The 144,179-nt window shown below is 42.0% G+C and overlaps 1 protein-coding gene and 1 long non-coding RNA gene across 8 annotated transcripts; one reads left to right on the forward strand and one right to left on the reverse strand.

Moving 5' to 3' along the window:
- Window positions 1–33,049: 33,049 nt before the first annotated feature.
- WDR11 (WD repeat domain 11) lies at window positions 33,050–87,404 on the reverse strand. 7 transcript variants are annotated; one of them, XM_073793889.1, is made up of 29 exons: window positions 87,250–87,404; window positions 86,148–86,259; window positions 79,767–79,920; window positions 78,627–78,800; window positions 76,376–76,562; window positions 73,520–73,685; window positions 72,979–73,093; window positions 71,919–72,114; window positions 71,480–71,580; window positions 68,273–68,449; window positions 65,458–65,542; window positions 59,603–59,709; window positions 57,167–57,242; window positions 52,593–52,701; window positions 50,481–50,605; window positions 49,635–49,782; window positions 45,364–45,470; window positions 44,824–44,938; window positions 44,272–44,443; window positions 41,837–41,945; window positions 40,836–40,898; window positions 39,648–39,713; window positions 38,694–38,871; window positions 37,938–38,033; window positions 37,244–37,409; window positions 36,630–36,727; window positions 36,043–36,188; window positions 35,193–35,273; window positions 33,050–33,992 (listed from the first exon to the last, which is right to left on the reverse strand). In XM_073793889.1, exons 1-29 carry the CDS (start codon window positions 87,333–87,335, stop codon window positions 33,836–33,838), a joined length of 3,672 nt encoding a protein of 1,223 aa, XP_073649990.1. In that variant the 5' UTR covers window positions 87,336–87,404; the 3' UTR covers window positions 33,050–33,835. The 7 variants fall into 7 exon arrangements, 6 of the variants coding, with proteins under 6 accessions (XP_073649990.1, XP_073649989.1, XP_073649988.1 ...); XM_073793888.1 differs by having other exon boundaries at window positions 71,480–71,583; XM_073793887.1 differs by lacking the exons at window positions 33,050–33,992; window positions 35,193–35,273 and adding an exon at window positions 34,014–34,817.
- A 2,924-nt stretch (window positions 87,405–90,328) lies between these two features.
- LOC141276730 (uncharacterized) lies at window positions 90,329–102,580 on the forward strand. The gene is made up of 3 exons (XR_012326719.1): window positions 90,329–91,276; window positions 99,044–99,149; window positions 102,371–102,580. It is a non-coding gene; the product is annotated as an uncharacterized lncRNA (long non-coding RNA).
- Window positions 102,581–144,179: the final 41,599 nt, after the last annotated feature.

A 144,179-nucleotide genomic window follows, 5' to 3' on the forward strand; every position in this document is an offset into this window, starting at 1 on the left:
TAACACAGCAAGGAATCTCTACTCCAGAACACTTCCACCTTTTAACTCCTTCATACTTTAAGTATTTACATTTTTTAAGCTTTTATTTAATTTATTTTTTAAATAAATGTATTTATTTGTTTATTTTTGGCTGCGTTGGGTCTTCATTGCTGCGCGTGGGCTTTTTCTAGTTGCGGCGAGCGGGGACTACTCTTCATTGCAGTGCGCAGGCTTCTCATTGTAGTGGCTTCTCTTGTTGCGGGCTCTAGGCTTGCGGGCTTCAGTAGTTGTGGCACACGGGCTCAGAAGTTGTGGCTCGCGGGCTGAAGAGTGCAGGCTCAGTAGTTGTGGCGCACGGGCTTAGTTGCTCCGTGGCATGTGGGATCTTCCCAACCCAGGGCTCAAACCCGTGTCCCCTGCATTGGCAGGCGGATTCTTAACCACTGCGCCACCAGAGAAGTCTTTTACATTTTTATTCCCCACTCTGCTCCTTTTAAAATTTTTAATAAAGTAATCTTTGAAAAATCTCGATCATTTCCTCTGAGCTAAGCAACAAGAGAATTTTCCCTTTGCTTGGGCATATGACACCAGTAGAAAAGAAGAAAGATAATAGGAGACCAAAGCCCGGTAACACTGAGAGGGCTGAGAAGAGGCATGGATGCGGCCATGCCCTTCAACCTGAGCCATCAACCACTGGCTACTCATCCCTCTGGGGGTTCTTCTTTAAAAAAATATGAAGATGTAATTCACGCTATATAACTCTTTTTAAGTATACAATTCAATGTTCTTTAGTATATATACAAAGTTGCACAACCATCACCTCTATCTAACTTCAAAACATTTTCACACACCCCCTAAAACCCCAACACATTAGCTATTACCACCCCCTGCTCCCCCCGTAACCCCTCCACCCTGTCCAGCCTCCAGATTAGATAACCTCTAATCTACTTTCTGTCTCTTTGGACTTGCCTATTAAAGGCATTTAATATAAATAGAAGCATATAATATGTGGCCATTGGTGACATTCTTCTTTCATGTAGCATAATGTTTTCAAGGTTCATCCATGTTGTAACATCAACCAGTATTTCGTTGTATGGACATGCCACCTTTTGTTTATCTATTCATCACCTGATGGACACTTGGATGTTTCCACCTTGGGACTGTTATGAATAACACTGCTATGAACATGAACATCAGAATACAGCTTTGTGGGTTTTTATCCGGGGATTTTGTTAGCCCGCCTCCTGTGGAAGCAACCAGGTTCAGGGCATATGAGCCGCAAAGAAGTGAACCTCAAAGAGATCGATTTGATCAAGAAAAACAAGACAAAGCGTAGGATACTTACATTTATTGACTATACATTATGAGCTAGATGACCTACCCCAATGCTGTGTGATACATTTTCCTTTTATAGATAAGAAGACTTACAAGTAAAAGAGAGATAAAACAATTTGCCCAAGAACACATAACTACTGGACTCAAAATCTGGAGTGACCTCTCTGGTACCATACGAAAATGTGCAAAGACAATTTACAAAGGACAGAGGTCAAGTGTCAAATGATAGGCTAGTTCTTTAGAACTGCTGATTGTAAAGTTGGGAAGAAGCTTTATATGTTGGTGTAGAAATTTAAGGCCAAAAGATGTTACGTGACTTTCTCGAGATCATGCAACTTGTAGGTGGCAGAACCGTGGTCTCCATTTGGGAGAAAGGAAAGCTGAATGCGTCCTGATAAAGACGTCCATGGTTGTCAGAGTTTGTTAAGTTATGCTGCAGTAACAAAGATCCCCAAATCTTACAGAAATGAGAGCTTCAATCTCACTCATGTTGAGAGCTGCTTGGTGGCCACTCTGGTCCTTTTCCATGTGCCTTCTCATTCTGGGACATGTCCTGAGAGGGAGCAGCCCATAGTTGGGATATTGTGTTCTCTTGGCAAAGGGAAAAGAACAAGAGGCAGAGCCAAGCCATGTAACTGCCCTTAAAGCTGCTCCGGCATGGCTTCTGTCATATCCATTCATATGCTATTGGCCAAAGCAAGTCACATAGCCAAGCCTGGAAGCGGGGCAGGGAAGTATCCCCTGTGGTCACACGTCAATGAATGGGGATGTTTGGCTCTCCTACAGGGAAAGCAGTAGATGGGAACATTAATATCATCAACCATAGCTTTCAAAAGGCAAAGAAGTGGTTCTGTAAACCTTAGACTGCTGGCAAATATTCCTTCATTTAACAGATTTTTATTAAACATCCCCTAAGTGCCATGGTGAGCAAAAGCAAGTATGTTTTCTGTCCTCATGGAGTTTATAGTTGAGAGAGAAAGACCAAGATTAATTATAGAAGTACATAAATGATGGTGGAATTCTGACAAATGTCATAGAGGAGAGGCACGTGCTATCACGTGTGTGTATACAGACCTGTTCAGGGGGATCCAAGAACCCAGAGCCATGTGCATCAATTCAGAGAGAGATCCCGACTTCCTGGGCCCTATTGTGATACATGCTGACCCAGTTGTAGCAATGGATTTCCCTGTGACACCATTTTGTATCAGTTGCTGGGCACCCATGAAGCTGACACAGAGTGTGAGAATCACCAACGCCACAGGAGGACAGGAGGGACCTTGGACTTTATGCAAAGAAGAAGGAAGCCCATGGCTGGAGGATCGAGATAGGTGATTATCCTAAGAGGCAGGTGCCAGATGCAATGGTGACCAGGCAGGGAGTTACAAGAATGTAGTTTCACGTTTACAATCTAGAAGCTGCCTGTCTCTGGGTGGGTGACAGTTTTCTCGTCTATGGGTATAATAATGCACTTCTGATTCACGTGGCTGCTGTCAGGTGTGGGAGATGGAATAATGGCCCTCTGAAGGTGTTCACATCCTAATCCCCAGAACCCATGAACATGACCTTACATGGCAAGAGAGACTTTGCAGATATGATTAAGGATTTTCAGATGGGAAGACCCTCCTGGAGGGCCCAACGTAATCACAAGGGTTATTAGATGAGGGAGACAGGAGAGAAAGAGTCAGAGAAGGAGATGTGACATGAGCAGAGATCAGAGTGATTTGAGGAACAGAACACGAACCAAGAAATGTGGGAGCCTCTAGAAGCGGGAGAAAGGAAGGAATGGATTTCCCCACAGGGCCTCCAGAGGGAGCACAGCCCTGTGACACCTTGGTTTTAGCCCAGTGAGCCTGTATTGGACGTCCAACCTCCAGAACTGTAAGGTCAGAGGTCTGTGTTGTTTCAGGCACGTTTACTACATTTGTGCTGACCTGTTCGAATACACCATCAATAGAAAACTAGTAACAGGTTAAAATAAGATCATGGATGTTCAAGTTCTTGGAAAAAGTCTTCCACATGGAAATCAGAAGTGTTCTTGCTGCCCAGAGGCAAGGAGGGGTGGGGATGGCCGCTGGATTGACCGCATCCCTGCAGGTGAATTTGTCAGCCTTACTTTCCCTATCGATTTTGGACCCTCTCTAGGCAGATAAAACTCCCAAAGAGCCGAAAGCTAACATCATCCTTCCCGTACCCACCGAGGCAGGTACTACTGACCCCGAGCAGAAACTAGGAGCACCCCCCTTCCCTTTCTACCGGTTTTGGAAACTTTGGTGGTTCTCAACCGTGATGTCACATTACAATCAACTGGAGAGATTTAAAAATATTCGTGTGAGTGGTCCCCACCTTCAGAGAATCAGATGGGCTCATTGTACAGTGTGGCCCAGGCCTCAGCATTTTTTAAACACTCCTGCAGGAGCATTCGGTACGCAGCCGGAGCTGGGAACGGCTGCCCAAGAGGGGCCACCATGCTGGTCTACGGGAGAGTCGTCCCCCCTCACTTACAAGGATGCTGGTGTCCAATTTCTCCCAGCCCCTGCAGCCTGGCTGGCGTCAGCTTTGCCCGCTAAGCCAGCTCCTCCCAGACAGGCAGGCTCAACCATAAATTTTAATTCAAAACTTTTCCTTTTTATTATTTTCAAATGCTCAAGGCCCTAAAGGAGATGAGAAATTTTTCTCACGCTGGGACCTGCAGAGAAGCAGAGAGATTTTCTGCAAGTTCTCCTTCGACAAGGTGCGGAGTCTTTCAGCAGCCCCACGCCCCTGTACATACACGCACACACTCTCACACGTTAAACTGGTTATTCTTTGCATCTGTGGATATTGTTCTATCCAAGTGCGAGGCCAGTGACTTCGCTCTGCTAAACTCTTTGTGTGGCGGCTCCTCCTCTGGGGCCAGATGGAAAGAAAATCCAGATAATCGTGGGTAACGGAAGCGCTGACAGGTCCAGGCGCATGGCTCTACCTGTACAGCCTGCTTACTCACTGGAACCCATGCAACGTGCCCGAGCGTGAGTTCCCAGGGCTCCACGTTGGCAGGAGCTCACCTGCATTCCGGGTTGTTTTGTTTCTTTTCTTTCTTTTTTTTTTTTTTTTTTTTTTTGCAGTACGCAGGCTGTTGTGGCCTCTCCCGTTGCGGAGCACAGGCTCCGGACGCGCAGGCTCAGCGGCCATGGTTCACGGGCCCAGCCGCTCCGCGGCATGTGGGATCTTCCCGGACCGGGGCACGAACCCGTGTTCCCTGCATCGGCAGGCGGACTCTCAACCACCGCGCCACCAGGGAAGCCCCTGTTTTGTTTCTTGACAGTGCTCCCGACGCCATGTGCCTGAGAGTGACTGAGCCCCTTCTGGCTGGCCTCCTGCCCGGAATATTGAAAACCCGAAAACCTGAAGCTAAGGCTCGCTTAGGACCTGGAGGGAAATCCTGGTCCTGCTCCTGCCCTGGCCTCCATGGCCTGAGCCCGGGAGTGGAAGGGTCCATCCTAGAGGTCACGTGGCCCCAGGCAGCGGCCACTCTTGGTCTAGGAACTCTCGGGAAGTCACATTGTTCTGGTGAGCTGGAGAAATCAGATCCAGTGGGTCTGGGGCAGGGCCTGAGGTTCTGCATTTCTCACAAGCTCCCAGGGAAGGCCAATGATGCTGGTACCTGGACCACACATAGAGTAGAAAGGCCTGGGGGTTTCTGATGCGCTCTGCATCTAGGTCCAAACCCAGCTGGAGCTTTAATGGAAACATCACTTGCTAATAGGCAGAAAAGCTCCAAAGGGAGCCACGAGGGACAGTGGAAGGACAGCACAGCAGTGTGACCCATTTATGGCTGTGGCTGACAGCAGCCAGTGGAAGAGGCCTCCCTTTCCTCTCCCCTCCAGCCTGTACCTCCCAGCAGGGAAACCAAAGCAATGTTCCCTTGCTGGATTCCTTCTGTAGCTCCCTAGACTAGGCGATACCCTTCTAATTGCTGGGGCAGCGTGTGGGGTCCTTCCCTTGGGTCTCAACCCACTTCTCTAGCCTGAGTCCCCTGCCCCACATCCCTGTCCCTGACCCCTTGATCCCCACCCGCTCTCAGGCCAGGACCCAGAACACCCCCATCACGGTCAGAGGCAGAGCCCAGTAGTCACCTCCTCTGTGTGGTCTCCCCACCTTCAGCTAGAATGAGCCCCATGTTCCCCAGGCCTTGAAACACCTTGTTCATTCCCCTGCTCTGGAGCTTTCTCAGTTGTGCTATGATTGTCTCCCCTGCAGGCCTCTGAACACCTTAAAAATAGCACCTGCCAGGCATGCGGTCGGCAGGTGGTCAACGGCTGTTTAAAATACAAACAGGGCGCCGGCCTCCCCCGTGCACAGAAGCAATCTTTCCCTAACAATATAACTAAAGTGCAGCCTGGTTCAGAGCCCAAGGAGGCACAAAGGGCATTCTCAGGGCAGTAGTGCAGGGATGCAGAGGACGACTGCTCTGAGATAAGAGGAGAGAGATGGAAAGTTATCTCTTGCTCACTCTGACAGCCCCCCCTTAATCTTCTTTCCAAAATAAAAAGCCCCAGGTCTGCAGCAGGCCTCCTCGGAACCAGCAGGTGTATGGAAACCTCACGGTGTGAACGCTGAGGGTCCCTCTGACAAAGAAGTCCATCCCCAGAGGTGACGGTCAGGCGCTGGTCCAGGGCATCCCGCCAAGGCCAAGGGGCTGTGGTCTTTGAGGCCTCAGCCTTTTCGTGATGAGGTAGGCTCACGGATTTTCCATCTCTTGCTTCTTTCAGGAGTGGAGTAGGTCTTTGTTAAGAGCTTTGCGGGCTCCCAGGGAACTCGCTTTTGGGGAAGCTATTCCCTATTATATCGAACAGAATAAAATACATCCCTGGCTAATATTCGAACACATTTTTATGTAAGTACTGTATTAAAGCAGAGTGGTGGTTGACTTTTAGGTGTAATGTTAGGTCCTGTAGACATTAAATTCAACACGTATTCATTTTGGGTTTGTTTTTTCACTCCCTCTCTTTGAGGGAGGGGATGTGGCTTAAATTCTTCTGTAGAGTCTGGGTCTTGGCAAGTCCAGTGCCTCTAGGGCCCTTGCAGACCCGCCTGGCTGGGGAGTGCGGGTGCTGGGGGGTGGTCAGAGGCAGGGAGGCATCACTTCTCTCTTCTCCCGTTATCTTCTTGGACAAGCATCGTTGCCCAGCTAACAGCTTCTCTTTTCTGCCTCCAAGCAGGATTCTTCCTCCAGGTTCCCTCCTTTGCAGGAGCGAGGGGAGTGAGCTCCCTGTAGGGTAGAGCAATTTACCTCGAGCTAGGAACTCAGTGACAGCCCAACCCTTAGACCCCCAGAAAGCCTCCAGGACCAAGAAATCAGTTTACGGGTTTGTGTTCTTCTTTGAGAGGGGCCACCCAGGTGTGATTGCATAGTTGCTTCTTTTTGATGTTGCGCAGCCCAGAGCCATTTCTAGGGGCCCTGACTCCTGCAGATAAAGCAGCTCGGCTGCCCAGGGGCCATTGCAGCTCTTATCTCAGGCCATCCCTTCCCTCCCAGCCCCTTTATGTAAGTACGAATCCCTTTAACCCCAGGTGTCTTCATTGCCCTCCCCTCCAGATGCGCCCCCCCACCCCACCCCAAACACACCTGCAGCCTGAAGCCTCCTGACCTGGGCTGGGCCAGGCAGGTGCGCACTCCACATTCCATGGTGCTCCTTGCCTCCGGGCTGGCTCAGACAAGCACCCCTCCCCAGCTCCGGATGCACAAACAGAGGCCTTTCCCTCTCCTCGGCTGGGCCTAATTGCAGTGAAGCCTGGATGTGAGTGTCAGGTGGGCCGAGGAGAGCAGGTGAACAAGCCAGGGCGCTCTTGCTCTGAATTCTTCGTTACCAGTCGGGATTCCTGCCCCAAGCGTGAGGCCCAGAAGCAGAGACAGTGCAGGGACAGGAGCTAATTAAGCTGTAAGCCATCCCCAGAGCCCCAGTTCATTTGTAATTATGCTGTCTGATCTCAGAAGCACCCCCAGTGCTCTGGGAGAGCAAGGAGGAAAAGGGGGAGCAGATGATTGAGAAGTTGATCAGGCCTTTTAGAATGGATTTTCAGGAAACTGACATTTACACCATTCTTAGAGAATCCAGCTCCCTGAAAAGAACCATAAACCGTGCCTAATTCTGCCACGTGATCTGAGGAGCCCCGATTGACCGGCCCCAGGGGGTGCTGACTTCTTTCATGTAGGTCAGGGGACCCCTGTGTGGTGTAATTTTGGAAGGCCCCCCCTCGCCCCTGCCCACAGAAATACCCCAGCTAAGCCCACTGATGCTGGCAAGCAAGCTGTGCATTCATTCTACTGCTTCGGCATCGCAGAAATCCAAACGCTATGTTTGCTTTCACAGACGCTACACCTCGGTGGGCAGGAGGAGAAGCCAGTCTCTACAACGACGTGATCTAATTGCTGTATCCTCCAACCGGTATTTTTTTTTTTTTTTTTTTTTTTTTTTTTGCGGTACGCGGGCCTCTCACTGTTGTGGCCTCTCCCGTTGCGGGGCACAGGCTCCGGACGCGCAGGCTCAGCGACCACAGCTCACGGGCCCAGCCGCTCCACGGCATGTGGGATCCTCTCGGACCAGGGCACGAAGCCGGGTCCCCTGCATCGGCAGGCGGACTCCCAACCACTGCGCCACCAGGGAAGTCCTCCAACCTGTATTTTTTTTTAAACCATCAGCAAATCGAAACATGACCTAATTTTTAGACCTAATTTTTCAAGTGGGTAGACTGAGGACCAGAAAGAGTTAGTGACTTCATTCAATGTCATGCAGGCAGAATGTGTGACTTAATTCAATGTCATGCAGGCAGAATGTGGCAGAGCGGAACTTGCATCCAAGTCCTCTGGCCTCCAGTCCAGAAGACTCTGCAGTTCATCAGAAGTAGAGTATAAAGAAAAAGCTAGAAAGCTAAGGATTGGTCAAGCAACACTACGGAGACTGGTACTGGGTAGGGAAGGGTGCCTGCAGAAAGGGCTGCAGCCTGAACTTGGTCCCCGTTATCATCTTTGGTCATTTTTGATTTGTTAACTGTTAGAAAAATCCAGGTTGAGAATACAGCCGTGCTCCAAAGGATAAATCGCCGGCAGAAGCTCTCAGGCCGATGCGCTTACATCGGTTAACTTCATCCCTCGTAGTAATGGGCCCTGCTGACAACTGACTCAGGTCTGGGCTCCGAGCACAGGCTCTCCCAGACCTTGCTGCTACCTAGACAGCCCCACAGAACCAAAAGGCAGCAGCGCATCTTTGCGCGCCTCTGAGGAAACCCAAATAATACCGGGCTCGACCTAGCTTAGGCAGTGCCTGTTTCTTTTAAAAACAAAGAAGGAGACAGACAAAATTCCTGCCTGAATCTGTTTGCCCTGTCCCCGTGGCCAAGCCCTAGGAATCCTGTCCTGGCTGGGAAGACTCAGGCCTCAGCACTTTTCTGAGCAGTGGGGACTGGGGCCAGAGACTCTGATTTTAGTTCCCAGAGTAGCAGCAAAGACGTGTCAGAGGGAGCCGGCCTTCCAGAGCCTTCCAAATCTGTGGAATGAAGCTAAGGGATCTTGAGACTTTTTCTATTTTTATTACAAATTATAAAATGTAAACAACTCTTGTTTCGTAGAATTTTAATAAAGAGTCAAGAGTTAAGGAACTTAGCCCAGTGCCGGGCAGAGAGTAAGCACCCCAAAATGATCATTATAAAAATAACATATTTCTAAGTGATAAAGGTAGCTGTCTCATCGTAAACAAATTTGGAGAACACTGAGAAGTACAAGGAACAAAATGAAATTCATCTACAGTCCGAACTCTCAGACATGGGACCTTATATATAAGGTCCTTATATATATCCTTCCAGAGTTTTCTCTACCCATAAACTCAATATATCTATATAATAAACTGGATATGTCTATATCACACATCATAAATGGAATATATTTATTCACACAAAATTTTTATTTGTACATGGTTATACGTATTGTTTGGCTACATTTTTACTTGACAGCATTTCATGAACTTCTTTTCATAGTAACAAATATTCATCTAATTCATTATTGTTCATGACCACATAGTATTCCCTTATATTATAAACAACTCTTCAGTGAACATCCTTGCACATAAAGATTCCCTCACTTGCCTGATGATTTTCTCTGGATAATTCTCAGAAGTCGAACTCTCAGAGTTAAAGCTTTCAGAGACACATGGCCCAGCTCCCTTCCAGAATGAGTGGACCAGTTTTATCCTGAGATCTTTTCAGGTACTAACAATACATTGACATGAGTCTATTCTCCTTATTCATGGATTCCCTGTTTGCAAATTCACAAAAAAACATTCCCCAATGCGTTCCAGAAATCTCTATGGAAAAATAGGATGCAAATTTTGGATATTTTAACCCTTACAGTCCCTGGTTCATAGTAAGCACTCATTAAATACAGTGTGCGTTGAATGAGTGGGGAAAAAAGACAGAGGTGCTTATACAATTTGGACCCCAGTTCAGCATAACGAACTTTTCTGCTTCCTCTTGCTTTAACCTGTATGTTCCCCCACCCCCGCTTTTGGCTGTCTGAGGCACAAGCACCCAGCTTCCACACACCCTCGCGGAAGCAAGCCCCAGGTCACACCCTTGACCTTCATCACACACTGAATTTGAAGGCCATCAACGGCACTGAGCACAGTGGGGATGCTGCCCGCATCATCCCATTTCCAGAATGAAAAAGTCAGAAACAAGGATGTAATCTGATTTATAAATCTATTTATGGGGAAGAAGAAACATATTTGCAGAAGAAGAATATTTTGTGACACGTGAGGATTATACAGAGCTCAAATTTCAGTGTCCGTAAATAACGTCACTGGAACATAGCCACTCCCATTCGTTCCTGACCATTGTTGGCTGATTTTGTGACCCTGCGGCCGAGTGGAGTAGTTGCTACAGAGACTGTACAGCCCACAAAGCCTAAAATATTTAGTCACAACGGACAATTTTTTTTTTAATTTCATGGTGGTTTTATTTATTGATTTTAATTTTTATTTTATATTGGAGCATAATGGACACAATAGACTTTTAAGTCACACGGGTGTGTACGCAGACGCTAGGAGTGTGAACGTCCTACTGTTGAAAGCTATGATTCTCAAATTCCTTGGCCTCGGAACCCTCTTTAACCTTGAAAATCACCTAAGACCCCAAAGAGCTTTTGTTGACTTTGAGTTGTATCTATTGACATTTCCCATATTTGAAATTAAAACTATGAAACATTTTAAATATTTATTTATTAATTCATTTAAAATAATGTAATAATCCCACTACATAGTCACACATAACACATTTTTAGGAAAAACAATGATACTCTCCAAAACAAAAATTTCAGCCCTAGGAGAGTGGCATTGCTTTACAGTTTTGCAAATCTCTTCAAGATCTCGGTTAACAGAAGACAGGTAGATTCTCACCATTGCTCCTGTGTTCACTCCAGTGCAACATTACACAACATACAACCTCTGGAAAACTCCACTATATACCTATGAGGGAACAAGGGCGAAAAAGACAAATAACATCTTAGAATTACTATGAAAGTAGTTTTAACCTAGTGGATCTTCTGAAGGTTTCTTGGGGAACCCCAGGGGTCCTGGGGCCACACTTTGAGAACTGCAAGTTTAGAACACAAGGGACACACATATGGCAACGTTTGCAAGGTGAAGCCTCTATGAGAAGCTGACGGAGCTGGAGCAAAGAGCCCCTCTATTGCCTCCCCTTCCAGCAAGGTAACCAGAGTGTCAGAGATGGAAAAGGTTAAGACAACACTGGCCTCCCCCTCACTTGTCATGCAAACCTGGGGTGGAGGAGGGGCAGCTGCTCACTTGCAACCATGGCAACCAAAGCCTTGGGAGTAGCAGTTCCTCCTCCCCTGGGTCCCAGGCTTTCGACCAGCCTTGTCTGTCTTCTTTCCTATTTCTTCTCCTTCCCTCTGCCTTCACCCATAAGCTGGGGGAAAAGAAACCAGGTGACATGCCTCCCTGTGCCCAGTATGTCATAGGGAAGGACCAAAGAATTCTCGTTTTCATTTCACTTGGGTATGGCTATCCAAAACCCTCCCTTCCCCTGGAGGAGCCATTTCCCCTGAGGGCTCCCCCGGCCACCTTGCTGCACCAATGCTTTTGGTATCATTTGGGTGCAGCTATTTTCTCTCCCAGGGAACATAAGATTCAGTCTATTCCCACACCTGCTCTTGCTCTTTTTATTTTGAAATTGTTTTTGCTAATCTGTAGAAACAGAAGGACAGTCTGTATACTGAACACAACCTGAGAACAAAAGTAAACTATTCTGAGCATGAAGGTGAGGTCTTTGATGTGCTTAAAGCAGAGCAGCTCCATCCCCCAAGGCAGACTTTTGCTAAGAATATTAGTCTACTTCTATTGTCTGCTCACTACGTACCAGGCACTTTTTCAAGTACTTGAGACACAGACTGCAAATTGTATACCCTGATATCTGCTGTTGCCCTTTTCTTGAATTCATGGTTTTAAGCTAGGCACATGGCTTCCCAGTATAGAGACAATGTCTTCAGTGAGGGTCTCATGGTTGGAACCCCAGTAAGCATTGGCTAGAACTAGTCACATGGACCCACCTACCTGCAAGGGGACTGGGAAACACGGCAGGGCACGTGATACGTGGTGAGAAGAAATGTCTCTGCCATCGCATGGAAGCACCCACATGTCTACCATCAGGTCCTACTGAAAAGTATTCTGAGTCCTTTCCTTAGTCTTTGGTGGGGATGCATCGGAAATTCTAAGCTCCTATTAACGGAAAGCACAGATGCATAAGGACTTTCATGGGTATCCTGTCCTGGTGACAGAACAGGTGAGGACCTTAATAAGTATTTGATGGCTAAGGAGCAATTAGTCAAGTGGGGTCTGAGAACTAAAAGAGGAAACTTAATGGCCTGAGGAGAAATAAGCCAACTGTTCCAGCTGAGTCTGCCTTCCAGGCCATGAAGACACCTGGACCAGTACCTGGGGCGCCATCTACTCCTCCAGCCCCTCTGATCCCCTCCGACAAGGATGAGAGGAAATAGATCCACAGATTTGTGGACTTTGGAAAGAGATAACTCAAGAGTATATATCTAGAGAAATGTACATTTTTATTTATACCCAAGTCCTCCAGTCTGAACATATTAGATTTTATTTAAGAGGTTTTGAAGAGAAAGAGTCAGCTTCTCTTTTTCACAGTTGGCCAGTCATAACTAGCACCTAAGGACCTGGTGGAACCAGGGGCTGGCTTACTTTTGCTCTGGAACGTAAATCTATCACCCAGGTATTTACTTTGTCCCTATCATGTGCCTGGTGCAACGTTAAATACTTTGATGAAAAGAGAAGTACAGTGTGCTGTACAGCAATGAGACAGGTTTTGTAGTAAAACATGCCACTTTTTGTAATATTTAGCCTGGAAGCATTTGCCCTTCAAAGTAGTCCCTTTAGAAGGTTGTATACTCATTTCTGAGATGGAGATGACAAGGGCTGTGGCATCCTCTTTTGCAAATGTCTTCAGGCCCCAGGTAAGGACTCATATGAAAGCTGAGTGCATTTCTACTGTGACTTCTCCTTCTCTGTTATTATTATTATCCAAGAGAGTTGTCTGCCTTGTTTCCTAGAGTTGGCTTTCAATACTTTTTGTGTATCCTCAGAAATTAAATACACACTCAACAGAGGAAGAACAGCGATGCCCAGTGACTATCTAGAAAAATGCTCTGTAGCCTCTGAAGGCAAAACCCCAACGTGTATTTTAAAACGTTACGACAGATTATATTTTCCAAAAACAGTATTTCTAATGATATTTCTCATTCTATATGCTTTTGAGAAACTTAACACCCACCCACCCACAGGTGGAGTCTAATTCCCCTCCCCTTGAAACTAGGTGAGCTTCTGACTCACTAGTGAGCAAGAGAATGCATGGAAGTGATGCTGTCCGACTTCAGCGTGAGGTCATAAGAGGCAGTGAGTTGAACAGTCTCCCCAGAACCCTGACCCACCACGTAAGCATTCTGATGGCTCTGAAGCTTCCATGCTGCGAGCTTGGAGAAAGCACATGGCCGTGAGGTGCGGGAGATCTCCAGCTAGCCTCCGGCTGCTCTCTGCGCACGAGAGACCCACAGCCATCCAAGCCAGCCCTTCCTCATTTCCTGTCACACACAGACTGTGAGAGAGAATAAAATCATTGTTGAATTAAGCACAGCCAGTGGTAATTCTGGGCTCTCCAGAAAAAAGAAAAAAATCCTAATTTGTTCTATTTCCATGGTATAAGTACTCCTACAATGGCCAACCTTAAGCTACCAATGTGGTGACTATTGAGTTGGGAAGAGATGCAAACAAGGGGCTCAGCCAGCCCCTAGCCAGTGCTAGAGCAGACCCTAAAAGAGGACAGCTCTGCAGCCCCAACTGGAGCTGCTGGGTGTGTTTTAAAGTTCCTTCCCCTGTTTACGTGATGGAGCCCAGAGCCAGATGGTACTGGGATTTGTGGAGCTTATCTGTGCCGGCCTTTGGCCAAGATAGAGAATAAAGCCCTTTTGGCTTCATGGTACACAGAGAACTGAAACCTCTAACCAACCCTAAAGGACCCCTAATTTGACAGTATCTTCCCCTTCTAAGGGACAGATGTGCCGATGGTGGTGGGCAAGCGAGGCCATAGCTCTCTGGGGTTCTGAAGACTCTTCTTCCCCAGCTAGGCTGGGAATGCCTGTCCTGAGGGATTTGCCAAGTGCAGAAGAAACTTATATACAAGAAGCTTTGGGAATGCTGGGTCTGCTTTGTGAGGGATGGCCACACTTGCAGGGATGAAATGTGCCTCCACTCCCCCGTCACACTGTCCCCAACACCGGCCACCACCACTTGGGGAAAACATCCATCTCCGACCCTCCGAGTCTGCATGAGGGGTTCAGACAAAGAAGGTCATGCTATTTTCAACAACTTGTTTTCTATCATAAATTAATCTATTTTACTGTGGGGAAAGAAACCACACTCATAAAAGGAGAAAATAAACCACACCCTATCCCCACTATCCCATCTGAAAACTTTAGGTTTTTGTTTTCAGTTTTTTAAAATACACAGTATGTACAGGTTTCACGTCCAAAGTCGTTCCCTTAGCGTTACATCATGGGCATTTCCCTAAAAAAATAATGATAAGAATGGCTACATAATATTCCATCATTTGGGTGCTAACAACTGTAACAGATGTAGCGCCCATCTCCCAAAACTTTTGAGATACTCCAGAAATGGAAAACCTTGTGAGTACGTCTTCGTGTTCTTATCTGACAGTAGAGCATTCGTAGAAGTAGGAGAGCATAATGAAAGGATATGGCCATTTTGAAGACTCTTGATTAATATTATTGTTTTAAGAAAGTTTCTGTCAGTGTGAACTCTGACAAGAAATGTGAAAGAGTGTCTGTCCTACAGCAAATTAATGGGCAAAATGAATTTTCATTATTGGTTTGATTTACATTTTTGATTAATGTATATGAGTATTTTACATGTTTGTTGAACATTTGTATTTCTGTTCTTTACTCGTGTTCTTGGTCCATTTTAATATGGTTATGTTAGCACTTTTCTCATTGTTTCGCAATAGCCTTTCACATAAAAATAAGATTCTGTGTGATACTTATCACAGACACCTTTCCAGTGTTACTGATGCCTAGAAGTTTTAATGTTTCTGTGGTCAAACCCAATAATCTTTTACTTTTTAACCTATGTCTAAGCTTTCATAGCTATAAAATTCTTCTCTCAAGATCTGAAATTTCCCCATGTCTTCTATTTCTATGTTATTTTTGCATATAACTGTTAAGTGCATGTGGAATTTATTTTGGTATATGGGGAGAGCTAGGGATTATCTTTAATATTTTCCACATGGTTGGGTCCTAACATCCTTTATTGACTAATCTCCCTTTCCTCACGGATCTTTACCACGTACTAATTTTTTATCTCTATTAGGGTCTGTGTTTGAGACATTCTGTTATACCCATCCACATGCTGATGGTTTGATTTGCCTATTGAAGTTTTATAACATCTTTGTTTTTCTTCTTTTCCCTCAACAGTGTAATACTTCCAATGTATTTCTTTCTCAAAATATTCTGGGCTGGATCAAGCTACCAAAATTTCCCGAGAAGGAGCGTTCCTGGCTACTGCAGGCCTCGTCTGAATAGGACTCCTGTTGACCTGAGTAGCCCCCGTTGTCTTACGATAATAGTCAGCGTTATAACTTTCACCCAGGATCCTACTCTTTTGATGTTTTCCTGCTCATCCGGACCTTTTGCTGCAGAATGGAAAAGCAGACAAGGGCAGAACGAGGACAGAGCTTGGGCCTTGCTGGGCCACCTTGATAGGAAACTAATATGCGTAGTCACCTTTTTCCTATTAAGAACCTACTGTATAGCACATGGAACTCTTCTCAATATTAGGTAATGACCTAAATGGGAAAAGAATTTGAAAAAGAATAGATACATGTATATGTATAACTGAATCCCTTTGCTGTACACCTGAAACTAACACAACATTGTTAACCAACTATACTCCAATATAAAATAAAAAGTTGTTGTTGTTGTTTTTAAGAGTGTCATTTGCCTATTGTTGCTAGAAAGCAACAACTTGGATTTAGCTATGTCGTCACTGAAACTTAGCAGAGAGACACCCACAAAGGAAACTAGTAGTTCCTCATTAAAGAACACTGGCAAGGGCTTCCCTGGTGGCGCAGTGGTTGAGGGTCCGCCTGCCGATGCAGGGGGCACAGGTTCGTGCCCCGGTCTGGGAAGATCCCACGTGCCGCGGGGCGGCTGGGCCCGTGAGCCATGGCCGCTGAGCCTGCACATCCGGAGCCTGTGCTCCGCAACGGGAGAAGCCACAACAGTGAGAGGCTCGCGTACCGCCAAAAAAAAAAAAAAAAAAAAAAACAACAACACTGGCAAGGGGGAAGGGCTCTACTTGTAACTTTTATCACTAAATTATTTTGGGTGTGCTGCAGTCTCTCGGGAATTCTGCCGCACCATCTGTGAAATGAGGCTTCCAGACTGGACACCCTCCCAGCTCTAACGCAGCACCACTGGTTCTAGACAGCCCCATCCAAATCTTGCGATGAAACCCTCCAAACGCCTTTATTTTCCTGAAACCAGCATTTGTCAGAACTTTTCAATAGCTCTAAATTCAGACACCTTCCTGTTTTTCCTGAGCCTTCTTGCTTTGTGAATGGTCCTTTCAAGATCCCAGGAATAAAAGCAGGCCCAAAGTGTGAAGCAGATAAAAAGCAACAGCAGTACAAGAGAAGAAAAAAGATGTGGGTTCCCCCCCCCCTTTCCCTCATTAGTTTAACTTCTGACCGATTTAGACATTTGTTACATTTTTCCTGGAAACTTGAAAGTTTAATTTGGAATCCAGTCACAGAGAGAAAATTCTGCTGAGGATATAATGCAAAAATATGTTTGCTAATGAGTGGCACTGATTTTACAGGAAATAAGGAAGAAAAATACAAATTTTGGAAGAAAGTAAGTAATTTCACAATGTTTCCATTTGCTCCATATCCAACTTCATTGCTTCAGGGGGTAGCTTGGAAATTTTTCTCCTGAAAGCACAGTAAGTATTCCTGTAGACTGTCTATTTTCTGGCCTGGAAGAGGCGGGTAGAGATGACAAATTTCCTAGAACCACTTCTGGGAAATCTGTGTTGATGGCATCTCTGATTTTAAACTCTTCATTCTTTCCTCCAGCAAAAACACACCAAATCGTGCAACAAGGCTGAACAGAGCAAATTCCTGCGTCTTTAATTAAAAAAAAAATCTTTTAAGTCTTTGTTGTTGCTTTGTTTGTATGCGAATGTGTCTGGGTGGGGGGGTGGAGTTTGGGGGTGGTGTTTTAGATGCCTTTCGAGATAGTTCAGGGAGATATCACAAAACGATCACCTGCCTCCCCATTAGAAATTCTGATTTTACACCATTAATTGGCATTTTCAAAACAACCAGCGCCCAATTTGAAGTCTACAAATAAAATATAAGCCCAGATGCTGCTTCACACTTGCATGCATTTAACACTTCATAAGCAGTTCATTAAACTGATAACACTTTAAACAGTAACACTGCCTCTTTCAGACTCCCTCAGCCTGTAATTGTCCTGAGGCAACGAATGAACCCTTCCTAGGCTTCGAACCACAGGAATTTACATTCTTGACGTGTGTCTCTTAATTATGGATACCCTGGTCCCTGGCTGAGTCAGAGAGGGCCAGGCTCGGGCCTGCATGCCCCAGTTAATGGACACACAGGGACAGGCCCAAGGGGTTGTGGACGCGGCACAGGGACAGATCCCGGACAGTGGCAGGAACAAGGGTGTCTCAGGGTTGCCTGGGTTTCAGCTGAGCCCCCTTGGCTCTCCTAAACACCCTCCTTCTGACCAGAAGCTGGTTTTCCAAGATTGACTCTTCCTGATTAAAAAGGATTTGGATCTATATGTGGAATCTAGAAAAATGGTACAGATGAACCTATTTGCAAAGCAGAAACAGAGACACAGATGTAGAGAACAAACGTATGCACACCAAGGGGGAAAAGAGCGGGTGGGATGGATTGAGAGATTGGGATTGACACATATACACTACTATGTATAAAATAGATAACTAATGAGAACCTACTATATAGCACAGGGAACTCTACTCAGTGCTCTGTGGTGACCTAAATGGGAAGGAAATCCAAAAAAGAGGGGATATGTGTATACATATAGCTGATCCACTTTGCTGTAAAGCAGAAACTAACAACGTTGTAAAGCAACTATACTCCAAAGAAATTTAAAAGAAAAAAAGGATTTGGGATGAACGTTCATCACCTTCCTCCTGAAAGCCCTAACCCCTACCGCCCAAGTTCTCTCGAGATCATGGGACACCCTGACACAGTGAGGCCCCAGCTTCCTGGCACACACCTCTAGGACCTGGGGGTGACCGTAATTAGAGAGGCAGCAGGATGTCTTGGTCAGCGTCCCTGCACACAGTACACTCTCCAGAACAATGGAAAGGTTAAGTCTTTGTCTATTCGGGGTGTGCCAGGCGAGGTGTGAGCTCTGCACCCCTTTCATTCAAATAAACAACAAACTAGAGAGGACACTGGACCTCTTCTGCGGATGACGACCGGAGACTCGCGGGCCTGAGTTAAAGGATGACGAGCCTCAGTCGACTTCCCAGTGTGCTTGAGCACAGGGCGCTGTTCTGAGCAAGCCTTTTCCAGCATCCTCTCCTTCAATCCTACTACTGGTCGGGACTATTATTATCACCATAATGCAAAAGAGAAAAGGGAGGCAGAAAGGCAGGGATGGTACTTGGAACTCAAGTCCATTGGGCTCTCATAACAGGGCAATTGACCTATACGCTCTGGTCCCTCTGTGGACACAGGGTGTATACAGCGAATTAGAGGCTCTCAAAGCCTGGTTCCTGGGGTTTCACCCCAAGGGCAGCGAGAACCCTGCCCCTCTGGCTCCTCTGGCCCCTCTGGCCCCTCTTGCCCTGCCCGGCCCCGGGCGCCCTGAGTTCCCACGCCTCCCGCCTTCGGGATGATTTCCAGCCCCATGGAACTGATGGGTAACTGATGGGCAACTGATGCGTAACTGATTAACCTTTGCTGGGCTGCTGCGACGCCGGAGGCGACCCGCGAGCGCCCTTCCCAGGGTTGGAGCCCCGCGGTCGCTCGGAGCTGGGAACCGAATCCTGATTTCCCGTCCGGGGGGTCTGGCGTGAGCGCGCGCGGGGGCTGGATGCGCGGAGGCTCCGCGGCCGGGCCCACAGCGCCATCGTGTGGCCAGATTGGGCAGCGCGGCTGGGGCCGTCGGCTCCCACCTTTTCCGGGACCAGAGTGAGTTGGGCGATCACGGTGGTTGGGGAAGGACGGCCACACCCTTTGGGGACATCCCCTGGGCTCCAGCTCTCGGCGCGGGCGGCCTGTGTGGCTGCAACAGCAAAGGGAATGGCCCGATGGGGTCCTACTTGGCGAGGACTCCTTGGTCCGCCCTGAAATAGTGTGGGAAGCAAGGCACCCAGCCTGTCGTGGTAGTAGCAGCAGGTTTGTCACAGAGAAGAGCACCGGTGATAAAGGCTCCCGGAAACCTTCGCACCTTCGGGGATGCATGGGTCCCTGAACCCGGGCAAGGTTATATTAAGGCTTCCGCTAGTATTCATTCGTTTTATGGTTCATTCAGGAAGTCAGTTCGCAAGCATGTAATGAACACCTGCTATTGCCAGGACCTGAGGTGGCTCCAGATGATACAGGAAAGAATAAAAGTGAAGGCTTAGAGCACGCTAGGTGTCTTTGCCAGTCAGATGAAGCCCCTGGGCTCCTTTTAATTGTGAAATAGTCATGTTCTTTGTTAATACATGATGTAACAAGAGCTACAGACCAGTATGTTAACTACCATTTTTTCAAAATAGTGATGGGCACAAATGATATCAAGAAAAAGGTATCAACTGCAATGTAATATGGAAATAGCTGTGATCTCTGTTGGTGACAAAGTCACAGCCACTAATACACTGTGACGTGTTGCCTATATTCATAATTGAAAAAAAATGTTACATTTCACTTCGAGGTTAGCAAGACTAATGATGTAAATTCTTCCCTAGGCAAGTTCAGGGACCTCCTGGATTTTATGCACAGAACCCTTGGTTAAGAAGCCTGGTAGGTGAGCAGACAATAAATAAGTAAACAGGGTGAGTATAGACGGTGCTGAATGCTTTGAAGGAAATCAACAGGGTGATTCTGACAATACGATAAGAAGAGAGGGCCTGAATCAGGTGGGACTGTCGGGGAAGGCCTCGAAGATGTGGAATTTGGTGTTACAAAGTCTTATGCAGAGGTAGGAAATGGCCACCAGGGGGCCCAATTTAGCCTAAAACCTGCACAGTCTGAAAAAGTCTGACTCCTGTGCAGGACCAGTTTTTACCCTCTGACCACCACACTGCCCCAGTTTCTAAAGCCCTGACTCGTTTACATCCTGTCTAGACCCTAAAGGCATTTGATTTTGCACCTTTGCTGCTTGGGGCAACCCAGCCCAACAGCAGCGATCTGCCCAGCAGAACTAACCCCCCCAAAGTTTAATCTAAAGAAAAAGCTCAGGATCTCTGAGTCCTATTTGGGAACCAGCCTCCTTAAGGCTTGGAGAACCCCCGAAGCTTCCAGGTCTCTACCATGTTTCATTCTAGCTGTGATGCCCCAGGGTCCCTCCGAAGCGAGTGGGTGTGGGGCGCCTCTGTTCTCATCCGCGGATTCCCAGCCCAGCAGCAGCGTGGGGCAACGTTTTGGAAGGTGGGTGGTGAACTTAGGGCAGGGTCAGAGGAGGCCTTTGCGGTCGGGTATGAACCAGTGTGGGAAGTTTGCGGGGCGATGTCAGGCCTGGCACCGGCAAAGAACAACTTCGTTGACAAGAAGATTAATTAGACAAATGTAGTGCCCATCAGTTACTGCCACCCCCCCTTGGGGTCAGCTCTAGTCAAGCCTTTTGCTAGAGACTTTTTTGTTCATCTTTTTGAAAGAAAGCCTAATCTCCTAACAAGGCAGCCAGAAAACAATTCATGGTGCGCCAGTGAGCAAGTACCTACAAGCAGGTTCTGAAGGAAGGGTTCCTGCAAACCACCAGGCCTCGGGCTGGCCCCTCCCGGGAGCGACTGGGCCTCTTCCTTCTACCTGTACAGACCCGGCCCCAGGAAGCATGTTGAGCCCTGAATCCTTCTTCATGAGGGAGGACGCCCCGTTCGTGAGCTCTGTTGATCTTTCTTCCTCTCTGCCTTTCATGGGAGAGCGTCCCTGGAGAGGGGCTGGCAGCCAGCCACGCCAGGTCCTCAGAGCTTGGGGCCTTCCGCCACCTACACCTTCCCTCCTTTCAAACGCCCTCTTTCTCCCATAGGCGCCTGCCCCATTGTCCCATTATTGGAAGAGACAATGAATCAGTAAGTCGTCGTGGCCTCATTCATCACTTGATAACTATTCTGAGCCTCGTATGCCAGCAGTACTGGGAATACAGGGGTGATCTTGATACATCAGGCCCTTGCCTTTTGAGGGCGGGAGCAGAGGCTTATGTTCTAGAAGGAGAGACACAGCAATGAGTAAAATAAATGCACAGATGTGCCTGTGGTCCAGAAGGAGCTAAGTGAGGGGATGTGGTGGAGAGGGCCTGGAGGTGGCAGCCATTCTGGAAAGGGCGCCCCAAGGAGGTGAAATTGCAGTTGAGACCTGAGGAGGGAGGGAAAATGGGAGGTAGAGCTGGCTTTCTCTCGGCCACAGGGGACAGGAGTCTGATGGTGCCAAGGGAAGGGACTCTCTGTAAATATCCATTGACTGAATTTTCTAAGTTGTGTTTTTCACACTTTAATGTGAACTAGAATCTTCTGGGGGAATTGCAGCCCTGTCTCCAAGCAGCCTGTTCAGTCCTGTCAGGTCTCCCTGAGGTCCTGGAAAGCCGTCGCAGTCAGGCTGTGGGCACCCAAAGCCCGTGTAGCTTCAGCAGGCCAGTCCCCCCGTAGCTTGTCATAGCCCAGGCCAGCCTGGGCGGAGGCCCGGGTCCCATGCTTGGCGTGGTGGAGACACCTGAGCGCACAGAGACTCCTAGGCCCAGACGTCTCCTTGGCAGTGATGGGTGGAGCTGGCCTTCTCTTTCCGGGGCCCCTGAAAGCCTCCTAGGGCTGCGCAGGGGTGGTGGCACTCAATGGCTTTGTCAACCTCCTTAGAGCCCCACAGGTCCCCAGTAGCCTCCTGGACCCCGCATCTATTTCCTCTATTCCCGCCTGCAGGAATCAGCTGAAGGTCCACATTCTACGTTGGTAGCTGATGGGAGCCCAGGGTCTGATGGGCGCCTGCACCGAGCGGGGTCCTGGGAGCCCGGCCCTTTGAGGAGCGAAGCACAGTGGTCAGTGCAGAGCCCTGGGCCTTCCAGGGCAGGCTTTGCTGCCCTGAGGTTGTCCTGTCTGAGACCCAGGCAGGAACGCGGACCTGCTCTGCCCTTGGGGCCATGTCCCGTCTGCGGGCGGGATTCTCTGGGCGCAGGCGGTACTTCCCTGGGTCCTGAGTCCTGTCCTTGCAGAGGTCATCTTGAGTCTGCAGAGCCCTGAACCGGCTCTGGGTCTGTGTGGCGCCGGCCTCTCCCTCTTCGTCCCTTTCCCTGTGGGCGACAGCGCGGCTGGATGAGCCCAGTGGAGGTGGGGTCGTGGACAGGATTTGGACACGTGGGGCTGGTGGGAACACACACATGTGCAGCAAGGCCCCTCGTGGCCCCGGAGAGAGCTGGGGGTGGACCTCCGTGGGGGGGGTCCCAGCCCGGCTCCCTGTACCGCCGCGTTCTGACGGGCCACTCCTGCAATTCTTAAGTTCAAACCTCACCTTCCAGATGACGCAGAAGATGTTTATCAAGGTAGAAAAATAACACATTTTATCTAACACCTTATTACCTTGATTAATGACAGTACTCAACACATGGTATGGGTCTCCACTTTTACTCTTGTCCTGGCCTCCAAAATGTCAGGGAACTAGGAGACACTTGGAGGAATTTACCAGAACGTAGGAAGTCTCCTCATGGGGGGGGGGTGTCTGTGCCCCCTTTCCTGCATCCCCCCTGACTGAACCTCAACTCAGTGATCCTCCAGGTATGGATGGAGAAGACCAGCCTGGGTTTAACGTGAGATCCTAGGGCCGCCCCCAGACCTGATGCACGGGGTCCCAGGTGAAGGTCTCGGGAAGCTGTGTCTTTTGCCCTCGCCCGCCCCCAGTCAGGTGACTCAGATGCGCTCAGAAGTGTGAGCCCTTCGTGGCACGAGATCCATGCGTGGAAAAGGGGACGGGATTTCTCTGTTTAAAGCCTGGTTGAAGAGGTGCAGACTAGGAATTATCTGCTGTCTCTGAATAGATGTTTGGGGGCCCTGGGGTCACATCTTTGTAGGGAACTCCCTTTTCCAGCTGCACACGGAGGGTTCTCCAAACTCATGGGGCCCAACTCAGAAACTACCCGTGTCCGTCGCATACCCCGTCCGGAGGCCCCCAGCGCGCCACCTAGCCTGATTCTCTTCCAGGAGGGAATGTAAAAGTTAGAACAGGATGGAGTGAAAGGCCTGTGCATCCTGACCTGCCACCAACATGTGGCCATGGACCCCCTCGCGCAGGGTGGGCTTCAGCACTGCACCCCCGGTCTTACTGGCGCTTACGACTGACTTTCTGATTTGTTCTGGGGCCTGTGGATCCCAGTCATTCGTAAAAGAAGAAGTTTGGGTCCATCTGAACCTAATCTACTAAAATCGAGCAACACAAATCCAGTTGCTCACAGCTCTTTGTGCAACACCAGAAATATGGGTACATTTCATTCTGTCCCAGGAACCAGCCAAACAATACTAACCAACTAGTCAAAAATACAGCAACACTGTGTGCTTTCATTTCTAAAATGTCATAACCACAAGCACATCTAGAGAAAAAAAGCTGTTGACCTCGACATTGCTGGTCATTTCCAAGTTCCCTGGTGTATGTGTGTGTGTTCCTTTGCTCACTAGTGCAACGTAAGCGTTATCAAAGCAATGGAAGATTTGACAGTGACTTGCTTTCTCTGGCTGAACTGGGGGGAGAGTGCCTTTTCTTCCCTCTCCAGGCCCCAATTTCCCAGAGCTGTAAAGGCGATGCAGAAAAAACCTTCTGTGCAAGGCATCAGTTCACCTCTCCTAGTCACAAAAGAGATGAGAGCAAATGGATTAGGAAGTTTGTTTGGCAAGTGGTTTTTGGAGCACTCAGGCGCCAGACTGCTGTTGTTGAAACGGAAGACAATTCAGTCCACGTGGTGTTCAGTGGGGTGATCGAGCTCCCGATTCTGCTCTGTTTCCTGATCTCTGCTGCCCTCTGCTGTCCAACGTGGGCTGGGACAGGCCAATGCAACCCGCAGGTGTGGCCCAGAACCGCTTTGTTTTTACTTGCAGGGGACCTGAGACTCAGAATGGGCAGCAATTTCTTCTAGGCCACACAGCAGGGCTGCTGCCTCCCCGTCAACCAGGCAGAGGGTCCTCTGACCCACGGACCCTCCTGGTGCCTGGAACAGCCTCTAGAAAGGCAGCTTCCCGGGCCTCACCCCAGACCTTCTGACTCCGAAATGGTGGGTGGAGATCAGCGCTCAGCATTTTAGTAAACCCTCCAGGTGATTCTCATGCACACGGTAGGTGAGAACCTTTGCTATCTCTTTGGACATAGAAGTCTGGAGGAGGAATAGGCCTTTTTTTAAAAAAAAAAAAATCATATTGTGCATCTTTAAAATTAAAATAAGACATGGAAATGCAGAAGTTCAACTACTTGGTTTTTATTTTGTATTTGGGAAGTTTGGTGCTGTGAGAATGTTGGATTCCTACAGCACACAGGTGGGCTCTGTTCAAGCTTTTGCAGAGAACAAGACTCCTGGGGGACAGATAGAAAGTCTCCTCTGATCTGGGTGACACGTGTGCCACTCCAGTGAGTGACAGAGAGCCCCGCTGTTGAGTAGGATCTCTGCATTTTGGTGACACCCATCTGATGATCGGAGGCATCAGGCTTTGGATTTCTGAGACAGTCCTGATTTGAATTCATTCATCCAGACTTTCACGCATTCACTTATTTAGCAACTGTTTCTCGAGCACCAACTATGTATTCTACAGACTGTGCTGGCTGTTTGGCATTTGGTCCCTATTGATACGGTCCAGTGGGAAAGACAGATAGGAGAACACAAACTGCACAGAGAATGAATCTGCTGAAATTAATTAGTCACAATGATAATAAACTCCATGAAGAGGACATTCTGGGTGCTCTGATAGGCAGGAGGTCACAGCCCAGGGAAAGAGAGGATTATAAAACAGCGTGAAGACACGTCTTATGAAGGAGGTGGTCCCGAGTGCTATGGGAGAGGGAAGGATGCCTCACAACAAACCTTCCCAGCTGGGGTACAAGGGAAACCCAGAGAAAAGACATCACAGAGGTTGAGGATTGGTGGGCTGATTCTTTTTACCATTAGAATTTAAACATGACTTTTATTATGGGACGATTTTTTATTGTTAAACATTTTTAAAATATAGATAATACAGTACATCATGTAGATGTAACCACTGACAAGAGTTTGCTCTAGAGCCTTCTGAATATTTTTATGTCAATCTACGTGATATATATATTATACTATACTATACTATACTATACCATACCAGCCATCATACTATATTGTTTGGTGATTTGCTTTTTAAATGAACAATCTACCTGGGCATTCTTTCTTCCTGCCCGCTGTGTGTGAGCACCACTCTGCTAGTACTTGGCTGTTCCAGGTGCATCCAATGCTTCTTTCATTCTAATACCCATCAGGTTGTCTCCCCGCCCCCAAGTGTACCCTGAACACGTCAAACCACTGGGAGGGATTTTCTTATTAAAGATGTGGTAACTTTAAGAAAACAGTGGCAGTGTTGTAGGGCTTCCTGTGAGAAAATCATTACACAGGTGCAGAGATACTGATCCCCCAAGGGCAGGGGAGCATAAACTATGGATCTGGGAGCTCCAGGCAAGAGCGGGAGAAGTGTGGGCTCTGCACAGGCAGAGACTGGGAGGGTAGGGGCAGGGAAACAGCAGTGTGTGGGGAACTGCACTGGGAAAGGCAGAGCCTGATTGGAAGGGGAACAGAGGGATGGGGGCTGCAGCGCTCACTCACTGCCCACTCACCTCTCTGAACAGACACTCGAGGGGTCAACGTCAGTAACAAGGACCAAAGGCTTCTTCCCACAGGCTGGCAATCAGCAGCAGAGCCATGTGTCCGCTCTGTGCCCTAGACCAGACATGGCCCTGGGACTCAGCATCTGAGGGTGACAGAGCCTTCCACCGAGGTTCTGGTGACAGCAAGGCAGGAGCGAGGGAGGGAAACAGCTCCCAGTGTGAGGGTCTCCTTGAAGCAGCATGGGGGTACCCGCTGGGGGTGCAGAGGGCAGGTGAAGAACTAGGACACAGAGAGACGTCTGGGGACAGGAGAAAGCTCAGAAAAGCAACATATGCACGTGCACTGCACTTCACAACCTATTAGCTGCTCGCAGAATTCTGCATCAGTATCAGCATGATGATTGTGTTAAAAGTAGGGAAATTCAGATCACACAGCAGAGCATTCAAGCAAGTGACAGAGGAGAGACCCACCCTGGGGCTTTCCCCTGTCTCTGAAGGGTCCAGAGAGTGGGCCAAGATATCTGTGAAGAGGTGGACGCACCCCTATGCTGAGAAGACGGTTCTTTCTAAGCCGTCGGGGTCTTTGATGAAAGGAGTAGCCATCCAGGGCACATCAGCTCTTAGTTGCCATCACTCTGATACGAGAATAGCAGAGGGATAAGCAAGTAAACTCAGTCCTGACCGCACATTAAAATCACTCGGGGCGCTATGCAAACCTCGATGCTCAGACCCCAGCTCTTGAGACTCCAACTGAACAAGGCTGTGTGGTTATATGAATTTATTTAAAAAGTTTACACACACTAGTCAGGTGACCTGGAGTGAGACAGAACTGTCTGGGACCCTACCCTCAGAGCCCAAGTGCATCCAGGAGGGGCCCTCGGTAGTTCAGGGAGACCATGGTGCTCTGAAGAGTTGGATATCCTTTAGCTGTCTCTGCCTATTAACAAAGTGAAGCTAGTAAATGAAGTGCAATGCTGATGCTTTCTTATTTTTATGATCATGGCAGTCACAAACTATTGGCACCAGAGCTGATGCTGGCCCAGAGGTGTATTTTCTTGGGCATGAACTGGCTTTCTGGAAATCTGAGCCAACATTGAAACATCTGGATATCTCATGTAGCTATTTCGACTTGCAGCTCCTTTTGAAAGATCGAAAGATCTGACACTTGGTGCTCCAGTGGCGCTGCTTCTGTGCCGACAGGCAGCTGGTGCTGAGTAGTGGCCACTGCTCTCCTTCCTGAGCCTGTAGCCATGGGCCCCCTTGCGCAGGGTGGGCTTCAGCACTGCACCCCCGGCCTTATTGGCGCTTATGACCGACTTTCTGATTTGTTCTGGAGCCTGTGGATCCCAGTCATTCGTAAAAGAAAAAGTTTGGGTCCATCTGAACCTAATCTACTAAAATTGAGCAACACAAATCCAGTTGCTCACAGCTCTTTGTGCAACACCAGAAATATGGGTACATTTCATTCTGTCCCAGGGACCAGCCAAACAATACTAACCAACTAGTCAAAAATACAGCAACACTGTGTGCTTTCATTTTTAAAATGTCATAACCACAAGCACATCTAGAGAAAAAAAAGCTGTTGACCTCGACATTGCTGGTCATTTCCAAGTTCCCTGGTGTACACTGTGTGTGTTCCTTTGCTCACTGGTGCAAGGTAAGCGTTATCAAAAGCAATGGAAGATTTGACAGTGACTTGCTTTCTCTGGCTGAACTGGGGGGAGAGTGCCTTCTGTGGCATTTACAGTGCACAGTGCAGCCCTTAGACCATGCAGGTGAGAAACCAGGGCTGCTGAGTCTTACCTTTTTCTTCAAGAAGTGGCCAAAATGTTTTTTCCTGGGTTTATACATGGTGACAGAGAAGCTCCTGCCTTTTCCTTCTCACCGTCAGCAATGCGGCTCTGACAACGCAGCTCCCCCGCTACCTGGAGCAACTGATGGGAGCCGCTGGCCGGTTCTCTGGTGAGCAGAGTGCGCAGGGCCGGGCCCCAGCTGGGCCCTCACGGGCGTCTGAGCTGGTCCACATGCTCCTCCCACCCAGCCCCAGGGGACGTATCCAACACTGCTGAAAAATGGAACCATTTGCTGGTGTTGGTTCTAGGTCAGTTTCCACAACCTCACCTTTCTTTGCGCTTTTCACCTGCCTGGACCAGCTGGGTTCATTCCTGCCCATCTTTCAGGGCCATGCTGACACCTACTCCCCAGGAGGCCCCAGTGAGTCACCTGCTCCCTGTCCTTTCTGAACCCCACTGCACCTGCTGTGCGCCTTTCCTGGTTTGTCTTCCACTGTTGGCCGTGTGTCCTTTCACGGCTACTCCCGGTGGATTCTGTTCAGTCCTTCCGTTGCCGGGGGTGAACGTCCCCTCGTGCCCAGGGCTGCTCTTCACTTCTCTACTCCATCCCAGCCCCACCCAGTTGTAGGGAGGTGCCTCCCACAGAAGGTGGTGGCTCAGTCCACGCTCGGAGCTTGGCGGTTCCCACGGGTAAGGACAGGGCAGGGAGGGGCTGGGGAGGCAGCAGAGGGCTGGGGTGCAGGAAGGTGATGTGAGTCTCAGGCAGGAGGAGACTTGCTGCGTATGGGGGAGACGGTCAGGGAGGAACTGCTGGACGTGGACGGAGCAGGTTTCTGGAGATGCCTCATGGAGAGAAGGTGGTCCACCCTGGCTCCAGATCAAGTTCTTTCTGCTCAGAACAAGTTTTTCCGCGATGCCAGAGTGGGCGACAGACGTTAGGGATGCCGAGAGCCACTTTCCATCTTCCTTTTCTCTCCCTTCCTCCCGGCCTGTTCTAATCCTGCTGGTCTGTGTCTCACAAGCAAGACTCCCCGTCCTGAACGAAAGCTGACAGTCTCATCCATCTTCCCATGAGCAGCGACGCAGACAGAACACACACGTTCCTGAATAACTTCTAAGGACTCGGGTATCTCTGGACTGATGAGCCCTCCCATCTGTCATCTTTCTCTCAACCACCCTGGGAGGCAGGCAATATTATCCCCCTCTTACAAAGGAGGCTCAGGTGACAGCTTGCCCAAGGTCAGGCAGCTAGATGGCAGGGACATGCCATCCCGAGGCCACGCTTTCCTCTTTGTTCCACACCTTGGGCACTGGTGTTCAGAACCACTGCTGAGCAGGTTTGCAAAAGCAAAAAGCAAAACCCAAGGCTTGGCTGACAGTTACTCTGCTAGCCAGTGTGGCTCCGGCAGGCCCTCTGCAATGTGCAATGGCATCGCCAAGAGCACAAACTTAAATCAGGTTCTTGAGATCCCTTGAATTAACTAATGCTAGACGCTTGCTAGAACACGATCCTCTATAGGACAGCTTTCCCGCTGCTTCACGGGACACGGTCTGTTTTTCTTGTCCTACTCTTGACAGATATTAGCAACTTAAGACACGCAAGGGCCTGTTGTTCAATTACGTTCCCGATGCACACCCGAGACCACTGGGAAGTGAACCTAATACACAGAACTAAATTTTGTTGCTGGACAGATGGTTCTTAAGAAAACGATCCGCATCATTTCCCCCCAAATCAGCCTTTAAGAAATCTCGTTTCTCAGGCCTTCCTCCTTCCCTCACTCCCTCCCACAATGTATCTGTGCCAACTTACAGTTTGCCAGTTTCCTCCTCAGTTGAGCTTTTCCATTTGATTAGGTTGCAGGCTTATCCATCCTCCCCTTTTGATAACCGCACTTCCTGACTCATCCATATGGGATTACACGAAGCCCGAGTCGTCAGTTGCTGAGACTTCCCCCACCCAGGGTTTCTGTCCAGAAACATCTGTACCCTGTGAACTCACGTCAGCAACAGTAATGCCTACCACAGGCTTAGGGTGTAACGATTTTTCATCTTCCACCCTGCCTGAAGCACGAAAGCTCTAGATGGTAGAATGTCAAAATACTGGAATAAAATGAGGTCTTATTACAGCAGAACATGTTAGGAGGTGTCTGGAGTAAGACTGAGATTTGCTTAAAATTGCTGGTAATGAAACAGCTCTTGGATATAAATTTTCTGTCGTCTGCTGATGTCATCTATCATTGATTGATGACATATATATACCATCTATTTATCTCAGAACTGTCAGAAATAAGACTAAGGTCAGCCCAGGTGATACATGTTGTACGTAGTTTCCTAGACCCACTGCCATGGGAATTGGGGCCCATAAAGGAGCCGGATGCGATGACGCTTATAACAACATGTTTCTGAAAAGAGCTAGGTTCTAGTGTACCTAGTCAGAGAAGGATCACTGATCTGTACCCGGAAAAGACAACTGGACATCTGAAATTTCATCTCAAGTTGGCACTATGGACCTAGAGTAGGAGTGGGTAAACTTTTTCCTGTCAAGGGCCAGACAGTAAATATTTTAGGTTTTATAGGACATAGAGTATCTGTTGCAAATACTCAAATCTCTTGAACTGAGAGCAGCTACAGACACTGAACAAATGGTCATGGTTGTTCCAGTAAAACTTTGTTTACAGAACAGGCAGGTCTGCAGGCCGCACTTTCAGCTCTTCATCTTGAGGATGTCCCGGAACATGGGGCCCCTCCCGTGCAGCCCACCCACCTGCCCCCGCTCCCCACCAGCCCGCACTGCTGCCCCACACCAGCCCACCGACTTCAGTTTCAAGAAGACAGTCAACGCGAGAGAAAACGGACCCAAGCAACATTTTTAAGGCGGTGACTGAGGAATGTCTTTTTATCTAACCTTAAAGTCTTAACTAATTTGTTCAATCTTTCTGAAGCTGTACATCACAGGGTTTTTAACAGCCTTCTTGCCTAACTGCACTTGGCTTTGCTAAAAATAAATATGGAAGATGGAAAAGCTAAATATCAAACCCAAATCACCTACGGAACCTAGAATGTCTTTCCTTCTCTTGTACTTAGGACAGTTACTTTCACCTTGACTAAGTCATATTTCTCAATGTCACTGAAAAAAATAAGGAGGGTCGGTGGTGTTTAGTTGGCCTTTTTCGGTTTGAGAGCCAAATGCTGAGGCAAAATGCCTGCAGGGACTCATCTGAGCGCCGCAGTCACTGAAAATCTGAGTGGGAGAGAAGTGGGGCCTTCATGGCATTATTCTGCGTGGGCCCGGCATGGCTGACAGAGCAAACACATGCAAGGAGCCTTTAAGGACAAGAAAGGCAAGTGGGGCAATCTGCCCATCTGAGTGCCCTTTGGGCCTGCCCATCTAATTGGATTCCAGCAGTTCTCAGGAGAACTGCATCCCTAAAGCCCAGCTCCTTCGCTTTTCTTCTTTTAAAACACCAGCACCTTCAAGTATAACCAATTAAAAATCCCTTTACATTTTAACTGACAGACTTCTTTCATTCACAAGTTGTTTGGAGTCAGTCAAATCAGTTACAAGATGGGAGCAGAAGCTTTTGTTCTTCTAAAACAGATCCCAAAGAAACAGAGCCCTACTGGCTCAGAGAATATTCTCACTTGTCTGTCATTTCTGCCTTGCAGAATTCTTTTATTCTAGCATGACAACAAGTTTGTACCTGAACACTTCACGTCAATCATGAAGTGCTGCTGAGGAGAATGAAATACTACGGGTGATCACGAGCTGAGGATTCACTGAAACCTAATACTGTCCTCATGCAAGATGAAATCTCCAGGCAACAAACAGTCGAGAGAGAGGAACTGTTTTCATATCGAGGCGAGGTCTATTCTGTAGAGAATTTCTAATTAGTTGCATCTGGGAGGGACATGAAGCTTGTATTGATGCTGCTCTGATATCTATTTTAGAAGAACAAAAGGTTCTGCTTCCACCTTCAAAGCAATGGAAATACCTAAAGCAAGAGTGCGGGCAGGCCAAGAGCGTGCCACCACCCGCAGAACAATTACTAACCGAACAGGAAAAAGGTAACAGTGAGCGACAGGAAATGGCTCTGTGAGAGCAGCCAGAGGAGTGGTCTCACACGGGGCCTCCCTTGCGCAGAAGCCCCTGCCCACCAGACCAGGTTTCTCCCCTCCACCCAGGCTTCCTTCATTGCCAAGGGAAGGGCCAAGGGCCTGACAAGCACACCTGTGGGGACCTGCACAGGGAGACACCTGCTGACCTGAAGTCACGGTCACTCTCCTTCCCAATTGCCGCTGCTTGTGTCACCCTGGGAAGCCTCCTTTGCTAATGCACTGATAACACAATGTGCTTAAAGACCTTCCGTGGGAAGGCAAGCTGAGGTTCAGAAAGACTGACTGTGAATGTGATTCACCTGCCCTTGAATTCGAATGCTCACCAGAGGGGCGTCTTGACACAGACTGGCTGCCATCCTCACCAGCCGGGCTGTGACATGTTCCAGGCTCTCGGGCCTCTCTGCTCCGCTGCTGCCGAGCTGCGCCTGGTCCGCTCCTCCACTCCCACAGTCAGGCAACAGCTCACTGCCTATTTGCTGGCCTCCACTCCAAAGCACATTTAACTTTCAAGATGCCCTATGCTGGAATTTCTTCTTTTTTCTCTCTGCTTACTAAGGCCAGCATTCTTTTCTCCTTTAGCTAATTGACAGTTGAATTAATAAAGTCTATCCTGACAAGCATTTAACTAATAAACAATATAAAGAGAGCTGGGTTTGCCCATGGCCTTTAAAAATTCTATGTAACCTACCTAGGCAAAGAAAGGGCAAGAAGGTTAGCCAATCACAGGACCAATGAATGAGTCCTGGGTTTCTTCTAGGACATTTAGCCAAAGCACTGGCCTGGGAACAAGCATTCCCAGGACAGGCTCTTCCTCTCCATGGATCTCAGTTCCTTGTCCGATGGGGCAGACTGATTGATATCTAAGGGTAGAGACTACGATTTTATCTAAAAACACCTCCTGGTGGGTGTTACGATACGTGCCACTGTGGACATCCAGGAGGAGAAGACAGGAAGGCCATTTCCTCACCTCTGAGAGCCACAAGCCGAGCCCTGCCCACCCAGGAACTCAGAGGCAGCTCTATGCTGGGGCCCAAGCCCCCGCAGCCCAGGTTCTCCGGGTTCAGCAAAGTGGCTCGGATGCTGGAGGGCCGGCAGCTCGACGGACTCCTGAGGCACCAGCCCAGCACCCGGCCTGGTGCGCAGCAGCTCAGAGAACACAAAGGCCTGGCTGGAATGAAGTCCCTTTTTATTTATCATTTCTGTAAATTATACACATTTAAATTTTTAGCGATAATTTATAGCAGTCACATCTCATATAGTTCAGTCATTGGAAGAAAACAAAGAATATTAAAGAACAGTGCCTTCAGAGAGGAGGTTACTGTGACACATCACTGGAGTTAAAATCCAAAATATACAAGACTCCACATACTGGACAAAACATAAAGCTTACAATTTCTCTATGAGCCTATGAACCTGAAATTACAAAATTTAGCAGCTGCCTAAATCAGGAAATCAACAGTTCTGTTTTCAAGGTAAGAAAACAAGGAATGCTATGGTAAGTCACGTTTACTGCTTAAATGTTTCTGCTCTGTTTGTACCTGGAATGACTGTATATAAACACAGGCAAAGCACAGATTTCAGAATAGGTCTCACAAACTCCTTTTACTATAGATTTTAATCTAGTCAATGAGAAAAGCAATTCAGTTGCTTGGATCTTAAGTTTTAAAAAAATTAAAAGTGTTTCCAGGGACTCTTAAAACTGTCTCCAAAAGTATAAAATGTTATACTTTCAAAATCTGAAGCGTTCCCATCTTTGTCTGAGATAAATACAGGTCCTAGAACCTGCTCCTGACAGCATAAACGTTCACATACTGCTGTGCACATGTAGTGAAACAGCCCACAAGGACCCCGGCAGGGACGGCATCATCATGAGCCTGGGCTGTGACCGTCCACAGCCAGACCAATGCCCCGGCCGACTGCTCGTGAGGCCGCGTGCCATGGTACATGCTGACCTGTCACTCTTCAGTCAGTTCTTGCTTGGGAAACTCCAGCTCATTCAATAAATCTTTGCCAGCTGCTCCAGCTTTTGAAGCAAAAAAAACCGCTCCCTGTTTAAAACCGAGGTTCTTCAAACTTCGGGCATAATCCGCATATATAGCGGAGATGAGTTTCTGTAAACCACCGTTAAGGAAAAGAAGGGCAAAAAGGGCTCCACCAGCTTCCCACAGGCCAGAAACAATGACCAGCTCTGCTGGAGTGTCCACGGGAGGGCAGCACGGGAGAAGCACAGGTACCTCTTCCCTGGGGGAGGGCAACTCCTGGCGGGGGGAGGCGATGTTTCAGTGTGTAATGTCCCTGCACTTGCACCAGCTGAGCCCAGAGCCTGTCCTTCTACAAGACCCAACTAACATCCTCCCAGATTCTCCAAGGTCTAAATGCACTTAATGACTGGAGAAAGAAAGATGACAGAAGTGAAACTCACATGCATACCCTCATGCCATTTGAAAGTCAGAGAGGCTGGTGGTTTAAGAGGCAGATGAGCTTCACTGAGAGGTTCTATTTACAAAGCCTGCCCCAAGGCAAGAGCTCCAGATAGCTGGGTGTTGGGATTTTAGACAGCCCTGTTCCACTGTGCTCTGATATCCAAAATGGCTCCTACAAACTAGAGCCAACTTCCCCAGTGCCTAGATATATGACACTGAGTTCAGCTTAATTTTCTGTAAAAAATTATACAGAAAATCAAAACCATGACATGTAGAAATGAGGCCACAATGTAACAATTCAAGAAGAAGTGCAATGATATAACAACAAGGCCTCTGCAAAAACAAGGACCTGGGAGTTGGATTCTCAAGCTCATTCTTTTCAAAGAAACACATGTAACTCAAGTGACGTGTAGAAGAACTGAAACGCTCCTGGTCATACGTGGACCACAGTGACCTGCCTGCACGACACGTCTCTCTGAAGTGCTGCTGTGTCTTGTTCCATGTTAGACTGTCCCTATGGATAACAGCAAGTTTTTCTTTTTATTCTATTCCAATATGCATTTATTCCAGTAGCAGCCTCCTTTACCTTTCCTAAACTAGTCTTCCTCTATCTTCTTTTTAAGTTCAAACAAAACATTACAAAATTCGGGCTCCCTCCCCTTTACAGCCCTTCCTGACCCTCCGTCTATCTCACAGCTGATGCCGGTGGTGCAACCACCTTCTTTCTGATTCCGTCCCTCTCGTTTCTCCCTCTTTCCTGGCTCTGGAGGGTCAGAATACAGATCTTTCTCGATAGAATAGCTCTTCCCCGGCAGCACAACCGAGAGAGATTCTAAAACCCACTACGGCATCTGCTTCCTCCTCAGCACAAATGTCCCGGCAAAGGATATCTGTGTCCTCGCTGACTTCAATCGCACCGTACTTGAGACAAGCTTCCACAAACAAGGCCGCTCTGTCGAAGTACCTCATGCTGCTCAACAGAACACGAGTTAGGTGCTGTAATTTATGGTATCTGAGAGAACCGTCCCAGGGCGTGTTTCTATGTAAAGACTTGTACACACTCTCCCCGGAAGCCCAAGTGCTGCGTAAGTCACACCAGCACCGTTCTCAGCCCCGGCTTAGAGGAAAGGAAGGGAGAATTCTCACGCCCCAACCTCCCGCTCTTTTTTATTAATACTTAAAAAAAAATTGTGAAATCGTTGAATTTCACAGAAATCTACAGAGATAGGACAAAGATCCACGTACCCACTGCCCAGATTTAACAAGTAAGCTTTTGTAGTATTTGCCTCAACCTACCTCCCTTAGATTTTAAATAAATAAAATGTCCTATAACAAGTGATGAGTATTAATTACCCTTCAAGGTTGTCAGAGGGGACACCTCCAACTCGCCACACTTTCTTCACCCTTCCTACTGCCTTCTAGCCTTCATCTCAGTTGCTCTACTCAAAGATGAATTGTCCCCAATTCTCTGAAGACTTTTTTAATATTCTTTTTAAACAGGTACCTGTTAGGTGTGACTAGCATATTGGTAGGAAAATAACACAGTTCCTAGACCAAATGAAGAATTAATAAACACAGACTGTTCCATCCCTTTAGGTTTCTTTTTTAAATAAACCTAAAATGTATGCTTCTCCCTTCACTCCCGACACCGAGGACTACCCTCCACCCGGCAGAGCCTCAGGACAGCGTAAGGTGGTTAATCCCGGGTGGTCCTGACCAGCTGTGGGCACTGGGTGTACCTGTGAAGCGTCTCAGCCACGCTGGAAAAGCAGCCCAGGGAGAGGAGGACCAGGAGGGCCTTTGACTTCTGGTTCACTTGAGGGGAGCAAAGGTGGTCAACCCAGCGCTTTAAAACATCAGCGCACTCTTCTGGATTTAAACGGACCTGAGAAAGACGCCCACGTTAAAAACAGAGACATCCTGCACTACAGAAAGGAAAAGAATTGAATCGAAATGGGATCTGTTCCTATGAAACAAAGCTCGGCTCTGCTTTATTACACACCCCCTGATGCTGCAGCACCACGACCAGCAGTGACGGGGACCCACACCTTCGGGACCGACAGGCCTGGCAACACCTCTGGGCTGAGTCTGGGCTCACACCCCAGTAGGGAGAGGAGGCAGCTGCTTTCACTTAATTGCTACGAATGCAACCTCCAATTTGCAATAAGAAATGTAATTTATACTCAAAGAATAAGAGGATGAAAGTTGCAAGAAAATATTCGCAAAGCTGCTTTGCAGCCACAAAAATGCTTCTAAATCTTGAGTCCAAAGTTCAAGACTGAACTTTCTATCCCAAATGTTCAAGGCACCTACTAGAATCACCTACTTTGGCAAGCCACGCTGCCCGGTTCCACTCGCCGTAGGTCTGCAGGTAGCGGCAGGCATCTGCAGCTTTGTCTATCAGGCAGAGCAACTGAACACCCTCTGGAAGACAGAACAGCAGCCCCACAAGTGACACTGGAGCTGTCTTTCTGACAAGTCACTAAAGGATAAAATCACCATTTGACTTCATCTGGTCTTGGACATTTTATACCTACCTATTGGAGACATTACTGACTTAAATTTTAAAATAAAATATTAAAATAGGGCTTTACAATGTTACCACTCAAATGAACAGGGTTGGAAGTACAAACACAGTGCAGAAAACAAACAAGTAAAGCCTACCTCACTCACTGGTTTTCAGCATTTAGGGTGCCCAGGTTTATCCAATTTATGCCTATTGTCTTGGCAATTATTAATAGTGCCCCATTTACTCTTTAAAAAGCACTCTGGTCTAGATGATTAAATTATATGGTCATCTTATCAACTGCTAGCAATAATCTTTCTACTTTTCTCCAGTGTATATAAAAAAGAAAGAAATATCCCTAATAACCAATTACCTTCCAGGAGTGGGTCTGATTTTCCAGAGTATTAACGAATATATCCCAAAACATGCCTTACCTGCCAATTTCCCATTGGCAATCATATTAGTTGCCACGAGCTTAATGGTGCTCTGGGAGGGACCTGACGAGGTGACAGTTGTGACCAAGCAGGCTTTCAGTGAATCACAGTAATAATGCTGGTTATCTGCGCTTGTTTCCAATAACAACTGCACAGCTCTGTCTGTCTAATAAGAGAAACAGTTCTTCTAATTACGAGGCCATTTTCCTCCAACATAACCTTTTAATATTCATAATTTGGAACACTGAAGTTTTCAGCTTAAAGAGGACTTTTCTCAAAAATGTTCGTGGACACTTTGTTTGCATATATACAAGTTGAACAAAAGTACAACACTGCTTCTTTAGGACAAATGTAAAACCACATTCTGGTTTATACAGGTGCTTATGTAAGCTTTGCGCCAGTCAATTCAAAGACACAAAACCAAAACAAAACAAAGCTAGTTAGGCCTCATGTGACATTATGGAAGCCAAAATTACAAGCTGGTTAACCATATATATCTTTGCTTTCTCAGAATGTTTGCTGGTCTTATTTCGAAAGAAAGCATAATTTATACTTATACTTTTATACTTTTAAGGAAACACTATGTAGTGTGTGTGTGTGTGTGTGTGTGTGTGTGTGGCATAAGTAATGCTGTAAATTACTAATCAACTAGGAACTCCCTGAAACATGAAAAGAGTTATAAAAACTAACATACTTGACCCAAGAGAAGTAGCTGGTCTGTACATTTCCTGGTATGATCATAAGTTGACCGTTTCACCTCCTGGAGATTAACCCTTTCCAGCTGAAATTTCTAGAGTAGAAAAATAAAAGAGAGAGAAAATTGAGGCTGGATTTTAAAACTTTTGACTTATTTAAATTATACTTAAAGTCGTTTTAGTAAACATTACTTTGACTTCTGAGGTTATTAATCAGCTTCATAGTTTAATAATAAGTTTAATAAGAATCTAAGGAGTTTAATAAGTTTAATAAGTTTAATAAGAATCTAAGGAGAAACAGTGTTGGAATGTATTCTAGTCTGTGTGCAAGTCTGCTTACAGAAACTGCCACTTCAGTAGGGCTGGAAGAAGCATCTCTGTGTGTAATTTAGAACTCTACTGGAAGTTAAAAAAATTATGAAACTACCTTTATATATATAGAACAGCAAATTTAAACCAAGTAAACTGTTTGTTATTTATAGAAAATTAATAAAATGAGAAAATTAAAATGAACCAAGTTGAAAAAAAATTTTAAGACCAAAAAAATTAGAAGACTGTTAATAAAATTTTAATGTCTATTAAAAAACTCTGTAAGCATTTATGAGCTTTTCAAGTACTGAGTCAATCCTTTAATGTGAATGTGCCAAGGGACTCATTTCTATCACATGGACCTTTACTTAGTGTGAAAGTTTCCTAAGGTTAAGATACTTACAAAGACAGAGCTTTAAAGGTTTTTAATATATGAAACATAATACCTGAAAATAGGCGTTTTCACAGAGCACATCGTAACATATATCTAGTGGGTTGTTCACTTTGTCCCAAGGAGCAGTTTCTTTAGCAGCTGGTGTGCTTGCTGCCTTCTCCTGGGACAAGCTGTGCAGGTAGTGGGCAGCGACAGTCCAGAAGTGCAGCTCCGATTCATCGCCGTAAAGCCTGGCAAGGGTGAAACCAAAGTTTCCACTGAACTCACACAGCAGCTACTTCCCACAGTAGCTTCAAGTGCTGGGAGCATGGTGCTGGCATGTGAAAGACCACGTGCCGGGCTGGGTGGAAGAGGTGAAGCTGCAAGTCCTCCAGCCCTGTTACTGGGTCTCAAACAGCACAGGGCTCTGACTGCATGAGGCCCCTTCAGACCCAAATCCCCCTTTGTTCTGTGTTAAGAGGAACACCATGGTTCTTAAGCCTGGGCCATTATTTACCTGGTTTGCCATTAGCATACCTTTCAATCTGGACCAACTAAGGAAGAAGTTCCTCTGGAATAACTGACTAGATAAGGTGTGGAAATAATATGCTATTTATTCTCTGGGGAGTGGAGGGAAATGTCTTTTTTTATAAGGGACAACTCTACTGTACAGTAAGAATGTAGAGATTATTACTTCTAAATATAAGTTATTGGTACATTTATTACCAATATTGGTACACCAATACATATAGGTATATTTATGCACTTTGTAGCTGATATTTTAAAAAGCTGTCTGTAGGAGGGAGTCTTTTCAATAGAGAAGGCCTAGATCTCATGCTTAAAATGTGAGGGTTTTTTTTCCTATTTGTAGTACTACTTTCAAAATTAATTGTAAGCCAACTATAAAGGATGAACTGATATATTTTCTAAAATCCGAAAGAGTCTGGTCTTAACTAACAACCTTAATAAAAGAAATGAGTTAACCTGAAATTCCCTGTGTCTTACACAAAACATTTCAAACAGTTACCTTGAAACAAGCAGGCATCTCTGCAAGAGAGTAAATTCCGGATCGAGCAAGAGTTTCTTTATGTCACTGCGGACAGGAATGCAGACAAAGGCAAGACGATATTTTTGAATCCAACAACAAAGGAGATAAATCAGTAACTCTTAAAATGAAACATCCTACCCAAAGGGTATGCTTAGAACTTACAAAAGAACTCACTTTGCTGTGACCCTGAAACTGCAAAAGCTTACAGGGCTTAGAGTGTATCTAGGTTTGGAGAAGCAGTACCCATCAACCACCACAGCTTAAGGCTCTAATTGTGATTCACCTTCTTGCTTCTTGAAGCAGTTCAACTCATGTTTTTAAAAGTATGAACAGCTGTCTAACTATAGGAACAAGAATGTCATTGTTGATAAAACGATTTTGCTGATAATCATCAGGAACAGTACATACTTTAGAGACGATGCATTCAGAATTTATTCTTGAACGTATTCAAAAATTAAAATATTTAAGGAAGAAAGGCTAGTGTTTTTATAAATTGCTATTTCTAAAATAGCCAAATATAGAATATTTATAAATCAGGAAGAAGGGAAGATAGTCTTTAAATCTATTCTTTTCCATTTAAGCATAAAGGCTAACCTTGGAAGAGAGAAAACAATAAAGTAATTATTTCGAATTTGACATCAATAAAATATTCTATTATCGTTAATTTATTAAGTATTAAAATACATGTGGCAGAGTCTAGATTGCAAAAACATGTTATGTTTTACCAAGAACTCCTTGTGGACCCATATTTTTCTACTTCCTTTCCAATATTATTCCCAGTACATATTTTTAAATGCTCTTGGCTCTAGGGAGCATGTTAATTTCTTAGCCAGAATAGTGCACACACAGCTCCTGACACAGAGAGCTCACTTTAGGAGAGGGAAGCGGACACACAAGAATCGCCCTGTGTACACCCTCTAACACGAGGCTTCGCAGGGGACCTGCGCTGGAGGCAGGCTGAGCTATAAGACGTCCACTGCACAGCAATCTGAACCTTACTTCCACAAGACAAAGATTCGAAAGTCACCTCTGTGAACAGAATGGTCTCTCCGTGGGCTACTAAATATTTTCTAAAACAAAGCTTATTTTAATTTTAAAAAGCCTAAATCATTATGTTTTTCTTTTTCATAACCTTATCTTCTAATAAAACATAGTTAGAGTGCTTACTTAGACAATGAGTTCAACTGCTCTTGAAGGAGATTCTTTATTTCTTCATTTTCTGGATAATCACTGTACCAAGAAAAGATTTTAAATGAGTTCATTTTCTCTTCACTTACAATTTATTTATTTCACTTACGATTTATTTCTTCACCAGAAAAAAAGCTGTATTAATATAGAAATAACTTCTTTGTAGTCCTTGGTTTAAAACCTGGTTGTAGACCAAAACAGCAACAGTCTACTCAGGAACCTACCCATCATCTTTAATGTCTGCTTTTATGTTATTTAGTCAAAACCAAGAAATGAGTAAAGTCTCCTTGGCCTTCAAGAAACCAGAAAATTGATCAGTGAGCTCTAAAAACTATTAGATTTAGATTCATGTTAATAAGGAACTTAGCAATGACTAAAGGAATCTGCTTGTTCTGCTCTGCAAAATGACCATTCATTTCTTTAAGTAGATACTTCTTGGAGAAAAGATACCTCATCATATTATTATCTTTTTAATTCCCCTAACCCAGGCCTATCTGTGCATTCCACATGGCATAAGTCCTGTAACACCTGTGGTAGTTTAACTAATAACCACTAATAATGTGAATATTTTTTTGCAATGAGGCAGACTATAAAACATAAAATACCTCTGAAGTAGGCCCCTTCATGCTGCTTCTAAAAAGAATTAATCTTGTCCCCAAATTCCTCTTGGTCTCAACTGGCCCTCTTCACACTCAGTATGCCATGCCCCATGTTCAGACAGTAAGACTACCACAAAGCCACCTGAGAGCAGCACGTGTACTCACAGCTGTCCACAGGCTCACGCTTCCCCAAAGTCCCCAGAGGGGTGAAGACAAGAGGCAAATCAGTGATTCTTTTAGTGTGTCTGCCATTACTGCCTCAGCTCGGTTTTAAGTTTGCAATCCCTATAGGCCCTGGAGACAGGTCACTGCTGATTTTCATGGGTGTCCTTCAATCTTAAATCAACTAGGAAAGGAAAACAAAAATGCAAAAAAACTTACACGTGAGAAATGTCTAAAGAATACCGTCCATTCCAAGGCTGATGTAATAAGAAAGCTTTCAAGGCGAGGGCGGCCCTTGGAACAAGGAGATACGGGCACCACACGGGTTCTAGACAAGAAAACAGTTTTTGCTTTTAATAAGTAAAATTTTATACTACTATAAAGCTTCAGCTATAGACAGTTTACAGAGAAGTCAGCAGAGAATGGTGTGTAAGTCTGGTGGCAACTCAGAGAGTATATTCAATGTAATCACTACTTATGACACAGGGGCTAAGAGTTGGGGAGAAAGCAAGATTGAAGAGTCTCTGACACCATAGTGATACTATTTAAAGTGCTTGGAAACAGCATCATACTAAATGTTATTAAAGTCTCATACTCTTGAATTCCTTTTAGATGCTGCTAAAAAGAATATTGTTTTATGCCATTTTATGCCCCTGATAATAGGCAGTGTGGGCAAGAAGGATTCTCCAACTCAAAAACAGGGATTCCAATTTTCTACATTTGTCTGACCTCCCCCTTTATGGGGGGTTGGGGGAGGTATCAGACAAATGTAAATAAAGGCCAGGTGGAAGAAGAAGACTATCTAAGCTATTCTAAGAAAACGTATTTGAATCGATGTATTATGATTTTTCTACTTGTCATCAAGGAGAGTTGAAGAAAATATATTAAATATTATATCACTGCACATGACCTCAAATGATTTTATTTTTATCCGACATCAGTAAGTCCAAAATACATTTCTAATTCCTCAGAATAGGAATATTATATCAAACAGACTGATATTTTTCCAAGCTCAAATCAGCACATATCTGGCAGCAAACACAGACATCTTTTTCCTAACTCCATATTTACACTCTCACCAGTTTTTATTCTTTAACATTTATTGAGTGTTGTTCTGAGTTTAAAGTTCAATATGTGGAAATATGCACAATTTTATTGTCCTTTCCCCATTATAATTTAAAAATTTTTCCCTTTCTGGCTGAGGTCACACCAACAGAGATTGGATAGGAATAATTTTTTTTTTTTTTTTTTAGTATTAGGAAAACTTTAAAAGAAAACTGTGATCTAAAATCTGGCTGCAGGCCAGCCGTTCGGGTATGGTATTAAACATGTGCTAATGACGGGCTCTAATTCTGTAGTCAGTTTAATTTAAAAATAAGTACCCTGGCTATGGAGATTTTTAGATACAAATTTTAAGTTAAAGGTCAAAGAAAAGCTTCTCAAACATTTAGATTATATTTGCACACTTCTTTACCTAGAATTAGTAACTAAAAGAAAAATCATCCTTGAAATTCCCTCCATTTCCTTAATAACTTTATGTTTAAAATAGTATCTATGCTTGTCCTTCCCTAGGAGGAAGTCCTGTTACTTCCGCAGAGCTGGCAGGTGTCTCAAGGACAGATATGGGAATGCAATGCTCAATTTCTGCCTCAGCAGATGGCAGACACGGTTACAGAATAAGAAGTGGTGGTTCCCAAATACAGTGGCAGGGTGGGGCAGTGACAAAAACAAAAGCACCCCTAACGTAAGGTAGCCCAGCCAACACAAACAACAACTTGGTAGTGCCTCAAGCACAAACATAACATGAAGGGGCAGGTTTTCAAAACACTGTTGCCTCTGAATGTGCCGAAGATTGACTCTACAAAGGTACAGACAATTCCCAGAGCTGACAGTTTCTAAGATGAAACTCAATAAATGACTAAACAATTCTCTAATGAAATTTTTTACAGGTCAGATAGCTTAGAGTGTACACCAAATATATGCTTGGAGAAAACTTAATGAAGGAAGTCTGATTTTCAAGTAGATTGATGGGTGCATTCACAAACTTCTCATCCTTCTTTTACAGTCACAGTTATTTTTGCTAAAATATTTTTCATTCTGGAAAAAAAAATCTCGAAGCATAAACCATACAAAACCATACAAAAAAGGGTAAGGTAATGCAATCATCTAATTTTGTTTTGACTGGCCCTTTAACAAGTCATAAGATGGGCATCAAAATTCATGATACTCAGAACACTTTCCAAAGTGATTTCTCCATGATGCATGGTTGAGAAAGATATAAGGCTCACTATTAAAAAGCCAGCAGCACCTTATCACTAGATTTATGTCCTCTAATGAGTTCTCCTAAAGTCTGAAGAAGCCATTTTTATAAATGTAAACATCTTTGATCTTTTGACAGAGCACTCAGAAAAGGGTCAAGGAAGGGGCGCTTGGTAAACCAGAGTCAGGGAATGATTGACGTCTGCAGTTACAAAGAGTCTAGCATCTCAGCAATAAAAACACTCAAGCTTTAAGTTAATATATAATATTTTCTTAAACTCAGATTCCTAGAAAGCAAGACTGAGATGAAACAGAAGCATCTCTCTCCCCTGAAGAGAGCAGCTGGTGCAAAATAAAGACAGGTTTCCAAGCATCCTTTCCCTAGAACTCCATACCAGTTAACTCCTGTTCATCCATCCTAAAACAGGTGGACTTCATGGACATCTCCAGGACCCTGATACACCCATCATCTGAAGCCAGGATCACTTTATCTGATGTACACCAGTCCACGTCCAGTATCCGAAAGGTTACATTTCTTCCACTTCTTAAACTGCTCACCATCTGAACCTTCAAGAGTGAATTTGATTGTCACTTTCACAAAGAAAAGGAAGATGTTAATCATTCTGGATTAAACAGTCAAGGAAAGACAGCGCCTGTGGCAAAGGTCCAGTTTACGTTCAAAACTGAACAGTCTTTGGCAGTCTACCTTCCACATGCAGACTGCATTTTAAAGGTCCCAAAGATAGTGATAACATTAAAAATCTGTTGAGCTATCACCTTTAAAACAGAAATACTGTGAAAGAAAAATTTTAAAGGAAGAAAACTTTTAATACGCTTGACAAACCCATTACATAGTTTTCATTTCTAAATCAGAAGGAAGAAAAAAATACATAGTTCCTGTGGCCAGCAGCTTCATTTGCAGTGTACCCACGTGGAGCTGGGCCTACCTCTTTAGTATCCCATACTTCAGCTCCATCATTGTACATTGCTATTAATTTTTGGTTTCCTTTACCAGGGGCAAAACGAATCTTCCTCACCCAACTTCGGTGTGTAGGTATTCCTCTGAGGACAAACAAACAAAAACCAAAACACCAATATGAAGTAGAGTAATATCTCATCATCAAGAGATATGTCCAATGTCTCTTTCTATTTCTGTTTTTGACAAGGTCTAGTGATGTGACAGGAGAATCTCTGCTTTCTGGGACAGGGGCCACGTATAAGAGAAAGTGTCTGCTCTTTAACAATGGCTGGAATAGTGTCCCAGGACTTCTGCATGAGCCACCTGCAGATAAGGGTCTTCTATGAATGTTCCAGAGTTTGGCTCAAGGCCCTTCCTCCCAAGTTCAGTGACAAGAGACCCAATGGTCCAAGCTCCACATGACCATATTTGGTGACCCTGCTTATTACCAAGTCACAAGCCTCCAATGGAACCGTACCAAGAGATTTTTTTTTAAACCAAATAACACGATTGCATTTTTGACTCATACCTGGATACTCTGCCTTTCAAATCCCAAAAATTTAAATTTCCATCCACATCTCCAAGAACTAATGTATCACCTTTCCAAGCGATGCAGGTAATACTACCCATACTTCCCTAGAAAACAACAGCAACAAATACACATCAATTTCACCACTTATAAGCAGTCATAACAGAGAAATATTTTTATTTAATAACTGTGATAAAGTAATAAAGATATTTTAATAAAACCTAATTAAAAATGGTTTTGCTTTAGTAAGAATGTCATCAAACACTAACAGAGTTCAGACACTACGAGAGCTACCTAGCATTTCGATTTCAACTAAGAAGAACCAGGAGATTTCAATTAGATAGACATTGTTATCTGAACTAGGTTTATAGAAAAGGGATGTCTTTTGAGGGAGAACTACTTCAGAGAAAAGAAAATTAAAAGAAGAAAAAAAGAGAAGGAAAGGACACCCTTTCAAGAGAGCTCCCGTCTCCAAGTTATCCCTCACTGCAAAAGGATAAATAAATCTATTCTGGGGGAAACTTAAAGCTGTTTCACAGCTAATTGTTCAGCAATTTTTCTATTGAAAGAGAGGATCCATCACTACGTAGTACATCTGAAACTAACATAATATTGTATGCCAACTATATTTCAATTAAAACAAAAGAAAGAAAAAGGGGATCCAGAGCTTCACTGATACCTTCTGGAATAAGGAAGGTGAAGAGATACTGGGTATTAAAGGCATCTGCACAATTTGAATTCACAGAAGGCTCTGCAGAGAAGTTACACAGGGAAACACAAATATAAGAATGAAACACTACTGTAATAAATCCAAGTGGGGAGAAAGGAGCTTCAAGATCTAACACATGCACAGAGGTCATGTGATGGAGAGCCGAGAAGCCTGGGCTCTGGGGTCAGCTGCCTGGGCTTGAATCCAAGCTTTATCATTTAATTTGCTGTGTGATTTGGGGCATGTTTACTAATCTTTCTGTGTCTAGAATTTATCATCAATAAAGTACGGTAAGCTCACAGAACTTGAGGAGTTCCTATTACTGTTAATAAATTTCTACAGGTAAAGGCTTTATGACAATGCCTGCCACAGAGTAAACAGTCAATACATGTTAGCTATTAAATAATATTATTGCTCAATTACTTTTCTACTTATTCTCTACTTATATTAAAAGAAATCTTGTTTCTTAATTTATAGAACAATGTAAAACTTCACATGTTTAGCTCTCGTGCCATCGATAGTAAGGAGGAAAGCTCCAAGGGTTTACCAAATTGGCTATTAGTAGACTTGCACACACACCAAATACTGCGTAAATCATAGTGTTAGTCAAGAAACAGAAGAAAAAACTGGATTAAGTATTTTAATGAATTCAATTAATAAAAAACTTAGAAAGCTATGTTAAATAGAGTTCTGTATAGTATAAAGATCTTATTTCTATTCTCCTGACCATATTAACAGAATGTTTAAGAATTTGCCTTTAAATTTACTTTTTCAGTCTTAAATTTTTTTTTTTACATTTTATAATCTTAGTTTCTAACTTCTAAAAATTAGAATATTAAAGTTTAAATTTGCCCAGAAATAAGTGTTACCAGCTTAGAATTACAAGTGATGTATTAATACAACTGCACAATTAAACAGCTCAGACCTTTCTCCCTAAGAGCTTGTTGATGGGATATAAACCGTATGGAAAGCCTAAGGTGCTTTCAGAGGATGTGGCACAAACTCGCTTTGTGGCTCCAAATAATCCCAAGAGAGCCAGTGTAAGATTTAAAACTCTATGACAGAGTATTATTAGTTGACATTGATATGTTGCCTACGTGGAAAATATGATGTTCAAAAGATCAGAAGTAAGGCTGGCAGCAAAGCAAAGATATTCATTCTCTCCTGCTAGTCTGGTTTTCTGAATAAAGGCAGTCAGTCAACTATAAACTCTCCATGAGAACATAATTTAAAATGTCAAGCTTTCTGCTTCTTTTCCATTTTTATATACTGTTAGTTCTGGGGCCAAAACTCAGGGGAAGTTTCAACTCAAAACAAATGTTTAACACTTTACATTTGGGAGGAGGGTAAGATAAATATTGGATTAAAATAAACAAACAGGGCTTCCCTGGTGGCGCAGTGGTTGAGAGTCTGCCTGCCAATGCAGGGGACACGGGTTCGTGCCCCAGTCCGGGAAGATCCCACATGCCACGGAGCGGCTAGGCCCGTGAGCCACGGCCGCTGAGCCTGCGCGTCCAGAGCCTGTGCTCTGCAACGGGAGAGGCCGCAACAGTGAGAGGCCTGCGTACCGCAAAAAAATAAATAAATAAATAAAAAATAAACAAACAAAACCTCTGCCTAAATTCTACATGTTTATTAGTCATTGAAAAATATTTTGATTACTGCAAATAAAAATAATGAACCAAAACCAATTTCTCTTGTTTTATATAGTAGATGCTTAATTCTCTTTCCCTAAAAATAATGTGCTCTAAAATATGCACTAATTTCACTAATAAGGCTGGACCCTTATTAGGATGGTCATTCCTTGAGGCAGCTGCTTCTAGCTGTGGAATAAAATGATCTGGCAGGCAGAATAGAGACTTGCTATATCCTGACTTCAGATCTCCATAAAACAGTGTAGAATCTTAAAAGCTGTGTGGTGCGATAATCCTGAAAGAAGCAGTTACAAAGAGAAAAATTCATGTGTCTAATGTTCAAAAATTTTTAACTTTTTTTAGGGTGGGGGGGAACTAGAATCTCAAAAATTATTGGATTATTTCTATTCTAATCTCAAATGTGACGTGATTAGAAAACAAAGAGACTGAGCTATTTGCAAGTGCCACTATCGGAGTTCAGATGGGTCCTTCTCTGGAGTCTAGAGGAGCTCTGAATATTACTAAGAAAGCAAACTGACTTTCCAGAGGACAGCTCATTACACTGCAACTCTTATGCCCACACCCTTTAACCGTAGCTCTTCTTGCTACACACTTAAAGTTACTGCTCCTACTTATAACTACCAAATATCAATTTTTCACATTTGCATTATTTTCACACTAGTGAAAACTTTTGGCAATATTAGAGAGTTTAAAATAGACATTACTAAGTCTCAGATATGACTTGTTCTATATAACAGTAAAAATGTAATTACAGTTTGAAAAGCACTTTCGCATGCTAGTTTCAATTTTTATCAATGAAGGTTTTTTGGATGCCCTCAATTCTTCTAAAGCTGTTAATAAGGAAGATGTGGTAGCCAGCCCCTAAGAGGCCAACCCCCCTACCTGATTCTGCCTTTGGTATTCACGTCCTTTGGTAGTCACCTCTCACAATGAACAGTGACCCAACAGCATACTGTGAAAATGTGACTTCTGAAAACGAGGTCCTAAAAGACACTGCAGCTTTCTTTTGCTCTCTCTTTGACCACTCGCTCTGGAGGAAGCTAGCTGCCATGTCTGAGGACACTCAGGCAGCCCTATGGAGAGGTTCATGTGAGGAAGAACCAAGGCCTCTCATCACGGCCAGCATTAACAGCCATGTGAGTGAGCCATGTGGGAAGGGGATCCCCTGCCCCAGCCAACAACCTCATGCAACCTCATGAGGGTTGGCATTCGCCTACAACATTCCATTTTTAGATGGCAATTTTAAATCAATATATATATATTTAAAAAACCATCTCATCCTCCAGTTAACGGTTATAGTATTATTCGTTAACAAAAACATTTTCTTCATCCATCCATTAAAAACAACCTGTGAGATACACATTGACACAATTAACCACAAAACCTTGATTAGAGAACTCCACAAGCCCACAGGAGGATATATATGTTAGTAAATATTAATAAATATTTTTATACCTATAACCTGATTACTATTACCCAAAAGTAATACTAGATTTTAGTCAAATCCTTCAGGGTAATGCTTGAAATGGAAAGAAGAGAAACTAGAGTCAGACAGACAGACCTGGCTTTAAAATGCTGCTCTGCCATCACTAGGCTGCGCAACCTGGGGACAGTGACTCACTCTCCCTCAGTCTTGTCATAGATAAAATGTAAATAATTCCTCATGGATTATTATAGTGATAAAAATGAGTAACACACGGTTAAGTATTTAATCGAAACAGTTATAATGCTATTCTCTAGCAGTATGGAACAAGTTTAATCAGTGCTAATAGCTCCTTAGTAAAGTTTATTTACATTACACTTTTCTGAGATAGTTTTCAAACTCAACTATGGCTTCACTGGATATAAAACCAATAAGGACTTTAATAAGAAATCTTAATGAAGGTTTAGTCACAGGTTGGACTCACGTCTGGTGGAATCCGAGCGCTCTCTTTCACTGAGTTTCCTTCAACAGTGAGATGATAAACTTGGCCATCATTATCGGTAAACACAAAATGCTCCCGGGCAGAGATGTTCTGACTGAGTTCAGATTTACTCTCAGCCTCCTGCAACAAGCTTTGGGATAGAGGAAAATAAGATAAAGATATTTCTTTTCCCTCAAGTGACATAATTAATTAACTCACCCCAAATACAGATGCATTAACAGGGGGTCAAAACCATTTAAAAAAAAAAGAAAGGCTGAAACTAATCTTTGCCTAGTAATAACAGGAAAACACAAATTACTCCGAATGCCACGAGTGAACACTTACCCTGAACAGAAAAATGTGGTGATCTAGACCTCACACAAGAAAAAAATCCTTTTTGCTGTTTCTGCTGCAGAACAGAGGCCTTACCTCGACTCATCATTCTCTCTGAAGTTTTTTATTTGTAAATTTAGTGGGGATGGGGGTGGGGTGGTACCTAAGTTAGAATCCCTAATACGTTTCCTTTGGTGAACATAAATGACAATGGGACCCATCTGGATATTCATGCTACATTCATTTGAATTTCAGAAGCTGAAGTTTATGGAGCAGAAGGGCACTGAGAATGATCACATTCACTAACGGGTGCTGATGTGTAGGCGTTACTGCACAAGTTACTGCTGCAAACTGCACCAAGCAATGCAATACTAAAACTAACCTTATAGTAATATGAGCATGTACTGAAACATCAACGTATGTTCAAAAGCAGACTAAAGGTGCCTTGGGATGACACTTGTCAATTTCGCAACCATGACTTGGCTATTACAAATGACAGGGGCGGAAACAGGGTACCTGATCACAGATGACTCAACAACACTCAGCTCTGTATCTGAGACCACGGTCTGGCGGGCCATGGCCTCTCGGGTAGCCAGCTGTTTCTTTCTTAGGCTCTTCAAGTTGTGAGAAGGTGACCACTCCTGTGAAGCAAAGACAGACATGCCCGCAAGTGATCAGTTTCTCTGTCAAAGAACGCTTCCAGAAGAGCTGGGCATACCCGCCATTGCCCAGCGTCACTTATTATTACTACACATGAATTCACAATTTGTTCTTAGGTTTTACTTTTTTCAGAAAGGTTGAATGAATGCATCTTCATTACTGCTTACAGTAGAATATTTTAATGATCTACCTCTAATCTTCAATTACAGCTTAAAGGAAAAGAGCTTAATGGCCAACTCCAACAGGTTTTAAACTTTTGATGCTTTCATCTTTTACAGAATGAAAATAATACATTTAATTATGGTACCTCCCACTCCTTACCTCCCCACCTCCCCCTTAGGTACACAAGGTGAGATGATCACACTCCTCCAATCACGGCCCATTATCATCTGTAGGTCCACCCCAAACCTCTCCTTTTATTTATTTATTCCTGCTTATTCTAATGCATTTAATCTAATATCCTCTCATATGTATGAATTCTTAACATGTAGTTATTTTACATGCACATATTTGTGATCTGCATTAACAGTAGTGTGTTATATATCTCATCCTGTTTCTAACTCTTTTTACTCAGTGCAATGTATTCAAGTCCCACCTCTGTTGTTTCTGCATGTTATGTAACACTCCATAGGTATATCTGCCAATTTTTAGCCTAGTTTTTAGTTTAGTTTAGTTTCCCAGCAAAAGACACCCAGATTGTCTCTATAGTCTCCTCACGGCAAATTACACTGCAGTCAATATCCTCACAAAAGTTCCTGTGTGACCAGAAGCTGATCAGCTGGAACACAGAGGATGTCTGTGTTTGCCTAAGTGCTGCCAGTTTGCTCTGCAGAATGGCTGCACTGGTCTAGATACCTATCAGCAGCGCCAAGGAATTCCTATAGCCCATATTACACCCACATGGGATGCTACCTGGCTTTCCACTTTTTGTTAGTCTAAAAGGTATATCATGGTTATTTTACTTTGCACATCCCAAAACCTATGAGTTTGAACATTTCTTCACATGCTTGTTTGGCCTTTTAGGTTTCCCTGCCATTCATTAACTGTTCACGTGCTTGTTCGTCCTTCCACTGGGGCTCCTGTCGCTTCATTGCAGGAGTTCCTACAATACTAATCCCTTAGAGGGATTAGTTAACCCTTTGTCCATCTTAGACACTGGAAAATTCCTTTTTTCAACTTGTCTTCTATATTTAACCTTGACAATGGTCTGATTCATTGAATAGAAAGCACCAATCTTGATATAATCAAATTCATTCAATTTTTTTGCCTTTTGGTTTGAGCTTCAGATATCCTCTTTTGCCCCAGAATAGAAAAATATTCTTCTGTATTTGTATTAATTTTATAGCTTTACTTTTTTTTACATTTAGGTCATTAATCCTGTGAAGCCCACCTCTGAATATGGTATTATGCAGAGATCCAGTATTTTTCTCCATAAAGTGAGACAGTTTCCCCAATACTGCCTACTAAACAGTCTGTCCCTCCTCTTAGGTTTGTGAGCTACTTTACTGTACATTCAGTTCCCAAACATTCATGGGTCTGTTAATGAGGTGTTTATTATACTGATCCATTTCTCTTTCTCGGGCCAATATGACATTGCTTTTATTTCTACGGTTTAATAATATGTACTGTATGGGGTAGGACGCGTCCGACCCCCACCCATACTGCCTACATTACTCCTCTTTTTTCAAGGTTGACTATGACCTTTATTTTTCCATAAATATTTTAGAATATGTTTATCATGTTCTTCAAAATATCTAAATTAAATTTAAATTGGAATTTAATATAATATTAGCTTAACCCATCCAAGAAAATAAGAGTTGTCTCCATTTGTTTAGATCATCTTCTCTGAATACACATTTTTGGCAAGAAAATACACAGGATTAATGATTTCAATTCAAGCTAAAGAAAAATATTCACCACATATATACATACCTAAATAAACTGTTTACTTCTTAAATTGTAACTTACCAAAGCAGTTATTGCAGGGAAGTTTTTGGACATTTCTCTAAGAATGGTACAGGTCCTAACATCCCATAACTCCAGGGGTTTATCTTTGAATACAACTGCCAAATACTGTCTAAAATAAACAAAATTACTAAATAAACCTCTTTTTGCAAAATTTTCACAAGCAGTGCAAATAAAAAGTTCAGTAAATCAGAAAACTCAGATGACACATTCTAAACAAAGAGAATTTAAACTAACCTTTAGCCCTCATGATTAACAGTCCTAAGAAGGTAAAGCTCTAAAATGACCTGTGAGAGCCACATAGCCATAAGTAGGCAAGGAGCCCAGCTCAGAATGATGAGAAAAGGCATGAGTTCACATCCTGGTGCCACATATTACAATAACCCTCCTGAGGCTCGATTTTCTCATCAACACATGAAAATACCACTACTTACATCAATGGATTGACTGGGATGCAGGTTACGGTAAAAATTAAATGAAAAAGTAAGTAAAGTTTCTATCATGCCGACAGTGAGGAAATGTGACAGAGTAGGAAGATCCCTGTAGCGCAGTGTTATCAAAGGACTCCCACTTGATAATTATGTGACCTCAGACAAACAATGTGACCTTTTGAGTTTTATTCTGCTTATCTTTAAAATGGCAACACCTGTCTTACATACCTCACTAAATACTGTAAGGATAAAAATAAACAAAAACGACCAGCACACGTGAAAGACTTTTATAAACCGTGATGGATTATACAAATGCAAAATGTTACATTTTTTATTATATCTAATATAAAAACAAGGCGTGTATGTAAATAACTAATATAAAAGAGAATCTGGTAAATGCTATAGAGATTCACTATGAAAGTTATTAATTTTGACAATAGGAAAATGGCATTCTAGGCAGAGTTACAAGTGTGATAAATGGCAAAAGACAGGAAAGGACACAGGGTGTTTGGGGGAACATGCTGTTTGAAATGCAAAGTATGTGAGAGCAATCATCATGAGAAAGAAGGCTAAAATGTGAATTTTGGATTCACATTATAAAATCCCTAAGACACCCTAAAATGCAATGCTAGCATGTGCAGAGATTCATCCTGCAGAGAAGAGCAGATCACTGAGTTCTGAAGCAGTGGTGATAATGTGATCAGTTGTTTAAGATGTATTAATTTGGTAGGCTTGTGTAGAGTCAAGACTGACTGGAAATAGAAGAGACTGGAGTCCAAACAGTTTGAGCAATTCTCAAACTTCTTAGTCCCAGGACTCCCTTACGTTTAAAAGCATTATTGAGGCTCTCCTCCAAAGAACTTTTGTTCTTATGTGGGTTACACTAACTGATATTTTGCATATGAGAAATTAAACCTAATATAATTATAAACTATATTAATTCACTCAAAATGAAAAAAAGAGAAAATAACTACCAAGATGGTAGATGAAAACATATGCCATATTGGTAACTACATTAAATATGAATAATTTACAATGCAATTAGAAGCAAAGATTATCAGATCAAACAGTAAAACAAGTCCCTATTATATGCTCTCTGTAAGAAATCAACTTTAAAGACAGAGATAAGTTACAAATAGGAGGAAGGAAAAAGATATACCATACAAACACTAATCAAAAGAAAGCTAGAGTGGCTATACTAATCAGACAAATCGGACAAACTTCTGAACAAAGAATATTAACAATGATAAAGAAATCAATGAATCAAAAGGGTATGATACGCATGGAGTCAATGAAACAGAAAACAGGAAACCACAGAGAAAAATCAAAGAAACCATAGCAGTTTCTTTGAAAAAATTAATAAAACTGACATAATTTACTGATTATCAGAAATGAAAGAGACATTACTCAGATCACACAGCCATTAAAAGAATAAGGGAATTATTATGAACAAGCTTATATCAATAAATTCAACAACTTCAATGAAATGAAGGGACAGATTACTTGAAAGACACCAACTACCAAAGCGCACTGAAAGAAATATATATATATATAACCTGAATAGTTTGGCATCTATGAAAGATGAATTTATATTTAAAAACTTTACTGCAAAAAAAATTCTAGGCCCAGATGGGTTCCTCAGTGAATTCGCCCTATTTAAGGAAGAAATAATATCAATTCTACACAAACTCGCCTAGAAAAAAGAAGAGGAGGAAATATTTCACAACGCATTTTACAAGGCCATTACCCTGATTCCAAAACCAGTCAAGGATATTACACAAAAACTAGACCAATATCCTTCATGAACTCAGATGCAAAAATCCCTAATAAAGTATCAGTAAATCAAACCCAACAATGTATCAAAATATTAGCAAATCAAATCCACTAAAATACCATGACCAAGCAGAGTTTATCCCAGGAATGTCAAGTTTAACATCTGAGAAATCAAGCAATATAATTCACCATATTAAGCCAACTTAAAGAACAAAACAAAAACACACCAAATGATGATGTCCATAAATGCAGAAAAAGCATATGACAAAATTCAACACCTACTCAATGATACAGAGTTTCAACAAACTAGGAACAAAAAACTTCCTCAACCTGATAAAGGGCATCTACATGTATCTACAACAATATCTTTCTAGATATGTCTCCTCAGGCAAGGGAAAGAAAAGCAAAAATAAACAAATGGGATTACATCAAAATAAAAAGCTTCTGCACAGCAAAGGGAACAATAAATAAAACAAAAAAGACAACCTACCGAATGGGAGAAGATATTTGCAAATGATATATCCAATAAGGGGTTAATATCCAAAAATATACAAAGAACTCATACAACTCCCCAACAAAAAGACAAACAACCTGATTAAAAACTGGGCAGAGGAGGTGAACAGACTTTTTCCCAAAGACAAACAGATGGCACGTGAAAAGATGTTCAACATCACTAATTACTTGGAAATGCAAATCAAAACCATAATGAGATATCACTTCACACCTGTCAGAATGGCTATTATCAAAAAGATAAGAAGTAAGTATTGGTGAGGACGTGAAGAAAAGGGAACCCTCAGTTGGTGGAAATGTAAATTGGTGCAGCCACTATGAAAGACAGTATGAAGATTCCTAAAAAAATTAAGAATAGAACTACCGTATGATCCAGTTATCCCACTTCTGGGTATTTATCCGAAGAATACAAAAACACTAATCCGAAAAGATACCTGCATCTCCCATGTTCATCATCACATTAATTACAATAGCCAAGATACAGAATCAACTTAAGTGCCCATCAACAGAGGAATGGATAAAGAAGATGTGGTATATATATATATATATATATATATATATATATATATATATATATATATATATAAAACAATGGAATATTATTTATCCATAAAAAGAATATCCTGCCATTTGCAACAATGTGAATGGACCATAAGGGTATTATGCTAAGTGAAATAAGTCAGAGGAAGACAAATACCACGTGATTTTACTCATATGTGGAATATAAAAAAATTAAAAAAACAAACCAAACCAAATAAAAATAAACAAGTAGATACAGAGAACAGAGTAGTGGTTACCAGAGGGAAAGAGGTAGGAAAGAGGGCAAAATGGGTAAAGAAGATCAAATGTATGGTGACCGATGGAAAATAAATTTTTGGTGGTGAGCACGCTGTAGGGTACACAGAAGTATAAATACAGTGTCGTACACATGAAACTTACATAATGTTATAAATAAATATTACCTCAGTAAAAAATTAACTATTTCAGTATATAAATAATTGAAAATCGAAATAAAAAAAGAAAATACACCATTTATAGTAGCATCAAAGAAAAAGCAAAAAATAATTCACAAATGATGTGTAAGACCTATAAGCTGGAAACTACACAATATTATTGAAAGAAATTAAAGAACTAAATAAGTGGAGAGATACACCACGTTCATGAATCACAAAACTCGGTAGACGTCAATTCCTCCCCATGTTGATCCATGGATGCAATGCAATGAAAATCAAAATTCTAGGAAGCTTTGTGGTAAAACTGGTAAGTTGAGTCTAAAGTTTATATGGAAATGCAAAGAGCCTCGAAAAGCTAAAGCAATTTTAAAAACAATTTCCGAGTGCTTACTCCTTTCTTTGTTCTTTTGATTAGTTTTCATTCAGTCTCTGTTGTCAATAATCCTGCTTTACATTTATTTTCCCTTGGAACAAAAAACTCAGAAACTTACTGGAATTAGATCTAAATTACAAATAAGGAAAATGAATTCTTTTACTCAGTAAACCCAAACTGAGGTGGAAGTTGAAATAAGAATTTCACCAGATAACAAATAACATTTCTTAGTGAGTGACAGGCATTTATATCAACATAGCTATAGTGGAACACAATGGGGTTACTGGTCTTACCAATCTAATGAAATGTTAAGGTTCAGATAAATTACCTTGTCTTTTTAGAAGTGGAGAATTAAAAGCAATAGCAACTTAATTTTGCAATTAAAATATTTTCTTTGATATGGCTGCACATCACAGTTTGCTATCACTAAGAAATTCTATATGCATGCATGCATACTCTCACTTTCTTAAAGATAAAAAAATCCTTGAGATTACCTTGTGAGAAGACCAGAGAATTTTTTTTTAGGATGACACTTACTTCAAATGAGATACTTTAATCATTTCGATGGGCGATTCATCATTACCTCGTTCACCACGAAAAGCAATGCTCCTACCTTTAATTGCAAATATTAAAAGGTAAAAAAGCACATAAAACATGTAAGAAACTAAAAGCTGTACCAGTGTAATTTGATCAGTGCTACCCTCTATTCCTGTTCCCTCTTCCATTTGCTTCTAAGCTGTTTCTAATAATCTAAATTCAAAAGTATTCTCAAGTATTCAAAACTATTACAAGTTAAAGACCAACAGTATATTACTTACATTCAAATATCTACTTTATAAAAAGATATTTTCTTTTTTTATAGAATTTCTTGAAGTCCTTCTGTGGTTTCTTTCAAATAATTTAATCTTAGAAATTTAGAAATACCAATTTCTAAAGTTTTAATGCATCTATGGTAAAGCAACTGCTTACTGTAAAAACTACTGGTACATTCAAGGTAATATAAATATTTTCATGTTTACAAATACTAATTAGTGGAGAAAACACTCTTTGAACAGGTATTTAAGATTTCTTGTCCCATGTGCAAAATACTCAACTACAATATTTTGACATGTTCCTATCAAAAGGTCTCTATAAACTGAAACTGGGGAATATTAAGAATTAGTTAATAGCCAAAGAAACTAAATGGTTTTCTATAACTTAAAAAATGCAAGTTCTACTTTATGTTTGAACAAATATACATATTTTTTGGCTGCATTGGGTCTTTGTTGCTGTGCATGGGCTTTCTCTAGTTGTGACGAGCGGGTGCTGCTCTTCATTGTGGTGTCTGGGCTCTCATTGTGGTGGCTTCTCTTGTTGCAGAGCATGGGCTCTAGGCGCACGGGCTCAGTAGTTGTGGCACACAGGCCCTAGAGCGTGCAGGCTTCAGTAGGTGCGGCACGTGGTCTCAGTAGTTGTGGCGCGCAGGCTCAGTAGTTGTAGCTCAAGGGCTTAGTTGCTCCACGGCATGTGAGATCTTCCCGGCCCAGGGATCGAACCCGTTTCCCCTGCATTAGTAGGTGGATTCTTAACCACTGTGCCACCAGGGAAGTCCCTGAACAAATATATTTTAGTATCTTTTCCTAGATTTCTATTACATTAAACAAAAGAGAGAACATACTCAATTCAAAGACAAGTGGATGCCTATATGCCTCCCTGCTCTTCAATGCCATCAAACAGAAGCTCACTATTATTATTCACCAAACACCCTACATCCTTTCCTGGCTCTGCTAGTCGGCTGCCCTCCTTAGAAGACAAGGCTGTAAAAGTCTATAATCTATGAATTTAAATGTCCCACCTAAAAAGTCAGTAACTATTACTTAGAAATTTGTTCCTCAAAAATAAATCTGTGAAAGAGAGATTTTAAGTTATCTAACAGTCCTAGACCTGAGCTGATTGGAAAAAACTGAACAGGCATTTTTTTAGTGAATGATACTACAGAACAGCATTCCATCCCTGGGCTACCATGTACCTACAGTGACCAGTGCCAGTTTATTGGCAGCTCAGGAATGTAGGGATAGGGGTCACCAGGCAGGTCATTTCCAATTAGACTAGAGCAACACTGGACTAAAGTGGGGCTAATTCTTTGAGGTTTAGTAACATACTCTGATAAGTAAGAACAACTATAAATTAGAAATATATATTGAGAATATAAGGAAGCAACCATATATATGATTTATTATACACACAGGTAACTTATTGGTTAAAACTATCTACATATATTCATATTGCTAAGCCATTTAAAAAAAAACTCCCCACAATTTTGTAAAAAAAAAAAAAAAAAACTATTTGAAATCATTCCATGTGCTATATATAAAATAATATAAAACCATCACCTTACTCTATTTTCAAGTTCGTATTTTGAAACTCACTGGGCTATAGGTTTTTAACAATTGTGAACAGGTTACTTTACTGGAATATTTCCTATTGTAAAGTCTTTAAACTCCGAAATTAAATTTTCCTATTTAGCCAGCCAGAGATTATCAAAAGTTTTAAATTTAAGCATTTAAAAAGAATCCTTATTTATAAGATTTTTAAGGGTTTCACACAAAGGCCAAAATTTTTAAAAGAGAATCTAATAAAGTGTAACTACAAAGATTGATTTTAAAACTGTACTCCTGGTTATCTACAACAATGTACTTGAAAGTACAACTGATACCATATTTATGAATCTGTCCATTCAGGCTAATGGTACTCCATTTACCATGCACTTGTGTTAACATAATTTGCATACAATGATGAGTCTTTTCTAAGGCAATTATTATAGAACAACCAAAAAATGAATATATAAACATAGAATATATAAAAATGAATATATAAATGAGAAAAAATTCCAAGGTGAAAGAAAGTACTTTGGAACATGTTTTATAAATAGCAACATCTTTGATCAATATGATGGTACCATTTTAAATATCTTAATAGTCTAAATACACAAACCTGTTGGAAGATCAACCAGCTGAAGTTCATTCCTCACTAATCCCATGTTGTTTGGTGTTGAGGTAGAAAAAGAAAGAAAACCAGTTAAACTCGTCCATTCAATACCCCTATAATGAGAAATTAAACAAAGATTAATCTAATATTCTTTTTTTGTCTGAAAAATTTATTTGAAAAATAAGTTTTTTCTATGACCTAAATTTTATTATACAAGATAATTAAGGAATTATATTAATATGACATTTATTTGAGGCTATATTATCATACATTTCCAACATATATAAAATTATTTCTAATAAAACTTTATCTCCAGATCCAATAAGAAGGCAGGTTATCAGAATTCATAGCACTTAAATGGCTATTAGAATCTGGCAAAGGAGTCACATCACAGTATTTGCCAAGAATTCCACTGGTTAAAAACAAGTGGTACAGAAATATTCTGAGCAGACTGCTTAAAGTTGAGCACACGTAGGAACTTTATCAAATTTTATCAAAATTCTTAGTTGGTTAGGAAGCAGAAATTCCTGAAGCAAACAATACAACCTGAGCTATTAGATTTGGAAGTGGATGAACGTTCCAAACAGTATGTCAATTAGAGAAAAGCATAAAAGAAAAATCAGACAAGTAAGTAACCTATCAACCTAATGTCCTGGGAGTCCCCTTTATTTGGGACTGATAGTAGGTGAGTCCATGTTTTTTTCCCACTAACGTAACTGGCTTCACCATCAATGGAAAATGGGGGGGACCCAGGACAAGCGAATTCATCAGAGTCACAAAAAGAAGTGAGAAACACTACTATTACCCTGCATTGCTTACAAGGTAATGGAGCTGACTGGGAGGCAAGTCTAAACCTCTGTTCTATATGCAATTGCTCATCAGCATTTACAGGACAACCATTTTTAACAATGACATAATGTCTATGGCTGCTTTCACGATACAATGGCAGGGCTGAGTAATTGTGACAGAAATTTTATGGCCTACAAAGCTTAAAATATTTGCCATCTGTCCTTTACAGAAAATGTTTGCTGACCTCTGATCTAGTTTTTCCACTTCTACTCCAATTTGAATGCTCTTGCTAGATTTAGCATTAATACTGCTCTGAACATGTCTCTCACCTGCGCAAGAAAAGGTATCAATACAATGGCTCCTGCATCAAATCCAAACTCTTCTGTGTGACTTCCAAAGCCATTCGGCATGAAACTTACCTCTCAATCATCTGAACCTTGTGTTAAAAAGGTTCAGATGTTAAAAACCTTGCTATTTTAACTAGAGTAGCTTTTCCTCACTGACCCCTGTGTACCCACCTACTTGTCTTTTCTCAGAGGAGCAAAGATAATCCCAAGAGAACTGAAAATAATATTTGCAACAGCAGGGAATTACTGTAGTTATCAATTTATAACTCTTCAAATGTAAAGTTGTGTTGAAACACTCAGATTAGGCTGCTAAAAACGGAGAACTCTTGAGAACTTCCATGACTGGAACGACCCCTCTCCTTCCCTGTTCAAATACTATCTAGTATCAAGTCCCAGCTCCAGCACTTACTAGCTCTGTGCTCCTCTACCTCTCAGTTTCCTCATCTGCTGTGCAGGAGTAATAACACTGAGTGCATAGAGAAGGCCTGGCACAGAGTAAGCACTGTATGTATTCATAATCACCATCAATAATTACTCTTACTTCAAGATCTAACTCAAGCCCTATTTTCTTCACTAGGCCTCCTCATTTACTATACTCAAACTGCACCTATAGAGACTACAATATAAGTTGGTTAATTATTCACTGGAAAAGTCAATTTGTCTTGTTTCTCTTTCTTTTCCCTAACACATAGTACTCATTAATTTTTCTACTGAGAGTGAACAAAAGGAGACAAGAATCATTTTGAACTTCTGTTCTCTAAATAAGTCTGGTAGCTTCAATCAGATCCGTTTACCCACAGAAACCTTAAGATATACTTTCCAAGTCTTGCTGCTGGCAATCTGAACTACTTATACTCCAGTATAGTAATGCCACTACCTCTGGACAGTAAAAATTTCAGTCCTCCCACTTTTCATTTATTATTTTTAAAAATACATCTGTTAGGTACCCCATATATGCCGGTGCCTGTGCTATTAAGTACCCAGTACATGCTAGCGAGTTTGCTAGGCTAGGGAATACAGCTGTGAATGAGATGGAGGTAACTGTTGTCCTTCAGGAGCCTACAATCTAGCAGAAAAGAGACATTATACAAGTGCATCTGGTATTATCTATCTCAAAAGAGAACAGTGCTGAGTTCAACAGGACCTTGTAAGAGTCACATGGAATCTGGTCTCAGGGGCCAGGCTGGGCTTCCTGGGGAAACGTTAAAGCTGAGACTCAAAGGGCAAATAGGGTTTTGCCTGAAAGCCTCAACAGCTTTCAGTGGAAACGACAGTGCGACTGATGGAGAAGCACTGCAGTAGACTGTAGTCTCTTAGAAGGGAGGTACCATGCCCTGTCTCTCTAAGCACGTGACAGGCACTCAGCAAATTCCGTTAGATTAAAAGAATGATGTCCAAAAAAAGCCTACCATGCCTCCTTATGTTTCTAAGTGACGCACATACTCAGAGAAGTGCTTTCCCCCCAGTTTACAGGATGTCCCAGTGTTCAGGATATAGCAGAACATGGGTGGTTGCTTATTTATAATCGAGCACCACAAGTGTGCTGCCTTTGAGCAGATTCCAGCAGCGGCCTGTACATCTGACTCCTACTGATCAACTAAAGAAAATAAAAATCGAGTTGGACTTCAAAGTGTATTAGATAAGGAGGGGATTATTTCTCAAAAGAAAAGAATGAAAACTCTTGTCAAACACAGCTGAGCACAACACTGCTCCCAGGATTAGAAAACCATTGTCTAGGTTTAACCACACACTGAGCTCTATAAAAACTCTTAAGAACAGCAGCTCATTTTCTGACTCAGTCTAAGTTTGTTTTGTAGCATTCCTTGCTACTGAACAATTGTAACCTTAGAATCTACCAATAGGGATTCAGTGTTCTGACTCCTATGGATTCCCAAGTTGGGCCTGTTCACCTGCATCGGGGATGCTACCTTAGCTACTTCTCAACACTGGGTGGCTGGGGGGAGCAAACACTTTCTGAAAGGTCTTGAAGTCCTACCGTTATATGAAACTAACTTCGGCAAATGTACAGACAGACAAAATAGAGATCATTTTACTTTCCACAAATCACTCAATGTGCTCAAAGCAATACTGAGTCAATCAGTGTTTTGATACCCATATAAACTACTGTTTTAACAATTTTTGACACTGAAAATAGTATTGGGCTATATTATTGTAATTTTAGCCTACTGGACAAAGACACCAACTAATAATATAAGAACTCTAATAATCTAAGAAAACCTATATGTACCACTCTACATTATTTAGTTCTAGGTATCTTCCACTGGATTATCAGCTTCCCAGGTTTTGTCTGTTTACAGGCATACAGAAGAGGCTCAATATATATTTCATATTTGTAAAGCATAACTGGTTAAAACATCATAGCTTTCAAAAAACGCATAGATGCAACTATCTGTAGTTAGGCAGTACCAGGCCATATGTATGCTAAAGACTGAAGTACTTAAGATGAAGTGGTTTTTAAAAACACTTTTAGTACTAAGTAGAAAAACAACTTTCTAAAGTTGGCCTTTAATTTGCATATGAGTATCTAGAACATATTGGGTTTACTGCTAATAAGTTCAGCAATTTTTATAGCACATCTGTGAAATTCTCATAATGGCTTTTAATTGTAATACTATAATTGCATTAATTGAAACACAAGGACAGCAGTATTTTAGCATCCTCTTGGGCACCATCTCTGGATGTAAAATGTGAATTATCTTCAAAATGGCAATTAAGAGGGAAAATTTATATTTAAAAAAAATGGAGCATACTTGCGTGATTGTTCACAACACTAGCCTGACTGAGTAGCATACCCCTTAGAGCTATTCGGTACCCCAAGTAACACGTTATAAATAATTTTGGTGTCAATAACAAATATTATCATAACACGTGTAAGTCATGTATTTAGTGACATCTATGACCTGAACAATCCAGGATAACAATCTTACTTACAGCAAATAGCTCCCTGATTAACTAGCTATCTTGTCTTTATTAAAGATTACATACTGTGGTGATCATTTCACAATATACACAAGTATTGAATTATTACACTGTACATCTGAAACTAATATGTTATATCTCAACTATACCTCAATATAAATAAATAAACAAACAAATAAATAAATAAGATTTCAGTGTTCCGAAAAAAATGACAATGTGCTTGACTTTCCAGAAGCATGTACCAAATTCCTGGCATTAATCCCGGCTTAGTCAACATTTTTATCTTATTGCCAAAATGTCCCCAACTGATCTATGTGAATTTTTTAGCTGGAGATTTAGCACATGTATCCTAAGAGCTCAGTTCTGAAGCCTGAAACGCCTGGATTGGATTCCATGTACCTTTTCATGACTCCACAATACTCAGTTCTTCTTCTGTAAATTGGGAATAATAATAGTGCCTACTGCATAGAGTTGTAGTGAGGATTCAAGGAAACAATGCCTGAAAAGTATTAACACTTAACATAATCCTTAGAACAAATACTGATTAAATGGTGAGTTTTGATTGATTGGTGTTTGCCATAAAAGGGAACACTGCAAACAAAAGCCAGGGGTGAAAGGAAACGTCAAGAGAAGCAACGCAGACAGGAAAGAAAGGAAGAGAGAAGGTATCAGTGGCAGCAGGGACTACTGGAAGGAGAGAGAAAAGATGAACAACAGCCTGGAAGGATCCAAGCAGTTACCTGTGTCTCTGCACCCCAAAAGCCTAACACTTTTGACGACATTAATCCTCCATGTAGATGTATTTAGGGAGATACTGTAGGGGCACAGCATAAGGTGGCGATAAACAGTCACTCAGGCTGTACCAAAAAATCATGCACTTGAAAGAATAAGGCAACATAAACTCTTCAGAAACTTCCATCACAATCAGAAGTTGTGATACTTCAAGGGTTGACCCTTCCCCATTTAGAAAACTCATTTATTCCGAATAATGTGCACACTAAGGGTTCACTAAGAATTTTAACGTACACATGAGAACTATAACTATAATATAATGTACAGAAGTGAGAAATGGCCTTTCGGATACATCTGTTCCAACATCATCAAAAACTACTTGAAGATTAATAAATTTATATTATATATGTGTAACTTTACAATCCATCATTGCCAGGGCAAAGAAACGAATATAGTCATGTGATCAGCAAGATAATGCTATGGAGCAGGTATGTATGTACTTTATTTTTATTTATTTTAAAACAATTTTTATTGGAGTGGCATGTATGTACTTTAAAACAGAAAGCAAGAGTCATCCTTCTGTTCTGTTAGCCTTCCCTCAGATACCTCTGCATACAGAGAACTCATAAAACAGATCACATCTCAAAATGAAAGAATAAATGAGATTAATTAACAATTTAAATGACCTTATTCAAAATTTTCACAAGCAGTCCTACTGAGGGATCTTTACAGAAAAGGAAAACAAACTATATAAACCGGAACAAGGGAACAGAGTGATATCCAGTGAGAAAATAGCCTTGGCCTTAGGAGAAATAAATAAGATGCAGAAATAAAGTGAGAAAAAAATTCTCCACTGCATAATGTTCTCTACAAAGTAAACAATTAGTACTCATCCTTAATGAACATAGCCATTAGTTGGACATGAATATGCATTACTCAAAGTTTTCAGTCAAATAATCACCACTGCAGAGTATTCAGTGTAGAAAAGTCCACAAGAACTTTTTTCTGGTATTACATATGTTTATAATTTCAATATCCCAATGACAGACTCACTTGACTTCACACGAGTGGATGCTTAACTCCTTGTGCAGCAGCCCACTGGTGAGATGGTACACCAGGACAGAACCATTACTTGTACCTATTAAAATGACATAGTAGAGGAGAATTAATCTAGTGGAAGTTCCAAATCTAACAAAAGTCTTTTCTCAAGATTTCAATTATTTTACAACATCTATATTTTATAAAAGGAACCCAAGCTAGGTGTGAAGAAAGAGTAAACTTCTCTGTCTTCCCTCTCATCAAAAATGGGCTTAGGGCTTCCCTGGTGGTGCAGTGGTTGAGAGTCCACCTGCCGATGCAGGGGACACGGGTTTGTGCCCCGGTCCGGGAAGATGCCGCGGAGCGGCTGGGCCCGTGAGCCATGGCCGCTGAGCCTGCGCGTCTGGAGCCTGTGCTCTGCAACGGGAGAGGCCAGAACAGTGAGAGGCCCGCGTACCGCAAAAAAAAAAAGGGCTTAATCTCATGTGCTCTGTAATCTTACCTAAATCCAGGGACAGATTTTCAAAGACTTCACAACCTAATTCAATACACACAAAATCTGAAGATGCACCTTCTTAAGCTTTTTGAATGTTTATTATAACTGATCCTCAAAAAGGCAACCTAGCAGAACTCATTAACCAGATTTCTCTAGTTTTCTTTACAAAGATTTTGGTTTCGTTCTGTCTTTAACATTAAATACATCATAAAGTAAAGCGAAGTACAGTGGTTCACTGTGGATTTTACCGTTAAAGAAGCCTGAGTTTAAGCCCTGGCTCTGCACTTTTGCAAATTACTTGCCCACACTAAATTTGTGTTAGTATCCCTTTAACATGGGAATAATGGAAAATCTATTTGTTGGAGATTAAATGAGAAACATACGTAAAACACTTAGTACAACACTCTGCACAAAGTAAGTACATGATTATTACTATTTCTGTTATCACTGTAATTATGATTTGTAGCTATTATTATGCCTAAAGCTTTTCGTGGTCTCAGGTAATATGTCTAAATTTTAATTAGAAGGGACATGGCCACTTGAGAAAGTAACACTTTCTTGAGAAAGTAACGTTTTCAGCCCTTAACATGTTTTTATAAGTCAAGCAAGAAAAGTGAACAATGTAAGTGACTGCACAATCACTTTCTCACTGCACATGACTTAAAAGAATTAATGGATTCATACAAAGTAATAGACTGTAGAAATAATAATAATATAATAACAATAAATGTAAAAATGCTAGGCAATTTCCAATTTTAGTTAACTTGCTGAATTAAAGCTTCAGAAATTTCTTGCAAAACTATTCTAGAGAAATACAGTATTACACTTACTTACTTTTATCACCTATTCTACAGTATCTTCTAGTACTGAGAAAATATCTAAAGAATTACTAAAACTTTTCAATTATCAGATGTTCATAATAATCATATGATTTCTACATTCTGCACATTTTGATGATGTTGAAACTATGATTTAATACTTAAGGGGCCCAAGAAGAAGGAATTCTGGTTGAACTCTGCTTCTCTTTTCTAATGACTCTGCAAGACTTTAGGCACTTATATTTTTTGCTTTTACTTTGTTATTATACTAAATTCAATAAATGACTTGCTATTCACTATATACCAGCACAATACAGCTTATTCTACAATGGAAATCTCAGAGCCTGACTCAGCTCTTGTTATCTAGCTATCCCAAGAAGTAATTTTCTCCAAGAAATTAATAAATTCCTAAATTGAAAGAGAAGGTATACTGACCTTGTACAGAGATGTACATACTATGTACACTGACCAATCCCAATTGAAACCTCAATGAGAATTTTAATATCAATAGTTTCTAAAATAAAAATTAAACATCTATCTGCATTTATATAAATCTGGACACCTGTAAACGCAGACCACTGAACCTTAAAATTCAAATCACTTTCAAAAGATAATAATGGAAAAAATGGGAAAATAAGAGTAGTGCCAAACAGTAATACTCAAATGAGCCATGAGGGCTCACAAATCAGCCATTAAGTTGAGACACACTGGCCATAAGGTCGGGTTTTCATTTTAGGAAAAAAAAGAATCGCAAATCACATGTTTATAGACCTTCTGGGAAAAAGCCAGAAGTCAAACCAATAGCATCTTAAGAAAAATGTTGACAATTTCAAACAAATATATTATTGTTCAAAATTTTAGAGAAATGAATTTTAACCTTATGTATTTAGTAGCAAATAGAAATTTGGTCCTCTCTGTAAAAGAAATCAGGTTAATCCCATTACCATGAAATTACTGTGACAGCAAGTTGAAACCCAGACCAATTTTTTTTATCTACAACATAAAAATATGCAATTTCAACCCAAAAGGCAAATCTTTAGTTTATAAAGACAATAGCCACGTTAAACACAATAAAACCAGGTTTAACATACAATTCTTAGCACATGAAGAAACTTATTATTAAACTATTAAGTGTGACTATATTATTAGTTAACAAAAACTAATAACAAAATGACATGCACAGGAAGAGCTTGAGATGGTCCAAGAAAAGACAAGGAGTCTGGTTTCAGCATTACACAGGGACTTTCCTCCTGACATTTTAGAGATGTACTCATGGTGTCAGGGTCTCTGTCATCTGGTGTCAGGTGAATGAGTTATCATTATGATTAAAAAAGATTAATAGAACAGAAAAAAAAGTATTTCAAGATGAGTATTTATACAATTTCATTTAGCCTCTTCCTCCTCTTAAAGCATTTTAAAGGAGAATAAAGGATTTTCTAGTAACCAGGAAACTTAAATATCTTAAAAATGTAAAATAGACATTAAGAATTAAAAAAAGAACAGGTCCAATACTCACCAACAGCAAGCAATGGCTGATACATCTTGATATTTTTTGTGGTCAATGGTGGGCACATACGGATAGCAAACTGTGGTGAGGGCAGTCCTGAAAGCAGACCTGTTAGCAGGAATTTGAGTTGCACTTCCTGCAGCATGGAGCCTTTGGGATGTTCTTCCCCAGCAATTGCGCTTTGCCCTGATTTGTAATAAAAAATACAAATATGTTAACTGTAACATACGCTGTTCTTAAAAATCTAAAGGAACTTTACAGTGGAAGTATACTCTTCAGGTCTAGAAGGTGTAATGTAGCACTCTAGTGCCTGTAGCTATACACCGAGTCTTACTTGGCTATGAGACTTAAACTGCATCATCTAATATCTCAAAGGATAGGTTACTCCAGAGTATTTGCTATCCAGAATTCAGGGACCTGTGTCTTCTAAGAAACACCATTTTAGCCTAAGTTCCTGGTATTAGGGCACCCAAGGCAAATCAAGAGGACTAGGGTTAGAGAACAGTTTCTGTAGCATGAGATATTACAGAGCATTCCTGTCTTACTGCCTTTCTAAAGGGTTACTTTTCAATCTGATGCTCTTTAAAGTGCACATAAAATTGGTAATCACAAATAGCAGGTTCAAAGAACTCATTTAGATTTCAAATAAGAAATCTTAATGTGTCAATGTAATTACAACATTTAAGCTTTATAATTACATATTTTTATACAAATAAGTAAAATAAAATTTAAATACATACTTATAATTACTAATATATAAACCGTCACTAGTGATAGTTGTCTTAAATGGCATTATTTTTAGATACAGCATTCGTACTTAGGTATCAAATTTCAAACTAAAAAGATGATTCAAATAAAAACCATTCACAAAATGTGAATACAAAGTGTGCAACAAAATCAAAACCATTCACTAATAACGGTATAAAAATTTTCTTCCTTTAAAGCACTACTGAATACTGGGATAAAGTTGTCAAAAGTACATATCAGGAATATGTGTGAGTATATATATATGTACACACACACACACACACACACACAGAGAAAGGGAAGAATGAAATAATTACTAGAAGTGGGTGACGGGATTTAACTAAACCTTTTAAAGCTGTGAAGTTGTTTTAGTAATGATGTTATTGTAAAATCGGTAAGATATACAGAAAAAAAGGCCATCAGTTGAATCCAAATAAATGATCCCTTAGGATAAGCCATACAACTGGTATCAATCTTAGTAACAAAGATGGGGTCTAAAGGAATGGCAAGTTCTACAGGTAGGTACCATGTTTACCAACCCTTGCAGCTTGGAGTTCACTTCAGGAAACTGCCATATTTCTCTTCAAGCATCTTCCATGTGAGGTGATTCACAAAGTAGGGCAGATGATTCACAAAGTAGGGCAGATTAGGCCTTACTAAGCAGCAGCCTTTACCCAATGAATATAAATCAGGCCTCTGTATTTAACTGAATTGCTTTCAATTACCACTAAGTACATAGTGAATTTCAAATTAAAAGTTTAATTAAAAGTTTTAATTAAAATGTTTTCAAGTAACAAAGATTTATTTAATACTTTTAAATCAACAACACTGTCAAGAACTGCTATACAATCTGTATCATTTTGTCTCCTAAAAAATGTAAGTTATATCACTTAGATACCTAAACAGCATAAAATTACAAACTCCTACAGGCTTTGTATTACTGATTAGTTCTGTGCATGTGTGTTTATAATTCTTTTCACTTTAATATTTTATATTAAGTGCAGACAAGGTCAATTAACTTGGAAAATTGTGTAACTAATAAAATAAATTTTGCAAAACAATTATGTGTCTAAACTTCCTCCTATGGATTTATGTCTAGAAGGTGAAAAGAATTTTAAGTATAAAAGTTAGTGTCCCTGAGCACAAGGATTCCACGGCTGGCAGGAATTGTGAGAATACCAGGGTCTGGAGAGGTCTTGCTTAGATTACGGTGAAGCAGCCGGGACTAGACGCCATGGCCAGGGAGCAGACTCCAGACTGGGATGACTAGGTTCACACTTCCACTTATCGGCTGTGTAGTCCGGGGCAAGTTTTTTAATCCCCCTGGGTCTCAGTTCCCACATACATAAAATGGAAGTAATAATAATAATAGTACCTACTTTGCAGGGTTGTTGAGCTAATACTTAAAGAGAATTTGGCACAGTATTTAACATAGTATTAAGCACTCAATAAATGTCACCTCTGATTAAGAAGATTAATAAGTTAATGCTCTTTCTAGTATATCATGGATCTTTACAGCATTTAAACAAAAGAACCTAGTAAATAATATCCATTTTCAATTACACTGTGGGAGAACAAATAGTGATAAAGAAAATCCTTTATAAACCACTAGCCACAATTTTAAAAGAATTAGACGTCGGTACTGCTTGGCATATTTACAATTTCTAGTTGTATATATTTGAAACCACCAATCCTCATTCTTCCTTGAATATACAGTGGTCCTATAATAATTAACTTTGAAGCAATATATTATCTGCAAATAAATATTTGTTGAAGTAAGAATTCCCAACGTGAAAATAAGAAAATGTAAGTCAAAAAGTTAAGACGATTTTTTCTAATACTGCTCAGTTACTTTATTCCTTCAATAAATACTTATCACACATCTAGAATGCGCAAGGCCCTGGGCTGAGCGCTGGGGATGCAAAGCTGAATCAAGCACTGTCCCACCCTTGTGAAGCTTATAATTTACTGTAGGGAAAAAGACAAGTCAAATCACAACTACAATCAGCTGATGACTATTAGGGACCACATTAATCAGGCTTGGGAGGTTAAAGAAAGCAACACCTGAGCTGAATTTTGAATAAGTAGCAGAAAGGGAGAGGGAGGAAGAGTGTGTTCAATTCTGAGCTGAGGGAGCAGCGAGCATGGAGGAGGAGGTATGGTATTGCCCAGCAAGGGCTATATATGCAGCATCCAGATGCCTCATGCCATCTCTTTCCTTTAGATCAGAGTCCCTCACGAATGAACATTTTCTAATTCCAGCACTACAATAATAGTCTATACTACTTCAGGTACTCTTATGCTTAAGTATTTTATACCCCTCTGATTTATTTAGGAAAGAATAAGTCTACATTTTAGTTTTCTGAAGTATTAACTTTGACTTTACAATAACTGCAACCACTGACTATTAATTTTGCCCTTCAAAAAGTATACCTAACATAAAAGTGAGAGAAAAAAAAAGCAGTTTACCAATCATGTTATCTAAGGAGAGGTCTGGGAGTTTATTCTGTAGCACTCCTACAGGAATTCCACAGAAAGACACGGGTGAATATAAAGGTGACACGCCAGAACTACTGCAAAGACATAATAATTAGATGGTTCTTACATATTTAAAACATATTTAAAACCTGGTTCTTACATATTTAAAACCTGCATCACATGTTAGTAACTCAAAATACTAATTTTAGATCATAGTATTCTATCAATTTTTACAGTATTCATTAATCTAACCCATAGGTGAAATATCTCTAGCAGGTTTACATAATCTCCTAATAATCTAAAGTCTTAATTATCGATTTAAAAATATTTTTTTCAGAAAAAAGGTCCTGCTATTTTTATATGATTCTGGTAATCTAAAGAAAGGGGGAAACAAAGCAAAACAAAAAAGAGATCCTATTGGTTCATTTACCTGTTCCGTGAATTTCGATTACAAACAGCAGACTTCAGTTCCCATATCATAACCCTGCCATCACTCACTATGAGGGCAGCTGCATTCTCATTGACAGGACAACACACCATACTGAAGGGACGGACAGTTTTTGTCACCCTGATTGCATCACACTGGCTTCGTAAATCATAGGTAAGCTCCTGGACAGGATCTGGATCTTAACAGAGTATAGTTTTCTTTTAAATATTAGAGAGCAAACGTATCAATGTCACTGCTACTTGTTTTAATTTAAATAATACCTCAACCAAAAAGAATATCATCCCTTCACTAATGCAAAGTTTGTCAAAAATGGCTTCCCTGTTTACAATTACTAATTTCTTCAGGATATAAAGAAAATTTACTTAATGACCGTCTATACCAAGTTTAATTTCCAAAATAACAATTATTATCAAAATAGTCTATTTAATATTTTTAAAATAAAGGAAATTCTTTGAAAAAGGATCAACAGTAATATATGATTAAATAATTAACAGTGCACTTGTAGCCCAACATAATTTACTGTGGTCTACAATAAGCCTGAAAATAATTATACTTTATAAAAGATGTGAAAGTCACTTTCACCTTTACATAGTACATCATTCCATAAAAACATTAGTTTTGTTCTCCAGGATAAGATTGAAACTGACAACTGAATGCCCTGGAGACTTATTAACCTGTTACTTTACCATGGAAATCCTAAAGCAGAGAAGTCAAAGGGGTGTAATAATAAAGGTATATACAAGGTTGGACTTGTGCTAAAGAAATAATCACAAAAGATAACATCCACTTAGCTCATGGATATAATCAAGAAGGGATTACAAAATATTACTATCTTTGCAGCATACAAGAGGTGCACTGTTATAATACTCAGAGATTATCTTGGGCCTGGGTTTTTTTATGCCTCATGTTATAACCATATTCTACTTTCTTAAGGCAAGGATTATTATTAACTCCATGCTTTGGTAAGTATTTGCCACATGAAGCTTTATAAAATCATTCTGAAGAAAAATATAATTAACATTATTGTGAGATATAAACTCACCTGGTTCTTCATTTGAAGTGGTGAAAATACTATTGTAAGATCTTCGAACACGTAAGGTTATACAACCATTTTCATGTAGGCAAAATAAACCATCACGCTGAAAGCAGGGTATTACCTTTAAATAGATGATGTATTTGTTTTTAAAAACAATAGATTTTAAAAGTATATACGGTGAGATTCATAAACTCATATTTAGAGAATATGGGCGGAAAAAACCCCCAAACACAAAAATACACATATAATCCCCTAGTTTTAAAACTAAATGAACATTTAAAATATCCATCAATAATCCTAAAACAATCTGTCTTTATCCATGTAACTTAAATAGTTCAGTACATATCTTCAGATCAGTCAGAAGAATTTCTAGGGTTAAATCAAACCAATCTAAAGTGCAGAAAAATAAGGAATATAAAATAACATTGTTAATCTTTAAATAAATAGAAAAAGAGAAAGTGAGACTAAGGACTTTTGCAAAATTATGGTTTTTCTCTATATAATTCATAATCAACTTGTGGTAATATAATTTATAAGTTGTAGATACCTGCAGAAATGGAACTCCTGTTCGTTCTATTGCAATCACACCCACTGTCTGATTCACCTCAAGGTCAAGGATTAAAATCTCTCGAGGATAGAGCAGCAACATGTGATTCCTTTTGGAAGGCAGGTATGCCAACTGAAGGCAATCATTGAGAGTCATGAATTCAGCACTGAAAAAAGTAAACATTTACTTCAGGCACCAAGAAATGAGTCAGACTCGCAAATGAATTTATTCATGAAACAGAAACAGGCTGAGAGAAGCAGAAAACAAAATTATGGTTACCAAAGGGGGAAGGAGGTAGGGGAGGGGTAAATTAAGTGTTTGGGATTAGCAGACACAAACTACTATATATAAAACAGATAAACAACAAGGTCCTACTGTGTAGCACAGGGAACTAGATTCAATATCCTGTAATAAACTATAATGGAAAAGAATCTGAAAAAGAACATGTAATATAATACGTATAACTGAATCACTTTGCTGTACACCAGAAACTAACACAGCATTGTAAATTAACCATAATTCAATTTAAAAAAATGAGTCAGACTTTATTCATATCAGAAAAAGCTAAAAAAGAATTGAATTTTGTACTTTCCATATAATAACTGTCAATGAGAATGTACAACTGTTTCCTGAAATGACCAACACAGGCTAGCATCTAAAAATTAGATCTCTTCTTTGTGCCAAAATCCAAATTACGACAATGATACTGTATAGGTCGGATAGAAACATGTTTCTGAATATGTGAAAATGTAAAGTAAAGTAGTAAGTCTGTGGTATGAGATGGTCAGTGACAATACTATACGGCATTCTTAAGACAGTAGTTTTATTGTTATTTTGTAATTAAAAGTACTAGATAGACTGCTGAAATGAAGCCTCAGGACTAAAACATAAAGCACGTAGGGCAGTTAGGGCTAGGCAACTGGATCAGGAGTCACTGCACTCTCTGCATGGCTTGGGCAAGGAAGGCACTTCCTCTACTCCGCCTTCATTCACTTTTCAGCTGTCTTAAAGCTTTCTTGAAACAAAGCTTTGTACTTTATTCACTTACCACAGCATTTTCTTCTGTGTAAATAAAAGAGATGAAATGATATGAGGATTATAAAGACTGTTAGACTCAAAACTCATTTTAGTAAGTTGTGATTGTGGTATATATTTAATCACAACTTTATTTTATAATAAATTTATATTTAATATATTTCAGTAGGAATGGGCATACAATTATGTACCTTTTTTCTTACACAACAATTTTATTAAAAGGTTTTGAAACTTAAAATAGATTAGAGGACTAGAGCCAGGGATGTGGACTGCATTAAAATCCTGGCTCTGCACTTCCTAGCTGGGTGAGCTTAAGTAGCATATTTAAAACAATGTGAAACTCAGCTTCCTCATTTATAATGTGGGCACAGTACTACTGCCCAGGATTGTAGCAAGATTATATGTAATAATGTATGTGAAAGTTCCCAGAGTAGTTCTATTTGAAGGGATAAATAATGCATTTCCCCAGTACTCAAGATGAACATATGATTCACATGACAGAAAATATAATGTATATAAATCATAACTTATAAAACTATGCAGGCAAAAAATAATTATGATACAGAATCAATGCAAAGTAAATAAAAAGTTCTCAAGATATTTAAGGAGTAATCTTAAATTATTTCAGCACAGGGTGAGGGATAAATTAGTGAATTTAATCAGCCTATGGTTTACTATATAAAAATTATATTTACATATAAATTCAGAATGTATTTGTAGAGCAATTTGTATTTTACATTCTTTAGGTAATTACCCACAAAGCCTAGATAGAATAATCTTAGCATATTAAAAATAAAAGCTTTTAAAAAATGAATGCCAGGGCTTCCCTGGTGGCGCAGTGGTTGAGAGTCCGCCTGCCGATGCAGGGTACAGAGGTTCGTGCCCTGGTCCGGGAAGATCCCACATGCCGCGCAGCAGCTGGGCCCGTGAGCCATGGCTGCTGAGCCTGTGCGTCCGGAGCCTGTGCTCCGCAACGGAAGAGGCCACAACAGTGAGAGGCCCGTGTACCACGAGGAAAAAAAAAAAAAAGAATGCCAAAAAAACTACCAAAGCAATAAAAATATAAGAACTACCATATCACTAGGAAAATGACAGAAATCTATTTTTAATGCATAAAATTAGTTCTTTAAAATAAAATTGTACTCAGTTGAAATTTCTGAAATAAATAATAATAGCTAGCCTTTACCAAAAGAATGCTTATTGAGTATCAGACACTATGTTCAGTACTTAAGCTATTGCACCTATTAATCCTTACAACCCTAAGAAATCCTTTCAAACACTATCTTAGAGATTGGGAGAATGAAATTTGAGCACGATTAAATTATACTTTGAGTCACAGAGCTACAGCTTCCCTTAGAATCTTGGCCCTTAACCAGTACGGGAAACATCTTTACATGCATGAGAAAAACACCTGTATTTTATTGGCTAATGAGATTACACAGCATTTAAGTCAGGAAAATGTATTTAAAATGAAAATCCAGCTTTTGTCCCCCAATTTTTAATGTGTTCAATGGCCATAATTTTAGAATCTTTATCTCTTATTTTCAGAAGTCAAAACTTTTCATGTGTCAAAATCAATGGGGGACGTTTACCACATTACTGGAAACAAAGGAGCCACGTTAATGCTCAATCTCTTCGGGGAAGAAACAAAAAACATTTTTCCTCTTATAAATTCAAAACTACAAACAAGAAAGGGTAACATGAAGAAGAAAATTAATCTTAGTACATCTCCAAAAATGAGGTTTTCATGAATAGATTATAACTAGATAAATGTTGAATAAATAAATGAATGTTGCTGTTAGTTTTACACTTGTCACTTACCTAGGTTTCTCTTGCGTGATTAAGATTTTCACTTTATTAAGAGCCTTCTTGGCCCCTGTGGCTGCAGCCAGCTTGTTGTGAGCTGGGCTGGAGTGTGGGCTGGATATGTACACTTTTTTCCCAGGGCCTGAGGGTGGCTTGGATGGAGAGAAGTCTGAGATGAATACAATGCCCTCACTGGTGAGTACTGTATTGAGAGAAACAAAACTCTAATTAAAGTTTAATCAAGTATAGCATAGAGTTTTATTCCAATACAATTTTGAGAGCAAGGTAATGATAATTTTAATAATATAGAACTGGCAGTGTTATGCAGTCATAACATAACGGGAATGTTCTCCAAATTAAAGTGAAACTGGTGGTCCATTACAATTCATCAGAGGCCTCCAAGCTCAGCATTCCAAATTAATGTTTTAATTAAAAAGATACCAGAAGGTTACTGGCAGAAAGAACAAATGTTTGTTCTTCCAAATATATTCAGTGTATGGACTTTCATTAAAAACCTTTCCTCATTATATCCCATAACTTCAAAATCCAAAGACTTTCAGAATATAAAATTCACAGAAGAAATAAAAAATCCCATATGTAAGAGGCTCTGCATACCACACTTGGTAAGTTCAAATATTTGACTTGATGATACTAATTTTTCATCATTATCATGAGCTACTCAGTCTAAATATATTTTCCTTTTTCTTCTTGCGTATCAAATTGAACCTCGGGATGTGTAAAGAGTGTTCTTTTTCTCTTTACATCTAGAGTAAAATTAAAGTGCCAACAGCAGTTTACTAAGTGTACAGAAAATGGAAATATTCAAGGAGGCAGCACCACATTTAACAATATAAATTAGGCCTTTTTATGAATGAAAAAATAATCCCCCTCAAAACGGGCTAATACTAATACATATCTGATTATAAAAGTCTTATCTATCCTGGCAATCAGCAAGGCTGCTTTAAACACAGGGAACAAAGCAGCATTCAAGAATCATGACAACCCCAGCACATTCAATGAGCAAATTAAAGATGTTAGGTCAACTGATGCTTTGAAATATATAGTACTTTCATCAACCGAATTACAGAGATGCAGTATATTAGCCGGAAGCCTTGTCTCCTTTCAGATTACAGAAGTCACCCTTCAAGGTCCCAGTCATTCCCCTTCTTTTGTGATGCCCTCACTCCCTGGCGCTGCCAGCTAGGCCAGCCCTCCTCTGTGCTCCCACAGCACTGCATTTCACAGCAAACTAGTGAGTGAATGAGTGAGTGAGTGTACACATACGTTCATATACACACATTTATATATACGAAGGCTAAACACGTTGTATTGCAATTATTTATACAGCTGTGTTTCCCATTTTAATTTCTACTTGTCTGTCCTACTCTCCCTCCATCAACGCACACATACACCTACTCTCCCTCCATCAACTCACACATACACCTACTCTCCCTCCATCAACTCACACAGACACACACCCCTCAATAAATGTTGGTGGATACATGTTAGAATTTTGAGTCATTCAAATCCAGGGAAAACATTCTTTACCATAGTTAATCCCCTTACCTCTTTCAAGTCGTTGATCAAATATCAAAATAAAACCTACTTTGACCACTTTATCTAATACAACAACTTGCCCACTCCCATTCCCCCACTCCCTTTACCTCCTGGCGTATAATAATAGCTCAAGAAATATCTGTTGGATAACTGAATAAAAAATATTTTCTACATAATTTAGTCACAAAAAAAATCTGTCTAGAATCTGATTTTTAGATCAGTAGCTCAGTAAAATATCAAAAGCACATTGGGAAAAACTGCCTCCACGAGAAAAAAATCCCTTGGGCTTGGTCTTTTCCTGACATGCGTCTGTTTATGGCACTCAAAATACACGGCATGAATTAAAACAGTTTTTTAAAAAGGAAGAAATGAATTTGGCCACAGACTAAATGAAACCCTTGACTCAGGTTCTTTCGATGTTCCTAGAAAAAAATTTAATTAAGTCTGAATTAGAGTAACACAGCTACTCTCTCTTTCTCTGACTAATCTAATTTTGTTCACAAATTCCACACAGTGAAGGTCTGGCTTGCTGATTTAAATTTCTAACCATCATAGTATCTTTAATAAGAGCTGAAAATATATGAACTAGATGTGTTTCTCATTTTAACATTATAGGTGTATGAAGGGTGTGTGTGTGTGTGTGTGTGTAGCATTAACCATATATGTTACAAACACCTCAACTCATTTTCCACAAGAAACTAGTACTCACAAGTTAAATGTGAGGGATCAAAAGGATCAAAAGAAAAAGAAAGAATGTTATCTGCATAGCTCTTCTTCCAGAGTTTGGTGCCAGTATCTGCATTCCAGAGCACAATATAATTTGGCGGATGGATAGCAAGCAATAAATCTCGGGAAGCATCTTGATTCCATAACCACTGAACATCTGTAAAGACCAGAAAAATAAAGGCAAAATTCAGAAATCACCCACTTCAAATTACTTGTCTAATGTGTCCATGATATCTAGTTGTGTGTGTGTGTATGTGTGTGTGTGTTTACATAGTCCTTAAAATCTTAACTACCCCCCTTCAATGTTGCATATATGTGTCAGGATTGATAGGAAAAGCTAATTTTATATAAAAATGAGCTGTCTGGACATTAGAATCTAGAGGTCAAAATTTCCAAGTAATCTGAAATATTACTTCAAAGAAAATACAAAGCAATTTACACTATTCATTATTTAAAACTTTATGTCAAAGACTGTCCTAGCCATGATCAATGTCAGACTCTCCTAATGTTTTTGTGGAATTACTTAATGGGACTTTACAGAATTTCATGTTTTTCCATAACAATAAAGAGGATAAGGATCTAGTTCAATAGTACAGTAAGTACTTGATAAGTATTTTTTAAATAGTCATTTAAAAGATTCACTCAGTCAAGAGAGCCACTCAGTCAAAGCCTGAAGAGCCCAGGAATACTGTATTGATTATAGGTCAGTAACATAAGCAAGCAAACAAATGATCTATATGAAAATGAGGAAAAAACTGTATCTCTATTAAGAGAAAGTAAGCACTGAGGGCTAATTCAAAAGAGCGGTTCGGGCCAGCTTACTTATATTCTAGCTTACATTTACAAGACTGTTTACAGCAGCTTAATTTTTCTCATCATGCTCAACTGAGGGCAAGACTGAAATTAATGCATTTTACCAAAGCACAAATCAACTGAGCTTTGAGGAAATAAGCCCAGAAGCGTATTGATAAGGAAAAGAAAGCTAGATTCGGATCAGCAGAACAGGCTAAACACAATCAAGAGTTAACTGAGAAGTGATGAAATTAAACGAAAGGGAAAAACCAACCACTCTAAGAGTAAGTGTATTAATACAGACGCTTGGTAGAGTACAGACTTTCCTCACCCTGAATAGGCTTGGCATGCTCTTGGATCTCACACTGAGCTACTCCTGCTGCTACATCCCAAACGATGATCTTTCCATTGACATCAGCAGAAGCTAAGCGCAAGGAATATGGCGAGCCAATGTTATGGTGATAATTTTCCCTGGCCCATTTAACCTAGTATCAAGAAGAAATCAAATCAAGTAAATACTTGCACTGGATGAAACTATACACAATTTTCATAAAACGCCAACTGGAACCCAAACTCCATTCTACGCTTATATTATAAAAATAGGAAACTAGGGAACCCTCCTACACTATTGGTGGGAATATAAATTGGTACAGCCACTATGGAGAACAGTATGGAGGTTTCTTAAAAAACTAAAAATAGAACTACCATATGACCCAGCAATCCCACTCCTGGGCACATACCCGGAGAAAACCATAATTCAAAAAGATACATGCACCCCAATGTTCATTGAAGCACTATTTACAATAGGCAGGACATGAAAGCAAACTAAATGTCCCTCAATGGAGGAATGGATAAAAATGTGGTACATACCTACAATGGAATATTACTCATCCATAAAAAAGAACAAAATAATGCCATTTATAGCAACATGAATGGACCCAGACATTATCATACTGAGTAAAGTAAGTCAGGTACAGAAAGACAAATATCATATGATATTGCTTATATGCAGAATCTTTAAAAAAGGGTACAAATGAACTTATTTACAGAACAGAAGTAGAGTCGCGAATATAGTAAACAAATTTATGATTACCAAGGGATAAGGGCAGGGGAAGGGATAAATTGGGAGATTGGGATTGACATTTACACACTACTATATATAAAATAGATACCTAATAAGAACCTGCTGTACAGCACAGGGAACTCTACTTAATACTCTGTAATGGGCTATATGGGAAAAGAATCTAAAAAAAAAAAGTGGATATGTGTGTATGTATAACTGATTCATTTTGCTGTACAGCAGAAACTAACACAACATTGTAAATCAACTATACTCCAATAAAAATTTTTAAAAAAGGAAACTAGCTTCCATCTTGAAAGTCAGAAATTTTTATTATTTATATTTTTTAAAAGTTGCAATTAAAATATTTTTGAAAATATCACAATGTTCCTGCCTTTAAAATATGAAAAATGATGCACAACCTTAGTAATATGGGGAATTCAGGTAAAAAACTCCAGAATACCATATCTTAAAATGGTATGATCATTGGTATATCATTTGATCACAGTAATAACCATAAAACCTAATTCTGACATAACATGTAAAATCCTAAATTGCTAAGCAGAATCTTTTCCTGCATTCTATTCTCCTAATTAAAAGGAGACAACTTACAGCTACAAAAACCTTGCAAAGGAAAAAACAAAAGCAAACAAAAACTCTGGCTATCCCTCTCATAAAATTGGAAAATAACGTTAACAGTTTTTTCCCTAAAAAACAAATTTGTGCATCACAGTTTTAGTAATATCATTAAGAATAGTTTTTTTAAAAAATAAACACAAGAATCCCAGCACAAAATCAAGAGATTAACTGAGCATCGAATACTGGCAGAGTAAGGAATAAAACACAGAGTCCTTACCCTGAGCCAAGGCCTTCCCTGGACACAACCTCCCCTCCCCTCTAGCTCAGCATCCTACTTGCTTACTTCAGAACATTTCCCACACAACACTTTTTAATTATTCTGTTTACTTTCTTTTGACCTATCACCAACCCTATCACCAATCTCATTCCATAGGGCAGGATCACCAAGGCCTCGCTCACATTTCTATCCCCCAGCCTTAACACAGTGCCTGCAGCTGACGTTCGAGTATGTGTTCAGTAAACTAACTTAACACCACAGACTCTTCAAATATATACCTATGTAGACACGTGTACACAGACACACAGATGTGTGTATTTGTAAGTAAGCACTCATAGAAAATGCTAGGTTAGGGAAGCATGCTAACCAATTCCAACAGCCTTCATGAAAAAGATGGAAACAAAAAGTTTTCTGAACTCCAGTGTTAAATAAGCCTTAGGTTTCTACTCCAACACATCTTTTCCTCAGGCAAGAATTTTTTTAATAAAATGTGTGCGTAGCCATATATATATGCATATATGTTTGAATGTGTATATACGTATATTCACATGTATGAATGTATGTATACTCTCCCTCCTCATTATTTGCAGATTCTGTATTTGTGAATTTGCTTACTCGCTAAAATGTATTTGTGATTTTATTTGCGAAATCAGTATTCGCAGTGCTTTTGCAGTCATTCATGGACATGTGCAGGGTAGTGAAAAATCTGAGTCACTCAACATGCAACCGCATCCCAGCTGTGGTTGAATGAGGCACTCTTGTTCCAGTTCTCATAATGTAAACAAATGTCTTTTCTGAGGTCTATTAAGTACCACGTTTTTTGCATTTTTGTGCTTCTATGTTGACGATTTCACTGTTTAAAATGGTCCTCAAGCGCAGCAGTGAAGTGCTCTCTAGTGCTCCTAACCACAAGAAGTGTGACGTGCCTTACAGAAAAAAGACACGTGAAATAACCTTTGTCCAGGCATGAATTATAGTGCTATCGGTCATGAGCTCAATGATAATAAATCAACAATATATAATGTCTTTTAACAGAAACACATAAAAAACAAGGTTATGTATCAATCAGTTGATGAAAATATTGTGACTAAAGGCTCACTCGGAACCACACCGTGTATTTCCCTGAGGAGCCATCAATGTTTCAGTATATGTTAACTCAGTGTTTGCAACAATTTTACAGAATAAAACTACCACGGATAAGAATTATTGTTGTGTGTGTCTGTGTGTGAGTGTGTAGTACTTGAATTCCATTTTTGTAAATGTCAAGCAGTGTACATATTTAAAAAAAAAAATCAGACCTACTAGAGAATGGATTTGAGGACACGGGGAGGGAGAAGGGTAAGCTGGGACAAAGTGAGAGAGTGGTAGTGTATATATGTCCATATATAATGTAAAATAGATAGCTAGTGGGAAGCAGCCACATAGCACAGGAGGATCAGCTCGGTGCTTTGTGACCACCTAGAGGGGTGGGATAGGGAGGGTGGGAGGGAGGGAGATGCAACAGGGAAGAGATATGGGGATATATGTATATGTATAACTGATTCACTTCGTTATAAAGCAGAAACTAACACACCATTGTAAAGCAATTATACTCCAATAAAAATGTTAAAAAAAATCACCTAAACACAGCATAATCAAACTGCTGAAAATCAAGATAAGGAGATGAGATGAGAAAAGATACAACGCATACAGGGAAACAAAGACAAAAATTTCTCATTAAAAATTACCCAAGCTGGGAGATAGTGGAGTGATATCTCTAAAGCACTAAAAGAAAAAAAAGAAAAAGAAAAAAAAAAACTGGTGAAATAGTTTCTCAGCCAAATAAAAGCTGAAAGGATCAACCAATAGCAGATACGTGCCTCAAGGACTTAAAGGAAATTCTTCAGGCAAAAGGAATATGACGCCAGACTGAAACACAGATCTACACTAAGAAATGAAAACTCCAGAAATGCCAAAAAGACAGAAATGGTGTGGGGGGGGGGAGAATATATTTTTTCTCAAAAAAAAAAAAACAAACCCAAAAAACAAAACAAAAAACCCCCCTATACCTAACATCAGAATTGAATGAATGCTTTCCTCCTAGGCTCAGGAATAAGACAAAAGTATCCTCCCTCCACTTCTATTCACTGTAGTAGAGGTCCTAGTCAACACAATAGCACAAAGGAAAAGAAATAAAAGACACCAGATTATCAGTGAAAAACCCAAACTGTCGTTATCTGAAGATAACATGATTGTCTATGTTAAAAAAAAAAAAAAAATCACCCAAATTACCAGATCTAACAAGTTTAGCAAGATCACAAGATACATGTTAGTATTAAAAAAAAGAAAATCACCTGGGGCTTCCCTGGGCGCAGTGGTTGAGAGTCCGCCTGCCGATGCAGGGGACACGGGCTCGTGCCCCGGTCCGGGAAGATCCCACATGCCACGGAGCGGCTGGGCCTGTAAGCCATGGCCGCGTCCGGAGCCTGTGCTCCGCAACGGGAGAGGCCACAGCAGTGAGAGGCCCGCGTACCGCAAAAAAAATCACCTGTATTTTTCTCTACTTCACATTACACAGAAAAATTAAGTCAAAATGGATCTGAAACTTAAATATAAGAGCTAAAACCATACATTCTTAGATGAAAACAAAGGTGTAAATCTTATTGACATTGGGAAGAGCAATGGTTCTTGGATACAGCAACAAAAGAAAACATTATCCCTACATCAAAATGTAAAACTTTTGTGCTTCATAGGGCACTATCAAAAAAGTGAAAGAGAACTCACAGAATGAGGGAAAATATTTGCCAACCATATATCTGATAAGGGACTTGTACCTAGAATACATAGAGAACTCTTACAACTCCAAAATTTTTAAAAATACAATTTTAAAATGGGCAAAGGAATGAACAGACACTTCTCAAAGAAGATATACAAATGGCCAAAAAACACATGGAAAGATGCTAAACATCATTAGCCATCAGGGAAATGCAAACCAAAACCACAATGAGAACAACTTCATATCTGCTAGGATGGCTATAATCAAAAGGACATATAATAACAAGTGTTGTTCAGGATGAGGAGAAACTGGAGCCCTCGTATGCTGCTATAGGAATGTAAAATAGCGCAGCCTCTTTGGAAAATGGTCTGGCAGTTCCTCAAAAAGTTAAACATAGAGTTGCCATGAGTCAGCAATTCTAATCCTAGGCATATACCCAAGAGAAATGAAAACATAGGTTCACACAAACAGACTGTGTACAAATGTTCACAGCAGTATTATTCATAATACCTAAAAAGTGGGAAATACCCAAATGTCCATCAATAAATAAATGTTGTATATCATACAGTGGAATATTATTCAGCAATAAAAAGGAACAGAGTACTGACATATGCTACGGCAAGGATGAGCCTTGAAAACATTATTCTAGGTGAGAGAAGCTAGGCACATATTGTATCGTCTCATTTATTTGAAATGTCTAGAACAGACAAATCTACAGGAAAGAAAGTAGATTAGTGGCTGCCTAGGGATGAAAGGGACGGGGAAAAGGCATGGGTAGCAACTGCTAATGGGTACAAGGTTTCTTTTGGGGGTTATGAAACTGACTGTGGTGACAGCTACACAACCCTGTGGATATACTGAAAGCCAGGGAATTGTATGCTTTAAGTGGGTGAATTTAAATGGTATGACTATCTCAGTAAACCTGTTAACAATGAAAAAGACCCCAAATCTCTATCTCCAATTGTAACAACTCCCCTAAAATTTCAGATCAGTATAATTCAATTGCCCCAGGTGTCTCAGACTTTGCACGTTAAACACTTAAACTCACCGACTTCTCACACACTCACCTCATCAAAGCAACACTGCCATTCAACTACTGAAACAGAAACCCTGGAGTCATTCTATTCTGACTCTCCCTTAAGACTGTTTACTATAAAGGCTATCAAGTTTACCTCTTAGCTCCTAAATGGAACTCCTTCACGCCTCTGCTTTATTTTAGGCCCTAAGAATTTCCTGCCCAAGTTACTGCAATTCTCCTAAATGATCCCACTGCCTTGTCTTCCCTTTTTCCAACAGATCCTCCACTGCTGCCAGAATGAGTTTTTCGAAAATGCAAATACGATCATATCAATCTCCTACTTAAAAATCCAGATTCCTTCATAATCTTACAAACCTTTTGGGGCAGGTGAATTTCTCCAGCTGCCTTCTTTCATCACTCCTACATGTGTATCCCATCTTTTAGCCATCCTTACACATATTACTTCCCTTTGTGTATATCCTCCCTTTTTCCTGCAGTGCACCTCTCCCAATTTTCACTTGGCCAACTACTGTTTACAGTCCCTAAAATGAAAAGACTTCTGAGACCCTCCTCTGGTCCCTAAAACGAGATGTCCTGTAGCTCCTTTGTCTTTCCACAGCATATTAGGCAGGTCTCACTTACCACACTGTATTTGTATGTTTTCTTTTCATTCTTCCTCGCTAGACAATGAATTGCTTGAGGGCTTTCATCTCTATATCCTTAGCACATGTTAGGTGCTCAAAATTGATGAGTGAATGAGTGGTCCAGTACATGGTAGAATTAGTGTTTTCCACCAGCTTTGAAATGACCTAAGAACTAGCATTTTAGCTCATTCTAGCTCATCTGAGCCATACTAGCTCATCCTGATGTGACATTATATATGGAAATACTAGGCTACCCCAAATAGAGTATCATACTTAAAACCTATTCAACATGTGTACATATGACTTACTGAGATTCTAGCGATATTTAAAACTTTGGAATAGACAACATGTTATAGGGTCAAAGCGGGATCTGACTTACCTTGACAACATCAGCTTTATGTTTTTCTAAAACTTGAAGCGTTTGAGCAGTATTGGAATCAATCACTACCACCAGCGAATGACATCCATAAGCAATTAAACCTTGCCAGCCCCTAACAAAAAGTGTTAAAGTTTAAGTAAAAAGCAAAGCAAAGCAACTTCACTCTTGCCAAGAGGCAGCCTAAATAAGTGAGAAATCTAACTAACATGCACCACCATTAATAAAATTATTTAAGCCCAAAGGCTAGTATTTGACATTATACCATTTAAATAAAATGTCTAGTTTAGCTTTAAAAACGCTTGTTTAGTTTTTCTTTCAGATAAAAAAAGAAGGTTCTGAGAGACATGCACGTAGAGCCGTGAAGACGTATCAAGCAACTCCTGTCGTCTATTTGTCTTTGAGGGCATATACCTTGTCTTATTCAACTTTTAATACTGAGCATCCGCAAAGTGCGTGGGATCATGCCCCCCGGTATCTGTGATTAGCCCCGGTCCTTCCCACCAGATAAAGAAAGACAAACAGTGAACAGGAGGTTTCGGTACTCTTGCCAACATTCCCAGTAGCCACAGCTACCGCAGTTTGCGTTATATCTGTCCAGTTGTTCATTTGCAGCGTCATTTTACAGTAAACCGATAAAGGTGAAATGAAGTGCCGGCGAGAGCACCGGAGCCTGGCACAGGATCCGGCACACTGTTGAATGAATAAAGGTAAGAAACAGGGATGAAAGAGAAAGAAGACAGAATGGGGACGAGAACGTGGTCAGGGGAATTGACATTGGGGAGAGAAGGCTGGAGACTGGAGACAGGTTCAGAGACGGGACTGGGAGGGTGAGGAAGGTGTGGGGAAAAGAGCAAAGAGAAACAGATGGTAGAACGAGGGCAAATATATCCACACAGGTAAAGTTCCCACGTGGCGCATTTACAGCTTTTATCGTAACAACAAAAATCCAGCATTTAAAGGGAAAACTCCAAGTGTGAGGGCGGCACCCAGTCTTTGCGAGGCCGAACTAAGCGGGAGGTGGGGGGTGAAACCTCTTGTTTTGTCCCCTTCCCCTCACAAACTCCTGGCCGAGCCTGGCGGCCTCGGAGCCCCGCGCCCTCACCAGTCCACCGCCGCCTTGTTGTGGGCACTGAGGGCCCCGGTGAGGGTGCGCGCCGACACCTTAAAATTCACCGTGTAGGGTAACATCGCTGCGGCTAAGGCCGGCCCTCGGCGCCGACCCGCAACCAGGAAGCGGCGGCCGCTACGCTTCCGTTCCAAACAGAGTCCGGGTGGCTTCGTGGGCGCCGCAGTTTGGTTCCACAGCCCCCAGATACGGCTTCCTTCAGGTTCCGCCACGACTATGTTCCGGCTGCTTCAGGATGCCGCCGCTGTAGCGGTTCCGCAGCTCTGCGTAGGAGCCGGTGGTTCCCGGAAGAAAGAGGTGCTGACGCCGGTTACGTCCGGTTTGTTCACACTGGGACTGCGTAGACCTATGTGCCCTGGTGGAAATGGTGAAAAGCAGGAGCTAAAAGCCCCAATTAGCCTTGCTACCTTGGATTAGTTCACTTAGGGCAACTACCAATGACAGGCACTGTTGTAGGCATGGAAGATGTGGTGATGAAGAAGACAAAGTCTCCGCCCTCATGGAGTTGATAGAATAAATGCATGTGTGAAGTTAATTGGATGAATGGAGAGAGTGAATGAGAAGAGTGGCCGGAACAGAAAAAATTTGCAAATATGGAGAATACTCCATATCTGGCCTTGGAAATACTTAAAAAGCAACAACAAAATAGCGTTTCTCCTGAGGCCAATGCCCTTTGCCTGTGTCTGTTTGTTGGGGTAGCTTTTCGTTTGCCAGTTTCTCCTCTGCTGCTCTCCTTCAAGTCAGACGCAATGACTCCCTCCTCTGTACTCCACACTTTTTTTAAATCCTTTAACACTCGACACAATGATTTCTTTATAATTTTTGCAGCCTTCTGTATCTCCGCAAATACATTGCTAGTTCCTTAATCAACAAAAGGAACAAAGATAATGGTAATTTTGTCATCATGGGTCGTTGTGTCCACCTTATCACTCTTATAAAACAGATTTCTCAAAGATTACCGACAACGTCCTCTTAGTTGTTAAAGTTAATGAATACATTTTGGCTTTTAGTTATTCTCTGGCTGCTTCCCTTCCCTTGCTGTCCTGCCTTCCCTGCCCCACATCCTTCCCTACTGATGATACTTTGGGGCTAGCAGAGATACCCATAACCACAGATCTAAATATACCACTGCCTTATTAAAAATCATTGGTGCCTCCTGTGACAGAGATTGCTAATTGTCTCCCAGAATTTATTCCCCTCTTCTTCCTTAGGAACGTAACCACAATTTGTTTCCAGGCACATTATCACTCCATTAAATTAATACATATCCCAGCTTCCCTTACAACTAGATCAAGTCATAAGGCTAAATTCTGGCCAATGAGATGTAAATGGAAATGTGTAGTGACCTCTGAGAAACCACTCTTCTGTGCTGTTCTGTGCTATTTCAATATTTATACCCTACATTATGGTTATCTGTAGGTATGTTTGTCTAGCAAGGGAGACTAACACATTTTTAGGCAACTGTGTTATAGCAGAATAAATACACTCTAGTAGACTTAGATCTCGTCTCAGAAAGGAGCCAAATCTCAATATTCCTTTTCCCCAATGCCCAACACTCTTCCTGGTCCTCAATAAATGACTGATGGTGCAAGAGTTTTAAATGGCCTTAAGCATAAGGTCAACCAGGCATGAGGTGGCAGTAAGGAGTCGGTGCAGAAGCTCACAGATGGAGAAGGGGGCAGGGAACCCTCTTGTAGTAAGAGGAATTAATTAGTTTGAATCTGTAAGCTGCCTTGAGGACATGAATGTTGAATATTCAGGGCAAGGAAGGATGAACAGCTGGGGTTGGAACAGTAATATGTCTCCCATGGTACAAGAGTGTGAATTAAGTATGTTTCCTGGGTTTTTACGGCTTTCTCTGAAGCGTCTGTCTTGGCCAGTGTGGAAGACAGAATAAACACATTGGACAATTGCTCTTTCCATGGGAAGGAACCTAAGCTCCTCTTCTATGCCTGAAAAACTACCATTTCACTCCACGTCCAATGACGTCAACTCCAAAGCCAGGTAAAGTGGGCTCAGAGCATCCTTCCACAGCTGTCTCATTTGCTTCCGTAAACTAGGACAACTATTTTTCCTCTTTTAAAGTTGGTGGAGATAAGAATATAATGGTGATATTTCCGATTACTACTCTGCTTGGGTGGGACAAAGCAGAGGAAAGGGATGAAGACAGAAATAATATACTACTGAATAAATCACTTACTTTGTAAGTGAAATTTCCAAGGTCATATCAGAGAGAGCGCTGGTAAATTGGTTTGACCATGGATGGAGATGTTGAGGATGAAGGAGATGAAGTCAACTGCTTACTATGGAGCACTCATAAAATGCCAGGTACTATGCCAATCCCTTCACCCCATCTGCATCATCCCACGGGATCTACTCAGTCATAAGGCTGTATTATGACAAGTATCCTATGGATGACAAAATTAAGGCTCACAGAGTTGCCTGAAGTTATGCAGTCAATAAAAGGCAGAGCAGTGTTGGAACCCAGGTGAATCTGATTCCAGAACTGATACTTTTAACTACTGAGAACACCACATTGCCCTCCACGGCACAATCCACACCACAGTCCAGTTGCAATGAATGCCAGCTGCCTGGGAAGCATAGGATTTTTTAAAAATCATACTTTTATTGAGATATAATTCATATAATTCACCAACTTAATCACACAATTTGGTTGGTTTTAGTATATTCACGGAACTTTGCAACCATCACCACAATCAATTTGAGGCTATTTCGTCACTTCGAAAAGAAATCCTATACCCGTTAACAGTCAGTCATCATTTCCTCCTGGCCTCATGACCCCGTCCTCATCCCTAGGCAACCACCAAGCTACTATCTCCATAGATTTGCCTATTCTGGACATTTCATAGAAATGGAATCATACAACATTTGGTTCTTTGTACCTGTCTTCTTCCTTTAGTGTAATGTTTTCTAATTTTTCCATTTTGTAGTATATAGCAGTACTTTGTTATTTTTATTCCTGAATAATATTTCATTGTATGGATATAGCACCTTTTACTTATCCATTCATCTGTTAATGCACATTTGTGTTGTTTTTATCTTCCAGCTATTACAAATAATGCTACCATGAACATTCCTGTGCAGGTTTTTATGTGAACGTATGTTTTCATTTCTCTTGGGTATATACCTAGGACTGGAACTGCTGGCTCATACGGTAATTCTAATGTTTAACTTTTTAAGGAACTACAAGATTGTTTTCCAGAGAGGCTGCTGCACCGTTTTACAGTTCCATCAGCAGTGTATGAGGATGGCATTTCTCCACATTCTCCCCAACACTTTGTATTCTCTATCTTTTTGTAGCCATCCTAGTGAGTGTGAAGTGGTTCTCATTGTGGTTTTGGTTTGCATTTCCCTGATGGCTAATGATGTTGAGCATCTTTCCATGTGTTTATTGGCCACTTGTATATCTTCTTTGGATTAATGTTATTCCGATTTTTGGCTCATTTTTCAATTGGGTTATTTGTCTCTTCACTATTGAGCTATAGAATTTCCTTACCTACTTTAGACACAAATCCCTTATCAGATTTACCTAAAAATTCTCCCATTCTATAGGTAGCAACATGAATGTTGAACCGCTTGGCTGGGCACATATACCCCATAAGGTCAAGCACGGAAGTCATGGTCTTATTTCCAAAACTAAGAAGGATAGTGCTGGCCTGGTTGTGGCCTGATTGTGGAAAGGGACAGGAACATAATTCTGATGCTGAAACATGGTGTATAAGGACGGGGTACACACCTAGGAATAATGAAGTTAGTCAAAGAGAAAATTTAGGAATTAAAAAATGTTCTGTTTTATTTGCATATTTTACTATTTACGTAGCTTTTAATTGTGTTTTTGTCTTATCTCACTTAAGATGGCGCATAGTGAACAACTTCCGCCACGCTGTTGGTAGTCCTGCACAGTTCCTGACCTTCACGCTTGTCCAAATGTCTTCTAACACCACGTGCTTCTATGTGCACAAGTCCATGGTATCCACATACTGTATGTGATCCTTTAAAGGTTCTTTTAACTCAGTTCTATTACTAATACCAGGTGTCATTTGCTGGGAATTAACCATGTGTCAGGCAGTGAGCTAAGGACTTCCCACGTGAGCTAAGCCTTTTCTTTGCTCCTCATACTGGATTTCCTTCTTCTGGTCCTAGGGAGTCATGGGTGGTTAGCACCAGTAATAGGAGGGCATTTATTGTTACTTTGGGCAAATTACTTGAGTTGATTTAGCCTCCTTTTCTTCTATTTTTTAGAGGGGGTTGGTAATTATCCTTGGATGATTAAAAGCATTACAATAGATAATACATTAAAAGAGCCTAACACAGCACTTGGGTTCCTAAGTACCTTATAATTTACTGACAGACCTGGGATATAAATCTAGGCCTTTTTTTTTTGATAGCACTGGCCCCTCTAAGCTTTATCACCTTGAATTTGAAGAAAGATCTTCCCTCCCTAAGGTTCATCCTGCAAAGAGAAGAAGTAATGAGGATTTGGGTAAAAGTGGAGTTGAATTTGCTGTGTCAGTCACCAGGATACCAAAACCACAGTGACCAGCTTTAAGACCAGGGTTTTAAGGGAACACATCAGACAGGGTTTGGGGAATCAACGTTCTGAATGGACCATGATGACGTTGGCCTGAATGGGCTAACTCAGCTCTTTCTGAAAGACCAGGCTGTCCTCACACATAGCCAGAGACACAGGCTGTTTGAGCTGCCGGGCCAGCCCCAACCAGTGCTCTGCAGACCGCCCTGCAATCACAGCGTGCTTACAATGCTGTCTGAAGCTCAGGGCCGGTGGCCTCAGGGGTTAGCTTTTAAAGGAGAGGGGCTGCAGCTTGTGTATCTTTCAGGATGACAATGCCTCATTCTCTTCCAGGCTTGGGTCCCCTGAGCCTCCCTTCTCAGGCTGTGTCTTTACTGAGACCCTTCTCTTGACCCTTGGTCACTCAGCCTCCCGCTAACTCTAGCATCACTTTGTGCCAAGACATTTACTGCATCTGTTAGAGTATTTTCCTTATAACATTGGTATTTTAAATTGGTCAATCCTGTCTTATTTAAATGAAAGCATTTGAATTCCAAACCAACCTTGTTTCGTCAGTGGTAGCTATCGCCAACCCCATGTTCTAGATAAAGAAACTCAACATCAGAAAGGGGAAGGGACTTACCCAAGATCATATTTCTGGCCAGTGACAGAGGCGAACCTCTACCTGGTTAGGACTCAGTCCAGGATACAGAGCTGCTTTCATGTGAGGTTTAGGAGTGGTTGTGACATTGTCAAAGGGGATGAAAGGGGACCAGGAGTGCATGTGCAGTCAGTACATTTTAAAGGAAAGGCACCCAGTAACGTGGGAGGCACAGTCGGCAGCTGCGCGGGGGATTGGCTGAAGGGGAGGGGTACTAGACTGACAGCCTAGACTTGGCATCTGCCTATCTTTCCTTGAGTTTTTCCTTAAACACCTTCCGCCCACTCCTTACTTCCTCACGGATAATCATCAGTCTGATTTATTATCTGGTTACTCTCGTTATTAGTCTCTTTTTATGTCCCTACATATTATGGATAATTATTACATATAATGGATCAGTCACTGCACCTTATGACATGGTAATTGAGGTTTATTAGACTAAAGGATGTTTCTGAGAAAAGCAGTCATGATGAAATGGATTTCTCCCGAGGAAGCTGTGTGAGGGATGTGTTTCTCTTTCATCCTGCACACAAGGAGAAGCAGTTAGGAGTTGCTGGAGACAGTGAGGGCTTTGCAATTAGACAGACAGCCAGACACACAGACAGGAGTCCTGCTCTGGTTCCGCCGCCTCCTAGCCCTGTGACTTTGGACACATTTAGAGGTTAAAAATATTGCGTGTAAGATTCTCCAGTGTGATAGTTGTCCTGAGTATTAAGGACGAGAAGCCAGGTCAGCACCCGTTCTCACCCTTTCCCTCCTTCCAGGGAGGGTCCACGTAATGGACCTGCCAGCAAATCTCATTCCTGAGGCCACTTAAGTTCTGTCAGTGTGTGTTTATCCAGTTATTGGCTGTTTCTAAGGGAAGAATAAACTAGAGGACTTCCTTATTTGGTTTATTCAACAGAATTTTACTAGTCCAAATAAACAATGTCTTAATACTGTGCTCATGGAATAGCATTTCATAAATTAGATTAAGCCCACGAGGTTGTATGTGGTAGGCAACCATGATTTCTTGGGAAGAAATGATTCTATGGATTTTCACATTCTTAACAAGCTTGGACCTTGGTGGAAATAGATTGTGAGACACTCTAACAGGCTTTCACATTGTCTGGTCTTTCACAGAATCCTCCTATTGTTGCAATTAAAAACAAATGCCAACTTGCCACTGATACGTCTAATCTCTAAGCGTCATACTTGTATTTCTACTCAGGGTAGAAGACTGACTTGTAATTCAAAGTCTTCCCTGTAATAAGCCTTGAGTGTGGACAGACTAAATCAAGAGGCCTAGAAGCCATAAGACAAAGCAGGGCACTCGTAGCCCTCTGACATATACTGAAAGTGTTTATCTAAGAGCATCTAGTTTTACTCCTTTGAAATATAAAGAACAATATTACAATTTTTTTAAAAGAGAAAAATGTATCCACAATCTTTATCCACAATCACTTGCTAATGTAATTTTTTATATTCACATATTTTTCTCCCAATCCTGTCCAAATGAAGACATATTTTACACAATTTCATGATACACACACATTTTATTAATCTTTTTCTTTTCTTTTTTTAAAAATTTATTTATTTATTTTTGGCTGCATTGGGTCCTCGTTGCTGCTCGCGGGCTTTCTGTAGTTGCGGCGAGTAGGGGCTACTCTTTATTGTGGTGCGTGGCTTCTCATTGTGGTGGCTTCTCTTTGTTGCGGAGCACAGGCTCTAGGTGCGTGGGCTTCAGTAGTTGTGGCACGTGGGCTCTAGAGCACAGGCTCAGTAGTTGTGGCGCACAGGCTTAGTTGCTCTGCAGCATGTGGGATCTTCCTGGACCAGGGCTCAAACCTGTGCCCCCTGCATTGGTAGGCAGACTCCTAACCACTGCGCCACAAAGGAAGCCCTTAATCTTTTTCTTTGAAACTTCTATCATAATTGTAATACTTATATAGTCATCATAATTATCATTTGAATGATTTCACAATATTTCACAGAATATATATACAATAACTTATTTAGCTGTTCCACTAGTGCCTGATATTTAAGTTATTTCCATTTTTAATAACAAAGATAAAGCTACAGTAAATATCTTCATGCTTATAGTTGGTTTTAATTTTATGTTATTTCCCTAAAATAATTCACAGGAGTGAGTATAACTGTCTCTTTTTTATTATTAAATTTTTTCTAAATTACAAAATAAATAAGTACTTATTGTAGAAAGTATGAAAGCTTCAGAAAAGCATAAATACAAAAAATATATGATCCCTGGTAATATTGGCTTCTTTTAAGTGACTAAATATTTCTTCCTTTAAAAAATGCATACGTTTTATTTTTTATAAAATTGAGGTCATACTATAAGAACTATTTTTACTCTCCTCTTTTCCACTCAATAATCAGATGTAATCATTTGCAAATATTTCCCTAATGTAATCTGCCCTTTATTTTGTGAATTTTTTGGAAATACAGAAATTTAACATTTTCTAATGGAATAAAATGCACTGCCCATCGTATGCCGTTTTCATACAATGAAAGCATGTCTTTCATTGCTTGACCGACAGATTACCATTTGACAACACAATGTTCTGTATTTGTCATAACACACCTGACTCTAGGCGTGATGTCAGAAACCAAAGAAAAGGAGCCCTGTCTGAAGTCCCCAGGTGATTCCAAATCTGGAGCTGAGCCAGGTGCCAGGACTGGGCGGTGTCATCCCTCCTTCCTGCTTATCCTGCTCCTCTCACTGGCCTGACGTTGTTTCCAAGGGGACATTGGGTACAGCAGGAGCTGTCTCCCAGAATCTGTACTCACTGTCTACATGGCCTCTGTGGGGAGCCTGGGATTCCCAGTCTCACCTTGCCTTTCCTGGTCCTTTGTGTGTCATTGAGCTCAACACCTGGGAGGCTGGTCCAGACCCACTCATCTGCCTCAAGACAGACCTAATAGGTGGTCGCCAAACAAGTCGATTACTGAGAATTCAGCTCCTACCTCTGAAGGATGCTGTTTTGAGGGTAAAGTTAATGCCTAGGGGTTTCCAGCCAAATTCATTAGGAAAGTCATATCTGACTTTGCTATGTGCCAAGTCTCTCATATCTGTCTCATTTGCATGAAGGGTTTCAATAGAAAGTAGACAAGGAAAAGTCATTAATCTTCCTTGTGGCAGAATGTAGCGGTTGTAAAAGTTAATTCCCTGTAGGATACAGGATTAAATTTCACTTAATATATTTTAAAGGGAAAACCACAGGATTCCTGCATAATTGTATAAAGGGGCATTTTATAAATCCTGATGAACTGAATAACAGTGTTACTTATTGAGGAGCAGTACACTAAAAGAAAATTTGTATTTCTGATTATGTATATGTGCATAATTACAAATACAAATACTATATAGAGAGACACACGCACACACACACACACACATATATGGGAAATGTTTTCTTTCCTACCGTAACTTGCCATCTGGTAAAGCGGCAGTGATATTAAAATGCTGCCCTTCTGAGTCTTGCCTTTCCTAGCTGAGTGCTCTCTGGGGGCTCAGGAGGTAGAGGACGTGAGTTACTGCTGAGGCCGGAACAGAAAGGGCCAATAGAGCAGCCATTATCGAAGACATTTATGGTGTCTATGATTGAGGAATCCATTGGCTGTCGGCTTTATTCAGCCCATAAGAACAGTCTTTACATGGTAATATAGTCATGTCAGGGCTACATTGGTATTGCAGGCTTTGCATTAGGGCTAATTAATCTACAGCAGGAGGTAGGAGGTTCCTTAATATGAACTTTAGTGATTCAAGAAAGTGATAATAACACATCAATTTTTAAATTGTGGAGAAATTGTCCATCCCTGAACAGCAGCTATTCCTAAAATGGAGTGTGCCAAGTGCAGTAAAAATTTCCTTTCTGCTCTAAAAACTGCACAGGGTTCTCAATAGCCCCCGGGATCAAATCTATCCTCCTGGGAAACCGTGTTCTCCCCTGACCGCTGCCCTACCCCTCCTGCTGCTACAAACCCACCCTCATTCCACGTCACACATGTTCACGGAGCGCCTGTTAGAGCTAGTGCTGCAGACCCAGCTGGAGTCTATCTGTCCATCCTCGATCACTGGGGACACAGCAGTGAAACAGGCAGACCCCAAGGCAGGCTTTGGGGACCTCACCATCACCTGGGGTAACGCCTCTTTTCTCCTGCCTCTGGGCCTTTGTTTATGCCGATTCCTCTTCATGAAATAAACCTTTGTCTTTTTGATTGTTTCTTCCTCCTCTTTTAAAACTCAGCTCAGGTGTCCTCTTCTCTGCCAGGTCTTTCTAGAATCTCCAGATTCAAGGCTAAATATCATTGCTTTTATGCCAAAATAGCTTTTTTTAAAAAAAATATATTTCCTGTATTCTTGTGATTATATAAGTAGCATATGTTCATGAATGAAATATTGCTAAAGTAAAGAAATGATCACTGAAATATTGGTAAATACAAAAATGTACAAAAGAGGGGACTTCCCTGGCAGTCCAGTGGTTAAGACTCCACTCTTCCAATGCAGGGGCGCACATTTGCTCCCTGGTCAGGGAACTAGGATCCCACAAGCCATGCAGTGCGGCCAAAAATAAATACATAAATAAAATAAGGCAAAATAAAAGAAATTACAAGAAATGAGATTTTTAAAAAGTGTACAAAAAAGTCAGTATTAATCCCATCTGAAGATAACCGTGACATTTATATATTTTAAAAGGTATCTTTTAATATGCTTGTTCCCTTCTCCAGGCCTCTTGGGGACATATATTCATGTCTCAGTCATCCCGTGCCTTCCTCTACCTAGTTCCATGCCTGTTACAGAGTAGACCTTCAATACATATTTGTTGAACTCAACCAGATTAATTCACTTAAATGCTTTTATTGATACCAAAAAAAATGACCAAATTAAGCATTTTATTTAGGGTGTTAGACAAGAGACCTAAATTCCTCCTTTCAAATAGAGGTATAGAATGAAGGCAAAAGAGAAATAGAGTAGGAAAAGAGAGCGGGATTAATAAATCCAAGTAGTCTTCTTTTGAAAACAAGAACAATAAACGGATAACCCTCTTTCACTCCTTAAAAAAAAAAAAAAGCAAGAAAAAAACCCAGAAATAATATTAGAACCATGAAGGAGTTATAGGAATGGAAACATTAAAATTTTTTTATAGTATCATACTTGATTTTTCTGAAAAATAGAAATTGATACCACAATCCACTCTACACTTTGCTATAAGCAGGATTAAGGTGGAGTGATTGAGAATGTGGGTTTTGGAGCCAAGTAGACCTATGTTTGATGTTCTGCTCGACCACTAATTATGTGGCCTTGAGGAAATCACATCATCTTTTCGAACCTGAATTTATTAATCTGTTATGGTGAGAAAAATACCTACTAACGGTGTTGTCGTAGGGATTGGATGTTTTTCTGACAGTGTTTGGCACATAATGACCCTTGAGAAAGTGAAAATAGCCCTTCTGGGCTATCAGATAGTCATGTTTCTAACAGAACATAAACACTGTTTCCAACGGAACAGGGACAAGGCCACGCAAACAATGCTTCTATATGAGGCCGAACCTGGGCAGCCGAAATGACTAAGGATCCCTTCCAGGGGATGGCTGCTTTCTCATCAGTGCTGTCCCCCCTACCTTCATTCCTCCTGCCTCCAGAACAAAGCTTGCTGACATACTGGATGGGTGAACTGACCCGGCTTCTTGGCAACATCCAATCCAGAACTAGCCTCTGCTTCCTTGCGCTCTCTTCAGAACCATCCAGCACAAGCCCCAATCCTATAAGAAGCCTCCTTGTGACTCTCTCCTATTGCAATGCCCCATGGTTCAAGGCTCAGAGATCTGCATTTTAAAGCAGGTCATTCCCCCACCTCGATTCTTTTGCACACTGCAGTGTGAGCAGCATTGCTCTGGTCAGTATATTGTGCTGGGATGTTGCCAATGCCTTTGTCCAGTTGGGACTTTGCCGTCCCACACCAGGGGTCCACAAGGCAAACCCAGCAAGAGCTCTCAGGACACTATGAGCAATTTGCCCATCCTGCCTCTCCTGATGAGAGTTCCTACTGCTTATTGTGGAGTGAAGGATGTTATCTTAGTCAGTGTGCATTGCTATGCCAAAAATATCATAAATCGGGTGGCTTAAACAGCAAACATTTTTTTCTCACTGTTCTGAGGCTGGGAAGTACAAGATCAAGGTACTGATAGATCCAGTGTTTGGTGACGTCTGCTTTCTGGCTTGTAGAACAGCCACCTTCTCACCATATGCTCACAAAGATGAGAGCAAAGGGAGAGACTGCAAACTCTCCTGTGTCTCTTCTTTTAAGGACACTAATCTCATTCATGAGGGCGCCACCCTTATGACCTAATTACCTCCCAAAGGCCCCATCACATTGGGAATTAGGATTCCCACATATGAATTTTGAGTGGACACAAACATTCCATCCATAACAAATATAGAGGTAGAAGTTTAAGAATTAAACTAAAAAGAGTATTTGTGTTGACAGTGCAATCTGAAAGGAAAGTGAGCTGTACAAACTTTTAGCTAGTTAACATTGGCTAAATATCATGTATTTCTCTTGTGTCTTATCTAATAGAACTCAGACTTGATTCAGCTATGTACCCCTTCCCAAATAATCCATAAACCTCAGGAGAAGCTGACTTCACTACCCTTGGCTCTAGGCTTGGGCCTGATTGGTTCAGGTGAGTTCCCATCCTCTTTATCAGGGCTTCGTTCAGGAATTGGCATGAAATATTCTGGCTAATGCAATATGAGAAGTGTTTTGTTGCAAATTTCTGTGAACCTTCTTCCTTGCTCCTCTGAAAGGCTTTCAGAAACGATTCTCCTTTTCTCCTGTTGGATATGAACAAGGGAGAATGTAGTCCTGGTTGCTGCTAAAGCCACCCTATGACCAGGAGGAAAACCAGATTTAGGATGCCGTTGACTCTGGACATCAGAGCAGAGTCATGGACAGAGCCTGGGTCTCAATTATATCATGAGCCTGATATCAGCTACCCCAAAGCCCACCCTATCTTTGGACTTCCTCTTATGTAAGTGGATTTTCAGTTTAATCCAGTTTGAGTTGGTTTTCTGTTACTGCAGCCTAAGGTGCCCAGATTGACATCTTTTGACACAGGAAATAATACACACTCCAAAAGTTAAATCATGGCATGAAATATTGGTGCAAGCAGTGTCTGAAGACATTCTTTGATAAGAACCAATGAGCAGTCCACACTTCCCATCAAGGATGTCATTAAATGCAGAAGGTACATACTGCCTCCTATCAGGAAGCATCAGGCTCTTATGAAGGCAATTCCTGCTCCTGTAGCATTTGACTTTGGCAGACCCTGTTCTGACCAGCATTTCAGCCACTCAGCTATAGTCTGGACACTTAGCCTTGACTTGTGCCATTGATTTTCTTAAGACCTTTTTCAACTCTTGATTTCTCCACTGCTATCCTAACTGGCCAAGGAGGGCAGCTGTCACTTACCTGGAGAAGCACTTTCATTTATATTCATGATTAATTTGTGGGGAGTCAGCTGAGAGGCAGCAATAGAAAAGCTCTTGCCTGGGAAACAAAGATTCTTCCTGGAACTTTTTGAGAAACGTTGGGTCTTTGATGCTTCACAAAACACTCCATCTAAGAACTGAACCACCAAGGTAACCCTGCCCAACTGTTCTAGAATGCAGAACTCCAGAGCCTGAAGTCATGGTTGACTTTTTTACTCTGCCTGAGTGTGTCCAAACTGCTAGAGGAACACTTTGTATTTCTTACTCAGAAAGTTAAATCTACTCTGTAATCAACTCCACACTTATAGGCATAACTGAAGATAACAAATTCTGAGGGACTCCAGACTGTTCTGTCTTCTACCTGCTGGGCTGGTGGTAGCATGTTCTTCTTTATCAGACCCTCATGGAAAAGATATCTTTTGGGCCTGGAGATGGAGGATTGTACACCACTGAGGAACTCCCAGTTTTCCCTTGAAGTAATAGCATGTTGCAACAGAAGCTGAATTTCAAGGGTAGCATGCTAGCAGGTTTAATAAAATATTAAAAACCATGCCATCCCACCAAGGTGTACAAGTGCTCCACACCCTTGCCAACATTTACTGTCTTTTTTTTTTTAACAATAGCCATCCTAATAGGTGTGAGATGATATCTCATTGTGGTTTCGATTTGCACTTCCCTGATGATGACTATAGTGATCTTGAGCATCTTTTCATATACTTGCCCATTGGTATGTCTTCTTTGGAGAAATATCTATTCAAGTCTTTTGTCCATTTTAAAAAAGAGTTGTTAGGGCTTTTTTTTTCTTGAGTTATAGGAGTTCCTTATATATTTTAGAAATTAAGCCCTTATTTGGTTTGCAACTATTTTATCCCATTCCATAGGTGGCCTTTTCCACTCTACTGATTGTTTCCTTTGCTGTGTAGAATCTTTTTAGTTTGATGTAGTCCCACTTTATTTTCGCTTTTTTTAAAATCTGTGTTTTTGGTGTTATATCCAAGAAATCATTGTCCAGATCAATTTCAAGGAGTTTTCCCCTATGTTTTCTTCTAGGAGTTTTACAATTTGGGGTCTTAAGTTTAACTCTTTAATTCATTTTGAATTCCATTTTATGTATGGTGTAAGATAAGGGCCCAATTTCATTCTTTTGCAAAGAGATATCCAGTTTTCCCAATATCATTTATTGAAGAGACTATCCTTTCTCCCTTGTGTATTCTTGGCACCCCTGTCAAATATCAGTTGACCATAAAGTTTTGCATTTATTTCTGGCCTGTCTATTCTGTTCCCCTGGTTTATATGTCTGTCTTTATGTCAGTACTATATTGTTTTGATTACTAGCTTTGTAATATATTTTGAAATAAGGAAGTGTGATGCCTGCAGCTTTGTTTTTCTTTTTCCAGATTGATTGGACTATTCGGGGTCCTTTGTGATTCCATATGAATTTTAGAAATTTTTTTTGTTTCTGTAAAAAACACCATTGGGATTTTGATAGGAATTGCATTGTATCTGTAGATCACTTTGGCTAGTATGGACATTCAAACAATGAGTTCTTCCAATCCATGAATACAGATGTCTTTCCATTTGTTTGTGTCTTCTTTAATTTCTTTCAGCAAGGTTTTGTCATTTGTGGTGTACATGTCTTTCACTTCCTTAGTTAAATTTATTCCTGAATATTTTTTTCTTTTTATGCTATTGTAAATTGGATTGTTTTCCTACTTTTCTTTTCTGATAGTTTGTTGTTAGTGTATAAAAACACAACTGATTCTTGTATCTTGATTTTGTATCCTGCAACTTTACTGAATTCACAGAAGGACAAATACTGCATCATTCCACTTATATGAGGTATCTAAAATAGTCAAATTCATAGCATCAAAGAATGAAATAGTGATTGCCAGGGACCAGGAGTTGGAAAAACAGTAGAGCTGTCAATCATTGGCCATAAGGTTTCAGTTATGCAAGATGAAAGAGTTCTAGAGATCTGTTGTACAAAAATGTACCTGTAGTTAATAACGCTATTGTATACTTAGACATTTGTTAAGAGTTAGATATTATGTTAAATGTCCTCACCATAATAAAATAAAATGTAAAAAAAGCCCACACAAACAAACAAACAAACAACCATGACCTCCCAAATACACATGAGAAATGTTTGCATCAAATAAAAATGGTGCTCCAAGTCAGGAATTTTGGTTGCAAGGGACAGAAATCTAACTCCAACTAGCTTTGGCAAAAAGAGAATTATTTGGCTCGTGGAAACTAAGGAAGGAAACATCTAAACTGCAGGAAGGAGAGGGGTGCAGCTGGCATCTGGAGGAATTAAAATTAGCAAGTCAAGTACTGACTAGAGTCTGGACCCTCTCCACACCTTTGCTCTCTGCCTCTCTCTCTGTGTTGGCTTTTTTCTCTCTCATTGCAGCCTGTACTCCACCAAATTGCTCGCAACGTGGCTGTCAGCAGCTTTGAGCTAGATTTCACTGCTTCCTGTAGCTCTTTCCCAATTCCGGAGCAACTCATGGAGAGGCACTTGGATTCACCTGTTCAGGCTGGGTGCCTGGAAGAACCCCCTCCGGCCAGAGGAAGCCAGGCTGTGTAATAACGTAAAGGACCCCCATATAGTTGTGTGCATGGCCCAAGGCTTCTGGAATAAAAAGAGGTTCTTGCAAACAGTCCCTGAGAGGTTCACTCTGCAGAGCCTCAGCTACGTGGGAGAATCAAGGCAGCAAACGACAGGGCTGGGAGTCACTATGGGGACCAACTGGTCCAAGTAACCAGGAATCAGACCGACCAGGGGGCTCATCAAAGGTCACACAGAAAATTAGAGGTCAGAAAAACTGAGTGTCATTCTCTTCAAAAGAATTATACTTCTCAGCTTTTTATAAACTCACAACAAACAGGAATGTGTAGCCTATGATAGTTTGTTATTGCTTTTTAAAGAGGAATTGAGAATCCCTTCCTTCCTCTATGTTAGAAAACAGGAAAGGGGTGGGGGACAGCTCTCACGGGGCAGACGCTGTGCTCAGTGTTTCACGTTCCTCATTTCATTTAATCCTCACAGCACATCCCGAGTAAGCATACGCATTTTACAGACGAGAAAACTGAGGCTCAGTATAACAAGATAACTTGCCTAAGTTCACCCAGTAAATAAGGGTTGGAGTTGGTGGCAGGCAGCTGGTTAAAGACCGTCTCCATGGACCTGCCCTGTGTAGGAGGGGTGGGGATGTCGGCAGCTGGCTGAGAATCTGCTCAGCCCCGATATGGTGAAAATATACTTCTTTCTGCCACCCTTGTGAAGGAGTCTTAATGAATCTCTGGGGGATATTTACAGATTAGGAATTACTTGCCCCCTATCCTCCCTGGCCCACTAGGTAATACAGCAGGTCTAGACGCAGGATAAATACTTGTGCTTCCCCCTTTGTTGCCCAGGTAGCTGGAAGCCACCTTCAGCCCCAGCCCGCAGAATCTGCCTGAGAGGGCTCTAACCAAGCCCACCATGTTGCCTGGGCCTTGAGGTCAGCAGCACCTGTATAAATCCTTGTTTGGAAAGTTGTCATATACTGTATTTTCTCTCTAAAATGAGTAGGACTAATTTTTGATTTTCAGTTATTTGACTTTCAACCATAAGCACATCATAATGAAAGCAGTGGATTTTCCAGGCTGGACCTTATTGCAGTACCTTCCAAATTATATTAAAATATTTATCTGTACCCTGAGTAGTCCACCGGGCTGCTAATTCCTTTCATAATGTCATGGTGTGCCAAGGCTAACACAGCTAATGAAATAATCGTCCACTGCCCCTCTCCCTCAGAGCAATCATTTCTTATCATCACATCTCAGAAACTATTCACACAAAATCATCTGAAGTAGTTTTGGGGACTGTATTATAAAGATGGATTTCTGCTATGAGAGTGAAATTCAATTTAAATATTTTCAGCTGGTTGTCCAGGTATAAGAAAGCTTTCCCAGTTTTTAATGGAGCCATTTGTCTCTAGAAATAAGCACTAATGCAGTGTGACATGTATAGACCCAGAATCCTGCCATTTTTCTCTGGCTTGAGCAGCCAGTGGGGGAAAGAAAGGCTCTGGTAGCAATGAAAATCACAAAAGGCTGCTTTTCTCTTGGAGACACTGTGAATCTCCAAGGAACTGCAAGAAGAGTCAGGCTGCGCATTCTCATGGTCAAGGCACGTAGATTCCTGATCTAGAACATCCCCTGCTGTGTGGTTCTGGATTCTCATTGTAGGAACCCTTTAAAACCAAGAATGCCTGGAATCTAGACTTAGGAGAAAGGCTGGCCAGGATTATCACACCATCCTAGTAATCTTATAGCAATTACCGGGGCTGTTATGATTACTTCAGTTTTATGTAGAAATTGGCAAACTGCTTTCTAGTCATTTTTTATACCAAAAGTCAAGAGCTGGCAGACTCTTGCTAAACAGCATTCAAAGATTGCTGACAACTAAAGCAAGAGCCACTCTGGTGAGGAAGTCAATAACTGGAGCTCATTATAGAAATTTAAGAACAGATGATATTACAGATAAAAATAATGTTAGTTAACACTGCATTGTGCTTGCTATGTTCTATCTAAGTGGTATATATCATTTAACTCATGTAATCCTTATCACTACCTGGGGAGGCAGGTATTACTATTATTCTCATTTTACAGATGGGGAAACTAAGGCATAGAGACTAATTCAAGGTCACCCAGCTACTTACTCCATCTCCGTTGTTTTTGCCTAGTTAATCTCCATTCCTGCTTCTGGTAACAACACTCCATTGACCCTTTGGGAGCCACCCACCCATCCCCCACTCTCACTGCCTGTGGTTTGCTTGAGGTTGTCACCTCCCTCTGTCCCATCCGCAACCCACCCCCAGCGACTGAGATGGGTGGGTATGTGACTCAGCCTTAAGCCAATCAGCAAATTCCACCTCCACGATGTCTGATTCAGGGACAAGGCCATGGGCACAATCAAGCTGAAAACAACAATTTCTGCAAGGTTAAGAAACGAGAACTCCTCTCTGGGCTCCACTCAGAGACGGGAGGATGTAAGCCTAGAGCTGCAGGAGCCCCCGAGGGGAGACAGCGGTCAGTCTGAGAATGTAGCCACCCAGAGCAGAGCAGAGCTGCAGATGGAAAGAGACGGGGCCTGAGGGTATTGTGGAGGCCCCACATCCAGCTGTTCCCAAAGTCCGCACTGGACTTGCCCCACTTTTACTTTTTTTTTTTAATTATTCAGCTGTTTTTCTTTTCTTTTCTTTCCTTTAATATTTGCAAGATTGTGCAACCATCACTACTATCTAACTCCAGAAAGTTTCATCACTCCCAAAAGAAACTCGTTAGCAGTCACTCCCCATCCCCGTTCCTAGTAGCCGTTTGCAACCACAGATCAGTGCTCCAGCCCCTACAGGTTTCAGGTGGAAGCATTGCTCACTCAAGCTTCAGGTCTTCCTCTCCCTGGCTTCCATCCCTGCCCTGGGACAGCGTTGGTCCTCATGAGGATCGTTGAGGACATACACTGAGGATAATTCACATCCAGGAGTGCCTTCTCTGTTGTATCTAAACATATAGAAACAAATTAGGAATTAGAAAATCAACTGTGAAAGTGACAGTAAGAGGTGTAAGGCGACGAGTTGGTTGTAGCACGTGACTCTGATGGTGGGTAGGGACCTGCCGCCCCTTGCATTCTGGATAAGATTGTCATTGAAACCCCAGATTCAAAGCCTTTGCCACCATTACTGCAGATCACTGATGGAGCAGGGTCCCCAGGCTGCCACCCTGGTGCTTTAGGTTGTGCTGCTGACTCTGCATCACTTGTGTCAATTTGGAACTTGGCTCCTGTTTGATTTCTTTTTCACTTAAATTCCACTTGCACAAAATTTACATTATGATGAGTTGAGGGGGAGATAAGGAAGGTGATTTTGGAGCCCCACAAATAACTCCCAAATTAGCATCCAGCCTTCAAGCCGAACATCAAGGTCTTCCTAAGACCAATTGAACCCTTAGCTGTGAGGCAGGGACACATTACAGCTTTCGTGGGCCTAAAGAATGTTTGCCTTCGTGGGCCACTTCTTTCATCTATCTATCTATCACCTATCTATCTATCTATATTTATTTATATATTATATATTTACATATATATATAATCATATTCATGACTGTGTTGGTATAAGAAAAATGTAATTTTAGCTGGATTGTAATTTTTTTTTAATTCTGATTTTAAGAGAAATTAACACTTGCTCATGGGTCCTTAAAAGTTCCGTGGGCCCTGGGCACCAGCCTACCATTCCTATTGGCTAAGTTGGCCCTGCCGTTAAGATAATACATTCTCCATCCTGCTTTATATCGGAGTGAGGTGGGATTTTCAGTCAGTGGAGAGAGAGTCTTCCACCTCTGAGGCCTCCCTCACAGCGTGGCCTTCTTGGTGCTCAGGCTGAGGCCGTGGTGAATCTCACTCCGTGTCCCCTTTTCTCTTTGCTCCCCTGCACTCAGCGGGGAGAGGACGAGGAAGCTCAGTCCAGGCACCTTGGGTTCCCCAGCAAACTCCTCACCGAGGGTGTTAAAGGAACAAGGACCAAGGGGTGAGGGAAGGGGCAGAAGGGGACCCATGAGCTATTGGGCCACGGCGGGCACTGTGTTAGCATTGCTTCGTTTCATATCCATGAACATCTGAGAGGCGGTCAGACAACAAGTACGCGTAAGGCCTTTACTATGTCCAGGTGCCATGCCGAACACTCTACTGAGCTTATTTAATATTCATAATCACCTGAGAGGTAGGTATTATTTGTCTTTATTTTACAGGTGAAGATGTCGATGTTCAGAGAGGGTTAAGTAAAGATTTATGAGCACAGCCAGGGATAGACGCAAAGTGCAGGATTGGTCATTACTAGAAGCTGAGTCTCAGGGACTCTCCTAGGACCACAGATGACTCATGCCCTCTTGGCATAGCACTGTCTGGCGTAGACTTTGACACGAATGGACTGTCACCTGAAGCATGGACCACTGTGTGTGATAAAGGGTTGACAGTTTAGTCCTGGGCTCAGGGGCTCAGTGACTCCCTCCTCAGTTGGGGCTTAGGTTAGATTTTGGGAGAGGTGGAGTTGTGCCACAGAGACCAGGTGATATTGAGACTCATACACCATGGGTCTCAAGAATCCTTTAGTACAATAGACACATACCCACTTGTTTACCAAATGAGACACCTGGGAAGCAGGTTTCCAGTAGAATGGTATGACAGGTCCAATTATTTCATGTATAATTATTTTTCTTTTAAAGGGCCTGTTCCTAAGAAACTTGCCTTGCCCATAGTACCTTTCAGAACATAGCAGCCCATTCAACCGTCATGTGAGTCTGCCCAACGTCTAATAACAATAACAGCTAATAGCAACCATCATCGTGGTTACAATATTATTGGATGCTTATTGCGCTCCTGAAACACTTAAAATACTTTATATGTCATGTCTCTTTTAATCCTCCTAACTACCTTGGGAGATAGAAATTTTTTTTTAATCTATTTTTTAAAAAATAATAATTTATTCGGCTGCGCCGGGTCTTAGTTGTGTCCCGCGGGATCTTAGTTGTGTCCTGCGGGATCTTAGTTGTGTCCCGCGGGATCTTAGTTGTGTCCTGCGGAATCTTCGTTGCGGCACGTGGGATCTTGTTCCCTGACCAGGGATTGAACCTGGGCCCCCTGCCTTGGGAGCACGGAGTCTTAGCCACTGGACCATCAGGGAAGTCCCTAAATCTATTTTACAGATAAGAAAACTGAGGCTCAAAAAGGTTGAGTGACTTGTACGAGGCTACATAGTAAGTGGTAGAGCCACGTCAAATCCAAATCTGCCTGATTCTGAATCTGGAGCTTATGATGAACAGTGTATTCTTCCAAACCTTAAACGTTAGTGTTTCTTATCCTCTGAAGTCAAGTGCTATTTCAGGAACCGTGACTGTCCGAGGCTGAAGCGACTCAGATTTGCACACTGAATCCTATTGTCAGAAGTTTCACATCCATGGTTTTCCAACAGGGATGATTTTACCTCCCAAATGACACTTGACAATGTCTGGAGATATTTTTGGCTGTCACACACAGGGCAGGGGCAGAGGGTGCTACTGGCATCTAGCAGGAAGAGGCCAGGGGTGCCCCTAAACACTTTACAGCTCACGAGACAGCGCCCACAGCAAAGAATTTTTACCCAGCCTCAAACGTCAACAGTGCTGAGGTTGAGAACTCCTGTACTACATAAACTAGCACTTGGATTCTAAGTCAAAATAGAAAAATCGTCCTATCTTGCCCCTCTTGATGCAGTGTGTCATTTGTCAAGGAAGCAAAGTACAGCTTTGGAAGCAGCCATCAGATACCGACTCTGAAATGAATGGCTTCTCAAGGGTCCTCCTCGGTAGGGTGACCAGATATGTTATCCTGCAAATTAGGACACTGACTCTGAAAGGAGACGCTATTTACAACTACTTCAAGACACTGGGCATATACCTGGACAAATGGCCCCCTACTATTGAGTTCACTGTTAAAACATGCTCGTGGCAGAGGCTCGTGCAGCAGTAAAGACGAAATGCTGCCTCGTGTGTCTTGGCAATGACTTCAAACCCTCCCAACTTAAAGGTGCATTTTTTTCCAAGAACTCCCGAACACTTTAGATTCCCAGAGGTTGTTCTGGGTCTCTCCGTCATCCACACAAGTGACATCTAGCACCATCTGTTGGTTTTCAGACACAGCTGAAAAGCTTTTGCTCTGCAGCCAGTTCTGAAAGCCCGTCACTTGAACTTTGGCAATCGAGGATCTTCTACAGTTCATTTCATCTTGGCAAGCACCCTGTGAGGGAGGCCATGTGATATGGTCACTTTTAAGAAGTGTAAAGTGAGACACAGAGAGGCTGGTGCCTCTGGGGAGCAAAGCAAGTCCAAGCCCCTTATGTCTGTCATAAGACAGGAGACAGATGGCGTCACATACATACACCCCCAGGGGTATAACTAGACTTCAAGAAAAACCTGAAGAAATGTTTTTACTACAACCATATCTACCTACCATCATTGTTAACAGGCATCAGTGAAGGTGTGTCCCGAGGCAAGGAAGAGCCGAGGTGGTCGCAGGGTTTGGGATGCGCTGTCTGCACTTGACAGCGCGTCCCCTTTTTTCTTCCACTCAGGAGGGCATATCAGAATGCGAGTGAAAGTTATTTCCTTGTAAGGATAACCTTGGCTGCATTCTGTTTTATTAGAAAAAAGATTTCGTCACAAGCTTTAATGTGTCGCGGTAATTGCCTGTGACTCATCTTGTTGTTTGGCCATGACTCACCGGGGCTTTGGGCACTGAGCTCCAGCGTGGGGCTCCCCTCCACTGTGCTCCGTCTCTGGGGAAACGAACACAAGTAGCAAGCAATAAAACACTGTCATTTGTTTAGTTCTTATCTTAGAATTGTTTTGTTCTTGATTTCTCTTTTGAACTCAAGATCAAATCCTGTGGTTAAAGCTCGTGGGTTTGGGGAAGGTAACAGTAGATATTTTGAGGCATAAAGTGTCTGGCTGTGTTAAGACTAATCATGGAAAAACGGGCTGGTGGTTAGAAAATAGTCATGAAAGGTAAATAGGGTATGATTAGACGTGAGGTCTTATGAAAAGAAATGAGCTCCCCCGACCCAATCTGGAGGACGTGATGCTGATAAGGTAAAAATATTAGGTTGTGAGGTTCATGTAGGGCTTTATCACACATCCTTTTAATTCTGCAATTAAAAGAGGGAAATAAGTGTGCTGTGTTTCTTTCTCCTCTAGAGAGATGGTGGAAGCTGTAGGCAGAGAGTTGCTCACTGACAACCAGAAGAGGAAGATGGATGATCCCAGCTCCTCAGAGAGTTTGCAGTGGAGTTTTCTCCTCTGCTCCATTCCATTTTTCCTTGTCATGGATCCTGAGTTCTCCCTGTCCCCAGCTGAAACACACTCCCTTCTGTTTGCATATGGCAAATGTGACAGTGCAGTGAGCTATGGGCTATAATCCAGCCTGATAGGCACCCTGGCCTGTGAGTGGAAGCCAGAAATAGTAGGCAGAAAGGCAAGTCATGGAGTTGAGGTGGCCTCCTGGAGTACAAGAGAGGCCCTGAAGAGCTCTGGAGGGCAGCTTTACAAATCAGCTTTCTTCTTCTTGTCTCCCATTCTTTGGGGCTTCTCCGTCTCTTTTTCATCTCCCATCCGCCCCCCTTCCCAGGCTACACTCTCCCTGTGATTCAGAGCACAGCTGTAGCACTGCAGGAATCCCCTAAACTAACTTCTGTTTGGGGTTTATGGGAAGAAGTGTCTCTCTCCATAGGACCTGTGGGGTCAGCTGAGGCAAGGTAGCTGGGAGAAGAATGAGCCTGGGGACATCGGCCTGTTGGACCTTAAGAGTGCAAGAGTTGAAAGTATTGATACATCTTGTTTCAATCAATGAACGCAGTGGATTTGCATGTTACCCTACATCTGTGCACATAAGAAATGTCACAGTGCTCTTATTCTCCTAAATCAACTTTCATCGGCTCTGCACTCCCACCAACATGAGTGGCAGGAAATTCAGCCTCTCATGGAACAGGGGTCCCCCTTCCCCTCCTCTGGATTGTGTCCAGGCTTGGAAGGTACGGCAGGGTCCAGAACGTTCATCGAAGGCTCCTCTGGCCTTTGGGTCACATTCCTTATTTAAGGAACGCATCGAGGTGCCCTTGAGGGCAGGTGGCTCCAGAGCTTCCTTGTCAGGAGACCTTTGCTAGGACCCGTCAGGCTCACGCCTGACTCATTCCCATGGGAAGTCCTGCCTAAGCCCCACCCACAGCCCCAGTCCCAACGTGCCACATGGGAACAGGCCTCGGGTTCCTACTACCCAGTCGATCCTCGAAAGCCCCAGCCCCTCTCAGAGCCTAAGGAAGCTCTACGTGATCTTGCCCCCTGTCTGTGTCTTCACCATCCTGACTCCTCAAAGCCTGCCTTATCCCTTTCCTTTGTCTGCAAGCATCCACCACGCTTGCAAAATGAGCCCAGACTTTTGTCAAAGACCGAGCTGTTGGCAGGGGCGGTTTCTTCTGAGGGCTGGGACGGAGAATCTGCTCCAGGCCCCTCTCCCCGCTGCTGGCGGGTAGCCAGCTAGCTTTCTTGGCGTCTGCTGCAGCACCCCGTCTCGGCTTTCAGCTTCACATGGTGCTCTCCCTGCGTGCATTCCTGTCTCGCGATATCCGCATATTGGACTAGGGGGCCCAACCTACTCAAAGATCACTTCATCTAATTACTAATTAATTACAACTGCAATGACCCTATTTCCAAGAAAGGTCACATTCTGAGGTTCCAGGAGTTAAAGCTTTGATATATGAATCTGGGGGGGGACACACTGAATCCATAACAGTGAGCAATTTGCCTCAGTTTTTCCTGAGGTTTTCCTGGTTTTAAAGTTCCATGTCCTGGAAACTTCCTCAGTCCCAGGCAAACCAGAACAGCTGGTCACCTTATTTGAAGACAATCCCAAAGAAGTAACAAAAAGTGTCCAATACTTGGTCATTTCCCGCCGTATCTATTTCTTGGGAACCTCAAGAAAAGACTGGCTGCTGGCAGATAAATTTGGGTATTCCTAGATCCCTTGGGTGACTGTCACTTCTTTAACTGTTGACGCATAGCAGAGAGTCACTAAGTGTTGATAAAATGTGAAGGAGAGTCACGGAGAGGGTTGGGCTAAGGGCCAAATGTGAGAGGAGGAAGGAGGGGTTGGACACTGGAGTATGGTGGAGAGATTACTCTTGGAAAGGAAGAGTCTGTGTGGGCGAGGTGTCTGTCTGAGATGCTGGGGTGCAGAGAGGAGGGCCTGTGGGGCGTTACACCTGAGCCCCCCGCCTCACCTGTTGAGAGCGAGCCATCACGCAGAGGAAGCCCGGCATCCGGTGATTCTAATCTCTGCCATGTTTTCTTGTTGCTTCCACTGCAGAAGAGAGGGAACAAACAACTCTTTAATTCTCCCATGACTTGAAGGTGATGAAGGTCACCTCTTAGAAGGTTCTAATCATGCTTAGAACACATGTGTTTTGCAAGTCTCCATCCAGGACTGATTACAGTGAGGACAGGGAGAATTAAATGTTGAGGAGGAAACCCACGCTAAGAGGGCGGAAGCTGGGTGGTTAGAGAAGGGTTCCGCTGTCCCCACCGTGGTCAGCTGTTGCTGCTGCTTACAAGTTAGGTTTCAGGAAGTTTATGCAAATGCCTCCCAAAGGATCCCTGTGTTATTTGACATGACCTTGAAATAAGCCCCTCAAAATAATTTTTCCAATTACTGATCCAGCTGATAAAGAAATCAAAATAAACTCCCTTTTGTGAAAGCCACTACTGTGGATTTATAAGGGTGTCCTGGGCAGGCAAATAATTTCAGAAAAAGGTATGATTTTGACAAATCAGCGACTGCTCTTGTTAAATAATCATTCTCTTTTCAGAAGACCGGAAATAAGTCCCAGCTCAAGTGAGGCACAGTTAACTAGAGAAACATATTTTCTTGTTTATAGTCTATCAATAATACTATTATTGAGCAACTATTAGGTATAGAGCAAAATTTTTAAGGATTCCAAATATTTTGCCCAGAATAGGGTTTCCCTCCATTACCAGATATTTATGAAATTTATGCCACTGTCCGTATTGTTAATGACCCAGTCCGAGAAGTCGGCATCTCCCTGGTTTTAATTAAATTTAATTAAAACATCTTCAGAATTGCTCCAGGGCAACCCAGAACCTATTTTACAGATGGAAACACTGAGGTACTTTGTGCCTTATAGAAGTATGATTAGAGAACCAGCCAGAAGCAGAGTCATCTGAACTGATCCTCAGAGTTCTGGGGACTCCACATGTTGGAAGGGGTGTCTGATTGGACAATTTCCGTGGGTCCTGGGTTTTAGAGGGGTTCACCATGTGCCATCTGTTCTTTAGTTTTGGAATCACTGCAGCACGCCTTCCTTTCTGATTAGCAACCACAACCTGCTGTTGGAAGTCAACCCAAAGGATTTGGCTGGTGTCCTATGGCAATCTGTCACCTTGCCTGGAAGAAACACCTCCCCCATGTTAAGAGTTCTCCAGGTGACACACCTCACCCTGCCTACCCTTCACTTGTCTCTCCTCCATGCAGGAGAGGGTCACCGAGGGAACCCTGAGAAAAGCCAAGAGCAGGGCTGGCCAAGAGCCTCCGTGTCAGAAGGAGCACATGCAACGTGGAGGCATCAGGTTCCTCTTGGGTTCTGTGCAGCTACTCCCACTAATTCCAGTACATTTTAATCACCCAAAAAGGAAACTCCGTGCCCATTAGCAGTCACTCTGCGCTACCCTCCCCAGTCCCTAGCAGCCATTAACTTACTCTCTGTCTCCATGGATTTGGACATTTTGCAGTTAAAGACCTACCCATTAACAGCCAAGAAAAGGAAAAATTAAGGCCCAGGATAAAAGATGGAAAACCATTTTCATGACACTTCTTCTTGACTTCTGAAAAGTAACAATACCCGACTCTCTCTTCTCTAGCTGCAAGTCATGTCTTTCTTTTGCATCCACTGCCTACAGCCCACGGTGCTGTCCAGGGTTCAGCCCTGTTCGGGGCATCAGGGTGCGGTGTGTGGAGCTCCCTCTCTCTCTGTCATCCACTCTGTCCACTCCTGTGGCTTTGACAATCCCTGTAGCAGTGGCTGCACCACTGGTCCATCCGAGCCCAGGCCCTCCTTCTGAGCTTTGATTTTTACCAGATACACCGCTGGGTGCTTGAATTAATTTCCTATTGCTGCTGTAACAAATGACCACAAACTTAGTGGTCTAAAACAACACGAATTTATTCTCTTAAAGTTCTGGGAAGTCAGAAGTTCAGACTCGTGTCATTGGACTGAAAGGTATTGACAAGGCTGCACTCCCTCCAGAGGCTCTAGGGGAGAATTGGTTCCTCGCTTCCTCCAGTTCCTAGAACTGTGTCCCTCACATCCTTTGGCTCCTGGCCCCTTTCTCTATTTCAAAGCCTGCAGGGCAGCATCTTCAAATCTCTCTCTGCTTTGTTGTCACATGGCTCCCTTCTCTGACTCTGTGCTCCCCCTTAATCACTTTTGCCACGGAAGGTAACCTAGTCACAGTTCCAGGTATTAGGACATGGACACCTTGGGGGACCACTATTCCGTCTTCCATGGTACTCAATGTATGTTCATGAGAGAGCTAAAGGAAAGAAGGAAGGAAGGGAAGAGAGGAGAAAGAAGACGAGATGAAGACAAAGCGTAGTGTTTCCCTCCAAGACTCTCTGATCCACTGATTTTTCTGATGATTGAGGAGAGGGTTCTGGGAAAGGCAGGCTGTTTGGAAGAGCTCCCGGTCCCGGGGAGGGACATGCTGGGGAGGGTGGTGGCAGGGCGCCTCTGTGATTCTTTTGACCGTCTCCGCTCTCCTCTCATCAAACTCCTTGTAGGCTAGGCCACGCTTGGAGTGCAGGACACGGGGCAGGGAGAGAATTTGGATAACAGCAATAAGTCCCGAGGAGCTAGGGGTCCCGTGGCCATTGTGGAAGTGGTGGCTGTGACCCACTGTTGGAGCAGGGCAACTCTTTCCCCTGTTTACCTATATTTCGAAGGGTAGGTCAAGGAAGCAATTGGAAGAAAATTAAGAAAACACTACAGAGTAAGGCTTTCTTCTTTGCTTCCTCTAAGTCAGAAAAACTAAGACATGAAGAGTGCATATGGTCCATCAAGAGAAGCCCTCCCAAGCCTTCCACCGTTTAGCACGTTGTTTTTGTGCAGGTTCTTGCGTGATGCAACTGTCACAACTAATGCACATGCAGCTGAAAAGGTTGCTTTGGAAATCAAAGCTTGCCATCAGATCCCAGGGTTGTGTACATGTGAGTCAGTTTAAAAGCCTTTCCTGTGGTTGTTATTTTCAATTTTTCTTTAAGTAAAATGAACTGTTTATAGCAAAAATAATCACAAGATATTATGTAGATTATAACATAGGTAGAAATAAAATGTACGACTACAATAGCACGAAGGCTGGGAGATGCTATATGTAATCGTGCAGAACTGTAGTAATACTTGAACATAGACTGGAATAAATTTCATAAGTATAGTATATACACATATTCCCCTTGGTTCTGTTTTGGAGAATATGTTGTTTTAAATAAAAAATTATGTTACTTAATATGGATTGGGCTTATTTTTGTTGTTTGGGCTTATCATTGTTTTAAAATGAATGAATCAATCAATATTTTAAAAACTTCTCAGTTTTAATTTCTAACATGGTAAGTATTGATATGTAACCCACAAAAACAAAAGCTCCTTCGGTCTTCAATCTTTTTAAGAGTACAAAGAGGGAATTCCCTGGCAGTCTCATGGTTAAGACTCAGTGCTTTCACTGCCGTGGGCCCTGGGTTTGATCCCTGGTCGGGGAACTAATATTCCACAAGCTGTGCAGAACGGCCAAAATATAAAATAAAATTAAAAATAACCAAAATATGTCTCTAAATTTTAAAAAAAAGAGAGTGCAAAGAGATGCTGACACCAACAAGATTGAGAACCATGCGCCCGTGAATAGAACGTGTCACCCAATGTTTATTATATTCCAGATATTGACTCCAGAGTTCTGTTCTCTACATATGTGACTGCCTTGCTTCTCAAAGGTAAAAAAAAAAAATCAAAATTTAACATCCATTTGTAAGGAAAAAAATAGAAATTTAGGAATAGGAGGGAACATCATTACTTGATAAAGAGTTTGCCTAAAATATGTGGAGATATCACACCTAAGGAGTAGAACACTATACACATTCCTTTTGAATTCAGTAAAACCTGCACTGCTTCAACCACTGCTTCTATTGAACTTTGCATTGGTTTTAAGTCAGTATAATAAAATAAGAAAAAGAAACAAAATGTATGAGAATTACAAAGGCAGAAACAAAATTGCCATTATTTGCAGACAAAATTTCTGTTGACACAAAAATTTTAACTGGGTCTACAGAGAAGCTACCAGAACAAATAGGACAGTTCTATATAGTTGCTGGACAGAAGTGTAGTATAAAAAATCAATATCATCCCTATATCCCAGAAACTATTGCATAGAACGTGTAATTTAAAAGAAACCTGAACTTCATATTTGTAACAGGCCTTTGCAGATAAAAGAAAAAAGGGAAACAAAAAAACTTCATTGGAAGATGTAGAAGATCTAAATACCAGTTTGTAGGTGGGAAGATTTGATATTATAAAGAAGACATATTACCTTTATTATTTCATTGCCTATCTAATATAAGTCTTAACATCGTTTTTCACAGAATTTGACAAAATGCTAAGACAAATTTGAAGAATGTGGCCATGTGTGTGGAAACGGAGAAATTTGGGGGAATATAACTTATCTGCTAGTAAAGCAGGCACTGTAAATAAATGGGTTCAGCGTTGGGCAGGGAGTCCAAAGAACCGTGTCAGGCAGCCTGGAAACAGAACCACATATGTGTGTTTGAGCTGGTACATGACAGGTGGCTTTAAAATCGGTAGGGAAAGAATAATTCAAACAACTATTGTGTTGGAGATTGGAGGGAACCAAAAGTGCCCACCGAACTGAGAAGCCATCTTGAGACTGAAAAATGAGACAGGTAGCTCCATATAATCAATGGATCAGTTCATTAGAGGGTAAATTACAGGGTGGGTAGGGCAGTCAGCTGTCTGGAAGCATTAACAGCTGCACTCTGCACTGCCGAGCGGCTACTGGGACAATTTTACTGTTATGCTAGGGTATGGGGATAGGTGCTTGGAAACACGAAGTGCATTCCTAAGTCAAGATTTATAAATGGTAACTAGTCTCATGGGTGCCAGGAATACATCAGCAAAGGTTTTCATCATTGTTTGAGAACCAACAGAGCATAAAGGCCACCTGGTCCTAATGATTATTAAACAATATCTATTAACTACAAAGCCCTTGACGACAGAGAAGTGGTTTGACGCACCATAAAGTCCTGGGTAGGGTCAGCGGAAATACAGGAGAAACTGCGACAGCCTGAGAAGGCACTGGTTATGCTAACAGCCATACATAGTGATCCTGGGATAATGAGATGTCTTTATTTTGGAAAAAGATAACATTAGGTCATTTCGTACCATATTAAAAATTAATTTCCATTGTGTAAAAGACACACATGTCGAAAACAAAACTGTAAAACTTTTGGGAGAAAACACAAGCAAATATCATTATGACAGTGGAGAAGGGACAGATTTTTTTTAATGATAGAAAAAATGCATGAGTCCCAAATAAAAAGTCTCATCAAGCTGTTTAATTAAGACAATAAACTTTCATGACAAGAGGCAGGAAAAAGCATGTAAAGATAATAGATTTTGCGATCCAAGTAATTGACAAAATGTCAGTTATTAGAATATATAAGGAATTCTTATTTAAAAAGACAAACCCAGGGATTTCCCCAGTGGTGCAATGGTTAAGAATCCACCTGCCAATGCAGGGGACATGGGTTCAATCCCTGGTCCGGGAAGATCCCACATGCCACGGAGCAACTAAGCCCGTGCACCACAATTGCTGAGCCTGCGCTCTAGAGCCCGTGAGCCACAACTACTGAGCCCGTGAGCCACAACTACTGGAGCCCAAGCACCTAGAGCCCGTGCTCCACAACAAGAGAAACCATCGCAATGAGAAGCCCGTGCACTGCAACGAAGAGTAGTCCCCGCTCGCTGAAACTACAGAAAGCCTGAGCACAGCAACGAAGACCCAACTCAGCCAAAAATAAATAAATACATAATAAATAAATAAATAAATAAGTTTATTAAAAAATAAAAATTAAAAAAGGCAAACCCAATAGAAAGACAGGGAAAATAAAATGAAAAGGCAAGTTTTCCCAGAGGAGGAAACCTTCATGGTCAATAAATATATGAAAATATTCTCATCCTCTCACATAAATAATCAAATTTAAACATGAAACAACAAAGAGATACCATGATGTGCATCAGTTTAGGACAATTAATAAGCCCGTTCAAACCAAGTGTTGTCAAAGGTGCCTGTCCCAAAGGTGGTGGGTGTGCCGGTCGGTGGAGTGGCCACTCCAGGGAGCAATATGGCGTATCTAGTACGTTCTCCTCCAGAGAAACTCACATTTGCACACAACCGATATGCACACTTTGGTCACTGCTGCTCTGTTATTTCATAGGATACAAGTGGAAACCACCCAACAGTATAGGAACTGATAAATAATCTGAGGTCTGTTAGTTAAATGGAAGTTTGAGCTCGATCTACATGGAATCAAAGTGGGTACATTTCTAGGACATGATGTTGAATGAAAAAAAGCAAACAGCGAACTAAAGGAACAGTGTTATACTATTTGTCTAAATGTTTAAAAATATGCAATCTAGTAGTGTACATGCTATTGCATGAATGGTAAAATACATTCAAGGCAATAATTCATATCAGCTTTAGAATGGTGGATACCTTTAAGGAATAATGTGCAGGGGGAATGAGAGGTGCAGTTGGGATTTAGCTGTGTTTGCAATGTCTTATTTCTGAGAGAGTTTGGAGGCCAAACATACATGGCAAAACGTTATCTGTTTAGTTGTGGTGGAAGGCACCGCGTGGCAGCACGTGGGTGGCCCAGGACCTGTGTTCAGTTTGAGCAAGTCCATTTCTGAGAGGGGGCTCAGGTGGGTTGGGGGATGGGGCAGTGGCTGTTGTCCAGCCTGGGGTTCAGCCAGTGGCTTCAAGTGGTGTTTCAGGGATGCTTAAAGCAACTGGCCTTGCTGGGCATCTAGAGGAAAGATGCAAGGGCAGCCGTCAGGAGAGAGGAAAGCACAGAACCACAGCAAGCTCAGTTCAGTGAGAGTTTTGTATACGAGCAGCTATAGACCAGCAGAAAGCAGGCGGGGAGTGGGGTTAGGCCAGAATGGGGCAGGGGGTGGACTTTTGCTTTGGGGGGAAGCTGTGCTGGCTTCTGCGTTTGTTGTGATGCAGGAAGTGAGTAAATCAGATCTGTGCTTTTGAGATTACTTTGGTGTAATTTCCCCCTGAATTTCATTTTACTCAATATAGAAAATCAGTCTTGGACCAGCACTGTATTCAATTCTTCAAGTGCATCTCCTTACAAATGCAAAGAGGTCCTTTGCTCCTAAAACATATGTGTGTGTGTGTGTGTGTGTGTTTAACATAGTTTTACAGAGGGATGCAGTTCTAGGTGATTTTGTTTCCATGTAACTCAGAAAAATAAATCAAATTATTTATCAAACGTATTCTTTAGGACATTGTGCTTATCTTTTTTTTTAATTGTCCTTCTATGTCTACTCTACTTATTCAATACAGGCTTCAATCTAGTAAAGGCATGTTGCTGTCCTTTTGAAACATGAAAAAGTTGTCTAATGTCAGACAATAAATGAAGAGTACTCTCTACCCTAGATTTTGACCTATATGATTCTTTCCTTCTGTTTGGTTTTACTTAATTGAAAGACTGTTTCATACATTTTTCTTTTTCCCTCATATCTATTTTCATTTTTTCTAGTCTCATTTCAGAACTCATTCAGCCATTTTTGCTTCTCAAAGCAATGCTATTCTGTTGGTAATAGAGAAAGCTCCAGGTGCAATGCTGTAACCTAATTTCAGGATATTATTAAAAGCATTTAATTCACATAATTGTGTTTGACTTGGAAAAAATGACTAAATCTTGGATTGAATTGACTGGGGCATAACTATTTCAGGGCTTGTTATTAAGAATTTAAACATTGGCAATTTCTTTGGGCAATTTATTGGGCAATTTCTTTGGGCTGTTTGAAGTGTCTATTTTCACTTATAATAATAGATCTCCTTGTAAAACTTTCCACAGATAGCGTTTTATACTTAACAGGGGGCTGGCCTGTTTTATTTGATATAATCACTTTAATGTCTCATCTCAGACGTTCTTCCATTATTTTCATTTTAAGTTTGGGGAAACCAGAAGCCTGAGGCTTAAACGAGCTGCCAAAGCTCATTGGTGGTGGGTGGCTCCTTCACTTGTCTTCAGGTTTAAAAGTCAAGTCTCCTTCCATTGTTGTCATGTGAATTCCAAGACTCCATCTTATCCTTGAATTTGTTTTTCCACTTGTCTTCAAGACATCTGAGGATTAAGCTATCTGCCTCCCAGAAACATGGTATGACTGGTTTTTGTTCAACAATCTCTAAAATTGAAGGAGGAGGGCTAGGAATGTTTCCATTGGATATTGATAACTCTGTTCAAGTTGTGGTCTTTAACTAAGTCATGACGCATTATTATTCATTCCAACTGATTCTTGATATTACGGTGGGCCCCAATGTTAAGTCATAATTCTAAATTATTTTCTCTACTGTGAAGTCAATAACCCTTTTCTCCCCCTTCCTATTTGTATTCTTTTGGTATTGTTGTAGATCGGGGTTTCTCAAACTCAGCACTACTGACATGGAGGGAAATCTTTCTCTGTGGCGGAAGGGGAAGGCTTTCCTGAGCACTGTAGGATGTTTAGCAGAATCCCTGGTCTCTACCCACTAGACGCTAACAGTGTACCCTCCCCGCCCCCCACGCCCAGTTGTGACAACCAAAAATGTCTCTAGGCATTGCTGAATATCCGCTGGGACAAAGTCTTCCTTGGTTGAGAACCACTGCTGTCAGTGATATAGGCAATGAAAGTTAGTTAGAAGCACGTTTATCTATTGATGCTTGTATAATCAATAGAAATCAGTTGAGACAGTGTCCCAGAAGAGAGAAAACCAAAAATCTAGTTAATACAAACATACCCCCTGGGACCAGGTAATTAAAGATGTAATTAACTGGTTGTCTTACCAAAATCAATACAAATTGCAGTTTCATCCATCTTAGCTATAGACCATGTTTTCTTCTAGTGATGTTCCTGTTAGAGATCTTAGGACTAAGGATGGAGAAAACAAGCCAGGGATGGCATCTTTGGTTGCATAATAAATGTGTTTGACTCACATCAATCTGATTACTCTGCAAATTGGAACATTCTACCAATTTTCCTTTATAATTGGAAACACAACAATCATTTATGATTGGGAAAAAAGGAGGTAAGGCTCTGGGTAAAGAGGCATAAATAGGAAAGGAGAATAAAGCAATTCATTTCAATGCAAAGTGCTTCTTATTTGTCAGTGCCATCCAGCACAGGGCTGTGTTGCAGGTAAGGCAGTGAGTTCCCCGTCACTGGAGGTGTGCAAACTGAGTTGTAGTGTGGGAAATGGGAAGAGATTAGGTCAGGCAGATCTTGATTTGAAAGCTCAGTGGCTTGGCTATGACTTCACTGAGCCTCAGTTTCCTGTCTGTAAAATGAGACTACCTAACATGAAAGGTTGTTTTGAGAATGAGAGATGCCATTTACAGAAGTCCTGACTTAGGCCAGATATTCAATAAAGGGCAGCTTTGTTTCTAATTTCTGTATAGGCCCATCATTCTGCTAGAGGGTTGGGTGGCTTCACCTCTGGACTCCACCCTGACAGACACCCAGGAATCGTGGCTACGCAGGAACTGCTCCAAAATGGCTTTATCCGTCACCATAAAGCAAACATTTTGCAGTACCCATTAGATGCATATTGTTATTAACTTTTCCCTGAAAGTATCCTTGACTATTTCATGGGTTGAGAAAAAGAACGAGCAAGAAGAGTAATGGTTAAGTGCTCCATTCACTGAATCCTGGTTTATGGCAGCAATAAAAACAGTGTGTTATCCAACCATAGCGTCCATTTTTTTTTTTTTTTTTTTTGCGGTACGCGGGCCTCTCTGTGTCCTCTTCCGTTGCGGAGCACAGGCTCCGGACGCACAGGCTCAGCAGCCATGGCTCACGGGCCCAGCCACTCCGCAGCATGTAGGATCCTCTCGGACCAGGGCTCGAACCCATGTCCCCTGCATCGGCAGGCGGATTCTCAACCACTGCGCCACCAGGGAAGCCCCATAGCATCTATTTTTAAGTAAGTTTAGCTTAGGTTACACTATGCAGACCTGCATGGAAATGTGGACTTGAGTGTCTGGAAGCGTCTCGGGGTAGGTTATGCTGGCCCAGCTCCTGGCATGAGATGCTCAGGTCGGGGGGCGGGGTGAGGGGGCAGGGGGGTGAAGAACCACGGGCAAGGAGAGAATGCCCTTCTCCTCTTGCTGGAGAGCTTTCCCTCTGCACAACCCTCTAGAGCTGAGAAGGGCCACCAGACCCAGAACAAAAGAAACCAACATAACAGAGTCTACCACAATCTGGGTCTTACTTTGTCATTCATCAAAACGTTTACTATTTCAAACTCTTTTGGTTCCAAAGAGAATACTTGATCAGCAAGGCTCTTGAGTGCTGGAGCAGGGTGTAGGCTAGTGGTTTTCAATTACTTTCAAAGATATGGCCCCGTCTCCATACATCGAACCTCCCAGAGGAGACTGACCTGTAAGACAAACGAAAGGTACGCCCTCTGGCTGAGGGACGGGTGGGGAACTGGAGCTTTGCAGTCTGTCCACCTCCTGCTGCACAGCTCCCCCTAGTGGCCTGGAGGCATTCCCTTGAGCCTCTAGGGCTCCTGCAATCCCGGTCGAAAACCAGCGGTCTCAGCCATTTCAAATCCCTTTCTTAAGAGACTTTGGCTGCACTCCTTTGCACACAGTGGGCTTACAGGCCTTTCTGACGTCAGTCGGTAGTACAGTCGCTACACCAGCATTTACTGAAAAAGCACAGCAGCAAACAACTGTTCACTTGATGTTGCCATGATTTTAAGTGTCTGGGAAAATGTCGCCAGAAGTACAGAGTCTTGAGTGTGAATGATGGTTCTTCCATCTTTGGGAAGTGGAAGTTGGGGGCTGCTCTCATGGACACTCTGCTGAACTTGCTTAGATTCCAAAGTGTCTAGAACAGGGTCTAGCACGTGGTAGGTGCTCAACAGGCACTGGCTGAATAAGAAGGAGCCCAGGGCACTAGAAGTGTCCCAGCCTGATCATGCTCTCCATCACACTGCTAACATTTAATGCCAGTGTGACAATTGCTGGATTTTGCTGACTAATTGTTTCCCCCTCTCTTCTGGCTCCCATCTCCTGAGAAAATGAAGACAAAATATGAGATAAGATACATTTACATTTTTAATTTTCTTTTAGGAGAATAGCCTTTTTATTTTTTAAAACGTGATCATGGAGGCAAATGGCACAAGTAGATGCTGAAACCAATTAGCGGGATGACGTGAAGTAAGACCAAAAACATGTAGATTTAATTGAGGAAAGTTGCAATATAAAATCCAGCTGCCAGGCTTTAAAGTCGTAATTAATTCTAGGAGGAAGAGAAGGCTCATCAAATCACGCTGGCTGCATCTTTGGTAGAGTGTTTGCACAACCTCCTTTCTCATTTAACTCTCCCCTCCTTCAAGGTCCTCTCAGGTGTCTTCTGATCCGTGTTAAATATTCTTCTCCAAGTGATGACTTTACAACTCAGTGACTACAGGGAAGCTCTTTCCTCTGGAGAGGTTTTGGGCATTTTCTGTTTGAACAATGCCACATCTTAAGTTCTGCCCAAAGACATGAAATGTGGCAGCCGACGCAGTCACGCTACTAACTAGCATCCCAGGTCTATCTGAGGTCAGAAACAATGGTTTTGTTGGAAATGATTAAAACACAGTCAGTCAGGGTGCTAAGGATATCAAGCTTCCAGTCAGGACAGGCATTAACCCATCCACCTATGCGATACTTTACACTCGATAGACTCAATAACAGTGAAGGAAATCTGGAAGGAGACAGTAAGGATTCAAACAGAGTCTGAAAATTCTCCCCACAGCCCCCAAATCTCTCTCAACCCAGCCTCCCCAGTGCCTGAAATCTCCTCATCACAAATTCGTACTGTGGTTGATTTTGCCAGTTATCTTTTGAGAAAGGTAAACACTCTGAGACAGCATCTCTATTTCCCAGTGTGAGTCAGTTGATCAGATACATTTCCTCTCTGGCTGTAGAGGTACAGGCAAATGGGTAGGTCATTGAGTTTTGAGTGGTAGCTCATTGGCCAAGCCTTTGTTTACCCTTCTCATTATGACCTTCCAGCATGTGCTAAGTTGTACAACAAATAATATTATAACGGTATAATATTATAATCTCTGCTATATTTCTGGGAAAGCCATTCTCTGCAGCCTCTCTTCTCTCTGGAAGGGCAGAGAAAGCAGAAACCTAATTCATGGGCCCCTTTCTCATGATCACTGTTCACAGAAAGCTCTGCATAGTGAAAAATGTCGAGTCATACATTCCTGACTAGGAACGGCAAAGAACCTATACTATAAGGAAACAAAGGAGCTGGAGTGCATACAGAGATGCCCATTTGGGGCGATAAACGGGTCTTAAGGTTGTATGCAATTCTTCTTGAGAGTATTAGGGGCAAATCAATTTTCATTTCAGAAATGTTATCCTCTTTCTTTAATGTGCGGTGGCTAACGATTTTAACTTTCGTTCTTCTTGCCCTTGAGCTTGTCAATGAAATAATGATCTTCCACGAAACATGTCCAAGTTCTGCCACCTGAAGAATTCTTTTGCAAAGTAAATCCTGATGCTCTAATTGATCTGTTGTATCTGTTTTTGCTTTAATACATTGAAATATTTTACTCAGCAAGGAAGTGAGTAGGATAGATAATCTGATGTCTTTTTTCTTTTTTAATGTAAACCTTTCTCCAGGGAGCACACACAGTTAGGAAACATCGAGCACACACAGTTAGGAAACATCGAAACACTAAATTCTGTAGTGATGTCCCCTCTTTCAATCTTGATATTGGTGATTTGTATTTTCTCTCTTTGTTTTCTCAATCATTGAGGGTATGGACTGTGTCAAACTGTCCAAGCAAAACTACGTTTCCCAGGATTTCCTTCTCTACTTTTTTTCCGGGTCATGGTTGGGCCCAGGAGAAATTAACATGAGATTTGGAAGGCAGAAGGAAGCGGCGCCCAGTTCTTAGGCAGACAGGCACTGTTCAGCTCCTGCTCGTTGTTGCTTCTCTGTAGGCTCACCTGATGTGTGGGGACAGCAGACAAGCCTGCAGGTCCTCCAGATCCTGCTGGATCTCCCCCTTCAGTTTCTTCAAATCCTGGTCCAAGTGCACCAGCGGGTCGGTCACTTGAGACACTGAAGGTGGATGCTTAGCGATGGTGAAGATGAATGTGGAGGTTCTAGTTTGAGCTGCTGCATCCCAGCTGGTCCTCCTTGCTTGTCCTGGTTTCTCCCACTTAATGTCCCCTTTTCATTCCTGACCAAGGCCCCTGTAGGCTTCCATCACTGAAGCAATACTTCACATGGACTGTTTAACCAGCTCCCCCAGTTACATAAGGTCAAATTCCTACATCCCGTATTCTATATGGCTCACATGGGCTCAGATTCTCCGATCAACCCCCAACTGAGAAAATCAGTGTTGCTAAGGGATAATCAATGTTACCAATTTCTTCAAAGAATTGACTATTGTCCTTGTTAATATTCTCTATTATTTATTTTCTATTTCTTCAATTGCTGCTCTTATCTTTATTTCTTTCCTCCTTTCTGTGTATTTGAGTTTAATTCACTCACACTTTTCTAGTCCCATAATGTGGAAACTTATGTTCAAAAAGAAGAAGATTTTAAATCAATCATCTGAGATTTAAAACCATACTTTTAAGTCAGTGCTTTACTGGAATCGTTGAATGTTTGATATGTCGTGTTTTTATTATCAACTTTCAGTGCAAATGTTTTCTTATTGCTTATGATTTCTTCTTTACCTGTACACCGTAAAGAGGTATGTTGTTTAATTTCCAGGTATTGGAAGATTGTCTAGATACCTAGATATTTCCGCATGTATCCTGTGTCCTGATGAGTTGACCCTTTCATCTCCGTAAAATGCTCCTCTTCTTCTCTGCTCGTAGCTCTTGCCTTGACATTTATTTTGACTGGTCTTAATATAGCCACAGCAGCTTTTCTGTGCTCATGCTTTGCATGATATGTCTTTTTCCATCCTTCATCTTTTGGCCTATCTGAATCTTTATATTTAAAGTGCATCTTTTTTTTTATACACTTGTTTTGCCATAGCGTAGGAAGGAAAATCATAAAAATTACTAGATGACTTGTGAAGAAAGAAGGGTTTCTAAATGGTATTATGTCTGGATAATAATACCATTATTATCCAGACGTAAGCTAATCATACCAAATATTAGCTTTTACGAATTTAGGCAAGTGATTGATTAAAAATATAATCTCCCCATAATTGGGCAGTCGCTCAGCTCACCCAGATCTTTTGACAGCTGTTCCTAAAACAGTAGAAATATGAGACTGTCAGAGATAGTTTGGGTTGCTGGTGCTACGTCTTGCAATAATAACATCATTTGAATGAAATGAGATTATAACTGTTTGCTGCTAGCTCTGAACCAACACCATCATCTTGCAGCATCTCAGAGGATCTGCCGACAGAGTTTGATGACGCTCACTGAAGCACTTATCATGAGAATTGAGATGAAAAGACAAAGAAGGGAGAGCAAAGCAATTATTCCACTCTAAACAATAGATGTCTTGAAATTAAACAATCTTTAGTAGTTAAATGACCTTATGTACCTGCACTCTTTCCTATCCATCACCGATGTGTACTGTCTAACCTTTCAAATTGCTAGACTGAATTAAAACTTTTATCTACACAGTCAGAAAAATATGAAAATCAATATAATAGTCATTACTATGGTGATAATTATACTCCGTATTTATTCTTTTCTATACTTCTCCTACTTTGTTACTGTGAAAAACTGTTTCCTGTTCCCCCTCACAGCTAAACTCCTCAGTTCAACCAGGCAAGTGACATCACTGAAGGCTGGGGGAAAATGAAAGAGAAATATAGCACAGAGAATAACTAGTCACCCAGCCTGCCTCTGCAGGGCATACCCAGGCTCCCCACCACCTGGGAGCTCCAGACATTCCCTGGATTGATGGAGATAAAAAGTTGGTTTTCACTTCCCTTTTTCAGCTGTGTCTAAGCCTCCTCTCCTGAGTCTTCATGTCCTGGACCAACCTCTTCTTAAAATGACTGACAGTGGGAGCCTCAAGGCCTGCAGGGTTGCGGACGAATCCTCCAGCCTGCACGATAGACCCGTGAAATAGTCCTATACCAGGCACACTCTGTTTCTAAGTTGTGCAGCCGCACATGATCCCACAGGTGGGACACCTCTTAACCCAGGTGAGGCAAGACTCAGCTAAATTCAGTCCAATTTCTTTTCAGTCTCTTCCATTAAGGTTTAAAAGATCTTGGGGTTCATTCTCTCCTAAAGTCTCCCAGTTTCAGTAGGTACCGTCATGCCCATTTTACAGATAAGAAAACAGAGGCTCTGAGAAGTTAAGGACTTGGTCAAGGCCATACCTCAATAAGTGCCAGAAATTTCCACCATTCCTACAAATTCAGAATTCCTAAAATAAAAATCATCCCGACCTACCCCTCCAACCAGACAGGAACAGCTGGACTCGACCCTCACCTTGTCTTAGCACACGACTCACCCTTCAGTCTCATCAAAATGAACGTTGACTCTTCTCTCCAAATTGCAGAGGGAGGCCTCAAATAAATTTCCAATCATCCTCTCAGTACACAGAAACTACATAAATTATATTTAATAGCATTAACCTACTTTGTAATGACTCTCCAAAGCAGAAACATATCCATGGAGACTAATTCTATTTGAATAGATTTTTAGAAAACACCACTAGATAAAAGAACAGACTCCAGTTTAGACAATACAGGAGAAGAAGAAAAAAGAAGAATAAACTATCCCCTAATGAAGGGGGTGAGGATGGGGAAATGGAGAAGAAATAGAGATTGGAAATGTTTACTGTGCATAATGCTGATTTTAGATTTGGACAGGATCACCAATGTAACTGTGTTATAAAACATCCCCCCAAACAAAACAGCCACCTTGACACAGCTGTATCACAGTGTCCTGCTTTGGATCAGGGACTGATTAGAAAGCAGAGGGTGAGATGGCTCAAGGGGCTGATTCAAGACACAAAGGATGAATGAGGTGAGTGCTGGGGGGCTTGTTTGGATTGTGTGCTAGTTTATTGCTTGTCCTTGTCCTGGGGCTGCTGGCCAGACACTTGGCCAGCAGGACAAGAGGACGTACCTATATTTGATCTGGGTCCTTTCTAGTACTGAGTCAGGGCATGTAGCAGGTGCACAACGAATGCTTATCACGTGATTGCATTTCAAGCTCGGTAAAAGGGTACTTATTTCCCTTATCAGTTGTAACTAATATTCCTACCCTCTTCTTCACGGTATAAGTTATAATCAGTTAGAGTATTAATAGCAAAGGATGAGCACAGAGAGTAAATAAGCATGAACATGATGGGTAGAGGGTACAATAGATTTAATTTTCTTTAGTTAATTATATGTGCTTATGGTATATATAATTCATTCTTTAGAGGGAGAAAAGGAAGAAGAGAGAGAGAATACGAATGAGAAAGAAAGTGAATTGCTAGGAGGGGCCAGTCTGGCCATTCCCCAGAGCGTTTTCCAGTAAGAAGGAGCTGGGTGGAGCGCTGCAGAGCTTCGGGGCTGGGGGTGGGGGGGGGGGTGACAGTGGGCACGACAGTCTCTACACTCAAGAAGGTCTCAGACTGGCTCACCAGCTCTAAGGGGGATAAAACTACCAGCCCTGTGGGTGGGATGATGTTACGCCCCAACTCCATCCACGCAGAGCCAAAAGCAGGTCCAGGACACGGAGGTGATGGCCACCCAAGGTCATGCATGATCACTGGTCCATCTCATCACACCCTTCCCCAAGTGCAGGGACCCATCTACCTTCCAGCCCCACACACAGCTTGGCTCAATGTAGAAGCCCATAAACATTTGTTGAATGAACAGATGAGCAAGTGAATGAATGAACTGTTTGTTCTTACATCTGTGGTTAGTAGAAACTGCTCTTTTTACTTTAGGAACCATTCTCTCTTGTTGTTTCTTTGAATCGTTTCCTCTGTGTTTTGTGACGTTACAAGGCACAACCACCCTCACACCTTACATTCAAATCCAGCCTGAAATCCTTGGGCTGGGGAACAAACACAAAAACATTTTGAAAAACACTCCAACCCTAGGCCAGCTGAAGTCCACCCATCGTGGCATGGCAGGAATGTATGTGGGAGGGAATTGATGTTTATTTATGCATCTACAATGTAAGTGGTTTATAACCTGGTTTATCCTCAGGAGTTTCTGGCTCAACTCTATCTTTCACGATATGCTCAGCCACAGAAATTCCCCCTTCACTCACGGATATTTTGAACTCCTGCTCTGACCAGCTTTATGGATTTGGCATCTTTATAGCCAGACAGCACTTCTAAAGGGCAACGGAAAGAACACAGTGGATCTTGACCAGCTGTCCTGCAGAGGAAGCTTTGATGAAACCAATCCAAGGGCATGCTGGGGCTGAGAAATTGTCTTTGGGACCAGAAGCCCATCTCCAGCCCTCTCTTGATAATGACATCTGGCGAGCGGTGAGAGTTGAGTTTATCCACTAGTGAGGCAGTGTAAAAGGTCAGCTGGCCAGCCTGAACCTATTAAATAAGCTAACGCATGTCACAGAACATCGGCTACATGCTAGAACTCTTCTAAATGCTTTGCACATAGTAATGTATTATCTCATTTAATCCTCAGGATCCAATGGGCTTGTTCCCACCATCACACTCATGTTACCTGGAAGACACTGGGACCGGGAACACTTGAGTCCATGTTCCTGTTCTATGGGTTGTAGGCAGTGGGGCCGGGAGGGGGACCGAGTTAGGTCACGGCAAGTTTGCATTGCTTCTCGTCAAAGGCTGTGTTGCCTTTCCAGCTACGACCTCTGGGCATGAGACTTCACCTCTGATATCCATTACTTCTGTTACATGGGGGATAATTCGACAATAATATCTACTTCACTAGGTTGTGATAAAGATGAAAATTAATCACATCTAGTGATGCTTGGCCCATAGTTTCTGTTTGAAAAATGGAGTCATTTTTATTAGGCTACATGTTGAAAATGGGATAAACATGAATTCCAACTTATATTAAGTTTAATTTGCTTTATATATAAATACAGGTTGGACTAACTAAAAACAGAAACCTGCTTATATTGATTTTCCTTTAAAATCATTTTTATAAAGTAAATGTCACAGGGCTATTTCTTATGACATGTAGTTCCCAGACAGCTTTGAGTTTCCAAAACTATTAGTTCCAACATGTCAATACATCTAGCCCACGGGCAGGGAAGGTTAGTACTAAACTTGGTAGTCAGGTCTCTCTGTGGGGCTCTTTGGATTTTTTGTACAAAAAAAATAAAATTTCCTTCCTCCTTCCACATAAGAGGCTATTCCATGTATTGATTGTCTAACGTGTCTCAGCAAAGCTCCTTTTCCCTGGTATTGGATGTGCTCCCCATGACAGCCTTGTGAGGAAGGCATTATTAATCCCATTTCATGGAGCGGAAGCCTGAGTCTCCATGTGGTTCCGTGACCTGCTCAAGGTCACACAACTAGTGAATGGTGGTGCTGGGGTCCCAGCTCCCTGCCCGCGCCCAAGTCTGTGATCCCTAAAATGTATCCTGTGCACTAGGCCAGGCTTTCTATAGCTTTGGGTTCTGAAAAATTGTAAAATCTTTGATGTTTAAGCCCCTTTTTGGACAAAAGATTTGGAAAATTAAAAATTACACACTTTCCTATCCTGTAACAGTAAATAGGTCAAACATGAACCATCGCTTCGTGATCCAATTTATCGTTATGAGCTGTCATCACCGTATCTCACCATATAGAGGTGGGGAGGACCCACTTCTATACACAATGCCTCAACTGCTATGATTTGGAATATTTTTGCCTCTATATTTACTTTATCATTTTTTGCTGGATTGTTGTAAACTACAGACAATATGAGGTATCACCCTTAAATATTTCAGTACATCCTTCTAAAAAATAAGGACCTTTTCCCATCTAATCATACCACCATAATTATAGCTGACAAAATGAATGTCATCCTACAGTCCATCTATATATTCAGATTTCCCCAGTCGTCCCAGAAATAGCTGGTCAAATTCTCTTTAGAAATTCTTACCCATGAGAGAAAATAGCTGATCTTGTCTGAAAACTGGCATTTGGAGGCATGCCCCCATGCAGGGTGTCAGAAGAGGTTCGATGACTCCAGTGAAAGCTCCTCGCTGAAACACAACAAAACCAAACCTCACGGCCAGATAGAAGATGCACCTACAATCAGGCAGCGTCATGTGTACAAGTTAAATTTAATATTTAGAACTCAGTGGTGGTTTTCCCGGGGCTTGTTACCTATTGTAGCTGATGCTGACGTGTCTAACCTCTCCCACTGCTGGAGGCATGACTCATCTTCCCCTCTGGTGGACACTCAAGGTCACAGTGAGGTGTCGACCAGGAAAGTGGACAGCCCCCTCCCAGCTCGGACTGCCCGCAGGGAGAAGTTCAAGGGCTGCCAATGTTGAATCTCAGCGCTCTAGGTAGGAGGTACAGATGCTGCAGAAACCTCATCTGTTCTTCCAGCAAAGTGACCAGCCATTGGGTTTCCCTGAGGTTGAGTGGACGTGGGACTTTTGAAACAGACCAGGACCCTGTGGGGCTCCTGGGCACAAAAGCCCTTCTGTGTCTCCCATTTCTTGATTACAGGAAATAGGCTTCATTCAGCTTCCATGACCTTCCCCGAGCTCCAAAGGGCAGGTTCAAACAGTTGTTAATTAGGGAAGGGAGGGGAAGCAGAGACAGGGAGGAACAGTCAAGAAACAATAGTGCAGCCCTGGGGCAGGGTCCTGGTTCCCCCTCAAGGGATACACATCACAGTCCCTTTGAGCTGTTTTACAGATACTGAAACCCCCTCCAGGTGGGAGAAGTTAACCGGATGCTGCCGACCTCGGTCTGGTTTCTCAGACCCCTTGGAACCGGAAGGTTTATCATGCTGACTCTCACTTACCTCACCACCAACCAATCAGAAGAATGTCCACGAGCTGATCACGCCCTCTTTGAACCATTACTACAAAACAACTCACTACTCCCTCCAGGTCAGGACACACAGTTTTGAGAGCATTAGCCTGTTGTGGCCCCCTTTGCCTGGCAAAGCAATAAAGCTATTCTTTTCTACTTCACCCAAAACTCCTGTCTCAGATTTAATTCGATGTTGGGGTATAGAGGCCGGATTTGGCTCTAAAACTTTCAGTTTTAAAACTGGGACAAGTTGGCCACTCTACTCGTGAGGGCCCTCTGTCGGTCTCTTGTGGTGAAGCTCTTCCCTTTTACTTGGGCTGACACTTCCATCAACCAGCAGTATTTACTGAGCCCTCTTTCAAGTCTAGCAGAGTATTGGGGTGGGCTATACGAAGAAGGGCGATGGGAACTGACATTATTGACAACCCACTGTGTGGCCAGCACTTCACAAAACCAACCAGTTCACCCGGTTCACCCCAGGTGTTACCTCTAGGGAGAGGGGAGTGGGAGTGCTTCTCTCCTGGTCTCCAGCCAGTCTCCTGCCTGGACGTTAGAATCACTTGGGCAGCTTTTAAAACAAAGATTCCAACATCTCATCCCCCAAGAGTGGGGTGAAGGCCTAAAAAATGCTTCTAGTTGATCTGGGATACTCTTTTCCATGGATCCCAGACCAGACCTATAGGATTCTCAATGCAAAACTCTAGGCAGCCAATCTAGCTGGCATGTACGAGAAACGTGATTTGCCCAACTGACATGCAAGATGACTCCCTTCGAACAGAACCAGTATGAGAGCAGCCTGGCCAGTGAGGCACAAGCTCACGGTGGGGCCCAGGCACTCTGAGCTGAGATGCCAGCTCTTTGCAGCCAGCCCAGACTCCTTCCCCCACCAGAGAAATGGGGAGCTCCTGGTCCAGCTGGCTCGTTATTGAGCCAACCCCAGGTGAGTTCCTGTGGTCATTCACAGACAAACCAGCTTGTCGCCCCACCCTGTCTTGTATGAAGAAGTGAAAGTCACGGGCTTCCCTGGTGGCTCAGTGGTTAAGAATCTGCCTGCCAATGCAGGGGACATGGGTTCGAGCCCTGGTCCGGGAAGATCCCACATGCCGCAGAGCAACTAAGCCCATGCGCCACAACTACCGAGCCTGTGTGCCACAACTACTGAAGCCCATGTGCCTAGAGACCGTGCTCCACAACAAGAGACGCCACCGTGATGAGAAGCCCGCGCACCGTAAGGAAGAGTAGACCCTGCTCGCCGCAACCAGAGAAAAGCCCATGCGCAGCAACGAAGACCCAACACAGCCACAAAATAAAATAAATAAAATAAAATAAATTTTTTAAAATAAGAAGTGAAATCACAGTGAGTGCCTGTTACATAATACCCACACCCATGTCTTGAATAAAAGTTGGTAAAATATGACAGGGTCTCATGAGAACATAATCAATACAGTCAGAGAGACAATAAACAATGTAGGAGTAAAGAAGCACAACAGAGTCCTTAGGGCTGGGGTGGGTCTGGAAGGCTTCGTGGAGGAGGTGGTGTGGACAGGAGAAGACAGGTCCTGCTCAGAAGAGGATGGATTTCCCTATAATAACAAATTCATTTGGAGGAAAAAATAGGAGTGTTACTTCATTTTCAGACTTTCATTTTAAGGTCACTGACATTACCAGTGAATATAAAACAAAAATTAAGAACATAAACCCCTGAGTTGAGCTACCTATATCTAAGTCTGGGATTCTGGTTATGGAACTATGGGCAAGATACAAGCCTTGTCTATAAAACTGGAATAACAATAACAATAAAATCTGCTTAATACGATTGTGGTGATGGTGATCAGATAATGCACATGGTGTGTGCAGTACAGAGCCTGGGACATAATAGACTCCCAGTAAGTGCTGGTGATGATTACTGCTATCATTATTAATCAAGTGCTTAACAAGTTGCTATAATAACCTGGGTCCCATATCATCTCTCAAAATATTAACGAACATTCTCGGTGAAATCATTACTCACAGAAGATGGCTCTCCATTAGGGTGATGGGGACATAGCCGACACTGACATTCTCACCACGTTTTGAGAATCATCAGCTTAACTCTAGATCTATCTGATGTTTTAGTTTGCCAAGGGGAAGAATAAAATACCACAGATTGAGTGACCTAAACCAAAAAAATTTATCTTCTCATAGTTCTGGAGGCTGGAAATTTAAGATCAAGGTGTTGGCAGGTTTGATTTCTCCTGAGGCCTCTCTCTTTGACTTGTAGACAGCTGCCTTCTCACTGCGGTCTTTCCTGTGTGCGTGTGTGTCCATGTCTTAATCTCTTCTCATAAAAACACCAGTAGGATTAGAGCAGAGCCCACCGTAATGGTTTCATTTTAACTTAATTAACTCTTGAAAGACCCCATCTCCCAATACAATGACATGCTGAAATACTGGTGGTTAGGGCTTCAACAAATGAATAATCAGCCCATAATGGCTGAGTTCTGGTTTCCATTCTACTTCTATTGATACAGAGCAAAGGGAGGTTCCAGTGGCTTTTTAATTGCCTGATTGGGAGAAAATCTGGAATCCTTCAAGCGCACCTAACACATGGTGCCCGCTCAGCCTGGTGAGTCTGTCTGAAACACTCAGAGACACAAACCAGCAACAGTTTCCAGCATAAACAAAGCAGTCACTTCCAAAGTGCTTCTGAGAAGTGAAAATGAGTATTTAAATATGAATCATTTGTTGAACACAGCTGCTAATACGTACAGCCAATAGTTCTCATTAATGGATGGGCTGAGAAACGAAGTTATAGCCAGTCTTGCATAATGAAATATGTGTACTCTCTATAATTACTAATGATTTAGAACAGATCATTCCCTTGCTTAGTAAATGGTATTTTCATATTTTTATCTTAAATAAAATAAAATCATGTTAATGATATTCAACCAAAAGGAAAGGCAAAATAAAGTGGGCTTTTTTTTTTAAGTTTTGGGTGCACATGTGTGTTTTTAACATGCTTTCTCAACTTTTATATTGCTGACAACCTGCGAAATTTTATAATATATTGTTGGCTTGTGGTGTTCAAATGTAGAAGAGCCATCCCAAATTATTGAGTTACTAAAATTTGGTCTTGCAGGCTCTTTTAAAGGTTTTTTTTTTTTTTTTTAAGGTACTTCGATCTTCAAAATGTTTAATTTACATGGCTGTTTTCTCCAAGGCAGCACAAAAAAGAAAATGAAATTCATTAAAAAAAATTTTCTACCCTAATAGCCTGGAGTATTCATTTTATCTTCACCAACACACACGTACACACACACACACACACACACACACACACACACACAGAGACAGCTCCTCTTAAAAAGTAATTATGAGCTTAGCAAGTCTAGAAGGTGAGGTTTGATTCCAGGGTTATTTTGCAGATTCTCTTATGTTCTTTTGCTGGCTTGAAAATGTTGCCCCAGTGAGGACCAAATGGTGCACGTTAGGCCTTTGGGTATCCTGATTTACTTATGAAAAGTATTCACCATTGATTATTTTATTCTTTTATCCAATTTTCCTTTTTGGGAAGATCTCTGATGTGGATTTTAAGTGTACCGTTAACCAGAATCTAATTTAAGGCCAGCCGTGAAGATTGGTATCTGCAAAAAAAAAAAAAAGCTTTGTGATACAGGCTTAATTTACATGGCTTTATTGACTTATAAAGTATAGATTAGACCTTAAAGCATAAATCTCCCCAGTGATGGGAGGGCCATAAAGAATTGCTGTGTTCATAAAATAATGCTATTCCCTTTGTCTCATTTATATTATGTAAATCATTTTATGCTATCGCGCCACTGAATACACACACACTAAAATGTTGTTGGGATATTTAATCAGTAACTCCCTATTTTATTTGACTAACGTAACTCTAGTCTGACTTGCACTAGAGAGGCAGAGGAGTGTGGGAGCAGCCGTGTGGTGCTGGGCTCTGGGGCTGAGCCATGCGAGGCGGATGCTTTGACACTGCATCACTGCTGGTGACCTTTCAGGAGCTTCAGCTTCCATGAACTTGCTGACTTTTAATGAGTCTGCAGTTGCCCTCTCAAGTCACCAGAAGGATGCAGTCTATCGATCGGCCACCTTCATAAAGGTCACTTGTCATGGAGGAGACTGTGTAGGGATGTGTAAGTGAAAGGTGGGGTTTCCCAGGGGCAGTTCAGGACCAATTATCAGTGTGTGGCACATTCAGTCATGTTGGCTGTTATCATCCTTAACACTGTGATGTTTACAAGGGCACAGCTCTATGGACACTTAGCCATCATTTGACGTCAGAAACATCTACAGACAAGTTAGTGAGCCCAGCTGGTTTGTGATCAGTTTGATTCTCTCTTGCCAAATTTCCACTTCATTTTGTGCTGGGTAGATACACTTAAGCACAAAGAATTGGAGATACTATAATTTACTAGCGTCTGCAAGGTGCTCCAAGCCTTTCAGAACACTTGTGATTGCCAATATTCACAAAGTAAGCATCCTGCTCTGATGCCCGTGATCTGAAGAATTTCACTTCTTGGCAAAAGTAGCCAGTCTGTGATTTGCGGGACCCATGTCCACCTGCTGATCGATGCAGGGGAAGCACCTCTGACCAGGTAGCCTATGATGCTCTGAAGGCTGGACTGGAATATTGGTCCTTTACAGTTGGACCAGCTCTAGATTTTAGGGCTTCCCTCTCTCCTGGTCTCCCAGTAAGAAAAAGCTATTTTCCTTCCACAGTGAGGGGTGACTACAACAGAGAAATAAGTTCCTTCTCTATGTACAGATGTAGGGCCAAATCATGACAGGGAAACGTGGAGAGCTGCGGGCATGAAAGCCACGGGATCCCCCAGCAGGCATCTCAGCAGTTCCCTCTAGCTGGGTCCTGCGTGGAGCCTGTGCAGTGTTTCAGTGGGGCCCCACAGAGCATCATTTATCAAGGCCAAGGCTGCAGACCTGCTTCTCCCTGCTGTGATGCTGGCTCCCCGCAGCTGCCTCCGGAGTCTCAGGACAGCCCCTGTAGCATTTCTCTCTGCTACAGTGTCTCAGGGTTCAGACAACTCAGCCATCCTCTGTAGAGGCTATCTCTGTGGTCGGAGTGACTGCAGCTCACAGCTCATGACACAGTTCCTGCTGAGGGTCCAGGGGCAGCTCTGGTGCCTCACAGCTCCTTCAAGGAACCAGGCATAGCTTCCTAGGCAGCTATACAGTGTCGTCAACACCCCTCTTCCTGCCTTCCTTCTTGTTCTGACCTGAAGCCTCACCGACTTGGTTAAGACATTCCTCTTCTGTTCCTTCCCTTGCCCCACCCCTGGGGGCTCCTAAGGGAATTTGATTTCCAACCCTCATGTACTTTGTCAGGTCACTGGGAGCAGTGCATCTGGGGAGATGGAGAAAAAGTCAACTTTTTATCATTTTTCTTGGCAGTCTACTTGTATGTGCTAGGGATTACCCCAGGACCAAGGGGAAGAAGCAGGAAGGCCAGAGCAAGAGTGGGAGATAGGAGAGGGCCCTAGGGAGATATTTCTGACTGCAAGGAATAGAGTGCCTGAAAGCAGACTAAATGCACTTCAAGCAGCAAGGGCTTTCTCCCCCTACATCGTAAGAAATCCAAAAGGAGCTGATCTGGGGGGTTTGTTCAACAACTCAGTGGTGTCTGAGGTGGTGCCTCTGCTCCTTTCTGAGTCCAAAAGTCCAGAAGTAAGAGTAGGGTGAAGCTTCATCCTGTATCTCTCCGGGAGGGAAATCTTTCCAAGAAGATTCTCAGAATATTTCCTCTGAAGTCTCTGGACCAAATTAGGTCCCCTGACTGCCAGTGGAGCAGCTGGAAAGTGAGTTTCTGGCATATTCAGCCTCAGTTTATCATTGATCCACCAGCAAGAAGATACAGTGGGTGCTGGCGACTGGGGAGGCAGCAGACAGCATTGGTGCTCGACACTGTCATTTATGAGGGCTTGAGTGGTGGCATGATATTTTTGCCCCTCTACCCCAATACACTCTAAGAATATTTTTGCAAATGCCTATATATGTTTCTCCCTATCCACTCACTAGGGACAATATATTAAATTTGCAGCACAGCTCCGGGTGTGCATGTATGAAAATTCTGTGTAAGATGTGGGCTATATACACATCCAAGAATTAGCTTCATTTTCAAAGAAGAAACAAAATGGCATACCTAACTAGTAAATAACCTTATCCCTTTATTGAATCAGAGGATTTGGACCTGGGATCTGCTACGAATTTAAATGCTTTAGCAAATTAGTAACCACAGTGGTGAGAAAGCTTAGCGTCTCTTCCTGATTCCTTTCACCACCAGGCAAGGAGCCCAGCTTAAGATGGAGATGTGTTGCTATCATGTGAGCCAGAAAATGTCTGAAAGGAAATATAGAAATGTGTAAAATATAGGAAGTATTTTCTAAGATTTTATGAACCATACCACCAAATTAAAAATACCTAAGGTTATCCAAGGAAGGAGAAAGGAACCTACTTGGTGACAGTTTTACAGATAAACTAACTGAAACTCATTGGTGGTAAGTACTTAGCATGTTGAAACTTAGCATGTTGAAACTCATTGGTGGTAAGTACTTAGCATGTTGATCTGTCTGGTCCCAAGTACTGTTTTTTTAATCGCATCACCCAACAAAAACCCAACACTCTAAGGATTAACAGAGATTTTCTTTAAATTCTTCAAGTGTGTAGTGAATGTTCTATTTTATGTAAATTATATTTGAAAATTAGACCCAGTAGCACCTGTCATTTTTTTATTTTTTTAGTTTTGCACATGAGATGTAGTTTGATATTTATGCAAATGACAAGGCACTTCAGTGCATGGCAACTGTGTCTCAGTCTGCATAATGGCTTACTGGACTGTTCAGTCAGGCTCAAGCAACCGCAGCTACCTTGGGATAAAAAAAGCACTCAGTCGTGCCCACCAGAAAGGGGATGGACTCAAAGGATGATAACTCATCTGTAAAGTTGCCAACTTTCACTTGATAAACCAGGCATAAATGTGCTGGATAATAACACCCACCTGCTCATGGCCAAAGTCACAATTTGAGAGCTCTTCTATTCGCTCCAAATTTCTAAACCTCAGAACATCTATCTGTCACTTTTTTATTATTTCTGAGGCAAGATGCATATAGTTGTTCACAAAATGTGTGATTTTTCTACAGAAAATCATCTGGCTGGGAAGGTAAAAGCTTTTTGGAGTGGATGACAATCTATTGCTTGTAAGTGAAATTTTCACCTTCTAAAATAATAGGGTTGTTCTAAGAAAGGCCCTCCTGTAGCACCTATTTGAATTCCCTTGCTTTGAAGCTAAAGATGCTAAGGCAGTAAAGGTGAAAAATTAACATAAAAGCACACACAAAGCTAGGACTTAAATTGTCCTCAGAATTCTCATGACAAAATTGTGTATTACCCAAGATATTGTAACTTCATTGTAGAAAAAGTTAATATGCAGAAAGAAGAAAAATAAACTCACCCCTAATTGCTCCACTCTTAAGTAATTATTTAGAATGTTTTTCTTGCAATCTTTTTTTTTTTCTATTTTTACTGTCAGGTTTTCCAAGACTCCTAATTCCTATGATATATTCTTACTTAGGTACCAGGATCATTAAATAAAAGGATATGTAAAGTAGCTACTAAAATGTACTATAAATGGAATGATTTTTTAAATTTAATTTTTATTTTATATTGGAGTATAGTTGAGTTACAATGTTGTGTTAGTTTCAGGTATACAGCAAAGTGATTCAGTTATACACATACATATATCCATTCTTTTTCAGATTCTTTTCCCCTATAGGTATTACAGAATACTGAGTAGAGTTCCCTGTGCTATATAGTAGGTCCTTGTTGGTTATCTATAAATGGAATGATTTTGATTGGAATAGTATTGTGCTCCTAAGGTTCTCTCCGCCTGGTGTAGATGGACTTTTGAAAATGCTTCTCCAAATCAATTAAACGTAGTTGGGTATTAGCATGTCAGCAGGACTTATTTTAACACGTCGACTCAGTCCAAGGGCACAGGGTCGAGAGGCTGTACTCATAATTAGAGCCTGCATCGTTCTTTCTGAAGCACATCCAAATCCATCACGTCATTTAGTCCTTTCACAGACACTCTGAGCCAGGTACTGTTGTGACATTTTTCCAGAAGAGGGACCTGAGACTCAGGGAGCAACAGTTGAGGACTCATGAATGTCTGGAGGCCACACCTTTGCACCCCTTTACGAGGCATGACTTTTACGAGCATTAAGGGGGTTGTCAATTGGACCTGAGGTTCTCCTTCTTGGAACCCTCCCAGCAGAGGTGAGGCTAGGGGGCAGCAGGAGGTTTCCTGTATTCCTGTATTTCCTGTAATGGGAGGTTAAACTAGATGATCTCTCATGTGCCTTCATTCTCTCAAAGCCTATAATTGTGTGTTCTCACCCCGTCTCATTAGCCCCAGTGCTGGGATGATAGATGGGCACTGAGTGTACAAACAAGATGTTCTGTTCCTAAAACTAGGTCCCATGTGGCCCAGTTTCGGAGGAAGAACTGCAGCCTTGTAGAGGATTTGAGTTTGTTTAGGGCTCTCTCGACCACTCGTGGCAAAGTGGCAAAATCCACAACTTTTTATAACTTCTCTGTGTCCTTCTCTCCTCTGCTACCCCCAAATGCTCGGGGCTTTCCTCACTCTCCTGCGTCAAGAGCGCCCTCCCCCCATGCATGCAGGCCTGTCCTGCAACGCCACGTGTTTGTCCCCCAGTCATGACCCATTTGACCAATCACATCCTTTCTGTCCCCTTGAAGCTACCTGGGGGGTCATTTTGTGCATGGCACGAAATGTTCTGTCTGATCTCTTTTCTTAGGAGGCTCTGCATAGATTTTGCCCTCTCTGCTCTCAGAAATCAGGGAGAGGGGTGAGGACAGAAAAAGCCACGCTGGCAATCCTGAAATTGTTATAGGTAGGGGAAGGATGAGTCTGAAAATCCCCACACATTAAAAATTGTGTGCCCTCTCACACAGAGGGAGGTATCGTCCCCGTGGTCGGTGTCATGCACGAAATGTCTAGCACCCTGAGTGCCCATGGTACCCCAGGGCCATCAATCTGCCATCATCAGCACAGCGAGGACCTTCCAAATGGGCTGCCCCTGCAGTGATATTACAAATGGAAGAGAAATGGGGGCGAGGAGCCCACGTGGGTGAAACGGAAGTCGCTTTGACCTCCGAGGCTGGCATCTGCAGTCCAGGCGATGGTAGCAGCACTGACGCAACTTTGATGTGAGGAACACAACCACGTCTGCAGTAAGGCTGCATCTGTAACCACAGGGACGAGGATGGAATCTAACTGCTCCGCTCCCGTAGCAGCGTGAGTGGACTCTGAAAGTCTTCATTAACCGAGGCATTAAGATAACGTAAAGGGTTTCCCTGGTGGCACAGTGGTTGAGAGTCTGCCTGCCGATGCAGGGGACACGGGTTCGTGCCCCAGTCCGGGAAGATTCCACCTGCCGCGGAGTGGCGGGGCCTCTGAGCCATGGCCTCTGAGCCATGGCCGCTGAGCCTGCGCGTCCGGAGCCTGTGCTCCACAACGGGAGAGGCCACAACAGTGAGAGGCCCGCGTACCGCAAAAAAAGATAATGGAAAAATAATGACACACACAAGACAACTGCTTTCATTATAATGTAGGAATTAAATCAGAACATCTTTTTTCCCACCCCCCTCTGTGTCGTTCAGAGAAGACTCTTTAAGCTCTCTCTCAGAATGAGGAATGTTTAACTAAATTCTATAACTTTAGTTCATTATCTACGAAAGCTTAGAATTTTTTTTTTTTTTTTTTTTGGCTACGTGGTTTGTGGGATCTCTGTTCCCCCACCAGGGATTGAACCCGGGCCCTCGGCAGTGAAAGCGCGGGGTCCTCACCACTGGACCGCCAGGGAATTCCCAAAGCTTAGAACTTTATATATGTGGCAAGATGGGTTAGCTTCCCTCTCTGCCCCATTTCTGCCAACCTGCATCACTCCTGGCAGAGTTCCTGGGAGTCTCTCACAAGATTAATAAAAAGATGGAAAAACTGTTTTTGGTGGCAGTGGGGTGGGCAGCATAAAAGCACATTAGAATTAAGCAGGTGCATTTATTTGTCCTCTAAAAGATCCAGTCTGAAAAATCAAAAGGAGCCAAAGCTTCCCACAGCTAAGTGCTTGACACCTCCTCTGCAGAACGGAGCCTGGAGCGATGCTCAGAGCCTGAGGACGCAGCTTACAAATCTGGGATGCAGCCAGGAACCCTAGGGTGAGAAAGGACCGCGGGTGATTGTGGTGGTGAGACAGAGAAGGAGCCTGGAAAGAAGAGGAAAGTCCAGATGTGCACCAGGTTGAAGTGTTTGCACTGCCCTTTGGACACCGAGTGGGTAGTTAGCCAAATGTAAGGTGGTGGTTCAAGTAATGCATGTACCTAGGGCCCTAAATAGCCTTATAACTAAGTATGTTACAAGCACTCAGTTGCATAAAGTTTTACTCCATCAAAATGTTAAACTAGAAGAGCAATAGTTTCCCTTGAAAGGGGCAGGAGAGATAGGATTAATATTTTAACAGTCACATAGTTGGTGGTGGTCCAGTTTTGCTTTTGTAATCCAGCCACAAATCTCTGATGACAGCTCTGGCTCTGCATTAGTTGACTTTATGACCTCTCATGGGTCAACTGTATCCTCCCCCCAAAGATATAGCCCCTGGTACCTGTGAATAAGACTTTATTTGGAAACAGGGTCTTTATAGATGTAATCAAGTTAAGGTGGGGGTCATACTAGATTAAGGTGAACCCTAAATCCAATGGCTGGCATCTTTATAAGGAGAGGGAGATTTGGAGTTGGGGACACATACAGGAATGAAGGCCATGTGACGACGGAGGCAGAGACTGGAGTGATGCAAGCCAAGGACTGCTGGCCATCACCGAAAGCTGTGAAGAGGCCAGCAAGCTTCTTCCCTAGAGGCTTCAGAGGGAGCACGGCCTTGCTGACTCCTTGATTTCAGACTTCTGACCCCTCAACTGTCAGAGAATAAATTCCTGCTGTTTTAAGCCGTACAGTCTGTGATGATTTGTTATGGTGGCCCCAGGACCCTGACAAATGACCTTAAGGTAATTGCTTAACTTTTCTGATCTCCTTCCTCAAGTCTCTATTAGGATGGTTCCCTATTTTCTACATCCTCATAGCTTCCTCTGTGAACTCCCCTTGAAGCCACATGCAGTGTTCAGCAGTCTTTCTGTTCTTACGTGTCTAGTTCTCTTTGCAGAGTCAGTCAATAGCTCTGTGAACGCTGGGCCAATGTATTGATCTCATTTATTCCTCTGTTCCTGTGGCCATCCCCATGCCAGGAACACAGTAGATGGTTGGGGGTAAATATTTGGGGGGGTTTGTATAAACATTAATAGCCATGCATAAGAGTGTGTTGTGAGGATAGTAGCAGAGCACACCTGGCTAGTGACTGTTTTATAAGTAAGGCTAAACTGGGACATTGGGCTGTTACTTAACCCTGGGTGGTGGCTGAAACGAAGACAGGAAAAGAAGGGCAGCAATCAGCGAGCTGTTGGGGTATGTATGGAGGTTGTTCAGGCTGAAGACTCCAGAGGCTGATACAGAACGTCCTCTGGGAGCAAAGGAGCTGCCAGGCGTTAGTAGCTCGGCCAGTTTTATCTCCACAAGGCCACACATTGTCAGGCGTCTTCACAAGCAATTCACCTCCCCAGGCCTTTAGCTCACGCAACCCACTCATGGATCTTAGGAAAGGGCCCTGAGGACATTGGTGATTAGAGGACCTTCACCCCAAGAGTAAAACTTTCCCAACTCTGCCACACATCAGTTTTACTAAACACAGATTGATGAAAAGATATGTTGGAAAGAAAGTAGAAAGCTATGGGACAAGCAGAGGGGTCTAGTCAAGGCTCTTGGATAGTATGAAAAAGTCCAAGAAGGTAGAAAGTGGTCCACCTTGAAGAGGTTATATTATCTGGTTATTGTCAATGCAGGAAGATGAGACGGGGGGCGGTTAGGATAAAGCACTATGTCCCAAGCCTTTCTCCTTTAACTCTTGCATTAGTTGAAATGTTTCCTCATTTTATTTTAGAACAGTAGGGATAGAATTTAGGCACAGAATCCATTCTCTTAGCCGTGTTATTTCAACCTGGTTTCTGACAATGAAAGAGTGTTTTGGTTCCTGGGACAAGAATATATATCGTCTTTGCCCCCAGTTGCGGACTCTCAACCACTGCGCCACCAGGGAAGCCCCAGTAGGGCCTTTTTGTTTCTCTATTCTATGCATAATAGTTTGCATCTGCTAATCCCAGACTCCCAATCCATCCCTCCCC

The sequence above is a fragment of the Tursiops truncatus genome, chromosome 16 (genome assembly GCF_011762595.2).
Source record: "Tursiops truncatus isolate mTurTru1 chromosome 16, mTurTru1.mat.Y, whole genome shotgun sequence".
NCBI classification, from domain to species: Eukaryota; Metazoa; Chordata; class Mammalia; order Artiodactyla; family Delphinidae; genus Tursiops; species Tursiops truncatus.

Coding starts and splice junctions, on each gene's coding strand:
- WDR11 (XM_019940131.3), bottom strand. CDS start 87,335: ATGTTACCCTACACGGTGAATTTTAAGGTGTCGGCGCGCACCCTCACC. Junction 72,115..72,978: donor CACTTCAAATGAAGAACCAG/GTGAGTTTATAT, acceptor TACTCTGTTAAG/ATCCAGATCCTGTCCAGGAG. Junction 71,584..71,918: donor AATCGAAATTCACGGAACAG/GTAAATGAACCA, acceptor ATGTCTTTGCAG/TAGTTCTGGCGTGTCACCTT.